Source organism: Notamacropus eugenii, chromosome 5 (genome assembly GCF_028372415.1).
Source record: "Notamacropus eugenii isolate mMacEug1 chromosome 5, mMacEug1.pri_v2, whole genome shotgun sequence".
Classification (NCBI taxonomy): Eukaryota; Metazoa; Chordata; class Mammalia; order Diprotodontia; family Macropodidae; genus Notamacropus; species Notamacropus eugenii.
The window spans coordinates 66,029,722-66,132,431 of record NC_092876.1 but is presented as its reverse complement, the minus strand read 5'-3'; the positions used below and the strand labels follow the sequence as shown (position 1 = coordinate 66,132,431).

General features: G+C 42.6%; 1 protein-coding gene across 2 annotated transcripts; it reads right to left on the bottom strand.

Moving 5' to 3' along the window:
• Positions 1-23,213: 23,213 nt before the first annotated feature.
• Positions 23,214-101,538, bottom strand: MACO1 (macoilin 1). Of its 2 annotated transcripts, none has more exons than XM_072609360.1 (11): positions 101,361-101,538; positions 80,349-80,490; positions 79,003-79,129; positions 75,218-75,341; positions 72,304-72,482; positions 69,554-70,052; positions 35,761-35,919; positions 33,369-33,551; positions 30,297-30,417; positions 27,463-27,637; positions 23,214-23,681 (listed from the first exon to the last, which is right to left on the bottom strand). In XM_072609360.1, the coding sequence occupies exons 1-11, from the start codon at positions 101,438-101,440 to the stop codon at positions 23,479-23,481; spliced, it is 1,992 nt and encodes a 663-aa protein (XP_072465461.1). In that variant the 5' UTR covers positions 101,441-101,538; the 3' UTR covers positions 23,214-23,478. The 2 variants fall into 2 exon arrangements, with proteins under 2 accessions (XP_072465461.1, XP_072465460.1); XM_072609359.1 differs by lacking the exon at positions 101,361-101,538 and adding an exon at positions 93,668-93,869.
• Between the last annotated feature and the right edge of the window lie 1,172 nt (positions 101,539-102,710).

Sequence of the window (102,710 nt, the reverse complement as noted above, 5' to 3'; positions counted from 1 at the left end):
CTCTGATTTTTAAAATATGTATTTTTTTCTGTTTTAACAATGTCTTTCTTTAGCTTTTTCTAGGAATTCTTGTTGGCCTTGTCTCCAATCTGCATTTTTCTCTAATACTTTGTTACAGATATTTCCAAGTCATTGTCTTCTGAGTTTGTCTTGAGTTTCTCTGTCACCATAGAAGTTTTTAATGACCAGGTTCTTGTTGTGGTGGTTGTTCACTCATTTCTTGAGTCTATTTCTTGCCTTTGAACTTTATATTAGAGTTGGGCTCTGCTCCCCTCTGAGAGGGATAAGAAATCTGAGCTTCAGTGTTTTATGTCCCTCGACCATAATTTTTGGTGTTTCCAAAGTAGTATGATCCGGAAAGAGGTCTACTCTCCCGATCCGAGCTCTGATCTTTATACAGGTAGGGCCTCTGATCCCTCATGACCACAACCATTCTTCTCTACCCTGCAACTGAGACCCTGAATTGGGTAATGGGCAACAGAGCTGCCTAAGAGTGCCTAATAGTGCCCAGTGCTAACATAGTGTTCCCTGTGGAATCTCTTTCTGACCAGGTGTTCGGTCCCTTATGCACTGGACTACCATCACCACCAGCACTGCCTCCAAGGTTCACAGATAGTGATGTTTCCTCCATGTCACATTCATAGCCAGCCCCTGCCCCAGTGTCCACAAACATCTCTTTTTTCTCCCTAAGCTACTCTGAGCTGGAGAAATGATTCACTGTGATTTCTTGTTGGATATTCTACTCAGAATTCTGTTTGATGAGCTTTTAAAAAATTGTTTAAAGGGATATGCTGGGAGAGCAACATATCTGGCAAAAATGCTCATTTTACTCCATCATCTTGGCTCTGCCCTCATTGAATGTTTTTCTAGAATGACCCTGGTAGTGTCTTTTGAGGAGAGCCTAGATATGAGCTAAACTCAAGCTTTTTCAAAGAGATATGGAAGACTAATGAGCCAGAGTGTGAGGGGAAAAAGCCAAAAAAAAATTACCCCTCCACTCTTTTCAAGGTTAGATTTCTCCAGGACTGAACCCAAACCCTGTGGTCCTAAGCAGGACTACTTTAGTCAAACCAGTAAGCATTTATTAAACTCCTAGATTGAGATAACATATATCAATTAAGCACCTAGATAGATAACAAGGATTTATTAAGTATTTACTATGTTTGAGACATTGTGTTAAGCACTTTATAAATACATCTCATTTTATCCCCACAACAGCCCTGGGGAGGGAGGTACTATTCTTATCCTCACTTCACAGATGAGGAAATTGAGTCAAACAGATGTTAAATGACTTGCTCAGGTCCCATAGACTTGAACTCAAAGTCTTCTTGGTTCCAAGTCCAAGGTTCTAACACTTTGTCTCTTAGTTGCCTTTAATGAACCCACTTGGTGCCAGGCACCGAGAATACAAAGAAAAGCAAAAACCAGTTAGTTCCTACTCTCAAGGAGCACCCAGTCTAACAGGTGAGACAATATGCAGTTATGTACAAATACAATATAGGCAGGATAAATTGAGGGTAGTCTCAAAGACAAGGCACTAGTGTTAAAAGGGATTGGAAAAGGTTTCTTACAGAAGGTGGAATTTTAGCTGAGACTTGGAAGAAACCAAATGGAGCCAGGAGGTGGAGATAAGGAGGCACAGGACTGTGCCAGGGAAAAAGCAAGGAATCTGGAGATGGAGTATCTTGTTTGGAAAACTGCAAAGTGGCCATTGTCACTAGATCTCAGATGACGAGAGAGATTGAATCTAAGAAGACTGGAAAAATGGAAGCAGGGTGGGTTATGGAGAGCTTTGAAACAACAAAAGATTTTATATTTGATCCTGGAGATGATGGGGGGCTGCTGGACATTGCTGAATGGGGGAGGGGGGGGTGACATGGTCAGAGCATTTTGATGGGTAGAGGGCAGACTGTTGTGGGCAAAGACTCAAGGTATTGAGACCCACCGGCAGTGATGAGAGCCTGTATCAGAGTGGGTGGTAGTGTCAGAGGAGAGAAGGGCACTGGAGGTGTTCTGCCAATCTCTGGCAAGAGATTGCCCCATATGGGGGGTGAGAAATTAAGGATGACACCTTAATTTATTCCTTAATTCCCCAGGCACTTGGAAGCCTGGGGAAAAGTAGGAGAATGGTAACACCCTTGAAAGTAATAGAAGGGTGTGGTGAAGGGGACAGACAGGACTTGAAAATAAACTGGATATTTATTTTGGATATAATCAGATGTTTCTGTTGGTGGGGGTAGTGAGAGGGTAGGGGGTTTGTCTGACACTTGGGTTTCTAGTTTTTTTGAGAGAGTGTGACCCATCTCTCTGGGCCTTGGGCTTTGTAGCATGAAGAGAAAGGCTGAAAACTCAGCTGTCCAGCCTTGATCCACACCCCTCATGCAGTAGGCTCCCTATGTGTTTGTTCACTGGAACATGGAAGCCTTGAAAAGGGCCCCAAGCCAAATCAGACCCTTGATTTCCCCACCCCTGACCCAGTGGAGCAGGCACCTTAAGTATTTGTTCGCTGGAATCTCGGGAGCCCCCCAAAAGGGCCCAAGTCCAATTAGGCTACAGCAGCCCTGGGGGTGGGGGTAGGGTAACAAGACTGCCCTTTGTCAGGGACAACATGTGCCTAGGGCCTACATGTACAGACAGAGCCAGGGTATATTTTTAAAAACAATTAATTACCAGCCAAATTGGAAGGAAAGTGAGATCGCACTGTGCTGATTGAGTTACCAGGGGACTGGCGTGTACCGTTTGGGAAATGATTTTCATGACAATCAACATGAAAAAAAGTCAGCATGTGGAATGGTTGTAATTTTGCATCTCTAATTCTCTCCCGTTGTGTTCATGGCTTTTCTCACCCCCAATCCAGGGCTGTCTCCAGAGACCTCTAATAACCATGGAGAGCAATTCACCCAAAACCTCTCAACAAGTATGTATTGGTCCAGGGTTGTGTGGCCTGCACCTTCCCACCTGGCCAGAGCCCAAGCAGCCTGGGCACTTAAACCAGGTACTGGGGAAAAGAAAGCAAAAATTCACCTTCTGTCCATTCATAAAACCACAGACCATGAAAGTTGGGAAGGCCCCTAGAACTTAGAATGACAGAACTGGAGGAGTCTTTAGAATGCAGACTGTCAGAAATGGAAGGCACCTGAGAACACAGAATGTCAGAATTGGAGGGTCTTTAGAACTCAGAATATAAGTACTGGGAGAGCCCTTAGAACACAGGATGTCAGAGGTGGGAGGGGCCTTAGAACAGAATGTCAGAAGTGGAAGGAACCTCAGAATAGGGACTGTTAAAACATAGACTTTCCGAGGTAGAACCTAGAATGTCAGAGGCAAAAAAGGCCTTAGACCTCTGTCTGACTTGGAAGGACCTCAATACAAAAAGCAAAAACCAGTAAGATGCCCTAGCAGGACCCAGAACGTCAGGTTAGATGGAACTTTGGAAAGTCTAGTCCAGCTCATGCATCTTTCCAGCTCAGTTCACCAAGTATCTACTGAACACCTGCTGTCTACCTGGCTTGGCTTGTGCCAGGTTCTGTGAGGAATAATAAAGGACTGCGCCTTGGGGGAGCTCATTGTCTAGGTGGAGGTGTGAGGCTTGTGCCAAGTCAATGGATTTATGAGGAGCCCAGGCAGTTAATGCCTTGGTGATTCTTGGGACTAGGCAGTGTGGGGGAGGGCTTCCTGGAGGAGGTAGATTGAAGCTTGCCCTTAAAGTGGGAGGGTGTGTGAAGATGCCAGTTTAAATGACAGGAGGCCTGGTGGGGATGCCAGATAGCAGAAGCAAAGGTAAGCAATGCTCTGGGGTTTTGGGGGACCTTGTGGAGGCTGGCAGAGTCTGAGGGAAGGATGGGCCTTGAGGAGCAGAAGACAAGGTCAGAAAGATCTGACTCCAGTCTATCTACTCCCTCCCCCGCGGCGAACATTTACAGACTCTATGTTACGGTAAACTGTGGCCCTGCTCCTAGGGGCCTGATGGGGGAAGGGTGAGGGACAGAGGAGCTGGCTCTCCCTGACCTGTCCCTCCTCCTCCCCTCCTTTCCCTGTTGGTCCCTCCTCCCATTGCCCTACTTAACAGACTGCCGGCTGACGCTGTCATCACTGATCAACGTCAGCCTAGAATCCTGGTCCCTGGGGCCAATGTATTCCTTTCCCTTTCCCCTCCCTCCCCAGGCCACCAGCTGCCACGGAGACACTAGCAGGAGCAGTGTCTAACCTAACCTAACCTCTAACCTGTTTGGACCTGGCTACTTCCTCAGGTTACAGTGTTCCAGTGGCCAGGCCTCAGACCAGGACAGGTGAAGTCCTTCTGATCCAGCCAGAGTAGGGCCCCCCTCACTCCCAGTGACCCACCAGGGCCATTCAGGACCGGGGGCAACAAGTGTCAGTAAAGGAAGGAGGGGATTCCCCAACTCCTGGCAGAGGAGTCCTCTGTACTTACCCTGAAAATGAGCTTAGGGGAGTGAGGTAGAGCAGGCAGAGAGAAGGCCTGGGAGTCTGGGGACCTGAGTTCCAATCCCAGGTCTTTCAATAATTTGTAGCCTGCTTGAGTGAAAGTCATTCCCCCTCTATTATTTTCTCATCTGTAAAATGACAAGATGATCCCAGCCCTGACATCCTGTGTTCTAAGGGCCCTCCCAGCTCTGACATCCTCTGTTCTAAGGGTCCTCTGAGCTCTGACATCCTGTGTTGTAAGGCCCCTCCCAGCTCTGACATTCCATGTTCTAAGTCCCTCCCAGCTCTGACGTCCTGTGTTCTAAGGGCCCTCCCAGCTCTGACATCCTGTGTTTTAAGGGCTCCCCAGCTCTGACATTCCATGTTCTAAGTCCCTCCCAGCTCTGACATCCTGGGTTCTAAGGCCCCTCCCAGTTCTGACATCCTGGGTTCTTACTCCCTCCCAGCTCTGACGTCCTGTGTTCTAAAGGCCCTCCCAGCTCTGACATTCAGTGTTCTAACATTTTTTTTTCAAGCTCTCTCATTTCTGGCACATCATGTTCTAAGGTTTCGGTCAACTCTTTCTGTCACTCAGGGTGGCAAAGGTCGTGTAATAGACAGGAAATTCATATTCGGCTGTGTCTTGATAACAGGACATTCCAATGTTCTTCTTAAAGAAGATGATTTGCCCCATTAGCACCACACCAAAACTGGGACTGGAGTCTAGCATAGAGTCTAGTACAGACATAAGCCCTCCACGACAGGCATACAAATAACACCTTTTACGTACTTTACAAAGGTTATCTCATTTGACGTAGAGCTCCCATCTTTCCTTTTCCTACACACTCAAGAGAAAAACCCAGTGGTCCCATAATTCCAAACTGCAGAGTTCCAGGGTCATGCCTAGTGGGCATCCAGGGTAGACTTGGCTGAGATCAGCTCAGAGAGATAGGGCCTTAGTGGGAGCATTTCCCGGAGACTTTCTGTAAGTGAGGGAAAGGCAGGGCACCTTGCAGACATTGCAAAGAGAATCCCAAGCTGAGTTAGTACCAAGACATTACTTTGTTCATAACCCTCAACATGTGACCAACTCATTGGTTTTTCAGGGCCTCAGTTTCCCAATCTGTAAAATGGGCTGACTCTAGTCCATGATTCCATCTGAAACCTACACCAGGGCAGTAGGGCTTAATTGAACCTATCTGCTCCTCTTCCCCCTTTCCTTCCTCCTGGCTGCCCTACCTAGCTCTCTTGCCTGCCAGAACAGAATGAGGTTAGCTGGGTCTGCTGATGGATGGGTTTAATAACCACGAAGCTCCTACACTAGGCCTGTTTAACCCTTCAAGTGCCCTGGAGAGCCAAAGGGGTCCAGTGCAAGCAGTGATGGATTTGAAGACCTGGTCTGGGTCATAGCTTTGTCACTGACTACCTGCATGACCTTGAGCAGATCATTTACCTGTTCTCAACCTCAAATTTCCTCATCTGTAAAACAAAGGGGGTTGGATTAGATCATCTCTAAGGTTCCTTCCAGTTTTAAATTCCATGGCCCTCTTTTTCTGTCCCAGGCCCAAATTTGGACTTAGCTAGTGTCAGAATAAGAAGGACAGAGAGAGTCTTAACAGGTCACACTGGAGTGGAGGGATCTGGCAACCTCTGGTATCTTTTTGGGGTGTTTCTGCTCACATACACCTTTCGTCCCTCAGTCCTGGGACTTTTCCCCCTTTTTCTCTCTTCTCTGGGTTCTGTGGGGATAAAGGCCAGGCACGGGGCCCAGATCCTCCCACTGCTCTCTTCCCTGGGTCACTAGGATGGGCAGACGTGAATTGAGGAATTTCTGGAGCACGTTTTTCTTTGCCCCTAATTTACGGGCACAGCCAAGCCCTGGCATCATGATTCCCTCTCCTTCCCCTTCCCTCCATTTCATTCACCAGTCAGTTACTCCCCACTCAATAAAGCCTTGGCTGTAGGGCAAGGCCTTGGTTGTAAGCAGAGCTCACAGGATCAGAGATTTATAGCTAGAGGGGACTTCAAAAACTCCTCATTTTACATAGGAGGAAACTAAGGCCCAACGACGTTAATAAGTAGGTTGTCTAAAGTCACCCATGTGACAAGTGGCAGGTAGATGGTGTAGTGGATAGTGGTGAACTTGGGCTCAGAAAGACCACATTTTGAATCTTAAACTTGAATCTTAAATCTTGACACTTAAAGCTGTGTGATCCTGGCCTTAGCTGTTATACCAGGCCTCATCTACAGATGAGATAATAATACAGAAGATAATAATAGCACCCACCTCACAGGGTTGTTGAGAAGATTACATGAGATAATATATGGAAAATGCTTTGTAAGATTTAAAGCTCTGCATAAATGCTACGTCAACTTCTGTTGTTGGTCAATTGTTTCAGTTATATCCAAGTCTTTGTGACCCCATTTGGGGTTTTCTTAGGAAAGATGCTGGAGTGGTTTGCCACTTCCTTCTCCAGCTTATTTTATAGATAAGGAAACTGAGGCAAATAAGGTTAAATGACTTGCCCAGGGTCACACAGCTAGTGAGTATCTTGAGACCAGATTTGAACTCAGGACTTCCTGATTCTATCTACTGCACCACTTAGCTACCTTGCTATAGAAATATCTGCTATTAAGTGTCAGAGGCAGGATGTGAATCCCAGGTCCTTACAAGTCAGTACTTTCCACTTACATTATTAATTTCCTTGGTGATACTGCAGCCTACCTGTGCCCACCAGGGCTCCCTCCATCGCCCTTTGGGACACCCAGAATGTTGTTTCTTTGAAGACTGTAGTGTTCTGAGATTCACAATGACACAACAGTGCCAGGCCAGGGAGAGTGTGGCACAAAATTCAGGAATGGGTAGTAACCCAATGTGGCTGAAACAAAGTTTGTGACAGGGAATAATGTGAAATAAGGATGAAAAGGTAGGCTGAAGCCAGATTCTGAAGGGCTTCCGAGTTTCAGGCTCAGGTGCTTACATCTCATCTTGAGGCAACAGCGGGCAGGGATACTAAATGCTTTGGAGGAGAGGAAAGGTGGATTTTTGACAACTTGATGAATGGAAGGAAAGGGAGGCATAGGGATAAGGAAGGCCAATGAGGAAGCTAGAATGAGGGTTGGGGGCAAGAGGTGATGAGAACCCAGATTGGGGTTCTGAGCATGAAGGATAAAAGTGATTGGTAAGCTACAATTGATAGGAAATCAACTGAGTGGGAAGAGATGTGGAAGTTAGGAGATTGGGAAGAGAATTTTAGTTGGGGGGAGGATCATCAGGAGTCCATCCATTTTTCTCCTGAGATTTCTCTTGGCTTTGGGAAGGCTTTGCTGTAGTCTTGGTAGTGGTCCAGACTGGGATTCAGAGGACTCAGGCTCCAGTCTCAGCTCAGGTACTCTATGTGTGACTTCAACCAAGTTAAGATTTTTCTCATCTGGAAAATGTGGATGAAGATGGAGCATGGGGGAGCAGGGGGGAGGAGAGGGAAAGGGAGAAGCATTTTTGATCTTCCCTACTAGCCTGGTTTCCCTACCCAGGTCTGCCTGGGTGAAGTACCCACTCATCTTAAAAAAAGGAAGCCATCCCCTCCCGTTTCCCCCCTCCCTTCTCCCTGAGATACAAGATCTCATTCTGATCATTCTTCCCTTCCACAGAGAGGTAATTTGCTGAGCACACTGGGAGTCCTTTAAAAATCTGGTCACATTGCCACTGTCTGGGTTACCATGGTGACCCCAGTTTGAATTTTCTCTCCCCAGGGGGAGTTCATAGTAATTAAACGCCACTTAGAGCCAGGCTGCCCATAGCTGATGTGAAGGGAGCCCCTGCTGCCCAGGATGAGAGAGGAAATCATCATGGCCCCATGGGCTGCCTCTCTTTCCAGGATGCCTGGGACACTTGGGGAAGGGGATCTCAGGCCATATCCAAGGAGTCCAGGATGAAGCAGGTCATCAACACTTCTGCTCTCTTCTGCCCTGCTCAAATTGTGTGGAGAGCGCCATGTTTGAGGAAGGACATTGATAAGCTGGACATGATCAGGATGAGGATGACCAGGATATTGTGGGAGACGGGGGACCCTGGCACATGAGCATCAGTTGGGGGAACTGGAGAAGCCTGACATGGAGAAGAATTAAGTGGGGCAGGAGAGTAGTTTCATGTATTTGATATATTATAGGACAGAAGAAGAAAAGGGCCTGCTCTCTCTAGCTAGAGGGTAAATAATATTACTTGCTCACCCTTAAGTTTAAAGTACGCAAAGCACTTTACATTTATTATATCCTTTGATCCTCAAGGTAACTCTGTGAAGTAAGAGCTACTGTTAACTGCATTTCACAGATGTGGAAACTGTTAAACCATTATCCTAGGTCACAGAGCTAGTATCTTGAATCAGGATTTGAACTCATATCTTCTTCATTCCTGTATCTCACTGGCACCATAGTGCATAGAGTGCTGACTTCTCTCTGTGAGCTCAAAACCAGCCTCAGACACTTTTACTAGCTGTGTACCCTGGGCAAGTCACTTAACCCTCTTTGCCTCAGTTTCCTCATCTATAAAATGAGCTGTAGGAAAAAAAGTGGCAAACTAGCCTAGTATCTTTCTCAAGAAAACCCCAAAGGGGATCACAAAGAATATATGACTGAAAAACAACTGAAAAACTTCCACATTCCAAGGAGTGATAGGCAAAAGTGATAGGGAAAGATATTTGGGCCTGATAGAGGGGTAAGACTTTAAAACAATCAGAGCTGTGCCAAAATAACTAAATAGTAACTGTTTCTCTTTTACCCAGGAACCCTGAGGGTCTTCTCCCCGCCCCAGTTTGATTTTTTGGTTATTTTTTTCTTTTATTAAAAGGGGCCATCTCTTGACCAACTACTTAAAGAGACCTATTCAATGAATGGGTATCTCACTCAAAGTAAGAATCTGTTAAGACCTTAGCCTAAAATGGCCAAGGTCCATTGCATCCTGGGCCATCTCCAGTTGTCCTGATGAATATCTGGTCACCAAAGCTAGATGGCTTTGGAGAAGAAAATGAGGATCATGTCCTTGAAAAGCCCTCCCTCACTCAAATCAAAGTCAAGTGCAAGTCATGTCATCATCTTGATGTCATGGTCCTCTTCAAGATGAAGGACAAACACACCAACAAAGGGGCATGGGCTGTTTTAGCAGAGAAGAGGTTTCCTGTGACTAGAGACCCTCAAGCAGAGGTTGAGTAACCACTGCTCAGATGTAGCAGAGCAAGATTCCTGCTCAGGTGTACCTTAGACAAGATGGCAGCCTCTGAGATCCTGTGACTCTGTACGGTCTTGCTTTCTTGTTCCTGCCCCAGGTGCTAAGAGAATGCTGGAGCTGGGAAGACACTTAAAGCTTAAAATATTCTTGTTTCCATCTCTTCCATCCTTTTCTACCCATCACCTCTCACCTGGACTAATGAAGCCTTCATTGTCTCCTAGCTCTCCTCTCCATAACCCATCTGGTGCTTGCTGCCTCCAGATCATGCCCCTCTGCTGATGGTTACTACCTGGACAAATCTCTTCCCCTGTCTCTGCCTGAGTCCTACACTTAGTGAAGTAAAAGGCTGGAGCTGTTGTCCTTCACCACCTCTAGGTCTTATGTGCTTATGTGAAATCCATTCATTCCCTGAACTTTTCCTTTCCTTATCTATAAGATGAAGGAGTCAGACAGTCATCCTTTCCAGGTCTACATCTATGGTTCTGTGTGAGTTCCAAGGTATGGTAGTAATTGGCAGCAGAGGAAGGATTTGAACCAAGACTCCCTGAGACACTGACTTGCCCATGATCACACAACTGGCATCAGATGCAAGAAACTGACGTAGGTCTTGTTGGCTCCAAGGCTGGCCAGCATTCTATCCTCAACACCAGACAGTCTCTATAGCACTTTACTTTGCATTTCTCTGCATATGTCAATCACTACAGTATAGAACCAAACATCCTAGCCACACTTCTTCTCTCTGTCCAACTCTTTCCCTGTCACAGGCCAGGAACCACAAACTTATCCAAACTTCTTCCCCTTTCTCCCACTTTCTGCACACAGTAGGCACTAATGTTGGTTGAGTTTGCAGGACCCTTTGACATTCAATAAAGGTAGAGGAGCTAGGCTTAAATATTGTGTACATCTTATTTGTGTGACCTTGTCATTTCACCCATTTCGTAGGCCTGGGTTAATCAACTGATGGCCAAGGTCTCTTTCAGCTTAAAATCCTGCGAACATAGAGCTCATAGCCCAGTAGAGGCATACATCACATACGCAAGTGACCAGAGTATGTATCATCACATAGCAAAGGTTCCTTTGCAGAGGCTACGAATAAAGGGAGGTCAGCTGGGATGGGGTTGTGGGAGAGAGTCACAGTGATTGATCAGGCAAGTCAGGGAAGGCTTTGTGGAGGAGATGGCATCTTAACTGAGCTTTAGAGATGGATAAGAATTCAACAAGTGGAGAGGAATATGGTGGATACCCCTGACTTTAGAAAGCCTGAGCCAAGAAAGAGAGGCAGGAAAGTGGGAGAGGAGTAGGGTGCCAGTTCTACTGGAGTGTAGAGTGAGGGGAGCATGATAAAAGAAGGTTGGAAAGGTCCTACTCAGACCCAATAAGAAAGAGGAATGAAGATCAACTTCACAATTTTGCTAATGGGTCAGTCCTGTCAATCGCCTACCCAAGCATTGCAGGCCCCAGCCCAGGGCCAAACATTGTCCCTGAATGTCCCCTTTCCCACCTTTGCCCTTTGAGTGGCTTAACTCCCTTTCCCCACTAGATCAGGGTTCAAGAAGTAGCCTGGAACAATGGAGTCTAGGGCTAGGATGTAGGAGACATGGGTTCAAGTGTCTGTCTCTGGCACTGAGTGAACCTGGGCAAATCACTTCCCCTTTGCAGGCTGCTGTTTTCTCCTTTATAAAATAAGAAGATCTCTAAGCCCACTTCTAGTCCTCACACAGTCCTAATCATGTAATTTCTCCCCCAGCCAGCACTCACTCCTATCCACACTAAGCTTCCTAGGGGAATAGAATAAGGCTGGGACCCCAAATAACAGACTCTCACAACTGGAACTCAGCCTGAATGAAGAGTGACTTAGCCCACTGAACTGCTTCCTAACTTCAACATATCCAAACACATCTGGCCTGGGGCTACAAGGGGGATGAGACAAAAATGACCAGCTGTTTTCATTGGTTTTTCTGCCATCCTTGCCAGCACAAGTCTCTCTTGTTGGGGGTGTAAGCTCAGTTCCATGTGGACAGTCTCGAGGCGGGTAAAGGTGAGGACTTCTAAACCTTAAGAGTTTTCATGAGGCCCCCCAGGGAACAGCAGGGAATTGAGGTGTGAGACCGAGCTATCTCGTGCATTTCCGCCTCTTCCCGTGGGAAAAATGCTGGGAGAGATCATCCCCGCCCTCGAGATCAGCCCGGGTCTGAGCACACCTATTGTTGTCTAACAGGCACGGTATTCAGGTGCAAACTATGCGGCAGGAGAGCTTAAGTAGGGTCAGGAAAGCCTGAAGGTGCTCTTAGCGCTGAGGGGCCATTAGAGGACAGAAGGCCCCTCTTCCCTCTCTCCTTTCTTCGCTCTTCCCTCTCCCCTCTCTCTCCCTCTTCCATTCTCCCATTCTCCCCACTTCCACTTCTGCTTTCATTCTCTTACTGTAAGATCTTTGCCTCCTTGGGAGATTTCTCTCTCTCCTAAGGAAGAGTTCCCCCTGCACATGTAACCAAGACCCTGAATAAAGCCTAACCCTTGTTCAACTCTGGAAAGTCTCTTCTCTCATACGTTTATCCGGTTTGGCCAGCCGAAGACCTGCGATAGGTAAGGTAAGACTCGGGTAGCCCTCAGGCCTCTAGGCCTGGCACCCTCTCAGTGAAAGAGTCCCTGTTACCCAAAGAATCCCATGCCTTTTGGAAGCACTGCATATTAAGTACCAGGACCAGGGTTTCTATCCTCATACTATCAACCAGAATTTAGAGCTGGATGGATTTTGGAATATTAGAGCCGGAATGGATGTTAGAACACAATGTTCCAAACAAAAAAGATCTTAGGACAAAATGTTAGAATGTAGAGGGGCTATAAGCCTGAGAGATTGTCTAGTGGGTCTAACCCTCTCATTAATCACATGAGAAAATGGAGGGCTGAACAGGGGAACTGAAAGTATGCAAAGACTGATCTATTGTATGAAGAGATTTACCTCACTTAACACCTAACAGGAAAAGATTTTAGATGTCAGTCCACCACAAGGAAGGAATGTTGAACTACCAGACCTGTCGGACTTCAGAAGAGGTGGCTTCTAAAGGCAGCGTGCTCTCCGCCACTGGAGATGTCCAAGATGTAGGCAAAACTGAACCTCACACATCTCTTTCAACTCTGAGCTAAGATACAGATAAAAAAGGAAACCTCATGCTTATAATAAATACACCCTTATGAAGAAAAGGCTGATGGGAATCAGATTCTTGGAGAATGACAATTTTTTAAAAACAAGTTCCAGAACTTGTTTCCTTTGAGGTCAAATCATAAATAGTCAATGTGCAGTCATTAAGTATTTATCAAGTGCCTATGCTAAAGAGATGAAGAATTCACTTTTTTTAGTGGACCTAAATCCCTCAAATAATGTTTTTAAGCATCACACTCAAAACCAGCTTATGACTTCGGACAAGTAATTTCTTCTCTCTAGGCCTTAATTCTGCCTCCCTGTAAGATGAGAGTTGGATTAGACAAGCCCTAAGATCCTTCCAGTAGCAGCGTGAGAGTTGGACTCTAAGGAAAGCTGAGCACTGCAGAGTTGGCACTTTAGAATTGTGGTGCTGGGGAAGACTTTGAGAGTCCCTTGTACAGCCAGGAGATCAGATCAGTCGATACTTAAAGAAATTAATTCAAACTATTCACTGGAAGGTCAAATTCCAAAGCTGAAGCTTAAATACTCCAGCCACAGAATGAGAAGATGGGACTCACTGGAAAAGACCCTGAGGGTGAGAAAGATTGAAGGCAAAAGTAGAAGGGGATGGCAGAGGATGAGATGGATGGATAGTGTCATGGGAGCAAAGGAGATGAACTTGGGCAGACTTGGAGAGATAGAACGACCTGGTAGACTTTGGTCTGTGGAGTCACAAAGAGTCAGATACGGCAGAACAACAAGATCCCTTCCATGTCCAACCCTGTGTGCTCTGACATTTTGTGTTCTAAGGCCTTTTCACTTTGAACAGTCTAAATTCCAAATTCCCTTCCAGTTCTAACATCCTATGTTTGAAGGTCCCTCTCAGATCTCAAATTTTACAAGTCTGAATCTTAGCAAAGAGGCATTCTTCCCGATAGGGTTAGAACTGGGGAGTCTGGGGCTTTCCAAAGCTGTATGTGCCCTCTTGTGGCAGCTGAAGGGGTGATTTGGAAACAGGATTGGATTTCTCCTGACCTGTGTATAGCGACCCCAATATTGGCCTTGCATTCAACTGTGGGAAACATGGTCATCAAAAAGAAAAACAAAATAGCATGAGCACCCCACAAGAAGGGTCGCTTGCTGCTTCCCTAGTCCTGGTTCCTAGAACAAGATTTGAACCAAAGCTCTGTTTCTGACAGTGTTTTTGCCAAGTATTCTACCTGGGATGGGGATGGTAAATGTTTAACAACCAACTCTCTAAAGGAATGTTACCATGACACACTTTTCAGTTTAATATGAAATGTTAACATTTCCCCCATCACTTTCTTAAGTCTGGACAATCAATAAAACATCCTGATTCGAAACATTTGCCTATATCCCCCTGTGTAAATGCTCACACTGAAAACTTAATTTGCTTGAGAGACAGTTCACACTAGCTCCAGCAACACCCTTGGTTCCATCTATCCTCACTGTGATTTATAATCTCAGTTCAGATGAAAAAAATGAATTGGTGCCTACCACAAGTGAGGTCCTGTGTTTACTGTTAGGGATGCAAAAATGAAAAAAATAGCTAGGTCCTCACTTCCAATGAGCTGTCTAACGGCAGTGGGAGAAGGGAGCAGAAAGGGATTGTCCTAAACATAATGTGATTTTATTTCACACACACACACACACACACACACACACACACACACACACACACGTCTGACTTTGTGACCCCTTTATGGAGCTTTCTTGGCTAAGATAATGCACTGCTTTGCTATTTCCTTCTCCAGTGGATTAAGGCAAACAGAGGTTAAGTGACTTGCCCAAGGTCACACAGCTAGTTTTTGAGGCTGGATTTGGCCTCAGGTCTTCCTGACTCCAGGGTAAGCACTCTATGCACTTTTTTCACCCACGTGTCATACACATACACACACACACATGTGTATATATAATTATATATACAAATTGTACATTATGTAAATATAACATAGCATTATATCACAAATACAAATGTAATACAAGGCAGCGTGAGCGTAATGGCAACCAAGCAAAGAGTCAGACAATCCAGGATAGTTTGAGGAGGCAGAGGTAGCACAGGGCAGCTCTGTGGCATGGTGGAAAAAGTGTTCAACTGGGAAGCGAAAGGGAATAAGGAGGCCTGCTATGTGCCAAGCACTGTGCCAAGCACTTCAAAATGATTATCTCATTTGGTCTTCACAATCACCCTGAGAGGCAGGAGCTATTATTATCCCCATTTGGTAAATGAGGAAGCTGAGGCAAATGAAGGTGACGTGACTTTCCCAAGGCCATGCAACTGAGGCTGGATTGGACTTAGGTCTTTCTGACTCCCAGCCAAGTACTCGATCCATTGAAGCTCCTAACAGTAATTACCACATTAATAATAATAATGCTAGCTAGCATTTATACACACTATAGCACTGTAAGTTTGTAAAGCAATTTATACATATACAAACTCATTCAATCCTCAACAACTCGGAGAGGTAGGATAATGTTCCCATTTTATAGATAAGGAAGACAGAGGTTAAGTGACTTGCTCAGAGTTACAGAAATCCTAAGTATCTGAGGTCAGATTTGAACTGGAGAACTCTTCACTCCAAGCCCAACACAATTCCCTGTGTCACCTAGTTTCCTTGAGGAAGGCCTGAGTTCACATCTTGCCTCAGCTTTACATGATCCTAGGCTAAGTCGTCACCTCTCTCACTCAGTCTGAGAGGAGGGGAACCTCTTTTGCTGGGCTGCCCAGAGGATGAGATGAGCTAATATTGACAAAGCACTTTGTGAACCTTCAAGCCTAGTCTAACTGCTGGCGGTGCTCTCTGTCAGAGGAGGACCAGCAGCTTCTCAGAGGTGAGTCTTGCTTTGAGCTGTGTCTCCTGGAAGTGGGATATCAGTAGGCAGAGATGTGGAGGGAGTTTGCTTCCAGTTGGGAAGACTGTGCTGCACAGAGACAGGAGAGGACAGGATGAAGGGAGTGATGGGAAATAAGGCCAGGAAGGCAGGTAGAGACAGCCGGTATGGATTTCAGGGTTGAGGAGTTTGGCTCTTATCCTGAGATGACAGGAAGCCATCAAACAATGGAGCAATATCAGATCAATGAAGTAAGGAAGATTATGACGGTAGCTATATGAAGGGTGGACTGGAGAGGGGGAGAAGTAGAGGCAAAGAGACCAGGTAGGAGGCTGCAATGGCCCAGGAGGGGATGTGGTAGAAATGAGAATTGTCCTAGGATGGGTAAGTGGAGAGAAGGAAATGAAGACAAGATTATGTTGGGGGAAGGAATAGGCATTGGAGACAGGGAATCAGAGGACCCACAAATCCCTTCTCTGGGCCTCAATCTCCTCATCTCTAAATTGCGGTGAGACCAGGTGATCTCTAAACCTTAACCTTGCACATGGGGAGGAGGATGAGAGAGGGCATAATAGCATTCCAAGGTTTCTAGCCTGGGTGACAGGGAAATTGGGAGGAGGAAAGAGATTTAGGGAGCAAGAGGATGAGGCAGCTAGAAGGGATAGAGAGAGACAGCAGACATGGCATCAGGAAAACCTGAGTTCAAATTCTGCACCAGACACTTACCAGTTGTATGCCCCTGGGCAAGACACCTGACCTTCAGGAACCTTTTCTGCTTCACCAGACAAGTCCCTAACAAGAATACCTCCCAGGTAGGAGAGGAATCAGAGCCAGCCTGGGTCTTTTAGTGGGCTAGTGGAGGAGTAAGCACCTCTATCAATAATAGCTTGGTATTTCTGTAAAATGGATAATATGGATAATAATGTAAAATGGATAATAGCACCATTCTCCCAGGGTTGTTGTGAGGATCAAATAAGGTTATAGGCAAAGCACTCTACAAACTTTAAAACCTTATACAGATATTCATGATGAGTTATCATCAGTCCACTTTCATACTTGATGAGTTTGATTCATTAGTGGGACATCAAGGAGGTCAGGTACGTACAAATGTGAAGGGAGCAACTGAGGGCCTCCAGACACAGACATATACACATGTGGATGTATGTGCATACAGATGATACTGTAATATCCTATGGAAACCATGAGACTGTCAAGGGAAAGAGTATCTAGAGAAGAGAAATAAAGATGGAGCTTTGGGGACTATTTATATTGGTAAAAGAAAGACGAGCCAGTGTGGAGAGAGGTAGGAGACGCCATGGGAAGAGGGAGAGACAAAGAAAGAAAAGTGAGGAGAGAGACAGAGACAGAAAGAGATCGAGGATATGAACATCAAGATCACCAGGTTGTCAGAGGAGGAAAAGGGTCGGTTCTCGGAGTAGAAATAGGTTCCATTGAGAATTTGTATGGACTCCTAGCCCATGACTTGGTTGGCAATGCTGCAAGATAGGTCGCAGTGCGTAGTATGGCCTGGGGTCCTCATGGGGAACACAATAGCAGGGCTCCTCCTACCCCTAAACCCTAGAACATTCATTCTGAGGGGACAAGACAGTCAGTAACCCCAGTCTAAGGGTTCTAGGATCACAGGTTTGGGGAATTAGAAGGAATTTCAGGCAACCCTTTCATTTGACAGTGAAGGAAATTAGGCCCAGACAGCTTGCCTTCCTACATCAACACAACAGTACTGGAACTAGCACCGAAGCCTTATGATACCCTGTTCAATGCATTATTTAGGGATTTTTATTTTCCCTTACTTGGTGCTAAGGGAAGCTCAGGGGTTGCCAAAGAGAAGGAGAGACTCCTCTTCCTAAGTTAAAAATCCAGCCTCAGACACTTATTAGCTGCATGACCCTAGGCAAGTCACTCCACTCTATGTGCCTCAGTTTCTTCATCTGTAAAATGGAGAAGGAAATGGAAAACTACCCCAGTATCTCTGCCAAGAAAACCCCAAATGAGGTCATGGAGAATTGGACATGACTGAAAAATGATGCAATGACAAAAAGGACAATTGTCTCAGGGTAGGCTCTGCTCTAACCTGAGCAGGAAGCCATGACGTCATGTTGAGAGTGACAGCAGTGACTCTCAAGCTCTACCAGCCCCTAGCGTTTCCTGACCAGAGACCTGTGTGTCACCAGGTATGTCCCTTCCTGTCTGTCTTAGAAGTGACTCTTTGACAGTACCACGCTGGTAGTCCCCTATAAGACACAGGCCTGCTCCCAATTCCTCTCTGTCTTGGAGATATGCCAGTAAGGGGATTGTCTGGCAAAGCTGAAAGTCATTTTTCATACCCCCAGAACCATCTGTCATCCTCGAGATCTAGCTTTCCTCCTTCCTTCCTTTACAGGGCCCCAAGATTTTCTTAATGGTTGTTCAGTAGTTTTTTCAGTGGCGTCCAATGAGACCCCAAAAAGATACTGGAGTGGTTTGCTATTTCCTTCTCCAGCCCATTTTATAGATGAGGAAACTGAGGCAAACAGAGTGAAGTGACTTGCCCAGGGTCACATAGCTAGTTAGAGTCCAAATCCAGGTCCAGCACTCTATCCATTGCACTACTAAAGAGCAAGAAATCCCTGCTTAGCATGCTTCTGGGTGCAGAGGGGGACATATTTCTAGGGATGCACAGTGGAAAGAGCCCTGGATTTGGTGTCAAAGCCTGGCCTCAGATTCTGGATCTGCCACTATGGAATCTTGGGGAAGACACTTAAACATGCAAGTTCAAATTTCCAAGGCCCTTGAAGGCTTACAACGCCCTTCCCTACAATCCTTGGTAGCCGACGGTGAAAGGATCACCCCCATTTGGCAGGTGAGGAAACTGAGGCCCAGAGAGGTTAGATAACTTGCTCAGTTATTTGAGCTGGTTAAGTGCCAGAGTCAATATTCAAACTCGGGTCTCCGGACTCCAAGGCCAGTGCTTTCCCCAACCCTTACGCTGACACCCCCACTTTCTCCACTGGTAACAATCTTTGCATCACTTACCTTACAGGCTCCCCACTGGGGCTTCTAAATGTTCTAGAAATAGGAGGTAAGATGATTAACAATTGCCTCAGCTCCTAGGGAAGTCTCTTGTGCTTGGTGAAATCCTGTAAGACTGTGGAAAGAATTCACTGATGAGACAAGCCATCATCAGAAGGCAGATTGGGGAGGCAAGCACAGCCTGCCCCGAGTGATTGGTAGGGTGCCGATGCCAGGCCAAGGGGCTTTGTCTCTCCCTGCTGGAAAGAATTCTGCTTCCATCACAGAAATGCCTGGATTCAATTAAGTCATGACATTGCTGATTTCAGGTCTAGTCTCCACTTGCTATGAATGAACTTTAGATTGAGTTCTTCCCCCACAGCTCTGACCACATCTCAACCTCCCACCCTAATGCAATGGATAATTCATGTAAGACTTAGTGTCCCAAATCTTCTCAGCTGAGTTGTTGCAAAGTTCAGAAGGTAAGGGGGCTCTTCTCTGCAGGAATTAATTAATTCTAATCTAGCTCCAGGAGCTTAGTTTTGTGAAATGGAGGAGGGACAAGTTTATAAATCTGCATTTCAGGGAAGCTAACCAGGGAGCCAATAAGCCAAGGACAAGATGTTGTAAGAGGGAAATGGTAGCCATGCTCCTGCCCTTACTCAGTTTTCATTGTGTCAGGGACTGGGGTGAAGGTGGGGGATGGGATCAGAAGTTAGTTTAAGTCAGATACTTAGAAGCTCTTGGGTGAGATGGTGGGATAGAATAAAAGTCCTTCCTTCCCTGCACCCCACCCCTTCAACTGGACTGGGAGCATCTACTGGGTGTTTCCAGGCCCTGAAGCCAACTTGCCACATAAAATGGACAAGGTGAGCCCTCAGGTCCCTGTGATCTCTAACAAGCTGAATTTACAGTGTGTTTACAGGGCTCAGTCAGTCTAATCCCAAAACAATCTAGGAATTTATGCCCTAACCACCTGATAATGGCCCACTATTTTGGCTTAGGTGGGTTGACTTTTAAGGATGTATAACGAACTTCATTAGCTCCCTCTAGTGTGAATTTTTGATGAGGCAGTCAGATGCTTTTAGTTCACCAAGGGCTGGGTGAGTGTGCAGAATGGGGACTGTCCAACCATTTTCAGCCCTCTGTTCTTGGCTAGAAGGCCCAAAAATGGTCCATTCTACAGAATTACAGGACCCAGAGTCCACTGAGTCCAGTCTCCCCATTTCACAGAGGAGGAAAATTAAGGCCTAGAGATGAAAGGTGACCTGTCTACAGTCACACAGGTAAATTGTAGAGCAGGTCCTTCAACTCCAAATCCAGTGCTCCCAGAGCTCATCTTAAAGAAGTGAGGGGGAGGTGGAGGTACAGCAGGCATCACGCTAAGCCCTTTTAAAAAAATATTACCTTCTTTGATCCTCATTAACAACCCTGGGAGGTAGTTCTTATAGCTATTATTATCTTCTCCATTTTACAGCTGAGGAAACTGAAGTTAAACAAAGGTAAAACAACCTGCCCAAGGTCACTGTTAGCAAGTGTTGGAGGCTGGATTTGAACTCAGGCCTTCCTGACTGTCCACTGCAGCACTAGCTGCCTCAAGTAATAACTTGGGAGGATTACAGTGGGGTGTGAAGATATCTAATGGCAACTCCCTTATGTAGATGAGAAGGGATGTTAACATGTCTCTTCCTCAAACAGTCCAAATAAACCTAGCAATCTCATTTGGTAAATATTTAAACACCTCAGGGCAGCAAACATTGCTTTACGGTACAGGACAGAATTATAAGGTACAGTTACTTTATGGTTAGGTGTAAAAATACAAAGGAGACACTCCTGAAGATGTCCTGAGGGAAATGGAACAAGCCAATGGGAATTGTGAGGGTGGAAACATGTTTCCAGAGAGTTCAATGACCATGCCAGCCACTTTCCCTGGGGAGCTGGGAGGACCTGTTAGTGCTGCTGATGGCACTAAGGACCATGTGCAAGAAGTTCAACAGGCAGAAATCTGAAAGGGAATGGGAGTGAGGATGGAGGCTGGAGCACCAAGAGCAGAATTTTCCAAAACTGGAGCCAAGACTGGTTGGGAGGAGCAGCCAAGAGAGGAAGCCAGTGCCAAGAGAGGCATCTGGCTTCTCTGAAGAAGGAAACAGTTGAAACTGCTGAAAACAACAACGGGGGGGCCAGGAGGAGGATGGGAGTGGTCACTTTGTAGGTCAGCCCAAGGGCTAGAACAAAATGGAAATTCAATGGCTTTCCCCCCCTTTTTCTTTTTACCATATTAAAAATGCAGTTAAACCAGACTGGGGATTGGGAGGGACAGTATGAGAAGGAAAACGGGAAGTAGGAGGTGGTGGGTAAAGGAGTTGGGGCTTCTCCACTTAATCCTCCATCAGGTTGAAAACAACTGACATCTTGGAAGTCAGGAGTCTCAGATTCTAGCTTTGGTTCTGCCTTTAATTTCACGTGGCACCTCAGACAAACCCCTTTATCACCCTCAGCCTCAATATTCTTATCTGTAAAATGAGGCTGGCCCAAACAATCCCTAAGGTTCCTTCTGGCTATGGCATGCTCTGATTCTGTGATACTATATTATCCACTATATTTTTTTTTAGGAAAGAGTGACAACAGAAACACAAGATGTCAAAAGTCAGCAACAGCCTCAGTCAGAGAGATGCCTAGGGAAAAAAAAAGAGGGACATGTTTTATATAAGGAACACAAAAATTATATTATATATACATATACACACACACATATATATGCATATTACATACATATGTATATATATATATATATATATATATATACACACATATATATGTATATAACCATTTATCTTTGAACTTTTGGCCTCCTGGAGCACTGAGGCAGATTCCTCCCCAAACTTAACTGTCTTCTTACTCTTGAGCAGAGAATGGCAGAGGAGCAGGGGGGAACATTAGTGCTACACCCCCACCCCGCTGAGGACACACTACATTGCTGGTTTCATTTTAAAAGTTAAAACGGCAGAAAGGTAGTTTTATCTGCAAGAAAATGTTTATTCTTTTAAACCCCACAGAATAAAAGAATGCAGCCAAGACCAAGTACTGAACAAAAATGATGTCCCAAAGGGGAGCAAAATGGGGGAAACCCTCAACACAAATAGTCAGTGACAATTTTTCATGTTTTGCACAAAGATGAAAAATCTGTGACATTTCTGAGTAACACTTTTATGGTGACAGTTACACAAGATGATTCAAAAATGCAGGATGACAGCGACATGCACATCTGGCTGAAGCTAAAAGTTGTTTGTTTTTTTTTTATACCAAAAGAAGGCCTGTGATTAAAGTGATCAATCTTTTTAACATTTCTATTTTTACGGACTTGCTTATTCTATGTAATTTGTTTTAAATGAGACATTACATGCCAATTACATGAACTTCTGAGAAGAGCTGCTTCCTTCCAGAATCCCTGGCAAGAAAACCAAATTGATCCACTTGGTTTCTGTATTTTCCTCGTGTCCAAATATCATTTTGCTTTGCCTGCCCTGTACCCCATTCTGAAACACTTCCCAAAGTTGCCAGTGCAGTTTTCTACCAACGTATAATATACATCTGAAACTGAAGTCCTTGTGCAATTTATGAGTTTCTTTAAAAGAATGAAGTCTTTAAAAAAAAAAAACTCCTTGGCACAAAAGCTGAGAAAAGAGTTGGTCATGCTCAGCCATTAAACACGAGATGGTGCGGAGTGGAAATCACAGTTAAATAAAAGAAATTAAAGAAAAAAAACCACAAACCCAGAACTGCTGCTTTTATTGGCTACCTCTACAGTCTCTGGTATACAGTACACACTGTACAACCCGGCTCTCCCTTCCCAAGAGTTCTCTGCTTCACTACCTGGGCTCTTTCAGGGGTATGGTGTGGTGTGACTGAGGCAAGTGACCAAATGCTCAAGACCCAGAGGAGGTGCGACACCGAGGTCACCACCATCAATGGTCCAGCTTTACCATCATGGTCACTTTTTGCAGGATGATCCGTAATGAGCTCGATGTTGAAGCTAAATGACAATGAAGGGGAAATGGTTTTAAAACTACCAAGTCTCCTCTTGAAATGTCTCTTTCCCAAGGCACTGTGAGTAGGACTGCTAGTGATGCTCACGGACTAAAAACACCAAGGGGAATACAAGACTAAGCAATAGCTACCACTCTATTATCGGCCATTCGTGCAGTTTGGTTTTTCCCGTACGCTTCCACAACGCCCCTTAAATCTGTTTGGCCCTTGGAGGGGTTGGGAATCCTTTCTTTTTTCCCTGGGACATCAACATCCTCTTCTTTACTACCAGCTATAAAAATCAAAGCTTTGTTAGATTATTGAACCCTTTCCACTTAAAAACTAAAAGAATTTTCATCATTATCCCGTGTGAATCCAATCTGCAGGTTTAGCTTGATTTTTTCAAACAAAAGATTAAAAACAAAAACAAAAAAAGAAAACAAACCAAAAGAAAGGGTTGAGAATCAAGCAAAGCCCTGCATTTTTTTCAAGAGGAAACCATGCAAGAGGACATAAAAGGCAAAACTGGCTACGTGAAATCCAAGAGTTGTTTTAATGCATTGGCCGAGAAAAATAAATTGCAAAGTTCTGTGAGGTTTTCTAAAAATTTACAAGAAAAACTGATGGGCAGTTCTAATCAGACTTGGATGTTCTCCCCACCCCCCACCCCCTTTCTTTTTTCCAAATGACAACATATACAGTCCCACACAATACAATTTTTTTTATCTTGACTGCAAGAGATGCTCCTTTGCGATGCCTTCTATGTGACCAAAATGTTGGGCAAATACAAAGTTGGCATTCATTTCTTCAGGGGCTGATAAACAGAGGCATTGGGATCAAGTCCAGATGGGCTGGTCTCCACAAATTTGGAAGAATAATGGGGGGAAACAGGACTCAGGGGGCTGGTGGCTGCAGTGTATGTTATGCTAGGCATGACCGCCATGACTTCTGCGATCTTCTGTTTGAGGTCCTTGATTTCCTGATCTTTCTGAATGATTTGCCCTGGAAGAATAAAGATATGGCATTAGACAGGATCAGCCCCCTCCCTCTCTGATAGCCTCTGAGGCATCTAGATTCAGAAGAATGGGTGTTTAGAGGCAAACTGTATGGAGGAAACAGAGCCTGTCATTTGGGCAACATGTCTACTACAAACCACATCTGCACAACTGTTGCTTTTGTACGTACAGAGGGCAGGTTTTTAGACCCTTGACTGATTCATTTCAGAGATGTGGACCCCTGTTCATATAAAGATGACTGCATCCCAGCTCCCTGGACGGTCACCACTGAATTTAGTGGTGATGCTGCCATGTGAGGTAGCCTAGTACAAAGGAACACTAAGCACCACACCAGCTGTCCAGAGGCTTGGGCTCGAGGCTGAGCTTGGACAATCATTTGCTGTGTGACTTTCATTAGGTCATTTGACTTGTTCAGAGTTTCAATGTGCTTCTCTGTAGACTGAGGGGGCTGGAGAACATGGTGTTCAAGTGCTAAGATCCTTGGTACCTGGGACAATCTGAGTTCAACATCTTAGGCGCCTGTCAACCCTGAGGCTTCTTCCCACTCTGAGATTCTATGATCCCGAGTCATACGTGTTGAATAAGCGGAAGATTCACACTGTGCACTTTGATGGAACAGCAGATGTACCCAGCAAATGGGAACATCCTCACTTCAGAGAGTACTGTGTCATTAACACAGAGACAGGGGCCACTGAGACTGTTAAAGGGCCTTCTCCTTCACAAAGCGGGAACAAAAACTGATCCTTCCTGGCATAGTGAGGGTGCTGCCAGGTCTGCCAGCCTGGGACCCCCAACTCCACTCCCTCGCTCCTCCTCCCCAACGTCGCCAAGGTTCGTCGTCTGACCACCACACTGGGTTCTTGTCCCTTGTCTTCTTCCCATCCATACAGCAGTGGTTCAGGCCCTCATCACTTCTTGCTTGGACTATTGGCCAAATCCAACAGACTCTTAACTGCTCTCTTCCCTACTGCCAGGCTCCCCTTCCAATCCAGAGGGATCTTTCTATGGGTAAACAGAGGCATTGGGATCTTGGGCACATGGGCTTCTTGGACGTTCCTCCCTACTCCTTCCAATGTTTGCCTTTCAAACATTCACCATTTGGCTCTTCCTGAGTTTTTGTGTCCTTCCGGTCCTCTGTGCTCAGACACAGTCTTCCCTGTCACTGACCCGCTATCCTTTGCCTGGGCTGCACCCCACACCACGATGAATTTCTGCTTCACCTCTGCCTTCAAGGCTCAGCTTAGAGCCACCTCCTCCACAAGGCCATTCTGGATAACCCCAGCTGCTGATATCCTTCCCCCACAAGTCACTCAGCATCTACTTTGTATATAAATGGCAGTTTCTAAGTTAACCTGTTTTTCCCCAACAGAATGAAAGGTCCTTGAGTTCTCACACTGTTACTTTTGTCCCTCTCCAAGGCCTACTGCATGCCCAGCATGTGACAGGTGCTCAACAAAAGGCTGCAGAAGGGATGGAGCAGGATGTCTTCTTCCAGAAGTGGACAATGCTTGAACACCTTCCTCAGAACATCCCACTCAAAGCTTGAGGCCCAGCAGTTCTGCAGACTGACCAACCCTTTTAGTGTCATGACAGAGGTCAGAGACCGACAGAAATAAGAACGCATCTCCATCCAGGGAGAATTAGAAAAGGCCAAAAGCATCCAAGTGCGCCAAAATCAAATAAGAACGCATCTCCATCCAGGGAGAATTAGAAAAAGTCAAAAGCATCTAAGTGCACCAAAATCAAGTCTGGGCCTGCCCTCACGTCAGGGCCTGAGGTTTCCAGTGGACTCTGTGCTCTCAAAGCAGTTGCAAACACAAGGTAACTGCGTGTGATGAAAGACAGCCAAGTCTATGGGGCGGCAGAGAGGAAGGTGTGCACTTCAGGCAGCCAATCTGGGAAAAATTCAGAGGGAGGAAATGATGGGAAGTCTATCAGCTAAATGGTTTTTTATTTTTAAACCCTGGAGACAATGAGAAATCAATGAAACTCCTTTTAAAGGGCAGTGACGGTGTCAGAAGCACTGGCACCTTTCAAGTCTCCAGGCTGTAACTTGGCGATGACAGTGGGGATGTCAGTGAGGTTGATGTGGAGAATCCTCTTTGGGGAGATCTGCCAGGACCTTCTTCTTGCTTTGGATGATTTCTCCTACCATGTTTTGGGAAAGAGGCCTCCAGAGCTCCCACAGGCTGTGCCTATCTGCCACAAAGACATTCTGCCCAAAGGACTCCCACCACTTCTGGCTCACCTCTACCTGGTGTTCCCAGAGTAACAGTGTGGGCCAGTTGGTTGGGGATCTCTGTGAAGGCCATAGCCTCTCATGTAGAGATTTCAGATGGCCCTCTATCACGCAGCCTGCACTAAACATGGTAGCCAGCTTTGCTGAAGCATGTGTCCATGAATAGCTACACCAGAGACTTCCCTGAGCCCCTGCCTCAGGGAGCTGGTAGCCATATCAACAAAGGCTTGTTGGGCCTGGTAGTCATCGCAAATGGCACTGATCTTTCTCAAGTCCAACAGTTTGGCCTCTGGCAGGAAGCCTGCCTCAGACTTCCTGGTGAATGGGAATTGTGTGATCCTTGGAAGACGCAGAATAGTCATGATTAGAATCCTTGGATTTGTACTTCATAACACTGCTGTGATCTCTGGCACATGGTATGACATGGGATAGCCTGCATGAAGCTGATCTAAAGCCAGCTGGTTGCATCCATCGGGGCCTACAGTTTCTAGTGGTGTGGAAAGGGTCAGGGAAGGAAGAGGAGGAGCCTCTGGAGGAGAGCAGAGCAGACCATGATAGGGAACATTTAACACTTAAAAAAATAACCTAATGGCCTCAGCGTTAGGACTTCCTACCTTACATACACTCTAATATTCACCTGTTGTTAGGAGTTAATTCTTATGTGTAAAAAGGTGCTGGAACAATGACCCAATTTGCACATATGTGTTAACATACAAATTGATTTTCAATGCCTGGGACTTCTCTTCATGACTTTGGTTGCTGTAAAATCTATATAGTCTGAATGTAAGATCGAATTTTTGAGGACTGGATGAGGCCTTCTGTTTCCGAGGATATTTAGGCCTTTTCTTGCTCACCTCCTGCCTGGATTATTGAAAAAGCCTTCTGATTATTCTCCCTGCCTCAAGTGTCTCCCCAGTCCAATCCAGCCCATCCTCTGTTCAGCTGCCGCATCTGACCATGCCCCTCCCCAATTGGTTAGCAAACTCCAGGAGCCCCAGTCATCCTGGGAATCCAACATAAGCTCTTCTGTGTGGCACTTAGAGCTCTTCACAAGCCGGCCCTCCCTATGCCTACTCCCCTTCACAACCCTCGGACTGAGGAGCTGCACTGGCCTCCCTGTAGGCCCCAGTCCACAACCTTACCCCTTTGGACCCTGTGCCTCTTCCCCAGCAGCCCTCAGCTCCAACATGTTCTCCGCACTCCAGACTTGCAGCTTCCCTGGGATCCTTCAATACTCAGCTCCGACACTACCTTGGGCAGCAGCTTCTCCTGGCCTTGGTCCTTCCTCCCCTGCCCTATGCTCCCAGTCATCCCTTCCCCACTTACACTGCATATGTAGATCTCGCCTCTACATAGTTATTCACATGTTGTCTTTCCCACTAGAATGTAAGCTCCTTGAGATACATCAAGGACTGTGGGTTCCTTTTTTTTTTTTTTTAAACCATTCTGCCTCTCCCCAGTGTTTCCTGGCACACAGTAAGAGCTTAATAAATGCTTGCTGTTTGACTGAGCTCCAATCCAAATGTACCTTGGGCAATCTCGAGCTGCCGTTTAGCATCTCCTAGAGCAGAGAAAAGATCCAGCTTGATTCTCGTCTCGGCACTCAGGCTATTTTCTAAGTGCTGGGTTTTATCTTGCATGGCTGACAGTGCTGACATTAACACCTCTGTATCCTTTTCGTTCTCTTTGTATTTCCGGAGCTCCTGAGAAAGGTAAGGAAACCAGTCAATGCAACAAAGACATGCATGTGCTGAATACCGATTCAGGGATGTCGGATGAAGGCTCTGTGGGACGCATAAAGATGAAGAAGGCAGATAACTCCATCTGAAGAAATTTCTACTTTGGCAACAGAGCTAAAATGTCCATTTAAGTACATGACACAAGGCAGAAACATAACCAATGCAAAGAAGATCTCCAAACAATGTAGAGGGTAGAGATTTGATGAAGGTGAGATCAGCTCCAGTGAGGAGCATCAGGAAGGAGACATGGTAAAGGGAGGATATGAAATACAGGCAGAGGGAGGGGGACAGAAGCAATATCTAACAAAATAAAAATATAATACAACATCAACAACTTTACTCTGTGGGATTCTAAATCAATATGCTGTTCTAGGGATAGGCTTCTAGATTAGTTTGACACCACTGCTCTAGTCCAGGCCCCTCAATTTACAGGTGAGGAAACTGAGGCCCAGAGAAGTTAAGATAGTTGCCAAAGCTCCCACAGGACACGAGTGGCAGGGTCAGAATTTGGATTCAGATCCTTTGACTCTAAATTTAGCACTCATTCCACTATCCCATGGTATGAACATGAACTTGGAGGGATGGGGTGCGGAACAAAGGGAAGGTATGCACAGAGTGAGAAAGGGGTAGTGGCAGATGTCTGATCTGCATGGACTACAGAGCTTCCTAAAAAAGGGGGGATGAAAGCTGGGAGAGGGAAGCCCTGCCCTGACCATTTGGCTAAGAAATGGAGGTTTCATTTGGGAAACAATGAGAAGAATTCTGAGGAGAGGGCTGGCTTAGGAAGTTTCATGGGCTATGTGAGGATAAGGGGCCTGGGGGCTGGGAAACCAGCACCAATGCCACTGTTCCAAGTGTCCAAGTAGGAGGTGAGGGCCTACCTGCACTGGGGTAGGGGCAGCAGGAGGTGAGCGAGGCCCCTGAGGGATATCTCAGGGGCTGAGCCAATAGCAGTAATGCCTGGATGTGGGGCTGAAGGGGTAAGGGTGGGAACTCGTTATGAGGGAAAAGGAAGGACCTGAAGGTGACAGGTATTCCAGATTAAGGTGGCTGGGAAGATCACAGGGCCATTAGCCAAGAGAACATTCAATTCAGCAGACACTGATTAAGTGCTTGCTGTATGCACAGTGCTGGAACTGACATTAGAGGGTTTTTCTGGGGGAAGGGAACAAGGCAAGGAATTAACAAGAACCGTTAAGAAGCAGTTTGGGCTTCAGTTTGAACTAAATAAAGAGTCTGAATTCTCAATTCAAATTCCACCCCTGTGAGTTTAGCAGATGAAGCACAAGTAAGCACCTTGGAGTTTGGGGGGCTGGAGCCCTGCTGTTGGGAGCATTGTTACATTAGGGTGCACAAAGCAGGCACTGGGTGAAAACGATCTGCATTTGCAACGGGCCTCTGACAAGGCAACAAAGAGCTCTGCCTTCCCCAGAGAAGGCTTCCTTGTCGGCATTGTGGAGAGCAACAAAGGCTGAATTCCTTGCCTGCTGCTATTTCAGGGAACTGAACAGATGGGCTCAGACTGCCCAGGAAACTGCCAGGAGAGCCCTTTTCTCTTTAGACCACAGGGAGAAATGGAGGCCCGTGGCTGGGAGTTACCAGGAGACAGACTTGGTCTCAACACCAAAGGGCATTTCCTAACAATTCCCAACATGGAATGGGAGACCTACCTCTGCTACAGTTCTCCCAATGACAGCACTGTGAAAGCACCCAACAAAGGGCGTCACTGAATATCTTCTAAGACCCTCCTAAGTCCCAACAGTCTATCTGGGATTCTGATTATTTAGTGCAGGTATTTTATAGCAGGAAGCTCACCTTTTAACAACAGCCACAAAAAAGTCATGGAATTGGCACTTTGAAAAGGCAGACAGAATCCTTACTGAAGGGAGGGTCCTAAGCTGATCCTGCTGGTCACTAGGACAGACATCACAAAAGCTATACACAGACCTGGAATGTCCTAGGCTAGAGCCCCAGCTCCTCCTTATTAACCTGCGCTCACCTGGGAGGAGGCAGATCTGGGGTGGGGGGAGCACGGAGAGTGTACCACAAGCCACTGGGAAGGGTCTCATGCTCAGAAACCAGGGCAGCAGGAAGACCAGAGACTGGGGTCAGACCTGGAGGTATCCCAATCCCCATGGTTACTCTCTACGAGGTATCGACCAACTCACTTTGCCTTCCTGGGCCTCAGTTTCCTCATCCATAAAAGGGGGATATAAAAAGAACTTGCTCACCTTTGGGGGTCGTCATGTAGTTCCAGTGAGATGACACATGTTTTCTAGTGTGTAAATGAGCTACTAGTCTAGAGGGCCTCTAAGGCCCTTTTGGGTGCCAACAAAGTCTAAGATTCAGATTTCTTATAGTGGGCATAAAAACTGTGGCATTAGACTCATTTTAAAGCTCTCCTCCTTCAGACACAAGTATGGTTATGACAGTGTCTGGCAAGCAGCAGACAAAATAAACATCTGCTGATTGACTGATCAACATTTTCCTAGGAAGTGGACTGAGGGGAAAATGAGACCTACCAATCCCCTGCTAGGGTCTCCCATGAGTGCAGAGGCCCACCCACAGTCCGCTGCCTTTTATTTCTGAGGGACTCCTTCAAGGAGTGGGATATTCTCCTTACCTGAACTTTAATTTCTAACTCTCTGATCTGGTCTTCTTTCAATTTCATGTCAATAGTCAGCTTTTTGCATTCTGTCTCAAGCTCTCGGATGCGATTCCGTAAGGTTTCGGTGCATTCTCCCCTTTGGAAAAGAGAAGGGGAAAGGAAAGGATTCATAAAGATTCCTAGATGAGTCCCAGCACAGGATCCCAAGCTCCCATCCACCCCGAGGCTTGGCATTCCCTCCTAGCCCTACTTACTCCTCCCTTGACCTCTACCTCCAGCTCCCCAGGCCATTAAACATGGGAGATCATTCCTAGAGCATCAGATCTGCAACAATCTGGGAACACCAGGTTTTTTCAACAGGACACAGAGGGCAAGAGAAAGCCCCTTGTGGGAGGGCCTGAGTCTCTAAGCCTATACTTCCAGGAAGGTGCTCTGTGACATGGGTAACAACTGTCTTTCTGAACCTTTGTTTCTTCATTTAAGAAACAGGGAGGGCAAGATCATCTCCCTCCTATGATTAGGGTGATGGCAGCCCCATCGCCAGCCCGTATCCTATGCCCTGTAATGATGGCCGCACGGAGACAGCAGAGCAGTGAAAAGAATGCTTAAATCCTGGCTCCTGACATGGACCGACTAGGTGATCTTGGCAAATGACCTCCCTCTCTTCTGTAAAACAGGGCTGATATTAAACCTTAAAGTGTTAATAAATGAGAGCTATTAAGTTCAAATAAGTTAATAAGATACAGGACAGAAATAAATTAATTAAACACTCCCCTCCGACATCTCCCAAAGAGGCTGATTTCAGAACTGGCATGGCTTCCACCTACCTACTTTACCTAGAAGGAGATCTTGAACATTACACAAGATATTCCATATATGTATTGGTGAGCAATTTTTCAACAAGAACAAGACCAAAGAAAAGGGCTTCAATTGTTATGGAGGACAATGTGTGTCACATCTCAAAGGATTTCCCGTTCTTCATCTAAAGGACATTGGAAAGGAACGTCAAGAGGGCGGCGGGTTCTCCTAGCAGAGTTCCTAAGAAAAGGAGAGGTGGGTTTTGGGGGTGGCTGGCCAAAGATACCCTGACCATCCTCTTCTCTCCAAAGCCCAAGAATTTAGAGGGGCGGGCTGCACAGACGGATGGCACCATGAAGGCAGCGAGATGACTCAGTGGAGAACGGGTTGGGCCTGGAGTCAGAAGATCTGAGTTCAGATGTGCCCTCAGACACTTACGTCCTGTGTGATCTTGGGCAAGTCATTTAACCTCTGTTTGCCTTAATCCGTGGGAGAAGGAAATGGAAAACCATTCCAGTATCTTTGCCAAGAAAACCCATGGACAGTATGGTCCATGGGGTCATGAAAAGTAGGTCAGGAGTGAACACCTGAAGCACAACAAAGAACTGATAAAGCTGAGAAAACAGTAAGATTGTGGGTAGTAAGGAAGGGCTGGACACGATCAGGAATTCTAGAGTATTCATCTCCATCTGAAGGGGAAATGATTATTCACCAATTATGATGCATATGCAAAAATCTAAAAGAAGGCTATTCATACGCCAGAGGTTGACAAGTAAACTGCTTGTTTAATAAAACAAAGCAAAACTCAAGGAGGAATTACAGTAGGATTATACCACACAGATGCAAATTAGGGTAGAAATTAAAAATAGAATAAATAATAATTTACACTCACCCTGCATCTGCAGATTTTTCATGTATTTTGTCAACAAGTATAAATGATCCCATCTTGCAGATGGGGTAAGTGAGGCCCAGAAAACTCAGTGAGAAGTTTGTACAGTGAGCTGGAGATGAAGAAATTTGTCTTTTAATCTTCTTACCTCCTTGGTGGAATGTAGACCAGTAAGACTTCAGATGGGGGATCCTCAAACACAGAGGTCAGGTTTTTGTTGTAGAGACAACTCTCTTTTCACTGCTTGGCTAATGTGACCCTAATAAGACCTGTATTCGCTTCTCCCCTCTCCATTCAAGTCCAAGCAGATAAAGGCAGTGGCCAGTGAGGAGTCAGACTAGGCTGAGTGGGTGGGTTGGGACTTCACCCCCAAGGTGCCTACTTACTGTGGGGCCTAGAGTAACTTAAAAGGGCAATGGGGGAGATCCCAAAATGAAACAAGCCATTCCTCAAATCAAATTCTTGGGAAACGTTTAACACTCATGTGAATAAGAACTGGAGTAAATTCTTAGAAAGCCTTTCAGGAAGGTCATCATTTTGACCACCTACTCTGAAAGCAGAGATGGCACAGTATGACAAGAGCCCTGGACATGGATTTGAGTCTTGGCTCTGCCGCTAAGTATATCTGTGCCCTCACTGAGGTAAATGACTTTAGATATAGAAGGCTCAGTTTCCTCATTTGTGAAACGAGGATAATACTGCCTCAGGTACCACTTACTTTACTAGGTTGTTCTGAGGAAAGCACTTTGTAAACCATAAATTTGCTATAGACACGTACAGTGCAGCAGTGGAAGGGATGCTAGATTTGCAGTCAGCGGTCCTGGGTTCAAATCCTAGCCCTAATCCTTATTATCACCCAAGGGACTTTAGATAAGTTACTTGTGTATTGTGAAGCTGATAGCTTCATCTGTCAAATGAAGGGGCTGGACCCCACGGTCTGTATGTACCCTCTCAGCACTAAATCTAGGATCCTCTGATCTCAATATTTACAGCCACCATTCCTTCATCAGAGACAGCATGGTGTGATGGATAGAGTTGATGTGTGTACAAGGCCTGCCTCAGACACATACTGGTTTTATGATCATGAGCAAGTCGCTCGACTTCTTGGAACTCTAGGGGGCAATTCTCTATGGTTACACAGTTAAGAGGGGCTGTCAACAGTTTTCATTGGTGGATCACCCACCCCGAATGCTTCCTACCTTGATGGAACTCCAAGTTAAAAAAATTCCACCTTAGAGCTTCATGAGGCTAGTGAGACACATACTCATGAAAGGACTTACATTTACTCTGATCACCCAGTGTCGTCAGATGACCCTAAAGGTATTTATGTAGGCCTAGTCCTATCTTCACTTTGGGAAAGCCAAGGTCAGATCCAAGATGGCAGAGCTGGCAATGAGTACCTGGTAGCAGCAGCAAAGGCAACAGCTCGGGCAGCTGTTGCTTCTTCTAACTTCTTCCTTTTTTTCTCCTCCATTAATTGCTTTTCTACAAAGCTTCGGGCCTCTTGCTCCGCTTTCAGCTTTTTCTCCAACTGGCTGATGGTCTGCTTATCCTTTTGTTTCATTTGGACAGCATTATGTAATCTGTGGGGAAATGAGTTTTATGGAAAGCTTTAGGATTGGAGGCACCCACTGTAAAACCTGTAGACATACAATCTCTAGCACATCCAGGCCAAGTCAACAGGTAGCTCCTATAATCAACACTTCAATCTGTGTCTCCTGGACTAATGCAGCCATAAAACATTTGGGGGCACGAAATACATTTATGAAATTCATAAATCAAACATCTCCAGTTAAAGCCACAGTCTACTTGGGGTAGGGGTTGGGAGATGCATTAGTTAGGACCAAGGTTATAAGAATAATTTTCTAACAGCACGATGCTTTTCATATACTAAGCACTAAAAAAGGCTTTTTCATTCATTCATTCAATACAGACAAAGAAAAGGTGGGAATTTGTGAAAGTAAAGGAGCAGCAGTCTTCAGACCTGCAGAACACTAGGATTCTCACCTGTTTGCAGATCAATATCCGCTGCTCCCATGGAACCTATGTTATTGTTTAATACTCACTGAATGAAATGCATTAAAGGATACAGGAATGAGCATGGCTCCAGCTTTGGGACTGATGAGAAAGGGGGAAAATAATCTAAACACTCCCTTGAAATAGATAAGACACAAATTCAGGGAAAAGCTAGAAAGGCATCCAGGGGAAAGGAAACTTCTGATCAAGAGCTAAGGGATCACCAATGAAGAGAGCCACAAACCAATTCTAGTTTTGCAGAGCACCCTCAACACTGCACTGACAGAATGTGCCCTCAAATGGAATCTGGGGTAAACTGGATGAGAAATTACTGTGATGTCTAAAGGCATCAACAAAACTTAATTTTTAAAAAAAGGTCATGCTGAGCAACAAGTACCTTCTTCCAGATACTCTTGTCACCTACCCTGCAAACTCTGCTGTCTAGTTGTGGACCCCTTTTGGCAAGTACTTCATTCAGAGTTATCCTAATTTCAGTGAAAAGTTTCGGCCCTGGCTCACACCAACCCTGTCGTCCTCTGTCTCAAGGTCAGTATGCTCAACTCGCTGCTGTGATGAAGGCCACCTAAAAGCCTACTGTGCGGTCATACTGATGCCTAACACTTCACCACTCCTAATTTCTAAAGTTCCATGTTTTCAAATGGTTTACAAATTGCATGAATTCTTTCTGTGGGAGAAAATCATGGATTTTCTTCAGTGTAAAAACTTCCCTCCAGCTAGAGATTTTTAAAAACCAAACGGACCAAAGTGAAACTCAGAAAGGGTTCTGGAAACAATTCCTCAGGCCATAAAAAAATTCACCCATGACTGTTCATCTCTAAGTGAAAACCAAGGAAAAGTCTGTCATTTTTTCTCAGTTCTAGAAATGGAAAATTAGTCAAATGAGTTCTACAAAAGTAAGATAAATGCCAAACAACAAGATTTTCAAGGTTGACAGTAAGTAGGATGATTTCTTGAGAGTTAATTCAAAAGCTCAATCTCTTCTTTCTTCCTTCCTTTCTCAACTAGACAACTTGAATCCTACATTGTTTAATGGGGAAGAAAGTGAAGTGGAACAACTGATTGCTAGCCCTTCCTAACCTCTTCTGTCTGCACTTGCCCAGCTGTATTCTTGTGACAGGATCCAAGCAGTGCACATGGGCTGCTCTAATTCTGCTTGGCTTTTCTAATTCATACATGTCTTTTAAGACCCATTCACATTTCTAATGTTTGTCATTTTTAAAAGCCTGAAAATATTTCTTGGCATTGCTATACCATCATTTGTCCAGTTACACCCCAAATACTGGATAGATTGGTTCAAACTTTTTGCTATGACAAATAAAGATGCTGCACATACATTTATATAGAGGGGTTTTATTCTCCTTTTAATAACTTTTTTAGTTATCTTGATGCAAATGGTAGGTCAAAGGGTATGATCCCTTTCAGAACTGTTAGCTCAACTTATTTTCAACCAAGCTAAAAAGAACCCCTACAGATTAAATGTGACATTATGGGCAAAATAAAGTCATTTTTTAAAAGAATTTGTTTGGCTTTGGGGGTAAAAACTGGCAGATTCTACACATTATATACATGTGACAATCTCCATCAGTATTAAAATGAATGAAAGAAATACCCAAAACCTTGTAAGGAAAACACTTTACTAATGACTCTATCTTTTCCTCCCCTTGGTTCCCTGGACTGCCAACATCTTGGCGCTCAGCCTTGGAGGACCAGTGCATTTTGCCAGGCCTGGCACTAGAGCCTGGAGAGAGAGCCTACTTGTTCTGGAGCAGCTCATTCTCTTGTCGGAGCTGGCCGATCTCTGAGCGAATCCCTCGCTCTGTGCTCGTCAGGGAGCTGATCTGACTGCGGAGCTCCTGTTCCACCTGCCTGCTGGCCTGCAGGTCAGCCTTTAACTTTTTAATGTCTTGTTCCAACCTAAGAGAAGAAAAAACAGGTGAGAGAGAGAGAGGGGGCTTTTGCCGTGATACATATGCTGGGCTCTTGGGAAATTCTACGGGCTCCTGCTGGAGTGAGTCAGGCAGTGTACTTGGGCAGTGGTCAGGACCTCAGTCCACAATCACATCTTTAAAAGATGGGTCTCAGCCATTTTCTGTGAAAGGATTTTGGTCTTTAGAACTGGAAGGAAGCTAAGAGCTCACTTAATCTTACAGTTCACTTTAGGGAAAAGTAAACAAAGGCCTGGTGGTATCCCGGATTTAGAATCAGAATTGTTGGGTTCAAATCCTGCTCCTTTATTTAAAAGTTTCCGGGTCTTAGACAAGTCACTTAATTCATTTTTCTGGGCTCCTCCAAGGCCTCTTCTAAATCCTATGATCCTAAAAGAGATTAAGGGTCTTGTTCAGGACATATGGATTATAAAGTACAGAGCCAGGATTCAAACCTAAGCCCCAACTTCAAATCCAAGGCTTTTCCACTATAACATGAAGGCTGCTTCTGATTTCCCTCAAAGTCTTATGATCACAGAAGGGGATGGGTTCAGGGATAAGACAGGAGTTGCTGTGAGAGTATAAGTTGGGAAGGTACCTCTATAGTAGGACTCCCCATGGACCTTGAGGAGGGGGCTGTAGAAAAGTCAACACTTTGTAGGACTACCGGGTAAGGCTTTGAGATCCACCAATATGTCATGACCTACTGGTTCATGTCAATAAAGAAAGCCACCTAAAAGATTATAAAAATTCCTTGAGACAATCTCCTAAAGTTGATAGAACCACGGGTAAATAATGTTTATGCTGGAATTTATGACTGTAGCAGAAAACCTCATTAAGTGCAGTTTAAAAAAATTTATAATAAAAAAACTAAGTACAACATAAGATACTTGCCTCTACTTATTTCCTAAATGGTAAGGATCCTCAAGGGTAAGCTATGCCACCCATCTTTTCACTTCCTTGCCAACATTTCAATTCTTTTGTATAACAACAGATTTCAATTCAACAAATGTTTACCATGTGTAATACTGTGTGGGACACAAAAATAATGCACATTACAGGTCCTGCCCTCAAGGGGTTTACGAACTTGTCAGGATCTGATGAGACATGAATGCAATGCTTAAATAAGCATTCAAGGAAGTGCATAATTAAGTAATAAATGTAATGGTAATGACAGAAAATACTATAGAAATTAGTTTGGAAAATGAGAACACAATGTGTAACGAGATCAAGAGTGGCAAGGAGAAGGTATCCCTGAGCTCATATGTAAAAGATGGGTGAGATTTAGGAAGAGTAGGAAGGAGATGGGGAAGGACAAGCTAAGAAAAGGGAAAAACACTATCACAGGCTGAGGCAGGGCTACCCACAGTCCACTGAGGGGAACAGAATGGAGACCAGTCTCGTTAGAAGGAAAGAGTTTGCATGGTAGAAGAGGAAGAAAGACCAGGGATAAGGGATAAAGACAAGGGTGCTCTTTAAAGTAGAACAAAGAAAATGAAAAAAATTTGGTTACAAAATGTATTCATTTAGTTCAATAAATACGAATTGGATGTCTACTGTAAGTAGAGCCCTGTGCTACATACTGGATGTCATTGCTGTTGATTTGCCTACCTACCTGTTTCTAGTAGAATTTAATACCTTTACATACTTTCTGTCCTCGTTTGAAACAATGCCTTTTAAGACCAGAATAGGGAAAGGAAACTGGAATGTGAAATCAAGAATCCTAAACTCTGGTTCTCATTAATCATATACTTATTACTTGTTATTAGTTATATACTTTGGTCAAATCCCTTCCCCCCACCCCTGTAGGCCTCAAACATCCTCCTCTCTGTAAAGAGGTTTGGACAAAGTGATCCCCTACGCCCTGCTAGTTCTGGCGTTCTATGAGCTAAGGGCCCTGACAGCGTGCAGATGGCAACGCATAGAAGAAAACTGGATTTGGAGAGAGAGGACCTGGCTTCAAGTCCAGGCTCTCTCATTACCTGCGTGACTTGAGAAAATTACTTAATCATTCCAGACCTCTGCCTCAGTTTCCTCATCAGTAAAATGAGGAGGCTGGATTTGTTTCACCTCTAAATCTATGCTCCTCTAACATTCTAGGATCTAAAATAATCTGACTCAGTAAAGTACACAAAGATACTGAAATAGGTCTAGAACAGCACATTACATTGCATCTTAGGTGTGTGCATGTGCCCTGAAATCAGATCCTATATATGTCATGTTTTTGAAGGCAATATCTAAGCAGCCACTGAGGAGAAAATTCATTCTGCAGAAATTTGAAGTCATGAGCACACCTACCATTATTTTTACTACTACATTTTAAATACATAAACTACATTTTAAACACAATTTTTATTTCCTGTGAAAAGACAGCATATCAAATTATTAATACCAAACAAAATATATTTGATCTTTAAAAAAAGCAGCACAAAATGTAAGCAGGAAGTGACTGCCCCTAGAGGGCAGGGCAAAACCCCAAGTGAACCTGATCACTCTAAAAGTCTTAGAGAGATGAGGGTTGGGCTTTATTATTTTTATAGCAGATGTTTTATTGTACTATGGCTCCACAGCTTTCACTGTGTGAGCAGGTGGAAAAATTTATGTACTGAGTTTTGGATGAATTATTTCAATTGGTAGAATCCACCCACTCTGGCCCATTACGGACAATTTTTACCCAGGTAAAAGCCACTTGTCTTCCTAAGGTTGTGCTTAACACCCTGGTGAATGAGGGTCAGGGTTTTTCTAGGTAAAACGTTAACAGGTAATTTAGGTGTAGAGCAATGGGACCCATTCTGATTAAAGAATATTACAGAGGTTAATGAGAATCTTCATATTCCTGGAATTTCATAAAAATGTCTGTAGTTGTAGCCGAAGGTAGATGCAAGTGCAGGGGATGAAAATTAATAAATAAGGAAGCCTGAAGACCCTTAAAACTAAGTCTGAAAACCCTTAAGATTAATTTCAGGACACCAAGCAAAGGCTCCATTGCCCATCCACCTGGGCTGACAAGCTTTGTTTGTCCAGAACTTCTAAACATTTGGCTGGATTGAGACACAAAGCTCAGCTAAGGAGGTTATGATTCTTCCAGAGGTGTAGCCTCTGCTTTTCTGGACATTTTGCAAAGGCTTTGTTAGTCTTGGAACCAAACAAATTCCCTTCTTGTCCTGGTTCTTGTGGAACCAGTTTCCCTGACAAATGGCTGAAAAAGGTGTCATTTCCATCTGAGAGTCTGGTAGTGTCCATCCTAAAATCACAGGCTGCATGCCAGGGATCAGAGGGCTGCTGAAGTGACTTTTCTTGGCCCCTTGGCCAGGAAATGTTTAGAAGACAGTACTTGTCTCTCAAGAAGGTGCAGTGAAGCCACCTCTGAAGTGCAAAAAAGTAGTCAACCAAGCAGCATGAAGCCAAGCCGCATATGTGGGCCAGTTATGGCCAGGCTCCCAGTTCCCTTCTTCCAGCAGCCACCCCCACCCACTCATTACTTCTCGGTCCCACACTTCTCCCCAGCCATGTAGTGTTAACACACCTGCTCTAAATTGTCTGCCACACATTCAAAAGAATCTGTCAAGAAGATTCACACGAATGTGTACATACTGTAATTATTAGAATTTTCATACAATTTTCATTCCTTAATTTAAAAACATGAAGCTGTAACAGTGAAATTTTAGTCATCAGTAACAGTCTGAATGGGAGGCGGAAGTATGTCATCACACTGCCCTACCCAAAAAGTGCTATGGTCTGACATCATGTGGAATTTATAAACATAAAAATCTGAAGTGGGTACCTCCTTTACTGACTTAAGCAAGTGAAAATATTTTAGCTGATAAGGGCAATGTTTTTGCAGAAGTTTCTCAAAATATGTTGGAGTTGGAAGGCAGCTGTTTATGTTCCATCTTAAAGAAAAGCAAAGTGAAGCCAAGAGAGAGAGGAAAGACCTTGCAGGGACACCCAGTGTGTTAGTGGCACGGTCACATTTTCAGAGCCCCAGAGCACAGCTCTCTCCACTGTCCTATGTGTGTGCCATATATAGTTCCTGGTTATAAATATGCACACGGATATTTACACAGTGCAACATGGTGCTGGAAAAAGCACAGGGCTTGGAGTCAAAGAAGGGGGGTCTGAACCCCAGCCCTATGGCCTCAAGCACACCACTCCTCTTAGGACCTCAGGATCTTCTTCTGTAAAATGATCTCTAAGGCTCTTTCCAGATCTACACCCTATGCCTATGGACCTAGAGAACTCCCACTCTCAATGCAGGTTGGCACCTACTGTGACACTTAGAGTGTATATCAGAGGTAGGACTCAAACCCAGGTCTTCCTGGCTTCAAGGCTGACCAGGTATCTATCCACCACACCACACTGCCCTACGTCTCTCCCTCCTCCCACATGTGTATGTAAGGATACATGTAGGTGTATGCATACATTTATGTATACATATGTACACAGATACACATACATATACATAAACACATATAGTTTAGGGGTCTTTATTTTTTTTTTTTACAACAACCTATGAGTTAAATAGTACAGGTATTATTTTCCCCACCTTACAGATGAAGAAACTGAGACCTTAACAGTTTAAATGAGTTTTACATGGTTACTTCACATGGCTCTACGTTGAGGGCCAAGCCCAGAATCCCTTCCTATACCACTCACTGTTTTTAATCAGTAGAGGTCTAGTGACCATTCTCCTTAGCTGAACTATCAGAAGCAAAGACTTACCCAAGTTGACTGTGCTATAACTTGAGAAAACTGGTGACTTATGTAGCTATAGGACTATCTCAGAGTGTGTGCACAGAGTGAGTCTTGAGCATCTAGGAGTGGCTTCCCTGGGAAGCAACCCCTCCAAGAAACAGACACACTAGAAAGTTATTTGGGTTTGAACACTCGATGACTCTAAGAAGCTAATGGGTATTTGAAGGCTTCAACACAAAATCAACAACAACAACAACGACAAAATTCTATTCTATTTCTATCTGGCACCCACCTGCATCTCTTTTAGATGTGTTCTCTAGACATGGCAAAACAACCCATTTCTACATTGTGGGAGTCTTATGGAAGCCCAAGTAAATGGTCTGGAAGCTACAGACAATTCTGCCTTTTGGTTCTACTGGTTAAATAAGTCACACTAGCAAAGTTACCAGAGACACTTTTAGCTCTAGAGGCAGCATTTACAAAAAAAGTACCCCACCCACTCTCTCACAGGGAGAATCTGGAGAGCAGAAGCTCTAAGTTTGCATTGCAAAACAGCTTAATTCATAAATAGGATAATGAAGATGATGGAGATACAGGGCTGAATGACAAGTGTGAAATGGATAGGGCTGGGGAACCTCTGGCCTCAAGGCCACATGTGGCCCTCTAGGTCCTCAAGGGCAGCCCTGTAGGTTCTTCACCCCTTAATAACCTAGTATTTTTAGCCTGGCGTATGAAGCCTTGCAACAATATAGTTCTAATTAACCTTCTCAGCCTTTTTTCCTCACTGCTGCCTCTAAGAAAATTCTCCACCCCAATCCAATTTTTACCCAAACACATCTTTGCACTTTCTTGCCTTCAGTGAGTGCTTAACACTTGTTAACTGACTTTGTCCCCCATCCCTGACATCCCTTGGTCATGCCACTACTGCTTGTCTGTATCCATCTTTCAAGGCCCAGCTAAAATTTGACTTCCATGCTATATCAATATTCACAGAGTGCTAGAACATCTATTCTATGTAAGGCCTGGCAGTCTCACCTGTGAGGCCTTCCCGACTACTCCAGGCTAAGACCTTTTCTTTGGCATTATAGTGCATCATTGTCTCTGCTACTCAGTGGTGTTGACAATGTGCTGCTCTGGACTGAGGGGTTCTTATGTGTGAATGCGTCAGGTTGCTACTAAGTTGTATTGCAAAATGAAGGCACATTTCCTTGATCATAAGACTTAGAGCTAGAAGAGTTCTTAGATCTTTTACAAGTGAGGAAACTGAGGCCCCAGAAAGGTTTAAATGGATGTCCAAAGCCACAGAGGTTGTAGTAAAGTGGGATAACAGCAGAACATAACTCAGATCCTCTGACTCCAAATCCATGATGCCTCCAAGATGATTTCTAAACTTCTTTCCAGCTCTGATATTCTATGATTCTCATAACTCTATGCGAAAAAGTATCAACGTTCATGAAACATAAGGACCTGAAATGATCTGTCAAAGGTTTTTGGCTCTGAATGGCAGCTGTGGTAGAAGACCTGGGTATAAGAGCTTCTGCATCCTCAGAAAGCAAATCCACATGGAAAGGAGAGGCAACTGCTTTGTCTTAGTACCTAATTCCACCATGGTGCTTAAGTCTGAATTAATCATGCAAGACAAGACTTGTTAAGGGACTCAACAGCTGTTTTTGCAGAAAGCTTCGGGCCATAAATCATGACTATCTGAGGAATTCTGTCTCCATGTGAAACACTGTTTTGCCCCCTTTTAGATAATTTATATTGGAGACAAGCTGAAACTTTTAAGATTCATAGAAAAAAACACCTAATAACTAAGTATTCACCAGATGTGTTGCTCATAAAACCAGGCTTCAAATCAGTCATGTCCCAGAGAACTTACTTGGCAGCCTGAAAGCTGTTCCAGAAATACCTAAATCAAGTTGCCTCAAGTCTGAGTTTACTCAATTTGCTTACAAGGCACAAGTGTCCAAAAATAAACACTCTGCTGGCCTAATTATAAAATAAAGCTGTATTACAAAGAAACTCAGGTTCTCTGCTTTATAATCTGCTAAATACAAAAGCTAACAAATTAAGTCTTAATCAAGGAAAAGTAAGAGAAGAAGGAAAAAGGTGTCATGGACGTTCAGTCTGAGCACTGGAAGTAACGTCTTAAAGCAAAGAATCTTTAGTTTTACCTGACTTTTTGTACTGAAGCATCTGAACAGTTAGAAAAGCTAATGAGTCCTTAGGCTACCTTAATAGTCTAGTGTTTAAATAAGAGAGAGGGCAGTCCCATGGACTCTGGGGTGGCCGGACACACCTGGAGTGCTGTGTGCTCAGTTTGGGGTGGCACACTGAGGAGAGATACTGACCACCTGGAGGCTGAGGAGGTGATGAGGAGTTCTGAAACCATTCCATATGAGGATCAGGTGAAGTGGGAAGGATGTTTAGGTTAGAAAAGAAAAGGCTTTTGGCGGGGGGGGGGGGGGGGGGGGGGGGGGGGGGGGGGGGGGGGGAAGAGTAGGGAGAGAAGATTGAAACAGCTGTCTTATGCTATTTGAAGGATTATCATGTGAAAGAAGAAACAGATTTATTTTGCCTTGATCCCAGGGACAGAACCAGGAGCCATAAGGTTAAAGCTTCAGGAACAGAGTTTTCAGCTCCGTGGAAGCTCTTCTTTGACTGCCTTCAGAAGGTTGTCTACAACAGGTGCCTCCACTTGCCTCCTTAACAATCTAGAATCCCTCTGATCTCATCCTTCCACTGCTCCCCGAAAAATTACCAACAATCTCTTAATTGCCAAGTCTAATGGCCTCTTCTCAGTCCTCATCCTTCCTGCCCTCTTTGAAGCTCTGACAATGTCAATCACCCCTTTCTAGACACTCTCTTTTCTCTAGGTTTTCATGACACTGCTCTCTTACCTGTTTGACCACACATCTGTTTCCTTTGCTGGCTATTCATCCACATCATACCTAATAATAGCAGGAGTTCCCCTAAGATCCTGTCCTGTGTATTTCACCAGGTGGTCTCATCAGCTCCCGTGGTTTCAATGATCATCTTGATGCAGATGACTCCACAAATCTATTTATTCAGCCACAATCTCCAGTTTTACATCTCTGCTTATTAGACATCCTGAACTAGATATCTCTCAGACACCTTAAACTGAATGTCCCAAACTGCAACTGCCAAACTTGGTCACCACCATGCTCCCAGTACCTGGGATGGAAAACCCGCTATCATCTTTGACTCTTCACTTGCTCTCCCCTACCCCCTCAGCCAATCTACTGACAAATCCTACTGACTTTACCTCTGTAACATTTGCTGCATGTGGCCCCCTCTCTCCTCTGATACTGCCACCAGCCTGGTGCAGGTTTTCATCTCTTCAAACCTGTTCTGATATAATAGCATGCTGGTGGGTCTACCAGCTTCAAATCTCTCCCCACTCCAATCTTGTTGGGGGTGTAAGCTCAGTTTTCACGTGAACACCCCCAACACAATCTACCCTCCCCTCAGCTGTCAGACTGCTCTTCCTAAAGTGCAGGTCTGATGATGTCATACCCCTAACCTCACCCCTACCCCTATTCAATAAACCTGAGTGACTTCCTATGGCTTCTAGGATCAAATAGAAATTCCTTTTTTATAGAAATGACTTTTATAGCCCTGGCCCCCTCCTACCTTTCTAGTCTTATGTTTGACTCTCCTCTTAAATAACTCAGCGACACTAGCCCACCTGGCTGGGCATTTCTGCTTTCCTGGAGTCCTTTGAGTCTTGGCTAAAATACCACCTTTTACAGGAAGCCTTTGCCAGTTTTCTGTAATCGTCTTGCCTTCGCTCTGAGACTGCTCCCCAATTTATCCTGTATGGATTCTGTTTGCACACAGTTCCTTGCATGTCTCTTCTCTCCTTTAGACTGGGAGCAATTCTTCGAGGGCAGGGGCTGTCTTTGCCTTATCTTTTGTGTATCCCCAGTGCTTAGCATAAAGTTCTGGTATATAGTAAGCAGGTATTCAATAATGCTAGTTCACTGACTAGAAAGAACTTATTAACAATTAGAATTGTCTGAATATGGAGTAGGCTCCTTATCACAGGAAGCTTTGGGGAATGCTATAGAGAAGATACAAGCTTCAGGTAAATGTAGAACTAAGTAGCCTATTAGGTCCTTTCCAACTCTTGAGAATCCATGATTCTATGAAGTGAGTATCAAGGACACTGGGAATTGGAAGGTATTTTGTAGCTTCCTCACTAGTTTTACTTTCAGCTTGTATCCAGTATCATAATTATTTGTGAATATGCCTGAATTCCATTATTCAACTAACTGTACGCTATATGAGGACAGAGCCAGGGAAGCGATGTGGCACAGTGGGAAGTGCAAAGGATACTGGTCTTGAAGAGAAAAGACCCAAATTCCAGACCCAGTTCTGACATTTACTAGTTGGTTACAGGACCGATATCTGTGAGCCTGCATCTCCATCTGTAAAATGGGGAGGATACTTAGGCAGTGTCTAAGGGGGTGTTATGGGAAAAGCATTAAGTAAACTGTCAAAGTGCTACAGAAACATGGGGTTTTTTGTCTGCTACGCCACCACGAGGCAATGTGCCCTCCATAAAAACCCTAAGACAAGCCCACTTGCCTGCGTCCTTGGCACTTTGAATCAGCTCCTTGGTTTGCCCTTTATCTTTGGAGGAAATTACAGATGATATCTAAAAGCCTTAGGGAAAATCCAACTCAGCTAAATTCTCAGAGAAATTTAACTTTTGAGGTAGCTGGAAAACATCAGGTCTTTGACCTTCAGCAGTAAAGCAGCTGTTATTCATCAGTTTCTCAAGATTGAAGCCTGTCATTCACTGCTGCTGTCTCCCTTTAGAAACCATGGCTTGGCCATCACCCTTGCTCCAGGGATGCTGACTAGCTTAACAATAAATCTAGGGGACAACCCAGGGAAGTGGGAAAGAAATGCTGAGACTCTAATCTCCATCCTAACGATCAAGAGAGTCTTAGCAGTTCTCTCCAAGATCAGGAGTAGCCAAGTATTTGTGACAGCAATTCAATAGGGAAAGGCCTTGTGTGAAGGTAAGGTTAGTTCAAGAAAAGGACCCCATGTGGCCCAAGCTATCCCCAATTACTGTTTCCATTCACCTGCCATAGTTCTGAGCTCAACTCTCAAGTGATTTGACAAAGGCAGAAAAACCACTTTTAAAATGATAAAAAATAACACCTTCCATTTCTCTTCTATCTCCAAAAGCATTTTCTTCGTAACAATTTTATGAGATAGGTTGTGAGATGAGGTTTTCCTTATGCATTCATCTCCCACCTTGGTCATGATGCACAAGTCATCTATCCTTGGCATCTGGAATGAACTCTCTCCTCCCCTTTCCTTACCTAATCCCTAGCTCTTATCACAGCAAAGCTACAGGACACTTATTCCAGATGAGGCCTTTCCTCACCTTCTGAGTTGTTAGTGGAGCCTACTTCTTAAGATCACACTGCTTTTTTTGTCCAAGACTTCATTTCTGTCTTTGTATCCTCAGCCCCTTGCAGAGAGCAGGCAATCAACTTAAGTCTACAAACAATCATTAAGTGAGGCTATACCACGTATTTGTAGGAGAAAGCACTGTATTTGATGTCACAAGACTTTCACTTGAATCCCGATGGGTTCCTTTCTGGCTGTGTGAGCCAGGACAAATCACCTGGGCTTAGTGACTTGGACTTCAGCCTCCTCATCTATAAAACAAGGCAACTGCATTAGGTACCTTCTATGGTCTCCTCCAGTTCTACTCTAGGGTCTATGCTGTAGACGAGATTCATGCTTTAGATCAAGAGTTGAACAAGATGGCCTTCAAGATCCTTCCTAATGTTATAGGTTTCTAATTCTGCAATTCTATGAAATGCAAAGGGTCCCAAAGATGATGGCAGAGTCAGCACTCAAATTCTGCTCTTCAGAGTCTACGTCAAAATGGTCTTTCCACTACACAAAACTACCTCTCTAGAAAAAAACCCCAAATACCCCAAATTCTCCCCTACCACCAAAAAAAAAATAGAGCCTCACCAAAAAACCCACACACATTTGCTTGGATGGAAAGAAAGAGAGTAATGATAGGTCTTCACCATTAACATGGTAAAGCTTATTAGATTGCTAGCTATCAAGTAGTAGATACAGTCCTTGGTCAGATGGGACATAAAATGAATAAACTTAAATCAAGAGGAAAGGAAGGGTATCTGCAAAGTTGCAAAGCTGGAGGACTTCGTAAGAGCACTCAATTCCTGGAGGATATTCTGGGAGGGAGACAAACTGCATGCATTTTCCCATTTTTCCTATTGGATAATCATTTGGTCCAACAGATGGCAAGCTCTCTTAAGGCCTCCAAAATTCTAAATAACAGGGTCAGACTGTTAGAGATGGAAGGAACTTGGGAACACAGATTATAAGAGCTGGGAGGATCTTAGATCTATGTAAATCACTTCCTTTTATAGTTGAAAAAAAGAATTTCAAAGAAATTAGGTGACCGTTTATTGGATAACTAGTTAGTGACTGGCAGAGCTGGGCCTAGAATCCAGCTTTTCTTCCTCCAAGTGAAGTAGTCTTTCCATTATACCATGTTAACAGTCAGAGAATCTATTTCAACACTATCAGGTAAATCAAACATCTGGTTTTGGAGGGAGGTCTTAATCTAGGGAACTTTACTTGAATGAGGAACCAAAACTTGAACTGGTGGGAAGAAAGACCTGGAAGGTACTTGGGTGATATACAAAGGCTGGAACATGCATGTGCTGCCAGGCAGAGCATGCAGCTGCTGCCCTCCTTCAACTGGCAGTGTCAGTCACAATGAAAGAACCAGATCCCTCCTTCTCAGGGCACCTCCCTTCATGGGCCCTCCCCTACATTCATTAGTCATAAACCTGTATCCCTTCTACATCAGAAGCTGAGCTGACTCATGGCTCACCACACCAAGCTTCATACTTAGAACACTGAAACTTCACTACAATCGCCTTCTCAAAACCACTTCTTACTAGTCTGCAAGAGTGAGTCATTATGTACTCAGAACAGAGTTACTCTTGACCTGTGTCCAAATAGCATTTCATGAATATAAAAAGAGAGGATTCCAAAAGAGTAGGGACTGGCCTGTCACAAAGTCGGTCAGGGGCAAGGCCAGGACAAATACTCATGTCTCTTGACTGCAAATCTAGTGACCTCTCCAACTAAATTCAATTAAACATTACTATTACCCACCCCTCCTTGCCTATCCAGACAAAGATGGGTTTTTAAGGGGCTTGGTGAAATCCCATTAAGACCAGAGCTTCAAAATAGCAACATATGTTAAGATTATAGAATGAAGAGCCATGCTAATTATTAAAATGTTCTACTTCTATTTAAAATCTCACTTTGAGGATGTTGTATTATGATGCCCAACTACAGCAGAAATAAACAGAGATTTCACCGGTACATGTTAGAAGTAAAGTACAAGTAAGGTACAAAAGGTGAAACCTGTAGGTGGTTAGGATATTAAGGTGACTTGAAAACTGTCTAGTCTCCTCACTTTACAGATGAGAAGACTGAGGACCGAAGAGGTTGAAGGACTTGCCCAAGAGCACGTTCAGGAGTGAAGCCAAGATTCTCTGACTCCAACACAGCGATATTCTTTCCAGTGCTCCACAGAAAGTTATTCTGATGAATGATTATGGCCTAGAAGGGCACCCAAAGACTATGCTGGTAGAGCACAAGCCTTGATCTAATTTGTTAGACTGATGATCAATCTAATTTCACAGAGGCCTTCACCAGAACATTGGCAACTAGGCCTTTTTTTTTGGCCACAGTAATTCATGAAAAGTCTACTAAAATGCAGAAAGGCAGTAACCTGTATGGATGGAGGCAATGCCTACATGGATGGAGGCAATGCCTACATGGATGGAGGTAATGCCTACATGAATGGAAGTCATGTATCCTTGAAGGAAATGAATTATATTGCACACACACACACACACACACACACAGCATGTGTATACTTAGTTACATTGCTAGACAATTTTTTAAAAAGGGCTTTGAGGCCTGCAAAATAATGAAGAAATCTAAATGTCAGTCCACATTTCCAAATAATTTGAAAGCACCTATGCCCAAGAGAATGTATTTTATCTCATTTAGATAGCAGCCTCTAATGAGAACAATTTTCCTAAGTCTGTAAGATGTGGTTTGTTACATCTTATGATAACTTTACTCAAAGAAGACACCGCTACAAAATAAATTATTTCACATACCCACAAAATAACATTCATTTCATTAGTCATTTTGTTAACTCATGGCAAAGAAAGACAACTAACTTTATTGCATATGGTTGGTATCTTAGTATATAGCACAGAGGGAAATTTATCAGGAAAGTTGAAAAGATGACTTTTCCAACACAGCATCAAAATGCTTCCAAATTCCACTGAGGACAAAGAAATTTATGTACGATTCCTTGTGAAGAAAAGGTTGGAACGGATGGAGTTACAGCCATAAGGGAGGGAGAACAGTAGCTATACATAGCTCACATCTATAGTCTGATACCCTGTTCATTTCAGATGACAACACAGGCAAGCCCTTCCTGTGTGTAGTAAGGGAATGGGAAAGAGAGGAAGGGAAGTGGGAATGAAGCCCCCTAAGATTTCTAATGGTTTTCCTTGTGGCTGTATGGCTTGTTGGGGTGCCCTGTTTCCCAGAGTACATTAACCTGCTGCCAAATGATGAACAGCCATTAAGCAGCACAACTTTCATATTCAATTTTCAAACATCTCAGGATATACTGGAGAAAGCTACCTCCTATAGAATAGTAAGATATTCCTTATTTCTGGGGAACATTCTATAGCAGGATCCAAGAGCCAAGACATGGTTTAATCTCTTTCAAATCTGTCCCATTCTTACCATTCCCATAACAACAATGTAGGTTAACTTCCAGATCTTGCCTGGCCCCCTTCAATCACTTCCCCAGGAGGTCTTTAAGTCTGAACACACTGCCAGATTGCACTTCCTAACATACCACCTGAAACCCTTCAATGACCTCCTTACACAGCTTTTCTGAAAAAATATAAATCACCCCACACTTGGCATTCAAAACTCTTCACAATCTGACTCCATGGATTTATTCACTCTATTCTTTATCCCAGGAACACCCCCCCCAATACACACACACACACACACACACACAGACACACATGCACATACACACACACACACACACACAAACACACAAACACTCATTCTATCTCCACCTATTGACATGTGACCATCATTTAAAGGAAGACTCAGGTCAAACGTTCCCATTGATCTCTCCCTGCCCCCTGAAGTTAGAAAGGTTCTTCCTTCATTTTGGCTTGTGATCTTTAAAGTGGCTATACTAAATTTCGAGTCCCTTCTAGTTCTATTTGTCTGTGTACATGTCTTATCAGCCTCACTACATGACATACTCCTCAAGGTTACTATTTTTTATGTACCTCTGTATTGCTCCAACACGGAAAGCACTAGGCTTTGTAGCTAGCCTTGGAAGTATCAATAAAGATTTTCTGAATGAATAAATCCTTTCTAAACTGGACCAGGGTACTTTTTCATTGGTTACCACACAGCATTTCTAACTCCAGAGGTTTCCGAATCACTCAAAGAGGGAGATCTAGGGCTTTGTATTTTAACAGAATATTTTATATTCTCTTTTACTACACTGCTGCTGTTTCTTACCTTGATCTAAGCACAGGAAGGACTCAATCACAGAAAGATTTGGGATTTTTTACTTCCATTTAGTAAGGAACACTAGAACCCAAGCTCCCTTGACGATTTAATAAGCTTTTCTAATACAATATGATATTACAATCAGTACATAAGAACATGGCCTTTCATTTTCAATTAGACACATCTTCATTTAGTGACTATAGTTCCCCATTACGTACATAATATGTTTAGTTTACAAAATAGTGTCCTCACAACCACCCAGTGAAATAGGAAGAGAAGTACCAAGGTTTCCATTGCACTAATGAGGAGAGAGGTGCCCAGCTCCTAAGCATCCGAGGCAGGGTGGACCTCCAAGCTTTCTGGCTGTCATGCCACACTGACTCTCACCCAAGGGCAGAACCCCAAAGTTAGAACCTGAGAGACAGATTACATATTCTTGGCTTTTGTTGATGGAGTTTGTAGTCTGAAAGGGCAATATACCACAAACACTCCTAATACATGGCTTGTGCTCAACAAATTCCTAGATGAGGCTAAGCTCCCAAAAGGGAAAGTAATTTCTAATAACTGTGGGAAATGAAAAACTCATGGTTCTAGAGACCATAGCTTCTTGCTTTTTTTTTTTAAGAGACCTATTTTGCATCCCTTACATCTAAAATTACAATGTACCTCTTTGAGGAAAAAGTGATCAACTGGAAGGGATTCTAAAGTCCCTTAGGTGCACCAAGGAATACTGCCTTAGGCTGTCTAAAATCACTTGAGATTACAAAAGCCACTCGGTGAATCTGTGCCAACAGTATAACCAGTTCGCAAGGAGAAGATGGCCAGGAGAATGTTCTTAATATCTGTCCATTTATTTCAGCGTAATTTTTTTTCAGAAGGAATGTAAAGTTTAATGGATTTAAAGAATTTAAAATTTAAAGGAATTTAAAACACAAACATGAGGCTGTCATTGAAAGGGGAATGACAGGATCAGAAAATGACCATTTATACATCTTAATTCACTTTACAGATTATTTTAACATAAATATGTATCTTTATAGATTCTTATAACATACAGTAACAAAAATAACTAACAGAGATAACAGTGCTTACATTTTGCTAAGTGTTTTACAAATACATTGCATTTGAACCTCAAAACAATACTGTAAGGCAGTCAGATATTGTAATCCCCATTTTCCAGTTGAGGAAATAAAGTGACTTGGATATGGTGCTCTGATATAACACCACAGTGCCCTCTTATCCATGGAATGGAACATATTTGATAACAAGTAAGCAGATTTACACAATAATTTGTAAACCATTTTCCTTTCTATGAATCTTAACCTCTTACCTAAGTTTAATCCAGGAAATAAGCTAGGGACTTTAGAAGGGCTAGTTACCTTTAACCTACTTGGGCAAGCAATGTTTAGAAAAGTATCAAAAGAATTATCCAATTACCTAGTATGCTTTAAGATAAATGAATGCTTCTCCCTAAGGAGCGCACAGACTCCCTACCAGGCAGGGTATTATTCTCAGTCTTAGAAATGACACTCAGGAGTTTCCCAGAACTTATTGAGATGAGGCCAAGAAGAGATCCTCTTCCAGGAAGTCTTCCTAGATAACCCTAATTCAGAATAACTTCTTCATTTATCTCATAACACTTTATGTGTCTCAAATTCGGTCTCAGACACTTCCCTGCTGTGTGGCCCTGGACAAGTCATTTAACCTCTGTCTGCCTCAGTTTCCTCATTTGTCAAGTGAGGATAGTAATAGTACCTACCTCATCAGCCTGTTGTGAGTATCAACTGCGATAATCTTGGGAAAGTTCTTTGCATGGTGCCTGGCACATTGTAGATTTTAAGTACTTATTCCCTTCCTGTTACCCTTTTCCTTATCTTTCCTCCCTTTATCAGTCAACAAAGATCTATTAACGACCAATTCTCTGCCGGGCACTGTGTCTGTATTTATTTGTTTCTATGCCTTATATCTCCTTACTAAGGTATAAGTTCCTTGATAATGAATATTGTCTTATTTAATATATCTTCCATAGCACTTGGTAAATATAAGTAGTCACAGAACCTTATGAACAGAAGTTCAAGGACAGAAATAAATAAAAAGATAAAATGGCATAGTCCCTGCCTTTAATAAACTTACAATCTACAATGGTGACCCTTTCAACAGATCCGTGATCTAAGCGGGATGGGCCCCATCTGTCAGGTCCTAACTTCTCCACCTTGTCAGTCTTTCAGTTCTTAGCCAAACCTTCTCATGTCTCCTTGATCGATGACTTACCCAAGATAGTAGAGGCCTTCTACTTTTGACATTTTGTGGATGTCAGTACAAGACTCAGATTGTCTTAGGGGATCTCTTATTCTTGCTGCATTACTAGCCCATTCCTTTTTCCATTCACATATATCCTTGATGATGTTTTTATGCCATTTCTTGTGTAATTAGTAAATTCATACAATCTCTTCACACCTATAGTGCACATGATAAAACAGCAACACAAATAATCAAAATACTCTATGTGATAACTATAAGATATGAGAAGTATTCTACTGATGGCTTACAAAGAAGAAGTTTGCATGGCAAAAGGAGCTGGAATAGAACTTGACATAAATAAGGATAAGGAAATTATGAAGGTAACTAAGAGGATGCTGGAATTGTGAAGAAAGTCAGGTGCTGAATTTGGAGATATATGGAAGGACTTGAGAAAAATGAAAAAAGAATGACTTGAGGATGGGGCTGACAGACCCAATGGCTTCTTTCCTTGTCCATGTCCCAGACTGAGCCTGAATGGCTGACCCAAGAGCAGTGCAAGCTCCTCCTCCCACCTGCTTAAAGGAGCAGGGCACACAACAGGAATGACCCAGATTCAGGGTACACTCTTCGGCTCCTTGACCCCCACTTCATCCCAGAGGGGAAGGAGAATGACCAAGGCCCAGTGAGCCTTCTTTTCCTTCAATTACCCACCCTCCTCTCCCTTGCCAGTCTGGTAGAACAACTGGGTGACCAAGGCCTCACATGCATCTCACATTTCTGGCTAAGGTAGGTATGTAAGGTAGGTAGGTTAGGGGATCCCATCGCTTAATACAAACCCCGGAAAATAGGTGAAGACAGCAACATGAAAGAGAAGCAAAATTAAACTACTTAATTCACAAGAGCTATAAGAAATATGGAGATAAAAGAATGAAATTAAACGTGAAATAAGAGATCTGAAGAAAAAATTCAGAGAATAAATAGCTTGGAAAAGAAAGCAGAAAACCTTTCCCAAGTGGTGGACTCCTTGAAAAACAGAGCAGAACAATTAGAACTCGATGACTCCATGAGTCAAGAATATGAAAACAAAGCCAAAAGACTGAAAAAAAGAAACATATACCAGATATTTATTCTCAAAAGCAAGTGAACAGGTCAAGAGATGATAATTTAAGACATACTTACAGAAAGTTATGATCAAACAAAAAGTCTGAATTCCATATTTCAAGAAATCATAAAATTGCCCCAATCTAATAGAAACAAAGGGCAAAGTGAATAAGAGAATTCTCCCATTACCTCCTGAAAGAAACTTCAAATTGAAAATAAGATTGTCATTGCCAAAATTCAGAGTTTCAGTAACAAGGAAAAAAATGTCATAAGCAATCAGAAAGAAAGAGTTCAAGGACTAAGGAATCATCAGACAGGATCACATAAGACTATGGTGTAACTTCTATAAAGGAAATAAAATATTGAATAGGATGTTAAAAAGCAAAAGATGAAGGGTTACAATAAAGAATTACTTATCCTATAAAACTACTATCTGAGTGGGGAAAAACTGACCTTTAATCTTTCAAGCATTCCTAATGAAAAGACCATAGCTGAATAGGAATTCTGAAATGTGGGACACAGGATCCAAGAGAAACCTAGGAAGGTAATTACATCTGGGCAAAGGGATTAAATGATGATGAAGTGCTTACATTCCAATAGGTGGAGAAGATACATGTATCCCTTCAGAATCTCAGTGTCTTCAAGGGTCACAGAAGGAATTAAGTAACATACAAACACAGGAACTGGGCATGGCATTGTTCTGCTTTGCTGGTTTAAGAGAGGAAAGAAAAGGGAGAGAAAAAGGAATATATTAGGGAAGAAATGAGGAAGAAGGAAGAAGAAAATTACTATGCCACAAAACTGGGATACATGAGACAATATACAAAGATGGGGGGGATCCGAATATCTCATAAACCCAATTCTTAACCAAATAAGCGATGGTTGAAAACACACACACACACACACACACACACACACACACACACACACACACACAAACACACTTTGGTGTAGAAATACATTAAATTCTACAAGGAAACAGATGGGGACAAAGAAAAGGAAGATGAAAGTCTAAGAGGGAGGTAGAGTCCAAGAAACAATGCTCACAAGCAAAACAAATGTCTGTTCTGGAAGGAGGGTCATAAAGGAGATATTAAAAAGAGAAAAAGAAAATATAAGAACCAGAGTTTGGGATCTGGACTTGGTGAAGAGAGGAGGGACAAAGGCAAAGGAACAGAAAGAGATAGCTTCAATTATAGATTACTAGTAGGTCAGATTCTATTTCCTTGTTCTTTTCAAAGGAGGGACAGGAGGAAAAGAAAGAGAGAAGTATTAGAGGATATGATGGAGGGTAATTACAATTATCAATCACAGTCATAAATATAAATTGAATAAACACCTATAATACACAAAGAGGCATAGCAGAATGGATTAGAGAGTAGAAAAAATCCAATGCATTACAAAGAATTTTAGAAAAGTTAAATATAATAGGTTTCTAGTGATTAATGAATAAGAACAGAAAGGAATATATATTTTCTCAGCAATATATGTCATCTTTACAAAATGTTGGGGCATAAAAAATCTCAAACAAATACAGAAAAGCAGAAATATTAAATATATCTTCTATTAAAATTATAACAAACAAGGCATGTGAAGAAAAGGATTCAAACTTAAATGCTAAGTCCTAAAGAAATGGTAGGTCAAAAAACAAATTTAGAAATATAAATAATTTTATCAAAAATAATTACACCAATGAAACATGCCAGAACTTTAAGGATGTACCCAAAACAGTCTTTTGGGCAAAATATATATCCTCAAAGACTTTCACCAATAAAAGAAAAAGAAAATATGTCAACAAATTGGGCAGGCAACCTAAAAAAAAACCAAACCCAAACAAACCCTAAAAAGCAACAAATCAATCCCTTCCAAATTAAACATCAAACATTCAAAAAACAATTACAGTATTATGTAAATTGTAAAAATAAGGAAAGAAGAATCCTACAAAACTTCTTCTACAAGACAAATATTGTCCTGCTATCTAAACCAAGAAGAGACAAAGCAGAAAAAGAAAATTAAAGCAACTGTGGGAAGACAGAGATGAGTTAAAACTTAAAAGGAGCCCAGGTCATTTAGGAACATTCTAGTAAAGCTGTAAAAATACACTTTTAAAAAAATTTTAAAGAAAAAGCACTATAAGAAAATTCATTTAACACAATCATTGCCATAATCTTACAGAAGCTGAGTGGAGATAAGCTAAAATAGCCAGAAAGCAAGGTCTGAAAGTAGTAGGCACCCAAATCAGAAGGTAATGCCAGAATAGCATCCAACTCAGGAGGTAGGCCAGAACAGCAGTCCAGCAAAACACAGTGCTCTAGCAAAACAGAGTGCCCAAGCATCTCTGTCACAGATGTGGTAGGAGAAAGGCCAGAGCAGGATGTAGGCACCCATCAAACTGTCAAAGATGACAAAGATGGAAACAATAATTGTTGGAGGGGATATAAGAGTACAAGCACACTAACGCACTACTGGTGAAAGTTGTGAATTGGTTTACAAAGCAGTTTTGAATTATGTTGGCAAGCACATAATTTTTAACTCAATGATGCCACTACTAAGCCTATCTCAAAGAGAGCAAAGAATGAGAAAAAAAGACCCCTATGTACAGAAATATTTATGGGAACGCCTACTATAATAGCAAAAAATTAGAAACTAATGGCATGCTCAACAATCTGAGAATGACTAAAGAAATGACAGCATATCAATTCATGCAGTTATTACTGTGTTATGAGCATGATAAAAGGAACAGTGCCAGAGAAACCCAGAAAGACTTGGATGAACTAATGTATAGTGAAGTGAGCAGAACCAGGAGAACAATTTATTCACTAACAATATCATTGAAAAAAATTTTTGAAAGACTTAATAACTCCGATCAATGCAAGGACTGACTCCGATGACACATGACAAGGCATGCTACCCACTTCCTGACAGAGAGAGGACAGACTTAAGAGGCAGAATAATGCATATACTTCTGGATACAGTCAATATGAGAAGTTGTTTTATGTGACTAAGCACATTTGTTACAAGTTTTTGTTTTCTTCAGGTAGAGAGAATGGAATGGAGAGGGGACACCCAAGGAGAGGGTAGCCAAGAAAAAAAAAGTCACTGAAACATTTTATTGAAGATGCAGAGAACGGAATAGAAGGAAGGCAGGAAAGTTAGACAAGCCACACAGAATTGTGTTACATGTTAAATATTACATATTTTAAAAGAAAAGCAAGATGTACATAAAAAAGACTGAATTATTTCATGTACCATCCTCCTTCCTGCTCTTCCAAATATATATTAAAAACTGCTCATTTTGTTTGGTGTCTATTAAGTTCACGATAAATTCAAAGAAAAAAAGAAAAAGGCAGAAAATGATAGAACAATATCACTAGTATCAATGTATTAAATAGTTATTAGCAAAGAGGATATGACAGCATGTTAAAAAATAATACATATGTTATGACCAAGTTGGATTTCTACCAGAAGTGCAGAGTTGTTTCAATATTATGAAAACTATGGACATAGTAGAGCATATTAAAAACAATATGTCACATGATTATTTTCATAAAAGCAGAAAAAGCTTTGGACAAAGTACGACACCCTCTTTGTGTTAAAAACAAAATGCACAGGAAAAACCCAGACCATTCCGTAATATAGTAAATAGTACTACCTACTGAAAATCAAGAGTTAGCCTAATCAGCTTCAGAGAAACATTAGATGTCTTTCCAAAAAGGCCAGAGGCATAAAGCAAAGACTATCCTGTCATAATTATTATTTGATATAGTTCTAGAAATTCTATTTAAAGCAATAAAATAATAAAAATAAATTGGTGCACAGGCAATGACAAAATAAAGGTATCATTTTTTGCACTTTTTATGGGATGATAGTTTGCTTTAGAAAACTGTGAAGACTGAATAAAAATTATTTGAAACAATAACTTTGGGAAAGTTGCAGAATATATAGAATAAACCCATAAAAATCCTCCTTTCTATATATAACCAACAAAATTCAGCAAGAGGAGAATGAAAAAAAATAATTTCAAAATAACTACAGAATGTATAAAATACCTGGGAGTCTACCTATGAAGACACAAAGTAGAGCTATATAAGTATAATAAAACACTTTAGAGAAATAAAGACAGATTTAAATTAATGGAGAAATATTAACTCTCCACCATTGGGTCCTGCCAATATAATAAAAAATGACAATACTTTTAGTAAGTTTTAGTAAGTAAGTTAGCTTAGTGCTAATTTACAGAAGTAGTGCCATATACCAAGCTACTAAGGGGTTACTTTAATAGAACTAGAAAAAATAAAAACAAAATTCATCTAGAGAAAAAAAAGATCAATAATATCAAGGAAAATAAAGAAAAAAGTGACAAAGAAAGGAATCTAACCACTCCAGCTCTCAAATGAGATGACAAATCAGTAACTGTCAACAATTTGTTGCAGGTTAAGATAATAATCGCTCTACAGAACAAATTAAGATACACAAGACCCAGAAACAGCAAAACTAAGATGTACTCATTACAACAGCATAGTGTTCAACAGACCCAAAAACTTCAACTACTGAGGTAAGGTATCACTAGTCAATTAAACTGCTGGGAAAACTGTAAAGGAGTTTGGAAGAAATTAGGTCTAGACAGCATCTCACACTACATACCACAATAAGCTCTAAATGGATACACAACCTAGCTATAAAAGGTCATATTGGAGGGATTAAAGAAAAACGCACATTTCTTGTCTAAACAAACAGAGAGCAGAAAACAGGAGATAAACACTTTTTATCATACAAAATTGAAATGTTTTTTCACAAATAAAACCAAATGATACCTTTAGAATTAGTAAAGAACATTTTGCCTGGTTGAGAAAAAGAAATCTTTGCACCAAATTTGTCTAACTAAGATCTGATACTCCAGGTATAGAAGGAAGGGATATAAATATATAAGAACAAATGTTATTCCCTATTAGCTGTATCAAAGAAAAATGAACAGTTTTCAAATGAAGAAATGTAGGTTGTCAGCTACTATGTGAAAAAAAGTGCTTCAGATCACTAATAATTAGAGAAAAGCAGATTAAATAAATTCTGAGATCTTCCCTCACAACTTTCAGATTGGCAAAGATGACAAGGAAAATTATAATTGTGAGAGGGGTGGGAGGACTGGCACACTGGTGCATTGCTGGTGGAACGGAATTCTGAAGACAGAAAGATAAGCAGTGCTGACTTGTCTTAAAAGACTAATGTGATTCCACAGGGTATTAGAATTCACAACGTTCTAAAAATTTTTTTAATTACATATTTTTAAGAAGATGGAAGTGCAAGGGTAGATACCAGAATGAATACAAAAGGAAGGTATGGTACTGTAAGATCAATATCAAGACTGCTAAATTTCAGAGTGAACCAAGGGCTGGGGAGGAAAACTAAAACTGATCAATCCATTCATTCATTCATTCATTTAGGCAGGCTATTTGAGGAAAAGGGAAAGAGAACTAATGCCTGGGAGAGATGGCAGATTCCTACTCTCACTTTGCTTCTAATTTTTCTACCAAAGACAATGATCTTTGAACTAGAAAGGAGAGAATAAAAATGGCTAATAGGAAATTGGTATCCAAGATAATTAGGGAGATGGGATTTGACTACCTTTGATGAATTCAAGCTGTTCAGTCTAGGGAAGCTCTAGTCTTGAAAGCACTGGGAGATGTGACTGTGAGTCGCTAGCGATAAGTGACCATCTGAACAATCTTGGAGAAGAGGAAAAATACAATATTGGAAAAAAGGGAAATTACCCAAGTTTCCAAAAAAGGGAAGATAATGAAACCTGCAAACTATAGGTCAGTGAGTGTGGTTTGGGTTCTTGGAAAACTTCTAAGATGTACTATTGAAGAGCCAGCTTTTGAACATTTAGGAGAGGAAATAGTGATGACAAAGAGTCAATATGCTTATCAATAAGCTCATGCTTATTCCTTATTTGTCCTTATATCTTTTTTGACAGGGTTTCTAATCTGGCAGATCAAGTAGTAATTCACTAAGAATTTAGCTAAGCATTTGACAAAGTCTCTCATGCTATTTCTATAGAAAAGATGGAGAGATGTAGACTTGACAATGTGCCATTAGAATGATTAGTCAAATGTCTGGACCCAAAGAGCAGTCATAAATGGTTCCATGTCAACTTGGAACAAGTGCCCGAGGAATCTGTGTTTGATCCTATAATGCTGAACATTTTAGCTAATGCCTCAGATAAAGGCATAGATAGCAAACTTATCAAATTTGCAGATGACACAAAATTGGGAAAAATAGCTAATACATTAAATAACAGTCAGGATCCAAAATATTTTTTGACAGGTTAGAATGTTGCATTGAATCTAATAAGATGAAATTTAATATAGACAAATATTTGGATTTGAAAATTTGACTTCAGAAGTATAAGATAAGAGAGGCCCGGGCAGGCAACAGTTTGTTTAAACAAGACCTGGGTGTTAGAGTAGACTACAATGAGTCACCCCTATACTATGATATGGCAGCCAGACAGGCACATGCAATCCTGGGCTTCCTTAATATCTGCCAAGAATAAAGAAATGATGGTCTTACTATGATCAGCTTCGGTCACGTCCAATTCTGGGCACCTCAATTTAGGAAGGATACTGTTAGTCTGGAGAGCTTCCAGAAAAGAGCAGCTGAAGTGAAGGGTCATGGATATGAGGACCAATTGAAGAACCCCATGGGCATTACCTCACTCTAAGTGAGTACCTGAATAGGTCTGCCATTGAATCCTGGGCCTTCTCTAGTCATCCTGATGAATATCTGGCTACTGGATCCAGATGGGTCACAAGGGGAAAGTGAGGCTGGTGACCTGCACAGCCCTCCCTCACTCAAAACAAAGTCAAGGGCAAGTCATGTCATCATTTCTCTGATGTCATGGTCTTCTTCAAAAACGAAGGACGAACACAAACAGACAAGACAGAACCTGAAGAAGAGAAGCCTGAATAGTAGGATATGAGAGCTGTCCTGAAGTATCTGGGAAGAGGGATTAGACTTGTTCTGCTTGCCCCCAAGGTCAAAAGTAGGAGCAAGTGTAGACATTCCAAGGCAAACTAAACCTTGTAACAACTGGAACCATTCAAGTGTAGAATGGGCTGCTAGTTAAGGAACTAGGTTCTCTCTCTCAGAGACCTCTAAGTGCAGGCAGACCACTCGTTGGGCATTCCACATAAGGGGGTCTTTTTCTGGGCTAGATGGTGCATGAGATTCCCTCCAGCTGAAATCATGTGATTCTTCATGTTTCTAAAAACAACATAAGAAAGGTTCAAGCAAAGTGCGAGGAGAGGGTTCAAGGCGGGAGAGCTCATCCATCTGGGCAAGGCAAGGGGAAAGGGATCTTTTCCTCTAACGTGGTGTTTAGATTTCAGTGAAAGAAAATATGGTTTCTCCCAACAAAATGACTTAGGCACAGGAGATAGCTCATGAACAATCCAGTCATTTTACAGAGGAGAAAACCAAGGCCTTAAGATGTGTGATGTGTTCATGGTCACATAAAGCTGGGATCAGAACTCTGGTATAATCTTAATCTCACCTCCTTCCTCCCCTCTCTCAAACCCAAACAAATATTGCTTTTTAAGATTAGATCTGCACCTGATTAAATCAGCCCTGGTATCATACAAATAGTAATGGATTTTGAATCAAAATACAGGTGTCAAATCCTAGCTCTGCTACCATGTGGCTCTGGGTAATTGGCTTAACCTCTCTGGACCTTGTTGAATTAAGGATCTCAGAGGTTCTTTTTCACTCCAGATCCTGTGACCATATTCAGGACATCTGAATAGTACTGAGTCCTGTCAGGGACAGCCAAGAACTCACCTTACTTTCTCAGCATCTCCTTTGTTGAAAGCCAGTTCTAATCATGACTGAACTACTCCCTCTACCTTGGCATCCCCTCCCCCATAACAGAGAGTAAAGCAAAAGGTTCAGCAATAAAAGTGCCCTTGATGGCTTTGTTAGGAGTAAGAAGTCAAATGCCGTCAAATCGCAGACTTTTAAGGCAAGAAAGTAGCTCAGAGCTCATCAAGCCTGACCCTTTCATCATCTCCTGGAAGAAACTGAGCTCATACTCATACTAATTAATAGCTAGGAGGTAGGCAGGCTGTAAAAGAAATTAATCTAGCAATTCTAAAAAATATACTCTGCTACAGTTTTTGATGCTAAGGCATAAAATTAGGCCCTGATAAATAACTGATAAGATATTTATTTTGGGGACCCAGTTTTTTGCCAACAAAAACTGCTCACCTAGGCTTTTTGCTTATGTCTAAGTACTGTGAGTTAATAAATACAAATACCTAAAAAGGAAGCCAATTACCAGACTTGCTTAAGCAGAGAAGTATAAGGGAGAACAATACTGGACTGGGGGTCTAGAGGCCTGGGTTCTCCTTGTAGATCTACCATAAACTGACTGCATGACTGTGGGAAGTCAACAGAAAATGAAACAGTTGGAGTTGGAGTTGATGATCTCTAAAATTTCTCCTGGCTCTAACATCCAATTTCCTAAGGGCCTCCCACTCTTACACTCTGTGTTCTAAGGGCCCTCCCAGCTCTGACATCCTGTGTTCTAAGGGCCCTCCCAGCTCTGACATCCTGTGTTCTAAGGGCCCTCCCAGCTCTGACATCCTGTGTTCTAAGGGCCCTCCCAGCTCTGACATCCTGTGTTCTAAGGGCCCTCCCAGCTCTGACATCCTGTGTTCTAAGGGCCCTCCCAGCTCTGACATCCTGTGTTCTAAGGGCCCTCCCAGCTCTGACATTCTGTGTTCTAAGGGCCCTCCCAGCTCTGACATTCTGTGTTCTAAGGGGCCTCCCAGCTCTGACATCCTGTGTTCTAAGGGGCCTCCCAGCTCTGACGTCCTGTGTTCTAAGGGCCCTCCCACTCTTACACTCTGTGTTCTAAGGGGCCTCCCAGCTCTGACATACTGTGCTCTAAGGGGCCTCTCAGCTCTGACACTCTGTGTTCTAGGGTCCCTCCTGGCTCTAACATTCTCTGTTCTAAGGTTGCTTCCAGGGCTGTAAAACTCTCTTTTAAACAGTTTATCACCTGCTCTGATTCTAAATTTTGCTCAGAATTTTATTAAATGCAATTATAAACTACATTCTTGTTCCTCTGCATGAAGGTGGGTGGAACTAGATGATCTAAGGTCTAAGTTCTGTGATCAAAATGTGACCTGTTTCCAAAAGCACTATAAAAACTGCTAGCTAAATCTGATAGAGGCAAAGAATAAGTACCATAAGCTAAAAAGATGAACCTTTTCCCTTTTGCAGGAAGACAGCACAGACAGAAGTAAACTCAAGAAAGAGGGTACAATTTTCCTTCAGCAGTTCTGCAATGGAACAATTTCTGTTTCCATACCCAAGGCTACAAATACCCTTCTCACTTCTGGCCTATATCATTTCAATAAGCTCTGATCTTTTTGCTTATCCAAGTCAATGGGCAAATGCTCCACATCAGTCTTCTTAAAACTCTGATCTGAAAGTGTCAACAATCCTGTTGGAGTGCTTACAGAGGCTCATTCTAGTCTTCGGACGCTTACAGAGGCTCATTCTAGTCTTTGGAGTAGAAGGCCAAACTCCATAGCTTGGAATTCCAAGTCTTCCACAATCTAGTCTCTGCTCAGTTTTCATCAGCATGGATGGATACTGGAAAAAGGATCATACCTGAAGCCAGAAGACCTAGCTTAAAATTCTGGATCTTAACACTTGTAAGCTTTGGTACTTCACACCTTCCCCATCAGCAAAAAGAGATATTGGAACTATTTGTTTTCTAAAGTCTAATGTAATTAACATGCTATTTCTTACCCAGACTCAAAAAGGAATTTCCTCCACAATATTTTCAATAAGCAGTCATTCCTCCGGGTCTGCCTGAAGACCTCCACTGATGGGAAACTCATTACTTACATCCTTAGGCATCCCACTGCACTCTGGGGCAACTCTTAATTGGAAGGAAGTGTTTCCTTCTATCTTGCCAAAATCTGCCTCTCTGTACATTTCCTTCATTGCCCCTGGTTCTGTCCTCTAAGGCCATGAAGAACAGATTTCATCCCTTATCCACATCAAAACCTACCCCAACTTATTTTCATATGTTCTAGTCTCAAGTTCTCCATAATCCTGGTCCCTCTTTCATCATCATATCTCAACTGCAGTCTCCTCCTGGAACTTCCCTTAGCTCCTGGAGCCTGGAACTTCTTCCAACCCCTGTGAACAGCTCACCATGAAATGTCCCTCGGAAAAGCCTGTCCGCCCACTTTCTCCCACTGGTGAATTTTTCTTGGAGCCTTCCTTTTGTGAAAGGGCAAAGGTAGGTTTGCCTTCCTTCCTCTCCGTTCCTGACCCTCTGGATTTCAATTGTGCTCTTGGGCTGGGTACCCTACAGTCCCCATGTTCTTCATCTTTCTTGTATAGGTGTCCTCTCCTATTAGAATGCAAGCTCCATTAGATCAGAGACAGCCTTTACTTTTACTTGTATTTGTATCCCCAGGGTTTAGCATAATACCTGAGCATAGTATGTGCTCAATAGATGTCACTTCCTTCCCTCATTTCTTTCTCCCTTTCCCTTTACCATCTCCCACGCTCAGATTTTTATCTGCCTGTTGAAACCTATCCCATTCACCAAAGACAGGATCAACTGCTAAAGCCTTCACTGAGTCTTCCCCTACTCTATCTCCCCTTGAATTTTTCACTAGCCCTTTGGCATTCTATTTCGTATTTCACTTATTCTAATTTCATTTTATATTCTGGGGGCACATGCCTTTTTCTCACTATTCTGCCAACACCCTGAGGCCTTGAACCATGCCTGGGCCTCTCATCTCTGCCCCACCTAGCTCCCAGCACAGTGTCCTACAACAAAGCCGGAGTTTTGAAATGTTTCTTTTATCTCCGCCCAGGGCCTGGCCCTAGTCCATGGTGGTGCTTCACCAATGCTTGTGGAACTGAACTGAGAGAAAAGTCTCTTCTTCACGCTTCCTGTCTTATTCTCCATTCAACTTTAGGCTCCAGAAGGGAAAGGACTGTCTTCTCCAGACTCTGTACCCCCAGTAGTTCACAAACGGAAGCCACTTTTAACAAATATTTGTGGGATTTCAGTCACAACCTTAATCAGTTCTCATGCTAACAAGTGAACACTCAAGAAAAAATGTACATGGAGCCCTTTCCGTTGTTTTCTTCCCACCTTCCCTCAGTGGTCAGTTAAAGTATCTGACCTCTCATGGTCATTCTATTCATAGCTAGAATATTTTCGCAAATAAAAAATTAAGGCATATTCAATGACCCACACTAACTCAAACAGAGACAAAAAGAGAACTATAAAGAACCAAAATAAAATAAATTTTAAGTCAAGCAATAATGACAGACCACTTTCCTGCCGCACTTTTTGGTTATAAAGCTCCTTCTTTGGTCTTCACAACAACTTCTCTCAGGTGGGCAGCACAGATTCTTCTCCCCATTTCACAGATAAGGAAGCAGGCCCAGGATCAGAAGTCCCTACAGTCACACAGTGAGTGAACAGACTAGAACTTACATCCAAATGGAGTGATTTAAGTCCAGGGTGCAACTATATCGAGCACACCTTTATGGCATGTATTTTGGAAGAACAAAACTGGGGTTTCATTTGGCTATAGGATATGGTACAGATCAGATGATAATAATTTACATTTCTACTGTGCGAACAACATTTACAATGTTCTTTTCAATAGCTGTCAAATTTTTCTTAGATCTCTGCATGGCCTCCAAACTTGTCTATCTTTACTTTTACAACACTCATGTAACGCCTCCTCCTCTTTTCTCCCTTCTCCTCAAGCAGCACCAATCCTGTGTCTCCAATTTTTAAATGGAGGAAAGCAAATGAAATAATATATGTAAAACACTTGGCACAATGTATGGCACACAAATAAATGCTTATTCCTTTCTCTTCTACTTCGATTTAACTTCTTTCCTGTCTACAGAGCTTCCAAGCCTTGAATGTTTTCTTGTGAATCCCAGAGCCAATAAATTTAATTTCCAGCAGTTGGCAAAAAGAGATTAAGTTGGAAGTGGTCAGAAGGGTAGATTTTGGGGGTTTTTTCTCAAGTCATCTAACTGATTCCTCTACAATGCTGATCTGGAAGAAGTAAACCTCATCTCCCAAATCAATAAGTCAGATTCGTCAGGCATAGACAAGTCAGGGTCTCACTACCAGCATTTACTAAAACATGTGGTGCCCATGGTACCATAGCTTAAAAAGGTGAGAAGCCAGGATGGGAAGCCAGGTCTCTCCTAATTCAGAGGCCAATGCTCCAACTCCACTGCCTCTTAAGACATGACTCCTCCCCTACTAGAAAAATATGATCATCCAAAACCCCTCATTTCTTAGGCCTCTCTGAGCTTACTTGCAATGGATGACTCCTTCTTCCTTCTCTTTCTGCAAACCTCCTTAATCTATGCTGGAAACTCTGATGCCTTAAGCTGACAGAGCCAGGGTCCTCCCATAGCTAATCCCTAGCATCTCCCTGCTTATCACATCAAGGATGAGAAGACAATCAGACATGGTTGAGGAAGAAACCACTACCCCCACCCGTTGCAAAAAGGACAGCGTTCTGTGGTCCTTGCCTGTGTCAGGGAGCTGTACTGGAAGAGTTATGTGCTACAGTGACTAGGCAGAGTGGACTGTCCTGAAAGGCCAAGGACTGTCCCTCTGCTGAACCATCACTGACTCCTTTAATTCCTCCTCCCATGGTCTGAAGACCCCTAGGCCAAAGTCTTTGATGACCTCCTCAGCTGTAGTTTTCTACATAGGCCCCTTGGCCTATGCCTCCACCCAAGGGTGTCTCATGTTACACCTCAAGCTTTCCCTAGAATGAATTAAGAGACGCACTATAATAAAGGCCTACTGCTTTTTAAGCATTACTGGCCTGTCTGACTCTTGAGAAAGCCTCCTTTAAGTCCCACAGAAATGGACTGGGACAGAAACACAGTCTAGTAAGCAGGTAAGACACCAACACAGCTATACCACACAACATGGCATGGTAATTGCATTATAGAGTTACAGAACAAAGTGCTATATGAGGTCATTCAGTACAACTCCCTAACACAGTCAATATGAGGAAGGAGAAAGGTCAGAGCAAGAGGAAGTGAGCCTGAGGAGGTAAGCTACAGATGAAGGCCCACTTTTTATTACAATTAAATTGAATGCTACAGCCTTCAGAAATTGTATGTATAACTGCTTAAAATATAATCTTCTCAGTTCACTCGAGTGGCACTGGGAACACTTCCTGGATCCCACAGCAGGATCTTCCTAGGCTAATCTGCTTGTGGAGTTGGCACCACGGCCTAGCTGAAGAAATCTCCTTCCTGGGGGACCAGAACACACTGAGCCACCTGGGATACAACCATCACATCTTCTCACTGAGAAGGGACCCCAGAAGCCATGTCTAAATGTACCCCATTCTGAAGCAGTTGTGTCTATAAGGAGAAACTTGTTTTAGTTTGACTGTTAATGTTAAGTCACTATAAGTCACTACACCACCCTCACTCACTCATCCACCTCACAATTACTCATCCACCCTCTACTTGAGGATCTTCCCCAATGGGGAAAACACTAAATGCACTTTCAATCAATTCTAATTGTTAGGAAATCATGCCTCAGAAAAAGTCAAACTATCTATATACCTTTCTGAAACTCTGATCCATTGGCAGTTCTGCTGTCCAGTACCAATGAGGATAAACCTACTCCTTCCACATGACAGGTCTCTCAAATATGCAAAGCATCATTAAGAAGACCTGCCCCACCCCAAAGCCTTCTTCTTCCAAGCTAAACATCTCTGCTGAGTGCAGCCAATCTGAACCTTGGATGCCCATTCTAAGTCTTCCTCACTAGCTTTTCAATGGTGCTCAGAAGTGCTCCTCCTCCAGGTGTGCTGTAACCAGCATAGAAGGCAGCAGAACTGTCCCATCTCTTGTTCTGGACATGGGACTTCTCCTAATATGGCCTAGAATCAATTGTTTTGATTGTCTTTAAGCTTTAGTAACAAAAACAAGTCAAGTAAAGCAAATCCTTTACTTCAGAACATCATGTCCAGCACTCAAGATAGATTGTTCTCCCCTTTTAAAGGATGTAGGTTGGTCTGTTGTGTCTGTAAGGAGAAACTTGTTTTAGTTTGACTGTTAATGTTAAGTCACTATAAAGGCCAACTCCCTCATGCTAAAAGCTCAACAACTTGTGACAGGGTGGGACTCTGTTTATTTGCAAGTCTGGTTAGTTTTTGTCCTATCATACCCTATCAAAAATGGAAGAGTGGCAAACAGGTCCTTCATGACCCTGACCAACATGGCATCATCTGATTCCCCCTGGGACATGTAGATGGAGGATCCACCATCAAAGAATGGCTATGGTTCTAGAACTGGTATCGACAGCAACAGGTACAGTCCAATAATGATCTGGGGGATACAGAATCTGCTAAGTCTTTAGTGGTGGCACCCACAGACAGTTTAGTCATTACCTTTTGCCATATTTTTCAATGGATACAAGTCAGATGAATTTTGACCTAATAAATACAGAGTAATAGGTATAAGAAGAAGAGTCAGGACAATATTCTCTCAGATGAGAAAACAAAAATCAAATAAATCAATCATTTGGATCCCACAGTTTATGAGAGGAAAAAGGAAATTCCTTCTAGAGTTGCCATCTTTTACCAAAACAAAAAAAAAAAAATGGAAGCATTAACAACATTTTTTTTTTCATTTTAAAAAATAAAAAGTTCCCATCTAGATAGGCTAGAATGTTAGTACTAATCCACATGGAACTTATGACTCATCTAATGCAAAAGTTTGTTTTTATAGATAAGGATGCCAAAGCCTGACAAATAGCAGAATTGGTACCCTAACCACTCGACTACTAGTCCAATACTTGTCCAATTGCGTACTCTGAGATCAGTCTCCTAAACCCATCCTCCCATCATCCCCTCCACTGTAACAGGACTTTTGCGCCTCTTAATGTGAAATAATTTTCTCCATTCTACCTCTCCTTTCCAGAAGAATATTTTTAAATGCATAAAGTACATAGGATTAGAAAGAAAATCAATTATATTGAAACATAGTTACTAAAATATTAAAACAAACAAACAAGCTTACAGACTCCAGGTTAAGGACCTCTGATGATTAGAGGATCTCTAAGGTCTATGCAAGCTCTAACATTCTGTGACCCCAAACCAGGAATATGTAAATGGGCCTTCAAACATAATGCAGTCTGAATTCAGGCAGGACAATAGGACAATGCAACAAAGTTACCAATCCTCTTCTCTCAGATATGTGACCATCTAATCAAAACCTCTGGATCACCACTCTTCTGACATTGTACTTGCCTATTGACAGCTTCTCTCTTCAATCTCCCAACCCAATACTCTCTACTTAGAAGGAACGAACGTAACCCCAAGACAACTAAGTGACAAAGAACAACAGGCTAAAGGTAGAAACGGCCCAAGGGGAAATAACAACTATTTTTCCTCTTAGACACTGTCTGACAAACACCATCATCTGAGCGAAGAGGGCTTGAGCTCTTCTTTTGTGGAAAGTGTGCCAAGACAACTTCCTTCTTCTTTAATTCATGACCCCAAACCCCCCAAATTTCCACAGCCCATGTTCCCCACCCAGTCTTTGCTCCAATGGCACTCTCTTAGAAAAAGAAATAGTTTCTCAACCTAGTGCCACACAGAACTCTATAAAATTAGAAAGTCTCAACCACCACAAGGTTCGGGGCTGCTGTGTCTTATCCACAGGCTGGGAGGATCCTAGGTGGTAAGAACTGTTAAGAGCTGTTCAATAAATAGCTCCTCAGCAAGCTCACATGGGAATGCCTATTGTCCAAGGCAAACACTGAGGTGAATGAACGCACCAATCATTGCCCAGGTGTCATGTCACACACTTACCTTACCAGGGCATCTGGTTTGCTGAGCTGGTTGTTAGGGATACAGTTCTCCATTAAGTCCTTGTGCACACTCGGACTTTTGCTGGTGCACTTCTGCTTTTTCTCATTTTTACTGGATGAGGAAGGGATGCTCCCATTTGTGGTACTGTGACTTCGAGGGGAGGAGTTCACAACACCACTGGCATTTTTATAATTTTTGGATGAGGCAGTGCATGAGTCCTCCTTTAAGAGGTTTTCTGTGCTTCCTACCAGGTCATTATTCAATCTTTTACTATTGATATGGTTTTCCATATATTCAATCTCTTGTATTTTAGAGTCTACGGGCTGTAAAATATTGTTATTTATTCCAAGATTGTGTTTCTTGGCATCTTTTTCCTTTTCTTTCCCCTTTTCTCTGTATTCTAGCTCTGGCAAAGTTGTAGATAACTTTTTGCTGGTTGGAATGCCTCCGTTGTGGTGTAACAGCATCGAGGAATCCACATCAGACAATCCTTTGGCTGCTAGAAGATCAAAAACAAACAACACACAGCAGGGCTTAGTTTTCTACAAACAAAGAACAGATTGATTCAACACGTTATATTATCAATGGCTGGGACACTCCCTACACAATTTGCATCCTCATTTGGAAGCAATAACTACAGTACATTATACTGCTTTGGAAAGCAAATCTAAGTAGGCTTGAGGAACACTTGGGAAAATCACTTGCATGAAAAGTGAGATAGGCAGGTTCTTATGAAGTATCAAGATCAGGATTTCAGTATGAAGCTGTCCTTCTTAAGATGATATCGTGGTTAAACAAATAGCTCCAGGAAGATGTTTACGGAAAGGTAAGCAACGGCACAGCATGGTGGAAAAAACACTAGACTTGCAGTCAGAAGACCCAGGCTGCTTATTAACCTTTACCCTCATTCAGAGTCTCAGTTTCTTCATCTGAAAAATGGAGTGTTACAATAAACTTGTTCCACAGCACTGTTGAGGAAAATGCTTTGTAACCATGGAGTGCTATAAAAATGTGAGCAAATATTCATGGGCATATTGTGAAACAGGCAAGTCAAATATTATATCTCCATTTTACAAATGAAGAAACTGCAGTTGAACGTTAAGTGATTTGCAAGGCACCTCAAGAGCAGTAGTAGAACTGGACCAGTACCCAGGTCTCCTGACTTCCAGTTTGAGTTTTTTTCTAACATAGCACACTGCTTCTCCAAGAGAAATACTTCAAAAGTCTTTTTTTGTTGTTGTTGTTGAGGCTTGTGATTTCATCAGTGTTGGGAACCCACAGTAAAGAAAATTCCTCTGTTAATACAACTAACAGGGGCGCTGAGTGGCCAAGTCATGATATATTATCAGAGGCAAGATCTGACCCCAGGTCTTTTTGATTCCAGGACAGCTCTCTAGCTACTGTGTCTCTCTGTTTAAAAGCAATAAAGAACTATATTCATGTGAACTATTATTTTAATTAGAAACAAATTTTAAAATGTGATGGCTAGGGAAATGGAAGGCTCCAGGATTTAAGCAGTTGGTCCATATCATTTTATTGGGAGGCTTACAAGGAATTTCCTTATTTGCCTTCATATGGAAATTCTAATATATCTGCCAGGGAAAGAAACAGATTTCAGTTCTCTGCCACATGCGCACTGCTCTCAAATGTGATGCTTTCTACCTCAATGCTCTCGCCCATGATGCTCCTTATCCTTTGCCCTCTGACCCTCAGTCCCTATCCATCTTTTAGAGCATGACTATACCACCACCTCCTAAAGCCTTTCCTGACTCTTCCCATGCTCAGTAACTCACACAGTGAGTGTTAGAATTATTTGAGTGTATAGCTAATATTCGCCTACTAAACCAGGAGTTCCATGAGGGCAGGGACTACGTCTTATCTAAACTTTGTCCTTTCTCCAGAAACTAACTAGCACAAAACTTGTTCAGTACAAGTACGTGCTTAATAAACGTTTAACAAATTGAATTTAATTTTGGAAATGGCTTGAGTTAATTTTCCTACACTGTTTCCTATAGTCATGAGCCAGTCAGCCAGAATGTAGCCAGGTTTGTGGAATACACATTATCATCTTGTTCCTGAAACAAAGACACCAGATGCCACTGTCAGTTCTTCCATTTCTGCTAGCTAAGGGTTTCCCGTGGCTAGGTCTCATTAGGAAAAGCCCCACTTCAAAGCTTCATTTACAGTGTATTGAATAAAACCAATATAAATTGGGACCTAGTATATATTTCCCTCTCATCTTCATTCTGGGTAAATGCATATACACACGTACATATATATGTATATGTGTGTGTGTATAAAAATGCATACACACACACACTCACACACACATACACACACACACACACACACACATATACACACACACACCCCCATCTCAGCATCCTGACCTCAGTAACACTTTGGTTCTTGAACTGAACTAATAATTGCTCATTCAAAGTGCCTGCTTGGATACTAAGAATAAACAGCTGAACACCACTTCAGGTACACATCCTACCAAGGATGGCTAAGAACCTTCCTCAATGCAATGACTCCCATTTCTAGACCACTCGAAAGTTCAGAAAGCACTTTCCTCACAAACCCTGATGATGCTAGGAGGACAAATATTTTCATACCCACTCATGTGTGGTCATATGGCCAGTGGGTGGGGCAGCCCACATTTGAACCAGGTCTCTCAAGGCCAGGTCCAGCTTCATTGCACTCAGTCACACTGAAGGGTAAGGCAGCAGATACAGAACTTTCAGACCTACCTTCCTCCGCCTCCCTCTCTTGCCTCTGCAGCATCTGTTGCTCTGGAGGGAGAGCCTGTTGAAGAAGCTGCATGTAAAATTCATTCTCTTTCTGCACCTCTTTTTGTTTTCTTAACCGCATCTTATAGCTTACGTAACTTTTGAAGCCAAAGCCCAAGGTCACCACAGGGTACCCAATACTAGAAAGAAGACAGGTCAGTCAATAAAAGTAAGTTAAGATACATGAGAGAGACCATGTGTTTCATGTACCTGTGAGTGTACCTACAACTAGAACTACGAAGAAATTCTAGTTGACTGTGATGATGAGATCTACTATAGGAAATCATTCATTCATTCGTTCAAGGCAAAGCACTATACTGGGTGACAGAGAAGATACAAAGGTACATATGATGAGGTCCTTGGCCTCAAACAGCTCACTAACTAACAGAAATGAAAAAAAAAATTTAATATGAATTACATCATTCACATTTGAATAAATATAATACAGGTCATAAGAAGATGAGTAACTAGGAAGAATACAGAGTGCTATGAGAACATATAAAGGGCAATGAAACACTGTCAACATGCAGACAGAACTGTGGGAGGAGGAAGTTTATTCATAACAGACCAATGGGACTGAGTCTCAGGCAGGTCTCTGGAGCTCTCTGTGACTTCAATCACCAATCACCTGACATGGTCTTTTATCACCTTTAGGGAAACCTGATTTTCTTACAAAAGTAAATCAAACAGTCTAGCACTAGAACATGCATTAAAAGTGGAATATTTAGCCTTCTTGTAAGTGTTCCAAGAGCACAGGCACCCCTTGAATGATACTGCTAACCTAATTCCACATTAATTTCATTAAACTCTCATAACTACAAGCTGCTGCCAGTGGCCTAGAATCTCATTGTAACACTATTTGTTCAACTGCCATTACAAGAGTGTTTCTATGGAAGTGACTAGTTCCTATAGTACAGCTTCCCTTAATGTCTGGCAGGGCATGACTATATCATTTCATTCATTCATTCATTAACCATTAAGTACTGACTCTGTGCAAAGATGGCCTTTTTAAAAATCTTGGGTGAAAAACACTGCCCCTCCTTCATTTGTGTGAATATAAACTGATCTCAAGGTTAGAATATCAAATCCACTCTGCCACTGTTCCGGACTCCTGAGCATCAGCAGGCAGGGCTCAAATGCAGGCAGGTGCTTTAGCCTTTCAAGCTCTCTGTTGCCAGAAGGGCACCACCATCCCCTATTTCTGGGAAACTGTCCTGCAAACACAATGCCATGACCTCAATAGAGCCTTCACCCAGATCAGAGATGTCAAACACACAGCCCAGCAAACAACACTCTAGAGAGTGAGGTCCCAACCAGACTAAAATAGACTCGGGAAATATTTAACAAAGTAAATAAAAAGACAATAAACACGATGTTAATATGTGGTTTCTAAGTCAATACGCACCCACGGGGTCCTTATGTACAATTCAGGGGCTCCTGTTTCTGTCTGGGTTTGACACTACTGATCTAGATAAACATATAATGGATTCCACACCAACACCTGGTTGGTGTCACCTCAGGAAACTGGCTGTAGTAACTGTCCCAGTCTTTGGGAAGATGACAAGTTAAAACGTTTTCAGTCATCCTGAGAAAACAAACACTTTCATAACCTGGGAATAAACTTGGTTGGCATCTAAAATCCATTAATCACCACAATGAGTCCAAGTGTGGGCATATTATAAGAACGAAAGTAATAGATTATATTGAATTTATTTTACTCATACAATTGTGCTAAATGTACAAAAGAGTGGATCTACATTTCTGGCTTAAGATATGTTCATTTTAACCTATGCATTAAATATTAGCAAACATCGATAAGTTTGGAAGAGATCATATTGGGCAAATTGTTGTTAGCAAAGGAAACAAATGACAATTAGCTCTATTTTAAAAGACAGGTTTGCATGTTTCAAAGGAAGAAAAATATTTTTTTGATAACTGATAACTTGTGTACATATCCAAATACCAATATTTTAGAACTTTTCATTTTTTGCCTAAAATACAGGTATTTATTAGTTTCTCCTCAGAAACATGTTACTTTGAGTATCAACTGTAATTTTCAAACAAATTTTTATTGACTTTTGTTTTTATATCATTACAAAATTTCTCAAAATCTCCTTCCCTCTCAAAGAACTGTACCTTAGAGAAAAGAATAAAAAAAGAAAAAACAGTTCAGCAAAATTAACCCTATGCTGCCAAAGGCTGGTTCTCTTTGCAGGGCCCCACAGTCATAATCTCCAGACGAGTGATGAGGAGGGAAGGGAGGTGGTGTGTGAGGTTTACAATGTATTTATTTCACTGGATGGAAGGATACTACCCCATTAAACTGTGAGTACAAACAAAACCTCATGTTTACCCAGCACTTTAAGACTAATAAAGGTTTCTATCCCATATTTTATTTCATGCTCCTAAGAATCCTGTGAAGTCCCTATCTACTGCAAGGCAATGGAGGTTCCCAGAGGTAAATGGCTCACTGAGCGTTTCACAAATAGAGTTTTGGGAGAAAAGGAACAGGACCTGGTGGGTGACTCTCAATTCAGAGCTCCTTTCTCTACACTACAATCGGATCTCAGACACCAGGGATTTGCTGAGAACACTCTCTGGGTCAGGCCCTGTCTTAGGTACTGGGGAGATAAAGACAAAAATGAAACAGGCTTGTCCTCACAGAGCTGTCTGTCCAGAGAGAAGTAAATATGAAGTATGATGGAAATTCCAAGCTCCCTCTTTATAAAAATGATTCTCTCATCAAAATATTCATTGGTACAAATAAATGACACAGGCAAAATGAGGAATTTACAATATTGGCAATGCTTAAAATATGTAATAAAGAAGCTAAAGAGGCATTTAAAGACAGCTTAAAAACACACACGATACTCACCAGTGAGCAGCAAACGGACGACAGAGGTCTACATGAAAGTTCTTGAGATCTTTAAATCTAATCGCTGCTTCAATATAAACAAAGAGTATCCACAGGGACACTGTGGGCAAACACACTCCCCTTTCTGCAAAAAAAAGAAGAAGAAGAAGAAGAAGCAGCAGCAGCACAGAAACAGATATCAGCACATGAACTGAAGCAAACCTGAAGCAGACCTTGACTCAATTCCCATGATTTTCATTAAAGTTTTCAACTTGTTGGGAATTAAAAGGCCATTCATCCTTCCAAAGAACCAAGTAAAACACCTTCCAGATAAAAGGAGAATTTTTGTCAGTTTTCTAAAAGCCAAAACTATGTAAACATATTACAGACCTGACCAAGCATCATAGAATTTGGAGCTGGAAAAGACTTTTGACACCATCTTGTCTACCTGCTCTATTTTGCAGATGAGGAAGGTAAGTCCTAGAATGGAAGGTGTATGCAGGCAAAAAAGACAAGGCTGAATACTTCTGATCCAACATAGGTGCTCTTGAGAGATTAAAGTGAAAGAAGGGGAAGGGGAAAAACAGAGAGAGGAGAAGAGAGAGGCAAGGAACAAGGAGAGAGAGAGAGACAGAAAGGGAGAGGGAGATGAAGAGAGGAAGGGAAAGAGAGAGGGAGAAGGGAAGGGGGAGGGAAGAAAAAAGGGGAGGGGGAGTAGAGGGGAAAAGAGAGAAGGAGGAGATGGGGAGAGAACTGGAAGACAGTGAGGGGAGAGAGAACATATGCACTAACTTGATTAGAGAAAGCATGAGAGATTACTCAGAAAAAATAGTAACTATAGAAGAGTGTATAAGAAAAGACAGAAAAAGTGATTATCAGTAACTTGGAAATACTCAAGATCCTTTTCCTAATGGTAACTGGGATAAGACTGGAACCACAGGATTTGGAAGGGCTATTCTGTGCCATTAGTCCTAAGCTTCTCCTTTCACAGAGGAGGCCCAGAAGTGAAATGCTTTGCCCAAGGTCAATCACTAAGGAGATTAGTGGCAGAGCCAGGCCCACCACCCAGGTCTCCAAACCATCAGCCCAGTGTTGTCCCCTCACACAACAATGCTGTAACAACACAGTCTATTTGAAGACAGGGATCGCTACCAACGGCGTTATTGTAGGTCCAGCATACAACTGCAGAAACTGGATTCCTCCAGACCAAAAGAAGAGAAATGCTTCATGTGTGTGTGTATAAAATATACCAAAGCCAAGCCATTCTCAGGATGGTGGCCTTTCATAATTCAGGTATAAGCCCTTCTCTCTCTCTCAGAGAACTTTTCCATTTTCTGAGTTACCAACGTAACCTTCCCCACTTCCTCAGCACCTTCTGGAAATATCTTTTAATCGTGCCCAGCCCCTTCCACTGTAATTTTCCCACCAAAGAAAATTTCCTATGAGCAATAGCAGGAAAACGAATCCCAGACTTATTAAATCACACTCAATCCTGTCCAGCACAGCAAGCTGTGGACTCAAAGGTTAAGAAGCATTTGCTATCATGAATGAAAACATGTTAACTTGTTAACCTGTTCCAAATACCATTTTGGAGCCTAGAACAGGAGGTGCTATCACAAATAAAGGCATCATTGGTGACACTCACATGGCTAGGACCCTGTGGATAACACCAGAAAGCCATTTCCAAACAGTTCTAATAAAAATGGCTTTCAACTGCTAAAACAGTTACAGACTCATAGCACATGAAAGCCGGAAGGGACCTGAGAGACCAGCTAGTTCAACCTTCAAGTCATTCTGGCAGAGTCAGGTCAAGAAGCATTTACTTACTATGGGCCAGCCACTGTGCCAAGTCCTGGATCAGCACCTCCATTTGAGAAATAAGAAGACTGAGGCCTGGAAAGGTGAGGTGACTTACCTAAGAGCCTATGATGACCCAGGAGAAGAGCTAGGATGAGGAACTGTGTTTTACTAAAAACAATACCCATAAAATGGTGGTTCAGCCGGCTCTATGTACTGATATGAGGACTAGGGTAGGCTGGTGGTGCTTTACAGATGGTACCTATGTCCAAGTAAGAGTTAAGTAAATAGCAGCAGTGTGGAAAGCATTACAAGATAGGAGAGTGAACGTGCAAGTTTCATACTGACAGCAGAGACCTTAAGAGAGCAAGGACTCAACTATGGCTGACTACCATGATGCCTCACCGTGTCATGGAAGAAACCCTGAGTCATCTCGTAAAACAAACACACTGTGGGGGGTGGGGTGGGAAAGGGGGAAACAATTCACAATTTTGCTTTTCTTTGTATCCCCAGTGACTAGAATGATATCACAGCACAGAGCTCAACAAATGCATGTCAGTGGTGGATTATTCTGGCAAAGTCCAAGTCCTGACAAACCAATCACAGGTTTCCTGTTGGCTCCTAGCCGGTGATGGCCTGGGTCTACCATATGAGGACCAGCCTGGCTAAGCAGAGGTCTTCAAGAAGAGGCTAAGACCCACCTGCTAGGAGTGTTGCAGGAAGGCTTACTGGTCAGGCCCGTATGTGACTAGATGGCTGCTGAGGTCCCTTCCAGCTCTTGGATACTGAGATTCCAACGTTTGGAAGCTCATCACCACATGGGCTTCTGTATGATAACTTTATTAGCAACTGTCAAAGCCTCTCTAGGCCCTGTAGTCTCCACCACTGGAAGGAGCACTCACATTCATAAAATCATGGCTCCTTCAAATATTTAAATAGCCTACTTTTATTAAGCTTATACAAGAATATGAACATAAGTTGCTCTATAAGACCTCAATTTTGGTGTAGCGAGGTGGCACACTGAATATAACACTAGTCTTCAAGTCAGGAGAACTTGAGTTCAAATGTGGCCTCAGACACTAGCTGTGTCATCTTGGGCAAGTCACTTAACCCCAGCTGTCTCTAAAATAAACAAAACAACAACAACAAAAACCTGAATTTCCTCATCTGAAGAATGGTGGGTTGGAAGAGATTATTTCTAAGTTCTTTTTAGCTTTATCATTCTATGACAGATCTATCATTATTTGTTTGTTTTTCATTAGTGACAAAATCCTACAGGTTCAGAATTGGTCCAAGAGTCAGGGTTTCTTTGGCCTTTGAAGAAATACAAAAATTATACCAGCCAACTCTTTTCATTTAAAACACACAGTATCTGGTCCCCATGTTATTAAACAAATAAGCTACATATTCTTTGCTAAAGACCAACTATGAAGAACAAGTGATTGTGGATATGACAGACTTGAAGACTGTATTAAAAATGAATTCCTAATTTTTTCATAAGTTTTGCACTGAAGTTTCATTAAAGATACATGAAAGTATCTACAAGTTAACTGGCAGATTACAAAGATGCTGGATTAAAAACTACTAAAAAGTCCTAATCAAATAACTAACAAGATAAGCTGAAGGCCAGTCCCTTGATGAAAGTAATCTATGCAGAGACTTGGGTCACAGAATACTAGACTTTCCCCATCTACACTCAATTTTTTTTTTTACAGACAAGAAAGCTAAATCTTTCAGAGGGTGACTTAATCAAGATCACAGTTAAAATCTGTTGAGATTTTAACCCACAGTTGTTGAGCACAGGGACAAAACAGAATCCAAGTCTCCTGACTCCCAGGCCAATGTTCTTCCATAAGCCCCAACTGACTCTAACAGTAAACTGGAAGACAGCTTTAAAATGCACAACTTCGTCCTCACGCTATCACATTTTATGCCAAAAGTTTTTTCTCCTGTTTTGGAATTCAAAACTATTAAAAGTTCCAGTTCATTTACAAATCTCAAAGACTTACCTGTATGCCAGACGTACTGTACCCATACATAGGTGCTGGCAGCAAAAAACAGCCATTGTATAGGGATGAACAGGAGACATATTATATTTGAGGTGAATGCTACACAAACAAAAAATACAGAGAAGGCCTGAAGGAAAAAAGAGAAACAAAATATGAGAACATGAATTACTTTCCATCAAACAGGTTTTTATACTTTCTACACATCTGGAAGTAAATTTCTAAAAGAACTAAATACAGTTAACGCTAGGGTAGGTTAGCGACATTTAAATTCAACGTGAATATTTAATGAGTGGTAGTTAATTAAGCACAGGACTATGTCTCTGCATCAGAAATGATTGCTGTTTACGTCATTTAATTCCCTAAGGAGAGAGGGGTCTGAACAAAGCAAGATTAGCCAGCACTGACTCCATTCATATGAATGCCACAGGGTTTAAACCCGAAAGACTTTGAGTTTTAACCCAAAGAAGGATGAGCTTTGGTCACCCAACTTTGCTACTAAACGTTTCATGGGAGGCTGGTCTCTGTCTCCAGGGAAGGAGCAGAGGCAGTCGTTTTATGATACGGTCCCACCATCAGCAGGACCTAAGATGTGGATGGTCTTTCACATGCATATCTGAAAAAGTGTAGAGTATCTTTCAGTAGGCTCCTTTTGTAAACTAAGGTAACAGGGGGGAGGTGAGGACAGGAGGGAGGCAGGGAGGTTCTACTTGTAAGAATGCTCTAGAACAATATTAAATGGCACATAGCAGAAATCAAACTTCTGACCCTGGCTCTGCTTTGACCCAATGAACTATACAGCCATAGGTATCATAGCAAAAACCAAAATAAAATAACAACAACAACAAAAACCATATATATATATACACATATATAATTATATAATGCAAATGTTGATAATAACATGTTTATACTTGTACAGCACCTTACAAAATTCATTATCTCATCTGATCTGAATCAATACTTCAGAGTATAGCTGGATAATCATTACACCCAACTCCTCAGACCCAATTCTGCTCCTCAACTTCCTTTTATCAGTCTGAAGGATAAAGAAAGTCATAAGATTTTTGGAGCTAGGAAAGCCTTTAGAAAAAAATCTTCTAGTCTCTTCATTTCTATAAACTCCTAAGGAGTTTTGGTTTTGCCTAATGGAATGTGAGGCAAAATGCCATTTGGAGCTATACTGGGGCCAAAGACTAAGGTAATGAAACTCAAATTGTACCCATCTACCAAAATCTACCTGAAACATTTCCATTATAGCCATTAGAGGTTTCCCTGAAAAGACTATGAAATGAAATCAATTCTATATTATATACATTGGAGTTGGAAATCATTTTTTGTAAACATACCAAACCCTGATATCTGAAGGAATCATAAACACTTCTGATGAAAAGCCAGAATGGCCACAGGTATTCAAATCTGAACTCCAGGACAAAATCTGCCAGCAACACAAGTGCCCACACTACCAGGAATTTCAGGTATAAAAATGTACTGTAAAAGAAAATAAAAACAAAAGTGTTAATTCAATGGCAGCTGTGAAGAGCTAGAAGAAAATCCACTACTTCTGATCAAGAGAAATATCTAAGTAACCACAGGTTACAACTCAAAATGTACATAAGGAACCCTGCAGGCTGCATATTGACTTTAAAAATCATATTAACATTCTCTGTGTTCTACTGTATTTTTATTTATTTTGTTAGACATTTCCCAATTAGATTTTAAACCAGTTCAAGATGCACACACTTGGAAATGTTGTGGGCCACGTGAGGGCTACAGGCTACGTGTTTGACATCTCTGGTATACATCATAAAAATAAAGAAGGTAAAGGATAAAAGGAGAAGCTGTTATAGCCCACCTAACTCAGTTTTTTACTTTTAAGTAATTCTCATTTTAAGTCCCATTTATTATCAAGACAAGACAGACACTTCTGTGCCAAGTCTGGCAATGACCACAAGTACTTAACTACATTTAGGGTGGCAAAAACATTTAAATTTCACCACTATTTAAAAACGTGTTATTTGTCTGGCTTTGAAATACTGCAACACTCTCAAAATTATAGCTTGCAAGCTGTTCTTCATTAGAGGAAAATGTCATGGTTGAAAGGCCTCAAATTTGCTGTTTCCCCACCCCTTTTACATCTGTTTGCAGAGTCCATGAAGTTCTTGAGACATATCCATGCATGCATGCTTCAAGGGTTCAGTCTGTTTTTCCTTTTCTCCTCTGGCCACTCAGTGCTAATCTGCACACAAATAAAAACCAAATAACCCTCCAAAATAGCCAGGGGTAGTGAAAGTAACTTAGGGACCAGATGTCATCAAGCTTCCTAGAGACTTAAGACATTATAAAAAAAATACTGTACATTTACGAAAATATATAGCATTTGGCCACGTTCCTTGCTAATTCTCTTCCTTGCCTCTCTATGATCCTCTTCTCTCCCAATTCTCTTAGAAGATAAAATAGAATAATAGGATGTTAGAAATGGAAGGAGTCTTAGAGACCAAATTCCCTCATTTTAATATGTAGAGAAAGCCTAGAGTTGGCAAGTGGTTTGCCCAGAACTAAAAGGGGGGGATAGATTAAATAAACACAGAAATAAGAGAGGTGGAGTGGTGTAAGAGGAAGATCCAAGAGGCCAGAATTGGGAATCAGGTGATCTGTGTTTCAATTCAGATTGGCTCTGTTGCTTAGAAAGATCAGGTATATGAGGTCAGGTATGTGTGATCAATGGAATGTTTTTTAAAAAAAATAATAATCAGTAGTCCAGTTTGGCAAGTTTCTTAGCTGTTTCCTCCAGAAGGCTGAACTAGATGCTAGATGGCCAAGGTTCCTTGTAGTTCTAAGATTCATTCATTCATTCATTCAAATATTTTTAAGATCCTGAAGTTAGTATATATACCTCATATTTATAATCTCAAAATACATAAGACTAAGGAAAGGACAATATTTTTCAAGCAAGCCCAGTGTGGCTGATTCCTTTGGTCACTTACACTGCCCTATGCAGAGTAAATCTTTAAAGTGTATCCAGTAATACATCCCATCCCCTCCCGCCCAAGTCTATTTTCCTGCCTCTGTCAGTTTTGTACTAGATGTAATTCAGATTTTAAAAAATGTACTAGAAAATCTGTTGGATTTGCAAAAATGTACAAAATAATTTTGCCTTGAATTTTAATATACATTTCAATGCTGAAATAATAGGGAATAAATCTAATTAGCTGAAGGAAATTGTAGTGCGCCTAATAACCTTATGGAGGAATATATGCACAAAAAAATCAACAAGTATTTATTAAGCACCTACTAGGTGCCAAATATTGTGTTAAGTAAAAGGATTATAAAAATAAAAGCTCCCAGACTTCAAGTAGTTAATATTCAACCTGGGGGGTATAAACATATACACAGTTATGCAAATAAAATAAATTTGGTGGTAGGCACCAAGATTGGGGAAGGAGGATCAGAAGAGGTCTTTTGAAGGAACTGACACTTCAGCACCTTGACAAAATGTCTGAGTTCCAGGAGGTGTAAGCAATGAGGGAAAGCTTTGCCACATAGCTGCAGCTCACAGAAGTAGGAACAGAATGCTGTACACAACACCAAGGGGGCCAGTTCGGCCATAATGCAAGGTGCCTGAAGGGGAGTAAGTACTAAGCATGAAATCTAAAGAGAAAGGCTGGGGCAAAGGGGAAAGGGCTTTAAATCACACAAGAGATTGTATTTTACCCTAGAGGCAGTAGGGAGCTTGAGGAGGCAAGTGATCACTTCAGTAGCTATGCAGACGACAGAAAAGGGAAAGTCTAGATGCCATGAAACCAACTCAGAGACTCCTACAATAGTTCAGGTAAGAAGTGATGAGGGCCTGAATCAGGTGATAGTGCTGGAGGTGGAAGGAAATTGAGAAGTACAAAAGATGCTATGAAGGTAGAACTGCCAAGATTTGGTGAATGATTAGACATGTTGAGTGAGGGAGAGTGAAGAGTCAAGGATAATTCAAAGGCTGCAAAACTGAGTGACTAGAAGGATGTGCCCTTGAAAGAAACTGGGAAGTTTGGAAGAGGAGGAGATTAAGGAGCAAGATAACGAGTTCAAGTTGGGGTACAATGAGTTTTAAATGGTTATAGGACAGCTAGTTAGACATATTCAATAGGCAATTGGTAATACTGGATTCGAATTTAGGAGAGATTAGATCTGTGAATTATCTTCATAAAAATGATCATTGAACCTATGGGAGGTGATGAGGTCATGGAGCTTTAAGGTACACTGACAGGGAGTAAAACCTGAGTCATCCATTCATCCATCGATCAATGAACTTTATTAAGCACCTACATTGCGCCAGGGATACAAAGAAAGGCAAAAGCTATCCCTATCCTTAAGAGGCTCACATTCTAATGCAGGAGACACCACGCAAACAACTATGAACAAACAAAATATGGACAGTATAAACTGAAGGTTGTTATTGGATGTTATTGTGTTTGTCCTTTGTTCTCAGAGAGAACCATGACATCAAGACGATGACATGACTTGCAGTTGACTTTGATGTGAGTGAGGGAGGGCTGGGAAAGGTCTCCTGAGCCCTCTGGGTCCAGTGGCCTGATATTCATTAGGACAGCTGGAGATGGCTCAGGAGGCAATGGGAGACCCTGGCCCTTTCAGGCTAAGGTCTTATAGCATTCTCACTTTGAGTGAGATACACCCATTCAATGAATAGTCTTCTTTAAGTTACTCAAGGGATGGCCCCTTTAATCAAAAAAAAAAAAAATCAAACTGGGAGAAGACCCTCAGGGTTCCTGAGTAATAGAGAAACAATTATATTTAGTATTTAATACTAAGTTGGAGGTGATCTCAGAGGGAAGTCACTGCCATTAAGGGGGTACTGGGAAAAGCCTCTTGCAGGAGGCAGGATTTTAGCTGAGACATGAAACCAGGAGGCAGAGGTAAGGAGGGAAAACATCCCCAGAATGGGGGAAAGTCAGGGTAAAGGCAGAGAAGAAAGAATATCTTGTTCAAGGAATAACAAGGAGTCCAGGGTTACTATAAAGGGGAATAAGGTGTTAACAAAACTATTAAGGTAGAAGGAGACAGGTTATAAAAGCCTTTAAAATTCAGAGAATTTTCTATTTGATGTGCAAGGTAATAGGGAACCAGTGGAACTTACCGAATTGTAGAGGAAGGGGTTGGTAAAGGGTGGTGATATGGTCAGAAATACACTTGAGAAAGATCATTTGAGCAGCTGAATAACAGTTAAACTAGTGTGTGGGCAGGATGTGAGGCAGGGAAGCCACCTAGCAGGCTGTTTGAATAGTCCAGGCATGAGGTGATAAGGGTCTATACCAGGAAGGTAACAGGGCCAGAGGAAGTAGGGGAGCACATGGGAGAGATATATCAAAGGTAGAAGCACATACCCTGACAACAGATTGGATATGGGAGTAAGAGAGAGTGGAGTCCAGAACCTGGGTAACTGGGAGGATGGTGGCACCTTCCACAACATCTGAAGGGGAAAGGATCTGGGGGAATTCAATTTTAGACATGTTGAGTTTAAGATGTCTACAGGACATAGACTTTGAGATGTTAGGGTTGGATAAACAGACCTGATATACATGTGCAGAGAAATGAATAAATTAGCAATAAGCTGAAAAACATCATGAAAACCCAGAGAATAGTGTCTAACAGGAGAAGTTAACACTGCAAATGCTTTGAAGAGATAATGAAGACTGAAGAGTTACAAATAGTTGGTGAATTTGACAATTAAAATATCATCAGGAACCTTAAAGAGAATTAGTTTCAGTTGCATAATAAGGTTGGCAGGCAATGAGTTGGGGAGTGAGAGGAGTGAAAGCAAAGGCAATAAAAGCAGACATCTTTTTCTAGGAATGTTGCCACATAAGGGGAAATTAGGATACTAGTTTTAGGGGATGTTGTTGTTAAGTGAAAGTTGAGGGGAGGTCCTGGGTGTAGGGAGCAGGGAAGGAACCAGTAGATAAGAAGAGCCTGAAGACTAGGATGGGGTAGGGGTGGGGGGGCAGGAAGAATGATTACAAGGAAAACTTACAAGAGAAGTTGGAAGAGGACAGCATCACAGGTACAAGACAAGGCTCTGAAAAAGAGATTGGCCAACTTTTAGTGAGAGACTAAGGATGGGAAAGGAGATGATAAGGAGTTTTGAGACCTAAAACAGAGGAGAGGAAGAAGGCTCAGAGTGAATGGTCTATCATAATGTATGAATGTATGAAGTGAGTCCTACTGAGAACAGACAGGGAAAAGCTGAAAGGAGAGGTTTGGAAATACAAGAGAGTCAATTAGGGGACAGTAAAAGGATTGGCTTGTGGCAGTTAGGGCTCAGTTGAATCTACCTCACAAATCTATAAATGATCCACTCAGTACGACTTCCTCTCACTCAGGAGCACATGAGTAAGCGTGTAGACAGTGGGAGGCAATCTATGTCCGGGGCTTGGCAAGGCATCAGAAAGGACCTACGTCAAGGAATTCAAGAATAGAGGGCAGTGGAAAGCTGAACTGGTAAAAGAAAAAGTCAAGACTAGAAAAGTAAGAAAGTGAAATGAACAAGGTGATGGCTTGGAAGGGTACAACGGGACAGAAAGACTGAAGGTCATGGGGAGAGCAAAGAATGAGGTACAGGGAAAGTTGGAAATGGGAGGAATTTCAAAGGGTTCAACTGAATTTTGGAGTTCTCAACATGGAACACTTTCAGGAAATGATGAAGTGATTATTCCTACGGATGGTTGAGGTGGAGAAAATGTGTATGTCATGGAGTGTGAAGAGGCCAGGCTATCTCAGTGACAGCAACATGTATATTGAAGTTTCCCAGCATAACAGCAGGTGGGAGGTGAAGTGGAAGACTAAGATTGAAATCTGAGAAAAGAGGAAAAATGTCCTGAAAGCTAGCAAACAGCTGCCATTAGGATCTGTACAAAGTGATACACAGCAATGGAGTGACCTTCCAAGGAAGAGAGGAGGTAGAAAGAGGGTCTGGAAGTGGCAGTGGGCTTCAAAGTGTGTGCCCCAATGCCTTGGAGCATGAGGGAAGGTGCAATACTGGAGGACTGGCAGTGTGGCAGCCATCTCCTGGGGAGTTCGTTGTCTCTGAGTGACAGGCGATCAAAGGTACACCAGAGTAAAAAGGTCTAAGATGAAGGAACTTTGAATGAGTTACTGAATTATCACCAGGCCTCCCTGGAAGCCTTTCCAACACAATAGGACCCATCAGAGCTTGGCTTCTGCCATTGACTCAGCCAGAGGTCACCCTCCAGAAGATAATGGGGCAAAGAACAAAGACTTTTAATGGAGATTCAGACTATATAGGTGAAAGAAATCAAGTGCTGAAGAGCTTTTAAAAATAATTAAGTACATTCAGTGATATGACATCCACAGTAGTACAACATTTACTTGTCAAACACTTTTGCTTAGAACTTATTCTAGTAGCACAATAAGCTTCTGTTGGCTAAAGTGGGGAGGGGTGGGTGGAATCAAGAAATCCACACCAACTAGAAAATGACATTCACAAACCCCAGTTGCCTTTCAGTTTCATTGTGCTCTTCCTGTTGTCCACATGAGTACTGTGTCCTCATTCTCACTAAAAGGCATTAAATCTTCTAGAAGGTGGCACAAAAACAATATGCAATTCATTGGAAGGAAAAGTTAAAACAGGTATCTGGCAAGATTCTTCATGAACTGAGATAGGGAACACTGATCCCCATGCTGACTTGACTGGAAAGACCACTTTTCACGGAAATATTTTTTCTTCATTTCAAGAATTTGATTTGTTTTGAAGAGGAATTAACATTCTTACTGAAGTATTCCTAAAGAAATTTTAAAAATTGAATGGAAAGGTATTTATTTCCAGGATTTAGGGGTCCAGCTCTGGAATGAATAAAGAGGTTTGCCATAGTTATCTACCAGTACCCAGGAGGATAAGAAATACTCCCCCTGCTTTCTGCCCCAAGCTCTTTGAGGCATGGAAGGATCCCAGTGTAGCATGCAGCATCTTGTTTCATCATTTTAAGACAGCCATACAAATGATGACAATGTGTTGGGATTAGAAGGAAATGAGAAAAATTCAGTGTTACACTTAGAAAGGAAGAAAAAGAAATGACCATATATTTGCCAACTGCTATGGATTCTTCTGCCTTGGCTCAAGCACTTGATGGTGGGCACCATTCACCTACTTCATATTTTCTTCAATAACTAACTTCACAACTTTAGTGTTCTTAAGGATTATCAGTCTTTTTTGGCACAGTTTTGAAATGGAGTTCTTTCACTAAATTAGACAGCTATTTATTTACTGTATCCCAATTATACATAAGGGCCCGTACCAGCCTGGGAAGATACAAAAATGGACCTTGACCTTGATTCTTCCTTTTAAGAAGTGTCTTATTAGTCAGGGGAAAGAAGTGTTATAAAAGTCAGCAGCTATTTAGTAGGGGCCTACTATCTGCAAGAGCTTGCAAAGATGAAAAAATAACTGTCTCCACCCTCAGAAGTTTTACAGTCTCACAAGAGAGGATACAAGTGTACAAAATCAAATGTAACATAAGGTAAAATGCACTTGAGACAGAGAGCCAGGAACTTTTAAAAAAGCAGACATTACTTTCAGCTTGGGAAGTCAGAGAAAGTTTGTTGAAAGAAAGGGAACTTAATCTAGGTCTTAAAGAAGTAAGATTGAAACAGCTGAAGATGAATGAAAAGTGTGTGCCAGCATAGGTAAGAGTATGGAGAGCAGAGAGGGCGTGGATGTGACCAGGAAATGGCTGAGCAGTCCAGTTTGGCTGCAATATAAAGCTCTATAAAGGGCAATCATGTAAAATAGGGTTGGTGTCAGGAAAGTTTTTATGAAGAAGGTAGCCTCTCAGCAGAGTCCCAAAGGATGGATAGGATTTCAGCAAGTCAGAGTTGGGGAAGTAGAGCATTCCTAGAGGAGGGGACTGGAAAAAGAGGGATGGGGAGTAGGTCTGGAAATGGGAAAATAATCCAATTTGACAGAAGCAATTTGTGAGGGGAACAGTAGGAGACAAAGCTGGAACGATAGGTTGGGGTTGTGGAGGACCTTAAATGACAGTCTAATGAGTTTAGATTTTATCTGTAGGCAAATGCCAGCTCGGAGAGATTTCTGAGCATGGTGGTGCCACCATGATGATGAAAGACCATCTTTGACAAAGGAGTGCCCTTCAACCTATAACAGGTGTTAAACACAAATAGAAAAGGAAGCTTGTGGGCCACATATTGACCCAGAAAGCAACATATTTAATTATCTATGTTTTACTGTGTCTTTATTTGTCTTGTTAAATATTTCCCAATTATGTTTTTATCTAGTTCAACTGCCCTTGGTATTGTTATGGGTTGCACACATGTGTTTGCCACTTCTGCCCTACAACTTGTTCCCCAAGGCTCACCTTTCAGATTGACCCCATTCTAAAAGACAAAGAGCAGAATCTAATGAGGAAGGTTGTTTTTTATTCCTATGCTTGTTCTTTGTTTTGGCCAAAGGGGACCATCTCACAGAACTAAAAGATTTAGGAAATTTTGTGAAAGAAGATAACCTTATAAGAAATAATAATTCATTCTGTCATGTCAACATATATATGTATATATATTCAAAAGTTTAGAAGTGTATCTACTAAGATTATTCAATCAGAAAGTTAGCACTTCAGTAGAGGCATCAATTATAATGAATATATCTTGCCTCATGCTTTAAATATTAACTAATTAAGATTCTGCCATATCCAAAGAGGGAGGAGAAGACTGGCAATTGTTGAAACAGTTTAGGATTCTTGGTTTTTTTCTTTCAAATAATTTATAAAGTTGTAGGGGTTAAAAGCCTGTTTAGTAAAATGTTTTACTACAAGGTATTTTCAATCATTCTGTATTAAAAACAAGGGGGAAAAGGTGAAATTTCCTATTATTGTAGTATTGTATTTACTTAGAGTAAATGAAATGAAAAAATATGCAATTATTAGGCTTAATGATGCTGTAACTTTAAATTTTAAATTGAACACAAATTGTAAATGGGCAGTAATTTGTTTTGTCTCTCCACGCTAAATACTCTCTTCCTATCCTTTTGCCATTATGTTCCTGCTATGTAAAATTAATTTTCCTAGACTCTTCTAACCTAGTTCAAAGGGCCTTTGAGATCACCTGGTTCCTCCCCTTTTTCTTGTATGGATGAACAAAAGGAAGAAGAGCGAGGGGAAGTAACCACCTCCAAGTCAGTGTCAAAGTCAGGCCTGGGCCAGGCCCCCTGACCTGCTCTTCTTTTCTGATGGAGCTCTGTTCCTACCTCTTGCCAAATGTGACTGATTTTTCCCATGGTACTATTCCTATCTTTGCCATCCAGGACTGGTTTTCCTTGCATGTTTGGCAGTAATCCTGTACACTGAATTAACAGGAAGAAAAGTTTCAAATACTATACTTTAACTCCATTTCCAAGTAAAGGACACTTCCTTTTTTTGCATCATGAGAGGTTTGTTGCTTCCACTGCCTTTAGCCCACATAATCACCACAGCATTGTCATTAATCCTCAAAACCTGACCTCTTCTCTAGGAAGACTCACGGTCATTTAGTCACCTGTTCCTTACACAACAGAAAAGCTACATGTGGAAAACTTCAGCCTGAGTGTTAGAGCCACAGATTTCAACGTGTGCCTTCCTTCCTTTGCTTTACACTTTTAGCTTTAGTTCTAACTTATCTTATGCTTTTCAGATCTTGGTACTCCCTTGGTTCAGCTGCTTTTTCTCCACTGTGTCTCCCCTCCTGGGCTCTTACAAGGCAGTCACACTGCCCCTGCCCTGGTCTCTCACAGTGACTACTGGTTGTCTATAAGAGTCTCATATACACTCAGTCTCTTTTCAAGGCTTTCTCACTGAATGCCAGAGTTGGAAAGAACTTCAGGGGTCATAGAATCCAACCAGACCTGACCGAGTATTGCAGTTCCAATACAACCAATAAATGATCATCTAGACTTTGCTTTCAGATCTCCAGTGAAGACAGGATCTTTACTCCCATAATTCACAAAATCTACTTTTTCCATGAGCACCTTGGAAATTAAGATTACTCACTGGAATCAACACAGGACTAGGGACATGAGAAGTTAGTTGTCTAGTCAAATCTCCACATTCTTCAGAGGTAAAACCTCAAGTCTAGGGACTAAATGACTAAGTCCAGGTGAGAGTGGCAGGGCTGGGAAGAGAAGCCAAGTCTCCTGGATTCCTTTCCACGATGTCCCCTTCTCCAGCCTCCTCATAAATACCATTACTAATCATCTCTACATTGTCAGCTGCCCTATCCTCAAATTAGAAACATTTGGATTGTTTCAGGGTCCTAACTTTCATTTTCTAAAGTTCTTTCTGAGCCAAGGACAAGGTCATTATCTAATTACAAGTTAAATGAAAACACTTAAAATCACCTGTTTGCAGAAAAGAAGAGGGTTTGACAAAACCAAAAGGGATATTTAAATGACCACAAAATTTCGCCAGGCAATTAAGGATGGGGGAGAGACAACAGACAAGGAATGGGAAAGGCAGCTGAAGGCAGCAACAACAACACAGAAACACACAATTATTAGGTTTACACAGAAAAAAAGAATACTGCAGATATTCTCAAATTGTTCTCATTGTATTTGTTCTTTTTGGATGTGTTGAAGATGAAGTGATTCACTCTAGGATTACGGGACCAGTCTACCATGACACTTTGCCTCCTTGTGCATCTCTGACTCTATGTCTCTCTCCCCTAAAGTCCTACAATATGCAGGTTCTGTCAAGTTATCTGGTGAAATGGGCTGGAAAACACAAGGGTTTTTCTGAGCAGGCTCACCTTATGTGCAAAAACACCCCCATCACCCTACAAAAAAAGAGGCCAGGACAGTTAAAGACTTTGTTCAATTACACTCCTTGATAATGTTTTAGTCACTTAATTAGCCTACCCAGAATCAAAGATTTGTAAGTAAACAACAGCTACTGTTTTACAGTATAATGTGAAATGCACTGATGGAAAATACCTAGCTCAGAAACTTGGTAAGAAGGCTTTAGGAAAAAAAAAAAACTGGGTGTGGTACTCTTACACAAGCTCATACAAAACAGAAAAGAAGGAATTTCAGGTTTGGTCAAGTGGGGCAAATTTAAAGTTTGCAATTTTAGATATATAGCACAGATCATCATTACCACTCTTTGGTGGTAAACATTACCTCAACAATATTGGGAATTGCAATCCCACAAGTACAAAGTATATTTTAAAAGGCTAGGAAATCCATATGCATTTCTTATGTGAAAGGAATTTATAGGCTCTGAATTACAAAAGCTGGGGCATTAGAAATCATTTAATAATACTCTCCATTTCCCCTACCATGTTAGACTAGCCCAGTGTCACACAGCTGCTAAGAATGACTGAGCTCTACTGTACCCTGAAGCACTAGACAGTGGAAAGCAGATGGAGGATATACCTAATACTACTAAAGAGCAAGTGATTTAATCACTAAAGGTACTCCTCCCTCCACCAATGCAAATTTCCACCTCTCCATGTCTTAAAGTTTCATGAGTTGCTATATTCAAAAAATATTCATCACCTACTGGGAGTCAAGTCATAATGACCTTTTCGGAATGTTAGAGGTCAACCCCTGGATGAGAGATATACAACTTGCCACTGAACCTATGTTTAATACCATTCCAGCTTGGGAAGATCTACTTTAGCTTATTCTACACTGGCAGAGCCTTCAGTAATAATTAACAACGGATATTTATATAGTGTTTTAAAGCTTGCAAGGTACTCTGCATAGATCACATCATGTAAACCTTACAAAAAGCCTGTGAGGTAAGTGCTACAGGCATAATTCCCATTTTACAGACAGAGAAACTGAGGGCTGGAGAGGTTAAGTGACTTGCCCATGGTCCTGCAGTTAAGTGTGAGAAGCAGGATGTGAACCCAAGTCTCTCTGAATCCAATTCTATCCACTATGCAACGTTTTTCTTCAAAAACTCCCGGCCACCTTCATGACAGAAGGGGACAGAGGAGGGTCTTTGTGAGGGCTAAGGATATTGTTATTCGTTATGTGTAAGATAATGATAAAATCTATCTGATATCTACTAAATTAAATTTCCGAAACTATCTTCACATCTCATGCCTCATTTCTCCTTCCTAATAACACTGGGGTGCAAGAAGCTGCTGGCCTGGGAGTTCCAAGGTGCAGCTGTGCTGCTTGCTGCCATGCTTGTGAGTCATCATTGAAGACCTCCAGGCCCTCATTTCCTCATCTATAAAATGGGTATAATAACCTACTTGTGCCACTCACCTCTTGGAGCTGTTGTGAACAACTGCAAAACTCTACATCAATATCAGTTATTCTTGACAACTCTGTGAGCTGGATTGGACACGTAGGACGCAGAAGAGATTATAACAATTTCCATGCAGAGTTGGAAAAAAACACTGGATTAAGAATGAGATCAGGACTGTCACCCCTTGTTTTATCACTCAACAAGCTATATGACCTAGGCGAGAGCAAATCCCGATCTCTTGGTGTCTCAGTTCCCTCATCTTGGAGATGGGAATAATAAACACTAGTGCGTTTCTGTAGGATTCAGGCATGCTATGATTAACTGCTTGCCTTCTCAACAGAAGGGGAGCGTAAGGGGGGAGCAAGGGAAAAAAATCTGGAACTCAAACTAAAAACGAACGGTAAAAATTGTTTTTACATGGAACTGGGGAAAAATAAAATGCTAAATTGAATTTAAGGTTTGCAAGTAATATGGATAAGTTATCACATTTGCTCCTCACCAACTGTGTGAGGGAAGTGTTATTAACCTCATTTTACTTCTACCTACTTCACAAGCTTGTGAGAATCAAACTAGATAACAACCATGAACCAACTTTGCAAAATACAGAGCCCCTTAGAAATATATTGCATCTCTGAGCCAGACACAAAAAGCCATGAACAAGCAATGGGCTTTAAGAATTCAAGAAAGATTACTTCTCATTATCTTTACTTGTGTGATAAAAACACAAGGCTAAGAAGATAGGAATTCCAAAAATCAAAAATAAAAGTATAGACAACTTTAGTTATTTTAAAATCTTCTCATTGACTAGCTATCTGATTTCTGGTCAGTTTCCAGTTTACCTTAAAAAACCACTAACAATAAATATTGTCCTGGAGTAGGTACTGTAAAAGTTACATTATACAGATGAAAAATAGTATCACGAGATTTGGAGCTGCAAGATACTTTGGAGATCTTGTCTAGTCACCTCATTTTTACAAATGAGGAAACTGATGTGGAGGGCAATGAAATGACTTGTCCACAATTTTCTGGATGGAAGAGCTGGAATTCAAACCTCTTAGCTCTTAGCCTTAGCTAAGCCTCTTAGCTCCATACCCAGTACTATTTCTACTATATAACATGACAAGAAAGAGAATACAAAAAAGAGACAGACAGAGAGAGGGGGGAGGAGGGGAGAGAGAAAGAGAGAGAGAGAGAATATGAGGACACATGAAGTATAGATGGTCCGTGCAAGAAGAGTACAAGAGAAAATCTGGCTCCTAATACATCTGTCACACAGAAGACTCAAGCCTGAGTGTTCATCTTAGCCCTGACAGGGGTTTCTGCAACAGCCTCAGACAGGTCTCTGATTCTCTCCTGAGAATCTTCAACTGTTTCATTGCTGACAAAGGCAAAGTACTTACAGTGGCATTGGGAGGTTTATTTGGCGTTCGAAAGTGTTTTGAAGATGAACAAGGTAACAGTAATGACAAGGAAAGATTATTTCTGGCCACCTCCCCTACGATGGACAGGAAATAGATCCCAGGATGCTGTGATGGGACTGCCCCATTTCAGGCAACTAAATGCAAAACCACTTAAAAAGGGGGTGAGGATGGGGGTGGGAAGGAGAAAGACAACAGAGCTGATGAGGATAGAAAAACTTACCTCTGATGTCACAATCCCACGACTCAATAGTGAGTAGCCATCCATAAGGTTATAGGGTGGGAGAAGATGTAAGCACCACAGGCACAGAAGGGCTCAGGGACTTTAAGGAGGATGATAAAGAGATTCTCTATTGAGTCTGAGGTGATTTTAATTAAGTTAAAGTCAAATTCAAATACAGTAGCCTTTAAGGATGTTTTTAAGTTCACAATTAGGTGGTGGGCACCTGAAGATTTTAAGGTAACAATCATTTCTCAGGTATTTTAAGGTACTCTTGATGGGCAACACCACCTTCCAAAGAATCTCTTCCTACTGTTGGCATGTACCATTTTCCTTCTCTAGCTTGTGAAAGAGCTAACTCAGAGATCTTCTGGACTTAATCCTTGAAAACAAGCCAAATACAATAAGTAAGCTAAAGTGAGGAAAGAGAGGACAGAGCAATCACTTGATCTAAAGTGCGTGCACTTTTATCTTGAAAAGTAACCCAACACAATATTTTACTTTATGGCTCTTAACTATGTTTATGAAACTTCTACTCTCCCTCGGAAGCCTGCAGATATATGTCAAAGTGTGCTTAAGTATTATTTATTTGGCTTCAGGCCTAGAAAGTGACAAAAATCAAGGGGTTAATATCAACAGGAAGATCTTCAGAACTGAGGAGTCCCAGGCAAAAGAGAAAGAGGGAGGAGGAAGTCTCTCTGGGTTTAGGGGAACTCAGAGTAGATTCATTGATATATAATAATATCACAAGCATGAAAATGGAAATATTTATAAAGTTATAAAGTCTAGTGTTAAAATTCATCTCCAGATACAATGAAGTATTAGTAAAATGTAAAAAAAAAAGTAGTAATATCATTGTGAAAAAAATTGGAAGCTTTTAGGCAAATAATTTGGAATGGATCCTTTTTAAAAAAATTGACCTATTCTCCCAATCCAGTAACAGTAGCTTAAAAGAATCTATAAACAGCAGCAGCAGGTGGACCCCTAAGGAGCACAGGGGAGAGAAAGCCTTTTTAAAACTGGGGATAAAATAGTGTCAAAATTTGATCTGGCAGTTTTTCCAAACATCTCAAACTGGGAACCTAGAGACAGATCAAGTCAGAAGCCACATTTCAATTTCTCTGTTTTATTCCAACCTTTCCCAAATAACCCAACGCAAAATTATCAACTCCTCTCTAGGACAGAGTTCCTCTCTTCATTAATGGAATACTTTTTGAGGTCGGACAGCAGAGTACTGCTCTTTTTAGGTGGAGAGGCTATAACATTGGCGTCTAGGGTTTCAGCTGCAGAACACAGGCACCATCAAGGCCAATGGAAGCAGGCTGTGAAAAAATGGAAGCTCAGAGGAGACTAAAGATGGGCTTTAGAACTAGAAGAAGCAGCATTTAAGTTTCTGGAAAGAAGAGGTGTCTGAATGAAAAGCAAAATAGGTTGTGTGGCATTATGGAAAGGGCTGGACTTGGAGTAGAAAACTTGGGGTCAAGAACCAATTGTGTCCCTACAAGTAGCTGTGTGACCTCCTTCCTTAGGAGAGGACGAGTGGCTTCCATTTTCTCAACCATTAAATGAGGGACAACTGGCCTAGATTCATGTCTCTTCTAGCTTTAACATAGTTATATGGACCCATACACAGACCCATACACAGGCCAGAATGCTGACTTAATTTCTCTACTAACCAAGCTAAATTCTCTCACAAATTCACTGCATAACAGAGTTAAGATCCAGAAATATCATGGTAGACCAGAATGTTAGGCCAAATCCTAGATGATGAAATTTAATTGGGATGAACTCTTATCCTTGGGTTCTCCAAGAATTCAGCGTACAAGATGGGGGCAGTTTGTCTGAAAAGGCTGTGGGGGAGAAAGAGAAGAAAAGGAATCAGCAATGGGAAACTGACAGCAGCCAAGAATGGCCAGTGGCCTTAAGCCATATCAAGACAGGTTTAGCGTCCAGGTGATGGTGCTGCTCTACTGTACCCTGGGAGGAACATGTCCATAAGGAGGGAGGGAAGACAAGATAGCTATCTCTAAGTATCTGAAGGGCAGTCACCCCAAGGCAAATGTAGAAGCAACGGGGTGGGGGTGGGAGTGGGGGTGGGGTTGAAGATAAGCAAATTCAGGCTTTTGTGTAATAAAATAAAATAAAAAGCTTTGTGACCACCAGAGCCTCCAAAGACAGAGCAATAGGCTCCTTCAAGGTCAGAGGCATTAAGCCAAGGACGGAGGAGGACTTCTCAGGTGTGTTGCTGGGGGCATTCGTGTCTGCTTCAGGCTGAATTAGGTGCCCCCAGAGATCTCTTCCAACCCCAAAGTTCTGTGATGAGGAACTTTAGCCAGCAAACAGTCTTATAGGAAGTTTTGAAAGTTAAAGTTATACACTACTAGCTTGTTGCTGTAGCAATGAAGCCTACATTTGTTAGTTTATAATACAAAATAAAGTTTCCACACCTTGTTATATGATGAAAACATTGACATTCTGCTTGGAACCCCTTTTAAGACAACAGATGAGGTTCCTGTGTCAACACTGAGTTCTGAATTCCTACATCACTCATCTGGACCTTGCACCATCCCCTCACTGACTCCATGTACGGTAGAAAGAGGATAAATTAATTGGGAAATCTGCCCTCTGTTGGTTAGGACAGTGGCCAGGGTCAGATGTAAGCAGCTTTTCTGGTGAATGAAATAAAAGTTAACCAATGGTGGAGAACTAAATAGGTAACAGGAAATGGGGGGGGGCCGCAAACCTTACATATGAAATTTTATATTAAATAGAAATTCTGATGCCTATTACTAATATTCACGAACCTTTGAACATTATTTACAAGAGTGGTTCTTAACTTTTTTGTGTGTCCTGTGGAGTCCCCGGACAAGCTGGTGAAGCCTACAGACTTTTCAAAATGAATAATGTTTTTAAAATGCACAGGATTGCAAAGATTATGCCAAAATAAAGGTACCAAACAATCTTTTAAAAAACAAGTTCATAGACTGCCCAGGTTAAGAGTCCTTGATTTACAATTAGCTTATTCCTTCAATTTAGAACTGAAGCATTTGTACTTTGCTATAAATCTCCCTTTAGAAATTAGACTCACTGAAACTTTTAAACCTACTACTCCACAATACACTCAGAAACACAAAGAATAAATGGAAGGTCTCACTTGGCATCTTCTAGAGGAAATATATAAATTCATTTTTATGTGCTACCTCATGAGGCCCAACTAAGGTACCAGACCACATATGAAGTGAATAAATGACAGATAATTAAATGCTTCTGGGGATATTTCAAAATTGATGACTTGAGCCTCATTAGCTTCCCTGAGAGCTTTAGCATCAGTTATACAAGAGAATTCAAAGTCAAAAAGACCATCAGCAACATAGTAACAAGACAATGGACCTTGAACAAAATGCACCCACAACTTGAAACACAACAGAGCACATGGAAACATCCTGGACTCTTTCTATAAATGGAAGCCCACTGTCACGTCACTGTATCTAGCAGATATTCAAACTCCACAGTCAGTCTAGTACACTTTATTGTCAACTTACTATTCTAGTTAAGTTTTTCATATATTTTTTAATAACAAAGTGATCTGCTTTTTATTCAAGAATTGTGGCTTTCAGCTTAATTGAATATATACACTTAGTTTTACCAACCAACGATTAAATAACCAAGAGAAAAAATTATCTTTTTTTCTTTTTTATGGTTTTGGTTGAAATGGTCTTGATTAGTCATCACATAAGGACATATTCTAGAACCCTTTCCTTTAATTATGCTCTCATATATATATATACGTATATATATGCACATATATATACGTGTATATATATATATATATATATATATATATATATACACACATATGTATGTATGATTTTTTAAAAATTATGCAGGTACGTCAGCTACTTAAGAAAAGTCATCCCATATATGTGAACAATAACATGTATAAAAGTGTACAGTAATGCTAAGACATCGCAGGTATCTTAGTCACCTCACATATTCCTGTAAGGCCCCTGACTAGAAAAACCAATGTTTAAGACACACTGAAGAAGACTTAAGAAAATTTTCACTCGCTGGAAATTCTCCAGTTACTTTCCAAATAGGTTCCTTGACCAAAACAAATACTTTTAGAACTAACACTGTTAGAAGAACAAAAATGACCATTGTGTATGAATCCTGCTGAAGGCCTAGGATTTTAAATGATGAACACTAAAACTGACATGAACCTGTAGGTTTTCTCTGAGCTCAGAAAGACCTTTAAGTTACTATTGCTTGGAATGGGGGAAGGAGAGATGAAGGACAAAAGGTGACACAATCCAATAAGGGTTTTTTTCCCTGGCACAAAATTTCAAGAAAAACTTTCTTTTTAATGTTAAAATCGTTTTCCTATTTAAATTCAAACAAGAAAGTGTCCACAGTGAGCAGGGCACAGACTAACAGTAGCCCCTCCAGATCCTGGATGTGGTCCAGGATGCCTGACTTTTTGCAGCAGCTTTTCCCTCAGTACTCAAGTGGAATAGAAAAAGAAAATGGACTAGAAATTGCCCCCACCACCACCATCCCAGAGAACTGCTGTGGGGCTGAGGAGCCTAGGCCCCTCTGAACTAGGCCAGGAAGGCCTTGCCTGCCAGACTGCTCACATCATCTTTTCTCCACACTGAAAAACTTATCCACTTATTCTAAGAAATCAGAAGTCCTAGACCATCCAGAAAGGCCCTTTCAAAAAAGGCTTTCCTTTCCCTCTCCCCCTCAGCTCTTACAAGAGTGTGTACAGTTGTGTGTGAGGGGGATTTCTGGTGGGGAGGTAAGACTCCCTCTATTAGGAAGAGACTATCTGTGCATGGAGGGTGAAGGTTCCCAGTGAGGAAAGGGTGTGTCCATGTGTAAAGAGGTATATGGGGGATGGGGGAAGGGGGGTGGAGGGGCCCATGGGTGCTCTGTGGGAAAAGGAGGGGGCAGATGGTGCAGGGAGACCCTTCCCTTTCCATTTCAGGAAGTATAGGTGTCTGTGTGCAGACCTGCTCTGTGAGAAAAGGGGTGTCTTGTGGAGGAATTTCCCATGGAAAGGTGAGTTAACAGGGAATATGGTCTAGAAAAAAGAGGGTATCTAGAAGAGAGTTCTCTTTTGGGGGTCTCCTGAAAAAGGGAGGCTTGCTTCTATGAGGAAAGGGGTGCCTTGTGTTTGGGTTGTCCTAATTGTAGAGGTATCTTGAGTAAGGAAGTATCTGGAAGGCTATGTAAAAGCGAGTGGCCCTGGTTGGAGGTCTCCTATGAAGAAAAGGTGTTACCTTGGTGGTAGCTTTCCTAAGAGGATGGGGATGTTTGGGGAACTACAAGAAAGGAAGTGTCTTTATGTAGGGGCCCTCCTGTGAGAAAAGGGCTATTATCTTGTGAAAGGCATCTCCTGAGAGGATGGGAGTATGGAAAGAGTTCCTATTATAAAAAGGAATATCTGAGTGGGGCCTTTCCTTGTGGACATGGATGCCCAGGTAGGTGGCCTTCCAGGGGAATCTCCTGTTACAATGATGTTTATATATATAAAAGGTGCTGTCTTGAAGGGGTCCTTTAAGTAAGAAAATTCCAGGTGTGTGTGGATTGTTTTGTGGGGGTCCTCCCCTATGAGAAAGGGAAGAGCCAAATACTGGGGAAGCTGTGTGTAGGCCTTTTTTGAGAAAGTTGGTATCTGTGTAGAGGGAGGTGGTGCCATGGAGGCACCCCAACACACAAGGGGGGCCCAGGTGAAGGAGTTGCTTACGAAGGATACTCTGTGAGAAAAAGGGGACTTATAGGGGAGGCCCCCAGTGAGAGATGGGGTGCCTATATGCAGAGGACCTTATCTTGTGGATCCATCCTTGGTGAGGGAGTTATCCAGACATGTGCAAGCTGTCTTTTATGGGTGTCCCTGTGAGGAAGGAAATATCCAAGTGTGTGGAGGTTGTCTTGTGGGGGGCCTCTCATGTTAGGAAGGGGAAGTATGTAGAGCTATCTTACTGGGGGACATCCTGTGAAAAAGTAGGTATCTTTTTATGAGGATGTTTTTAGGGGCTACCTAGAGGAAAGAAGGGGATGACTGTATACGGCCTATTTTGTGGGGTATATATCCTGTGATGAAAGGGATATCTGTGTTTGGAAGGTTGTCTTATAGGTGATTTGTGTGTGCGTGAAGATTGGAATGTGACTATGATGTTTTGGGTTGTTTTGGTTTTTGTTTTTTTTTTCCGGAAGCAGAGGGAGCAGTCTCTTGTGATGAAGAAAGTATCTTGGGGCAGTCTCCTGTGAGGATGGGGGTGTCTGTATGTGGAGAGGTTTATCTTCTTGAGGAGGGGTCTCCTGTGAGGATGGTATCTTTATGAGAGCAGCTATTTGTATATAGGCAGTATCATGGGAGTCTCTTATTAGGACAGGTGTGTCTGTATGTTGAGAGAATCTTTTGGGGGAGGTCTCTTGTGAGGATGGGGGGGCCTGATCTACGTGTGTGTCTGTGTGTCCTGGTCTGTGAGTTTCCCCAGGGGTGTGTTCAGGGTGGTAGTTGGAGTGGGAGGTAGTCTGTGAGTAGGTCCCAGTCTTTGTCTGTGTCTGAGGGATGGGGGGGGTGGTCTGTGAGTGGGTCTCCCCTGACCATGTGTGCCTGGGGGAATGTTCTGTGAGAAGGTCCTGGCCTGTGCGTGTTTGGGCAGTGGGGGTGTCAATGAGTGGGTCTCACCCCTCAGTGTGTGTGTCTGTGAATGGGCCCTGGTCTTGGGGGGGAGGGGGGCATGTCTGTGAGTGGGTCTCCCTTGCCCATATGTGTATGTCTGGGGATGGAAGTGTCTGTGAGTAGGTCCCTCCTCCCGTGTGTGTGCGAGAGGGGGTGGGGGGTGTTTCTGTGAATGGGTCCCCCATGCATGTGTGTTTGGAGGGCTCCCCTGCTCATGCGTCTGGGGGGAGGGTCTGTGAGTGGGTCTTCCTTGGCCATGTGTATGCGTCTGAGGGGAGGTATTTGGTGGGGTGAATGTGAATGGGTCTCCCACACGTGTATGTAGGGAGGGTATCTGTGAATGGGTCCCCCACCCATGTGTCTGGGGGGGGGTCTGTGAGTGTCACCCATGTGTGGGGGGGAGGGGGTCCCCAGCCCGAGTCTGTGCGTGGGTCTCCCTCGCCCGTGTGTGCCCAGGGGGGTGCCTGTGCGTGGCTCCCCCGCCCCCGTGTCGGGCGTGGGGGTCCGTGCGCGGGCCCGCTCCTGGCGCCCCCCCACCCCCGGGCTGCAGTCAGCGGCGGCGGCAGCTGCGGTGGCGGCGGCGGCGGCAGCATTAGCCCCGCTGGCCACCCGGCCCGGCCGGCCCCGCCCCACCTCCACAGCCTAGGCCGGGCGACGGGCGGCCCTGGGCAGTCCGGAAAGCCCCCTGCGGGCGGCGGGCGGCGGGCGTGCGGCCTAGTGGGGCCGGGCTTACATAACGGGGCCGGGGCGGGCCGGGGCCTCACCTGCCGTAGATGCCCTCGGTGATCCGGTTCCGCTTTAGGGGGCGGCGGAGTTTGCTGCAGTCCGCGTTCCGCCGCTTCATCGTCCTCCCGCTGGGGGGCCGGGAGCCCGAGCCGCCGCCGCCGCCGCCGCTGCTGCCTCCTCCTCCGCCTCCGCCGCCCGAGCCGAGCCCGAGCCGCCGCTCCCCGCGCCCTCCCGCCCCGCGCCGCCGCCGCCGCCGCTGCCGCCTCCTCCTCCTTCTCCTCCGCCGCTCCTGGCGCTCCGGGCCTGGACTCTACCCTGGGGCCGGTCACTGCCGCGGAGCCAGCCCCCGGGGGGAGGGGGTGGGGACGGGGCCGGGGGCGGGGGCCGGGGAGGGGGGGCCGCGGAGCCTCCTCCGCCTTCGGAAACAAAGAAATGACAATTCCGGGGCCCGCCCGCCGCACGGCCAGCCGCCCTCCGGCCCCGCCTCCCCCGCCCGGACCGACGGCATGATTGACCAATAGGAGTCACGGCTACCGCCGCCCCGACCAATCCTAGAGCATGATGGGGCCCAGTCGAGTATTAAGCCCGCCTGCTTGACGGACGGAAAAACGCGCCAATCGCGATGGGGCCTAGTGCAGCGCCTAGGCCAATTAGCGAGAGTTTAAATAGGGGCTTATAAATAGGCCCTATAAATATAACATCTTATACGATGCTTTGTTGTGACGGTATATTACACTACATTATATTAAATTATCATGTTATACTATAGCATCATATTATATTTGTCATGTTGCATTGCATATCGTATTAGGAAGCTTCTGCGACCTAGCGTCCCGCACGGAACAGCATGTGACGAGGGCCCCAAGCCGCGGCGCGTTGGTCGCGGTCGCCGCGCTCGCCGCAGCCGCCTCATTATATAAGGGGCTTGCATTCTGGCCCTCCTTCCCGACCCAATCCACGCCCCCCGGGAAACACCCGGACGCAGTCGCGCGAGCCTTGTCTGCAGCCCCCGGAGCACCAGGCCGCGCCGGCAGCGTCAGCGTCTGCCCGGGGAACGAATGACAAAGCAAAGCCTGCCCTCGAAACCACCCGCCCCGCCCCCGCCTCCCGCGACAGGGTGACAGCCCGTAGGCCAATGGGAGGCGGGGGCGGGGCCACCCGGCGCCCCTGCTCCGGCGAGCGTCGTCAAGCCGGGAGAGGGCGGGGCGGGGCGGGGCGGGGCGAGGCCGGGCAGGAGGCGGGGCCCGACGCAGACCTGGGCTCCACGTCTACAGGTCCGACCAGGGAAGCTAGGGGGCTGGAAGAGGGCGGGACCTGCGGCGTGTGCGCAACTGCCGGGCTGGGTGTGTGTCTGCGTGAGCACTGCGGGGCGCGGGGAGTGCGCTGCT

Excerpts from the sequence above, each read along its gene's own strand:
- MACO1 (XM_072609360.1), bottom strand. The coding sequence starts at position 101,440 with ATGAAGCGGCGGAACGCGGACTGCAGCAAACTCCGCCGCCCCCTAAAG. Across the intron at positions 72,483-75,217 it reads CGTCCGTTTGCTGCTCACTG|TATTGGGTACCCTGTGGTGA; the intron begins GTGAGTATCGTG and ends TCTTCTTTCTAG. Across the intron at positions 70,053-72,303 it reads AGAGAGGGAGGCGGAGGAAG|CAGCCAAAGGATTGTCTGAT; the intron begins GTAGGTCTGAAA and ends TTGATCTTCTAG.